Source organism: Argentina silus (genome assembly GCF_951799395.1).
Source record: "Argentina silus genome assembly, chromosome: 7".
Taxonomy (NCBI): Eukaryota; Metazoa; Chordata; class Actinopteri; order Argentiniformes; family Argentinidae; genus Argentina; species Argentina silus.
Window position 1 is genome coordinate 17,942,453 of NC_139661.1, and position 144,179 is coordinate 18,086,631.

Sequence of the window (144,179 nt, forward strand, 5' to 3'; positions counted from 1 at the left end):
GTTAATTAAACGCCAAAAACATAGTAGTCACGTTTGTTCCTAACTAGAAAATGTTTAATTTGTCACAAAATAAAACATATTTCAGTTGAATACAAGCAAGAGACTGCACCGTGATGGTCCCTCCAAATAGGCTTTGACCGCTGTCACAGCAACACTGTCCTCCTCTGTGCGTTTGTAAATGTAGGGTATGTGGCAAGACGCACATTTCCACAACCTACACTGTCTGCTTACCCATGCACGACTCGCCATCTACCGGACAACCTTGAAATAGTTTCATCCTCATATACTGTACATACGTAACACAAACAGAGTAATGTGCTAGACGGAGAGTCGGAGACTCACTATCATGAAAATATCATGTAAGTACAGTACCAGTCAGAAGTTTGGAAACACCTTGCCAAGAGTGTGCAAAGCTATCATCAAAGCAAAAGGTGGCTACTTTGAAGAATCTAAAATATAAAACATATTCTGTTTTGTTTAACACTGTTTTGTTTACCACATAATTCCATATGTGTTCCTTCATAGTTTTGATGTCATCAATATTAATCTACAATGTAGAAAATAATAAAAAATAAAGAAAAACCATTGAATGAGAAGGTGTGTCCATACCTTTGACTGGTATTGTACACTAAAGTATACATATGAAATGTGCAATGATATCAAAATGAAAGTAAACTATACTTTCTGAAAGTGTATTTATGTTTGTATTTAATATCGTAATCTTAGTGTGCTTTTGAGAAGTATGATTTAAAACACTTCAAAAGACAGGAAATTAAAGTATATATTTTAAAAGTATACAACAGTATACTTTGTAAAATCTGAAATGAAGTATATTCTTAGAAAGTGCACTACTAGTACACTTCTATTTGTACGTATACTACAATATAGCTTTTGTGTACTTAAGTGTACTTTCAAAAAGTATGCAAAATTACATGAAAATATAATTATACTGAAATACAATTTTAGTTAAATGGAGTTAAAGTATACTTTCTAAAAGTATATAAATGTACCCTTCAAAAGATATAAAATTCATGTGTACTTTCAGAAAGTATTATGCAATGTACTCTCCAGGGATGAAAATAAAGTGTACTTTTTTATAAGTATACTGAAATAAATGTTTTGTTAAAAAGAGTTAAAGTAATACTTGTAGTATACTTTTCAAGGGATAAAATAAAGTAAAACTACTTTTTAGAAGTATACTAAAATACAAATCAAATTATGTTGCAATTAAATATATTTCTTGTAAATATACTAAATTACAACTGTAAGTATATTGAGCTTATACATATGTATTTAAAGTATACTAAAATACAACTTAATAGCATATACAGTTGAGGTATACTTTTAAATATTATATTTACGCCAATGTATGGTCAATGCATTTTAAGCATACTTTGAATAAGTACAGAATATGAATACGTATGAATACAGTTGAAACATACTTTACATATTTTAATTATATTTTGGATACACCTGGAGGGACTGCAGCCCCCACTCTATGGAACACTTTCCCAAACAACATCAAAGAATCCAGCATGCTCTCCTCCTTGAAACGATCCCTCAAAACCCATCTTTTTTAACTTGCTTTTATTCTTTCACTATTTTTATTGTTGTTTACTGACTGTGCTTCTGTTTATTTTTTACTTATCTATTGTTGTTCTCTCCATGGAATGTAGTGTCTTTGAGCCCTGGGAAAAGCGCTATACAAAATAAATGCATAATATTAATAATAATAATATTAATAACAACAACAATAATAATAATAATAATAATAATAATAATAATAATAATAATAATTATTATTATTATTATTATTATTATCATTATTATTATCATTATTACTTAAGTATACTTTTTTTTTCGCTTGGGGAAGATTGCATTTTTTCCATAATTTGAACCGTTTGTAGTTGGAGACTACAAAGTGTTTGTACTCAAAGTCTGCTTTATCCTCCCTCAACAAGCCCCCTGATGGCCTTGGAGGAAACTACAGCTCTGCAATCTCTATGAATGAATAGATCAGATCTGTGTTCAAAATAGTATTTGAATTTGTTTCCTGGAGTGCCAGATGGGCAGGATTTTGCATTGGCTCCATTGTGTCAGGCAAACTCAACCAAGCACAGCAAACTATTTAGTTTGGAAAGGATGCTGTCATGTATACACTGACTGATACTGAATACCACTGTCTGGAACATGAACATGAACTTATTTTCATCAGCTATTGGTTATGCTGTTACCTGACATCTACAGACAGCTATGTGACTCACTCTTTCTTTCCTTTACTTGTCTTTGTCTATCTGCTTTAGTCTGCTACCCTCACCATCTGCTTCCCTGGCGTTTAGGATGTCCTTGAACAAGTTCACACTCTCCTCCAAACACAACAACACCATGGAATTTCAAGAATAAATCACAATATTTTATTTCCTTGGATCAAAGCATTTTGAAAACACAACAAACAAGACTCAGTAACAATAACATTGTTATGTACATGCAAGCCATTGGACAATGCCACTACTGTGATTCATAGATATCACATTGCTTTTGTTACATACTGTCGTACACTTTAGCGTTCGGCTACATGTCTACATACCTTCAACCATCCTGTCCTCAGCTACATGCTGCTGTGCAAATATTCCCCTGAATGTGAAGAAGATATTCATGTCCTGTTCTGAGAGTACCCACTGAGACAGATCAGGCTGCTGTGTCAGTTCAGAAAACAGCAAAGTGCTTCATAAGAAGGGTTCAACTACTCAATGTTTTGTCAATGCTCTGGGGAAAACTGCTTTCAACGTCATAGTTTCAAGGCTACTCAGCCACTAAGAACCTTCCCATGCCACTCAGAACATTGCATGCCAAATTCTCGTCACTAACTTACTTACTTCTTTTCCCATTGGCTTTGTTTACTTCTATTGATGCAGCTATTTCAAGGTTTTCATATTTCAGTCTGTTCAATTGTTTGCTTTGCTATTAGAGAGTGTTTACAGTATATAAATTGCAACATTGTTTATAATGTACTGTATGATGGTCAAGTCTCTATGGGCATTTTCACAGGGTATCACACACACACACACACACACACACACACACACACACACAGTCATACACACACACACACACACGCACGCACGCACGCATGCACGCACGCATGCACGTACACACACACACACACACACACACACACACACACACACACACACACACACACACACACACACACACACACACACACACACACACACTGTATTTACAACAATAATGATAAGAGCAATTACAGCAATTATTAATCTTGTTATGACAAACTGCCCACTATCATGTAATGAGGCAAATGCTAATCATAATACAACACTCAGTTTTAACCCTCAAACCAGCAACATATTTTGCATACGTTGTTTGCACTGAAAACGTTCTGAAAATACTGAAAACATTAAAAAAGCCACAATCTTTCAAAAAGCAATACTTTTTCTTTTCATAATCATTTAAAATAACAGAAAATGTTTTGTTTTGCAAAAAGCAAAAGGTTTTACAATGTACACACTTTAATAGTCTATAAGATAAAACCAATGGGAGTGAATGGGGTCCAAAATGGGGCCCAAGATTTCACATGCCCCAAATCTTTAAAATCACTTCCAACAATACTTTTATGACACAGGCAGTACCATGAAAGGTTGTACATGGTAACATGTAATGTTAATCAATACCTTTACTTTCACATACCATAGGCCGAGTTGGGCAAATTGTTGCCTGAACCCATAACATTTGTAATTTTCTGAATGCCAAATTAATACTTAACACCAAATAAAATGGTTTGGAATTGTTGGGGACATGCTTTTTGACAAAGTCTAGAAGATTTGAAAGTTTAGAATATATATATATATATATATATATATATATATATATATTTTTTTTTTTTTTTTTTTTTATTATTATTATTATTATTATTTATTTTTTTTACACCCTAAAAGTACCATCTGGGGTCTGGCCAGACAAGCACTCTCTCTCAGTCATCTGCCATTTTCAGCCACTTAACCAATACTGTCTTCCAAAACGACTGTTTCCCATCTTTCCTATTCTCTCAGCCTAAACACAGGAACCTTGAAACCCCACCTCTTTCCTTTCATTAAGAGTGATCAATGAAGCACTTTCATTGCTAAATTACATTAAGCTTTTGTCTTATATGTTTACATTATCACATAGGTGGTTATGATTTCGACTTGAACATTTACTGTATACTACTGTATTTCATACATCCATAAGCTTTTGCTCAGCAAAGTTCAGACCAGTTAGATGATGTAACCATTGTCTGTCTTCAACATGGCAACTCGGCCCCCTGGATGCTTGGTCTTCATGCTGCCAAAGTGTCTGCAACAAATTGAGGGCAGGAATTTTGTTACCATAGTATACAAATCCTCTGACATTAATTATCAATGAAATACAATCCAGCTGAATTGAATATGTATAAGGGTCAGTCCTTTTAATATGGCCTCCTACTGTACCACTATAGAGAGCTTGTTCAAGTGGAGTATGCCAACTGTACATACTTGACAGATGTGTGCATCATACTGTCATTCTAGACACCTAACCTCCCGCTTCCTACTGAACATACCTCCATGTGTTAGTCTCATGGCTGTATCGTTCTATTGTTTTCATATTGGTGTTTTCATCAGAGCCTCCCACAGCCAACAACGTCCCATGGAACACCATCAGAGACACCTTAGGATGGAGAGGACGGGAGTGACAGAGGACAGGAGTGAGCTACATGCTGCAGAGCTGATCTCACACCAACATGTGATCAAATATGAAAGGCAGGGAAGGCTGGTAGAGGAGAAATCAGAGGATGGGCTCATTGCAATACATGGAATGGAATGAGGAATGGTAACACGTGTCAAACATCAAGCCGGCCCTCTGATATCTATCTCCACCAGCCTCCACTGATGTATGGTATGCAGCAGCTTAGTGCTCCGATTTTACATTTACATTTACATTTATGGCATTATGATGCCTTTATCCAAAGCGACTTACAACAAATGATAGATACTCACGTTGTTCCTCTTACTCCTCATGCGTTTGACGGGGGTCCAGGTGAGAGCGTCTGGGTCAAACTTCTCCACAGCGCTTAGCTCCAGGAGGAGTTCGTCTCTGCCCCCGGCCACGTAGAGACGGCCCAGGTAGACGATGCAGCCGGCGTTCTCTCTGGGGGTCAGCATGGAGGGGCATGTCGACCAGGTGTCGTCCAGGAGGTTGTAACGCTCCACTGGGAAACACACACACACACACACACACACACACACACACACACACACACACACACACACACACACACACACACACACACACACACACACACACACACATTTGTGGGAAACACCGACATTCTCTATTCTGAATCAGGTACTGTAGAACACTGGAATTCTGGTTAACTTTGCTGAAATAGTTGTTAAATTCATATTGTTTTTTTTTCTGATTTACTGCAACCCATGCTGTTGTTTTATGTTGTTTTTCTTAAAACCATTAGTGTTTATCCATATCCTCTAAACTGAAAAGGTTATGGGAATTTTCCTGACTTTCTTTTCTCACAGACAGAAATAGTCACTGACAAGTGGCAACGTAACATGACCCTCCTTTTTCATTGGCAGACTCAGGGGGCCCAAATATGTATGTGTGTGTGTGTGTGTGTGTGTGTGTGTGTGTGTGTGTGTGTGTGTGTGTGCACGTGTTTGTGTGTTAGTTTGTGTCTGTGTGTGTGTGTGTGTGTGTGTATGTGTGTGTGTGTGTGTGTGTGTGTGTGTGTGTGTGTGTGTGTGTGTGTGTGTGCGTATGTGTGTGTTTGTGTGTGCGTCTGTGTGTACTTGCACTATATAAAAGGTCATGATGTGTTAATGCATGACTGAAACTCAAATTTTTTAAAGTGAATCTATAAATTCTTCCAGATTGCAGAAATTCAGACCCAAGTGCCTACAACCTTAACACAAAGCCTGTTTCAGAGAGGGCTCTAAAAGCATCAGGAATTCTGAGAGCACTGCAACCCAAATAGAGTGATACCACAGAGGCTGTCTTTACAGTACCATATGTAGTCCAGTTCACCTATCAACTCTCACCTGAGTTAAGGGGCGTGTCTCCATCATTCCCTCCAACCACGTACAGGTGACCGTCCATCACGGCAGCTGCTGCCCTGGTGCGTCGGGTCAGCATCGGAGTCTGTTTCTTCCACGTGTTCATCTTAGGATCATACCTAGATGGACACAAAAAACCCAGGATCATGTATTTGAAAGTACTACAGAGGTCAAAGCATGTTACTCTGCTTTCCCTGAACCAGTACAGCCTCTTTCTTTACATGGTGATATGGTATGGTACTGTATGGGCGTCATGTACCTCTCGACAGTGTTGGTGCAGGCCACGCCATCGTAGCCCCCGATGGCGTACAGGTAGCCCTCCATCTCCACAAGACACACGCCACTGCGAGGGCCGCTCAGGTGGGCCACGTCATTAGTCCAGCTGTCTGTGTCAGGGCAGTACCTACAGGTGGGCCAGGGGCAGAGAGAAAGAGAGAGAGAGAGAAAACGGGGGCAGTTGGAGAGGGACAGTAAGGAGAAAAACCAACTATCGAAGCATGGAGCATGTTATAGATGGATAACCACCAGAATGGTGTCATAATTATGGTAAACCCCTCAATAAGGAAATAAATCACATTAGTGAGTAAAGCAATTTGTTGGTGCTCAGGCTGTTATAAATTGCCTGGAAATACCACAGAGTTGCTTTTAAGTGCTCCCCCTTCCTGCCGAGCTTAAATATGAGGCACACTGTGAGCCATAATCAGAAGATGAGATCACTGTAAGCCGGGAGCCCAGCCACTCTCCTGTCATGCAGAGACAGAAACACTCAGACACACATGGGAGCACAGATGCCAGTCAGATAAGGAAAGGTTGAGGTCTGTGGGAACACTGCAAGCCCATGAGGGCAGCTGAACAGGTCATGAGGATAGCCTCTGGAGGTGAGAGTTGATGTGTTTTTAGGGCAGGAGCGCAGGGGGTAGTCTTCTCAAGTGGGGGTTGGGAGGTTGGAAGGTTAGGAGGCAGATGGGTAGCTATAATCAGCCAGCCCCAAGGGCTGAGAGAGGAGGTTTGAATCATTGAAGAGATATCTCATGGGTCTAAGAGTGGAGGGGGGTAGCTGCACATTTAGAAGGGAAGGCAGGGGAATACCTCCAGGCCATGCCGTGCTATTAGCGCCCCCATACCCCAGCAGAGGCCTCCCCAGAGAGAGCACTCAGCGCTGGGCCTCAGGTTGCTGATTAAGAGCCCGTCCCCACATCCTTCACAGATCCATCACCTCTGCCCCCACAGCACTGGGGGATTCCTCTCCCCCACCGGACCCCCAGCCATGTCTGCTTGTCAGTCCCCACAGTCCCTACTCTCACCACCATTGGCTGCCTCCCACATCATCTTCACACCCACAGCATGGGGCCACTCACACAGACAGCATGGAACTGAGATGTTTCATGCTAGAACTGTGATTTTAAGTAATGAAATAATGGTCCTCTATTATTATTATTATTATTATTAGCTGTTTGAATTGGTATCCTCACACGCTCACATGAGTATCAAATTAGCATTAAGCAGTTTGAATTGGATTTCTTATCAAGTCTGGGATGTCTGATGTTTGGTTTAAATTGTTAACAATTGTTATAATTCTACTGCGCAAGCAATATTGAGCAAAATCTAATTTGTTCAAATGACAGCTGAAAGGACTAATATCTATTAGCGTGAAATATCGTGCTTTTATGTCTTTGAGGACACGAAGGCCTTCTGTTAGGCCTTCTTAACTGTGTTCTTGTGCTTTGTAGCGTGTTCTTGTTTTGGTTTATTATGAAAGCACTCACTGTAGTACTTAGAGATTGTTTTTTAATGAAAAGCCCATCACAAATTCAATGTGTTATTATGTATATTATGTTGAACAAGAATAAATCCATTACAAAGATCTTCCATGCTGGTGGGAAAAAAAAACTAAACTGCTCATACGCCTCTATGTCTGTGTATTGATGACTGTTTCTGGTTGAAAAACAACAACTTTGTTTCTTATCTTCAAAATAGAACCAAAACAGAGCTTTGGGCAGCCATCTTGAAAGGCCCTTACCTCTCCACACTACTGTAGCAGGAGACGTTGTCATCACCGCCCACCGTGTAGATCTTCCCATTCAGGGTGCCCACAGCCACGTTACCACGTTGATTGATCATGGAGGCCATCATCCTCCACTCGTTGTACTGCGGGCAGAACTGTTCCACCGGACACGACGGGTCCTTCTGGCTCCAGCCTCCCACTGATGTTACAAGAGGATGGATACAGTGCCTTCGGAAAGTCGGATACAGTGCCACTTTTTCCACATTTTGTTGTGTTATAGACTCAATTTAAAATACCCCAGAATGACAAAGCATAAACAGGTTTTTTAAAATTATTAAAGATTATTAAATTTATTCAAATTGAAATACAGAAATACCTCATGTACATAAGTATTCAGACCCTTTGCTATGACACTCTTAAAATTAGCAAAAATGCAAAAATGGCATCAACAAATCACTTAATAAGTTGAATTGAATCCATCTTAATGCAAGGATAATAGTTAATGTAATTTTGGAATTAATATCTTTGTTTTTATAGGGTCTCTGATTTGCATAGTAATTAATTACACACTGTGTATGAATAATGTGTATAAATGTCCTGAATAACCAGCCCTGACAAGTCATAAAAAACACTCTGATTTTCCTCGAACTCCATTCTGACTTTCCTTCAATTTTAGTACTACTGTACATTTAATCCTCTCCTGAGTAATCACTCAACTCGCCCTATAAACCATTTTTATAATTCAAAGCACTCACTTGCCATAGTTTTGTTTCCTCAAGAGTACTGTAAACGTCTTCACATTTATTTTAGCCTGTCGTTCACACCCATAAGTGGCACTCCCTTATTGAGACAATGAATATGATCTCTCTCTCCCTCCAAAAATATCGGAGCGTTTAATGTCTGTGGTTAGGGAGAATTTATGGATGTGTCACCCTCTCTTTTCAGCCTGGATACTATACAAGTGATGCCAGCTGTCTGATGGTCGTGTGACGTCTGAGAGGTAGTGTCATTCCTGCATGTGAAGTGTTCCTACTGTACCCACCATGTATCATGTGTGAGATACATTTACTTAGTATGTAAGTATAGGCTAGTATAGGCTAGTATAGGCTAGTATAGGCTAGTATAGGCTAGGCTCTCACTTCAATCAATACAAACTGTATACAGTGGCAATTTGCTTACAATGCAATTAAAATGTACGTGATTCAATAATTCTTATATCAACATCAATATCAACCCTCACCGAAAGATAAGGAAAATAATGTGTGCCATTTTTCTTCGTCCTGTACGTTCTTACGACATGATTATGATGTGTTATTGTGTTGATATACAAATATAAACATGTGATGAATAGTCAATAAGATGTAATATGTTGCAGAGTAACTGATCTACAGTGTGGACATCATGTCACAGTATGTTGCAGGGTAGCTGACATGTGTACATCATGTCTAAAGTAATGGATGTTTCAGGGTAACAGATTTACAGCATCTAGATCATGCCACCAGTATGTTGCAGGGTAACCGACCTATGTACATCGTTCCGGTGAACTGGTCTTTAGGTGGGAGTTTGCTGTTCTGCCTGTGGAGGGCGGGGGGGCTGTGTTTGCCATGACGACCACAGGACCGTTGTGTCTTTTTCGACAGCATGACGCAGGTCTCTGGCTCCCCAAGGGCTTCCCTGAGATAAGGAAACATACAAACAACATAGACAATATCATTATATATCGGTATAATTATATGAGCACAATGACAGTGTGAATGCAAATGCAAAACCTGTGAGTGACAATACATGCAGTAATTCTTCTCCTTCAGTCATTGAAATAAGCCGTTGAACAGAATACCTACAATACCTCTGGTCTCAAAACAGTATCCGAAGACAGTATCTATGGCACACTATATTATAATCTTTACTGTCTCCCCAGTGAAAAGTCCTTTGACAACCACGAAAGCTTTCGCCACATGTTGCGTCTCTTCCTCTAATTTTGCTCATTACTGAGCTGCACTGATGCAGAAGACAATCTGACTACACAACATGAACATTGGAGAGGACGCACAGCAAGACATTCATTAAAACAAGCGATTCACACACAACAAACTCCAATCATTAATTACCCTTGTTCATTGTACACCCCCATGTCTCCCTAGCATTCAGGACAAGTCTTCAGTGAGACCTCTTCGATGTTGATCAGGGTATGTTTTGTCTTAACGCCCACGGGCAGTCAAGCACTCTCCTCTCCTGTCTTATCAGTTGAAGCTCACAGTACTCTCTACTGCCTGAGGTGTGTCTAGCTGACCAGTCCAGCCCAAGCCCAGTATAGAATGACACAATCTACTGGTCCCCAGAGCTGAGTACAGATAACCCCCCCAGAGACAGAGCCCCCCCCCCCCCCCCCCCCCCCCCCTCCGCCTTATCTACCAGACTGCCACACCAGAGACCAGCTGCACCATCCTCTGACTCACTGTTCCCAAAACCCTGAAACCTAAGACTCCTCATCATACTCCTGCTGAATTTAGGATGAATCAGACTCTAATTCCTTTAGAATTCATCCTTCATTAATTGTGTCTTTGTATGTGTGTGTGTGTGTGTGTGTGTGTGTGTGTGTGTGTGTGTGTGTGTGTGTGTGTGTGTGTGTGTGTCTCTCTGTGTGTGTGTGTGTGTGTGTGTGTGTGTGTGTGTGTGTGTGTGTGTGTATGTGTGTGTGTGTGTGTGTGTGTGTCTCTCTGTGTGTGTGTGTGTGTGTGTGTGTGTTCTCTAGCCTGCATGTGTACACGCAAGTCTGTGAAGAAAGACATATTGCCTGGCCACCAGCCATATTGGCTTCATCCGTGTGGTACTACTGTACAGTACATGGCAGTAGTAGCAGTAGTAGTAGTCACATTCATATTGTCACCAACCACCACAGCAGGCTGAGGGCTATGTTACAGAGTGACCTGACCCCATCAGCTCCTTCTCTAAACCACTCACTTTTCCCCACCATCCTCCCTTGCAGCTCACATGATCAGCTCTGACCACCATGTCTAAGTATGTCTCTACGCCTGCAGAAATACCTGAAATGTTTCCCCTGTCTCAGTGTACAATGTATTGGGCAAGGCGGCGGTAAAAACCTCACTTAAAATGATTTATGGACTATCCATAATGGACTGAAATTACCATGTGAAAATGTAATCATGTGAAAAAAGTAATACATAAAAGTACCTAGTAGATGAAATGTAAAAGGTGTGTGTGTGGGGGGGGGGCATACTTCTTAATATTGGGGGTACAATAGGAACTAACCTTCATAGCAACCAGACCATTTAATAGGAACGGCCAATACTGTACGAATTGTGCAACGTCAAGTGACTGACTTTTATAATACTACGCCTCAGACAGTTAAAACAGAACCAGGAACTCACCTTGTCTGGGAATGTCATGCAGATTTAAAAAACAGAACACAGTTATACGCACATGCTCAAGGCATCATGACTTACAGATTGCTTTGGGAGAGTTTTAACCTCTTGGCACATTTCTTAATAAAAAATTAAATGAACCCACACACTCACCAGGCAACAACAACTCCAGTAAATGGGCCAAGGAGGCCTGCAGATTTAATCCAACAAGAAGCCAAGTTCTAAAGTAGGGCGTGAAAGTAGTCCCTCTGTAATTCTCCAGGTGTAAGGAGTAGCAGTTTCCTCTCTGGCTGTATACACAGTACTGGACTGGATTAGATGTTCCACACTCAACTATCCTGCCCTGAAGACCAGGGAATCACCAATGAGCCCCAAATACTCGTCCAGGGGCTTTAATGTTGTCACTTATACGACCCCTGATGCTTGGCATCACTACTTTAATAGGCAGCTCTAGTTGTACACTCGTAAAGCGGGCAGCATTTTCAGGAGGGCAAAGGTTCGATGGACGTAAAGTAAATGCTGCCACATACATTTACATAAGTGGTTTCAGGAAGGAAAAATGCAGATGGTAACATACTTTCTACGGAGCTATTAAACTCTTATGGGGCCCAAAATGGACAGAACCCTCATATAGTGCCAGCTTTCCCCTCTCACCAGTGTTTTTATATGGAAATAAAACAAAAACAATCGAGATAAAATGAGAAAAGAATCTATATCTTTGAAATATCATCTGAAAATATGTATTTAATACGGTACTGGAACGGGAGAGCCTACTCCAGCCACGCGGGGGACTTGACTCTCGTCCATTACTCTATCATGACTCTACAGTGATTTAAACCCACACATTGTCCCCCCTGATTTATTACTTACAATAAATATGTCTTTGTTATTACATGAATGCTTCAGCAGGTTATTTCGGAGATCGACATCAACAAGTCAGGGGGTTGCACAAGGGCCAAGTCTGCTCGCACAGCGCTGGTGCAGGTGAGAGGAGACAAACATGGAGGACTTGGTAGGGAAGTAGAGGAGAAGAGCGACGGAGTCAAAGGCAGACATAGGAAGCATGAAGTTACAATCAATGTGGATGGTCAAAGAGAGCAACCACATACTAACCCTAACCCTAACCCTAACCCTAACCCTAACCCCTAACCCTAATCCTAACCCCTAACCCTATCCCTAACCCTAACCAAATACTAACCCTAACCCTAACCCAATCAATGTGGATGGTCAAAGAGAGCAACCAAATACGAAGGAGTTCCATCCTACAAACTCAATGAAACCAATGAAATGCAGAAACTACACCAATGCGGGAATGAGAGAGTACCGTCTTACCCAGACAAGATGCGCTGCTACAAACTATACTAGACTATATTTCATCCGAGGAAGCGATATTCTTGAAGCTTTATTCTTGCCACCTCACCAACTAGTCTGCAATTCTAATTATTAGAAGTAGCATGTAAGTGCATGACATCAGCAATTGCGTCAACACTGCTTTTCTTGTTTTAATACAAGCCTAAAATGCAATAACAAACCTTTCAATGTGCGCAGGGAGATCCTACTTAGTTTTAGGATGATTGAGAATATTTATGAATTTATATTTGATATTATGTGCTTATTTCTCTGCATCTACGCCTCTGCAACGCACTCACCGCCGAGGAAAATAGAGTCAGAGTATGAAACTATGCGGCTTCAAGCGAGCCTCGCTTCGCAGAAGTGCTGCTTATGCATGCTGTCTAGCATGTCTCATAGATCACTGTGAGTTGTTAAACTACTGATCATGGTACGGTGACGTTGCGGTGTGCTGTGATGGCGTTGGCCGTAAGACGGGCGGCAGATGGAACCATCAGAATGGTTGGCAGCCATGTTGTCCCTGGGGGAGCCATATAAGAGACGGGCCAGGTGGCAGACCCCCCTCCCCTCCCCACTCCCCCCCCCCCCACCCCCCTCTGGGTGTGTCATGTTAAGGATGTGGTGAAGTCACTGTTCAGATATGAGCTTGATGGATGATTATTGGATGAAACTGAATATCAGTCTTCTGTTCATGGCACAGAATCCAGGAGTTGATTTGGTCCATCTCTAAAAGTTGGCACACATACACAAATGTAGACCTCGCAATCAATCACAAGCCTGCAGATTTTGTAAAGGTGCAAACGTGACAAAATGTTCAGTTAATAATGTCATACCAAACAGGGAAAACCCTGCACAACGTCTCCACTTTTAGTCAACACAAATGATGTGTGATAATGTTCAGGTGTTCTATTGAGCTTGACTAGGGGGATGAAGACCTATCAGTCTGAATGTCTTCACATCAGATCACATCACATACTGTACAGTACATCAATGCATACCACATGTCAATGTGTTGTGGGGAAGGACCTATCCAGGCCAGCTGACTGTCTTAAGATCCCTTGGATGCAGCTCAGGATCCATCTCCACATACCAGGGGACAGCCAACCAGTGACACCCTAGCCCCCTGCAGCTGTGCTCAGCCCCTCACTGCCAATCATGTGCGTCACAACGCAAAGTGGCGAAAGGTCCCCTGCAAGCGATCTGCGCCCTTTAAGCAGCAGCCAGCCAAGACCATGGGAGGAGAGCAGATATTTTGGGTGTAGGGCTACATGTCTACATTATGGGTGTGAATGCGAGGTGAAGATTTCACGCTTGTGCTGCTAGGGTAATTGTATCAATCACTGGGAGCATGGGATACACACACAGTAAAATACACACAAAGTACAATGTACAATGCACACAATGTACAATACATACAGGACAGTATCAGAGGACAGTATTTCAGAGGCAGATCACAGTGATCAAACTCTCTAAACATATACAGTTTGCCATCTGTCTTTGGACAACAGAAAGAAGACCATCCAACATGCTTCATGACTGTAATCTACATTTGGTGTTCTTTGTGTGTTGTCTGACTTACAGTTAGGTTTGTTGACCTTCCCTGATATAAATCAGAGTGACTTATGAGTCATTCTAGAACGTTGTGAGGATTCTGATGAGTCAACTCGTGACAAGATCAGATTTGCTCATCCGTCTAGTCAACTAGGTGCTAATCTTGTTGCATGCCTAAGAAATTCATTAATCAAACTCAGTCATATAATCCTCTTCTTATTAACGATGTATTCACACTGCAAGTGCATATTTGAAGGACACAACCACTAATGGACATAGAATAATTACATTTAAAATCTATACAAATAAGCCAGACTTATTGTACTGTGCATCGATGACAGGGTCACTGCATACAGTAGAAATAGGACTGGATATCATTTCCTGGATAGAACTCGTAATGTGTTATGATGTAATAGGTTAACGTATAATATTTCAGCAACTCAAAATAAAAATACAGTAAATGTGGGCTGTGGGTCTTTGAGGTACAAATCACATCAACACTGCCGGGACATAAGAATAAAACCACTCCGCCTGGACAGCTGTGTGTATTACGTCTATTGTATATCCTGCACGGGAGTGGCATTAGAGGACACCCTGTGAGACATGGGTGATGGAGGTGAGACGGCCATTTCCCTGCCAGCACCCTGTCCGTTATGTATTTGTTGTAAGTCGCTTTGGGTAAAGGCATTAGCTAAATGCCATAAATATAAATGCAATGTAAATGTTTGACAGTCACGGATGAGAAATGCGCTGTGCTGTCAGTAATGTTGTGTCCAGGGAAACCTGACCTGCCAGCCTGTTGGAAGAGGATCCGACACATCATAAAACCCTGCACTGCTGCCCAGGTCACGTTGGGTGAGGGGTGGGGGGAGGCTGGGGGGAGGCTGGGGTACGGACCGCTCTGATCTTTAAATTCCCAGGACTGCATGGAGACAGGGGTTGCGTCCCAACAATCTAGGTGGTCCCCAATCATGTGTGCTTTCATATTAGTCCACATTGATCTGAAAGGACTGGATACTGTAGGTGAGAGGAACATTGCAGCAGTCGGTCCATAGCCTACGGTATACGGTTGTCTGCAATTCATTCAAGGACATTGGATACGCTAAATGACCAGACATCATCCTAGACTACTGGGACAAACCAGGTGTAACATCTCGCCCTGCTCCTTAGTTTATGTTTGTCTTTGTTTCATGTTATTCATTTATTGTTTCCTGTTTATTTTTGTGTTCCTCACCTTGTCTCTCGTTTCAGACACTTCCCCACCTGCCCTTGTGTGTTTCCAGCCTGTGTGATTGTCTACCCCGCCCTGATTGGCTTCACCTGCTCATCATCCTTCCCTGTGTATTTAGTCTGTGTGTTCCCCTGTCTCTGTGCCAGTTCATCTTTGTACCTTTGTGTCATCTATCCCAGCTATTTTCCTAGAGATTGGTTTTCTGACTTTGCCTTTTTGCCTACCCCTTATCGGATTATCTGCTTGCCTTTTTGAAGTGCCTACCTGTGTACCGAACCCTGTTTTGCCTACCCCCTTCCTGGATTATCTGCCTACCCATTAACTGCCTACCTGTGTACCGAACCCTGTTTTGCCTACCCCCTTCCTGGATTATTTGCCTACCCATTAACTGCCTACCTTTTGCAAGTAAACATTTTTTTAAAGTAAAGATTATTCTATTGGATTTAAGTTGTCTCTGAGTCGTGCATTTGAGTCCCCTGCCTAAGTACTACAGTCTTTACACCAGGCACTACTTTGACATGCGGAAGAGCTAGGGACTTGGGGGGGGGGGGGGGGGGGACTAAGCAGGAGGGGTGTGAAGAGAACGAGGAGAGGAGAGAGAGTGATAGGATGGGAGGAGGAGAGGCAACAATATCTGCGAGTCGTAAAGCCCAGGGAACATGCAGTACTATTACCACCTCCGTCTAGGGTCAAGGACAACTGATATCATCAGGGACAGCATCAACCTGACACAGTTATATAATGAGCCATAATAACACTCCAGGCTATATTTCACTACAGTATACTTCACACTGTCACATTCTTTAATATTCAAAATGTACATAGTGTAGTATTCGGCCTGGGGTTATAACTGTATGTATTCCCCATTGTGTTTATAGGATAGGATGAAAACAAACAAGGCATGTGCACAAACTAGAAACACACTCAACCAGAGGCAATGATGGTCATCAAGCCTTTGCATCTCAACACGCTGATTCATATCTCTGTGGAGATCCAGGAGGGTTCAGTATCCTGTATTCTACACACACACACACACACACACACACACACACACACACACACACACACACACACACACACACACACACACACACACACCAGGCACTGTATATCTGTATTCACAGCATGTCTTTCCTCTAAGCAACATGGGGGCTTAAATAAGAGACAAAACGTCTGTCAAAGGAACAAAGATGAAGCCATGCTGGGTGATGATGACACATCCCTGTCTGGTCTGAGGAGAGGAGATGTACAGCTGTCAGAGCACGCCCCCCATGCCACCTGTTAATACCTGAACATACGACAGCACACAGAACAAACAACAAAACCACGCTCATGTCAAGGGAAAAAAGCAAGTCAACTGTAATAGTGTTTTGCCTTCAACTATTGTTTTGCTGTAAGTCAGATGCCATAATCAGTCAGATAAATGAAACATTGTAATTTAAATCACATTTACTAATATACACTCACCGAACACTTTATTAGGAACACTATACTAATACTGGGTAGGGCCTCCCTTTGCTCTCAAAACAGCCTCCATTCTTCGTGACATTGATTCCACAAGGATGTTGGAAACATTCCTTTGAGATTCTGGTCCACGATGACATGATTGCATCACGCAATTCCTGCAGATTTTTCAGGTGCACTTTCAAGCTGTGAATCTCCCGTTCTACCACATCCTAAAGGTGTTCTATTGGATTCAGATCCGGTGACTGGGAAGGCCACTGAGGAACACTGAACTCATTGTCATGTTCATGAAACCAGTTTGACACGACTTTTGCTTTGTGACATGGTGCATTATCATGCTGGAAGTAGCCAATAGAAGACGGGTAAATTGTGGCCATGAAGGGATGCACATGGCCAGCAACAATACTCAAATAGGCTGTGGCATTCAAGCGATGATTGATTGGTATTAACAGGCCCAAAGTGTGCCAAGAAAACATTCCCCACACCATTACACCACCTCCACCATGACAAGGTGTACAGGTGTTCCTAATAAAGTGTTCAGTAAGTGTATGTTATTATTAGATTAGTCTAGTATTTTGTGAGTTCCTCTTTGTCATGAATGCATTCATCAGAAAGGTGTCGCTGTCTTAAGGTATTTGAACAGGGTGATGGTGCACTGTTACTACCTCAGGTATCTGGTGTCTTGGAAACTTAGGTCAAGTAGAACAGTAACATAATCACTTGTCCATGTCTACTTCCAGCTTGAGAATTCTGTCGCCACTCTGCACAAAGCAGTAGCAATCACACCTTGTGCGTGTTATTGGATATTGTCAAATAACAAATTGGTTCTACCGTATTACATGCAACTCCTTCCCTGTAGGCAAAGCACGGGTATGCACAACAAATTATGATTGATATTGTATTATGACTACAAGTTCTAGTTATTCAGCTCTTGTTAAAGTGAAATGTAATGTTTCAGTGAGGCGTGACGGGTAGATGTGGTACAAATTTAGATTTTCTCCCCCAGGTAAGCAAGGTGAGTGTGGGAGCTGCAGAAAAAAATCGACAATAAATATGAAGAAGCAAAGCTAAATTGTGCAGTGTTTGCTGCCACTCTCTCTATACAGGCCTGTTCTTTTCTGTATTGTTACAGTACCATGAGTACCTCTCCATACAGGGTCCAGGTGAGAGAGAGAGAGAGAGGGAGATAGAGAGAGAGAGAGAGAGAGAGAGAGAGAGAGAGAGAGATAGAGAGAGAGAGGGAGAGAGAGAGAGAGAGAGAGAGAGAGAGAGAGAGAGAGAGAGAGAGAGAGAGAGAGAGACAGAGACAGAGAGAGAGAGAGAGAGAGAGAAAGAGAGATAGAGAGACAGAGAGAGAGAGAGAGAGAGAGAGAGAGCTGGCTGGCCACCAGGTTGTCCTAGTCTCCAGTAGGGAGCAGCTCCGGCACCCCCACTGCTCTGGACAGATGGAACAAGCCTCTTGTGCCCCAGTGATGCCCCCTTATCTGCTCCACTCAGAGGGGTGGACTGAGGCTGCAGCAGCAGAGGACGTGCCTCTAATGAGAGAAAAGTGCAACTGTGCAAATACTAGTTTATTAGAGCATGTGAAACAGACGTCAAGTGAAACAGACGTCACGTTGTTGTAAACAGTAGCCCTGCAATTCGAGTTGCTTCCGACCGAGTCTCAAACTTGCGACCTCCGACTTGCCAACACACTTGACCGTCTCCTCAAACACCCGATGTTAACCAGCTACACTGCAATTTTACAGCGTGGGTGGCGGTATTTGAACTTGAGGAGTCAAACATCTCAACTCGGTTACACATGTATGATACTGCGTATGTGTGTGTGTGTGTGTGTGTGTGTGTGTGTGTGTGTGTGTGTGTGTGTGTGTGTGTGTGTGTGTGTGTTACCGTGCCTCTCCCTCCCTCTTTCTTTCTCTCACACACGCTCTCTCTGCTCTCCATCTCTCGGTTACACATGTATGATACTGTGTATGTGTGTGTGTGTGTGTGTGTATGTGTGTGTGTGTGTGTGTGTGTGTGTGTGTGTGTGTGTGTGTGTGTGTGTGTGTGTATGTGTGTGTGTGTGTGTGTGTGTGTGTGTGTGTGTGTGTGTGTGTGTGTATGTATGCATGTGTGTGTGTGTGTGTGTGTGTGTGTGTTACCTCACCTTTCCCTGCCTCTTTCTTTCTCTCACGCACGCTCTCTCTGCTCTCCATCTCTCATTGGTTAGTAAAGAGTTGTGAATCTGCTGTGTGTCCAGTATTTCTGGGCACTAGCCTGGGGTAAAGCACAGTAAAGCGTGGTGTGCAACACGGCAACAGTCCCGGCCGTTGCCTCAGCTCAGTTTAACTAAGTGTCAGGGAGAAGTGGATGGCCACAACAAGGGATGATGATTTAGTGCTCTTGACAGCGGAAACAGATGATGCGGCACAACAGAGGGAGATAATTAGCCACAGAAGAACAAAAGAGTACAGGGAGGGTCAGGGACACCAGCCAACCAAAATTGAGTTCCATAAAAAAAAGAAAAAACGACAGTTATACTGTAGATAGGGCGAGTTGGGCCTCTTGCTCCCTCTAGTGGCGCAATTCTGGCATGGTCACTGATTTAGCTTCTGTATTTGATGAAGTATGAATGTAATGTCTGTCTGTATCCCATCTGTTTGTTAAGGATTTGCCAAATGCTTTCCTGTCATATCATGATGAAAAATTACATACAGCAGCTATCTAAACCTCAGCAGTCAACATGCTACATTTATGGAACACAAATATTCAGCACAGTTGAGATTGATTGCATAGGACATTTATAAAATTTCACTAGCTGAATATCATAAATACATAAATGTGATGAATAGGTCCCTCTAAAAAGCAAAATGTACATAATGTATCATGAATCTGGAGAGCAGCAGCGTACAATGACTCCATAAACCGACACATTACCTCAGTAAGAATGGCAGAAAGCAAACACAGGCCTGCCAAGCACAATACACACAGCCCCCTGTCTGTTTATGGATGTAATGGATCCAGCAGGCAGACGGAACCCAGTCGCTCCAGAAGCACTTTGGAACGGCCACAGCATATAAGAAACAGTCTGGAGCCAATATGGACGCCAGCAGGAGAGGGCTGAATGGTGTGTACAGTAGCAGCCATTTACACAGCTCACCGCAGAGGGAGAGAAGAGAAGATCTCTATCGTGGTAATATCAAGGTTCATGTTGAATGCTGAAAGCATATAACCGCCAAGGCCATAGGGAGCTCTGAGAGATATGAATCAAGAGTAATGCATCATCCAGTGAGATGCTGCAAGAACTGTGTTGTTAAGGGATCTTCCTATTTTCAATGGTGCACACATAGCATATATACGGTACATATGACCTCAACTTGATCAAAACAGCACAAACTAGATTCTATCTTAAACAGCCTCTTTCTCCACCTACACACATTTATCAAGTAGACACTGAAATGTCACAAGCCGTGAAAGAGCCACTTCACCTTCTGTACGAAACACACCTCATGGGTCCTGTTAAACATCAGTGGCAACATGAAATGCTCAATAGCACGTAACACAATAATAGTTAAATCAATTTAACATTCGGCTGGTCGCATCACAATGACCGGTGCAACAAAACGGCACTTAAGACACAGTGAACGGAGCCAAGAAAGGACGGAACATGTGGTCTTTGGTGTTTAAAGATGCACGAGGGCCCGGTGTCAGGAGGCAGGGCCTGGCATCAAAGCTGTCAGCTGCTCAGGTGTCAGGAGGCAGGGCCTGGCATCAAAGCTGCCAGCTGCTCAGGTGTCAGGGGTGTGAGAAGGCAGCAGAGAACAGGAGATCAAAAGGTGGACGAGTATCGGATCACCTGGAGCTCCTTGCCTGGCCGGAGTGGAAACACTGTACAGTATACCTGTCTGAGCACGGCAACAGGTAAGACCTCTGTTGTTTCACTGTTTCATTCTGGTTTGATTATTTGATTGTTTATTGTACTAAATGGACACATATCTCATCATTGTTACTGAAGCCTAATAATACATATAAATAAAGTCATTATGAATCACTTGTAATTCGCTCTCGACGATGTGTCCTGAATGCTTCGACGAGTTTTCAAATCAATTTGGATCAGGACTGAACACATGCCAAAAGCATCCACAGTAGGCTACTGTATATTTAAGTAGATGCAGCAGAGGAAAATAGAGTAAATAATGACTACTAACAGTACAGTACATGTTGGTAGGACATAGCTGACTATGGAGTATTTATACTCAAACGAGTGAATAGTCAACAAACGACAATATCAGAGCACAATGGAGCCATGTTCTTATTAATCCCCTGTGGAAGCAGCCCTCTGTGCCTGTTACCTGAGGCTCGGGTGCTTTCATGCATAACTCCTGATCTCTGGCTACCGGCCTGCCTGCGTGCCTGCGTGCCTGCCTGCCTCTTGATCCAGTAGCACCATGTCTCCGTCTGGCAGAAGACATGGCCCTGGATCCAGCCCTGAGATTAGATTACTGTAGAAATATTTCTAATTAATCAAATTCACTAACCATGTCTGTAACAATGCAGACATATTAACACCGTCTGGAAAACTCCAAGTGAACGACATCTCCCAGTTCTAAAGAAGCGAATTGAGCAGCTTAAAAACTGACAGTTTTTAAATGCAAAAAGTAAATGTAAATGCAAGGGTCAATTTGGAAAAGATACTGTGAACATGATATTTCTGTGTCTGGCCATGAGAGGGTTTACAGCAGCAGATGACTGCGTGAACCAGAAGGGATGGAGTCGCATCAGAAAGATCCTACCAGGCGGATGAGAAGACACAGCAAGAGTCTCCTCCAGGATCTGTTCTATAAAGACACCCCAGTAAGTACACATCTCAAGATAAGTGTGCTTACCACCACTGGAGGGGTTGTTTGAGTTCTTCATCCAATTTTGAAAAGTACACATCTCAAGATAAGTGTGCTTACTACCACCGCAGGCGCTGTTTGAGTTCTTCATGCGATTTTGATGTGAACAGAAAATGTAGTCATTTGCCCCCAGTGTCTTCAATCACACGTTGATCGTATTGTCTTATCTTGATCATCTTATCTTGTTCTCTCTGTCGGTACAGTAAACACCTGACTGATGTGTTCCAACAGATCCCAGGGAGGGCTGATAAGACTGTCCACTCTATCGCCAGTATCATCACTGGGAAGAGTAAGCTGCTCCTGCTGGAGAGCCCTGACACTGTAGAAATCTACAAGGTACATCCTGATATCTGGCCTATCGTTCCCATAGTGATAGTCCTCCAAACAGTTTTCAGTAGTTTAATACAACATCCTGATTGCCCGAAGCGTTGTTGTCTTGCTATGCCATCTGACAGATCATATCAGGACAGCCTCTGTACTGTAGCTTGCAGCATGTTGACGCACACAAGTATTTTCGGATGCGGTATGAGGGGCTGTAGTTGACTAATTGAAATGTCAAGAATCATAAGATCATGAGGCTCGTGACTCACCAAAACATGTCAGAAAGCCACTAAACTTTACTTTACCCACTAATTACAGTCAATGTACATCTCTTGGTTGGTTTCTCTTTAATTCTAAATGAGCATTCAAAGCTTTCATAATGTTGTAACAACTAGCTTTCAAAATAACAACATTTGAAATTCTGACAGCTCAATAAACCAGTCATGCATCCAGGAGGAGGTGGTATCAGACATCTTTACCAGCCTGCCATCACAGCAAAGGCCTCAAGCCTGGGCTCGATCAGAGGGTCTCTCAGCCAGTCCTGTCCTTATCTGTACAACAAACGCAGAGGATCCTTCTCCTCTATAGGCTCACAGAGAACTGCAGAACACAACAACAAACAGGTGATAAGACTCATTATCACAAATGCACTTGGTTTAGAGAGAGAACTACACTTTTTAAATGAAATGTATGACTTTCCTACCACATGTCACCTTTGTCTGTTGTATCAGAGTAGCCTAAAAGCCTTGAGGGAGGTTAAGAGGTCCAACGTCACCGTGACGATGACCTACCTGGGGCAGGGTCACCCGGGGTCAGTGTTGGGGTCGTCAGAGGATGAGCTGAAGGTGCTCCAGCAGATCTGTGGAGGAGAGAATATCTGCGTCTTTAAGGGCCTTATACAACCAGGAGGTATAAAAACATGTCCAATGGCTACTGTATATCAAGGGTATTCTTTAATCAAGATTTGAGTCTCTCATATGTTCCGCATACCAAAGCCCTGGTTTCCATTGGGTCCTGTAGAGCAGTTCCAGTTTGTGTCCCTGAGACATCGGGGTTACCCCTTCAGCGCCACCCTGTATGTGAATGGCCTGATGGCAGCCAGAATCAGCTCCTGCTGTGAGTACCGCTACGCTCCGGGCTTCCAGCAGGGCAAAAAGAGCTGCTTCAGACTGATGTGGCTGGCTGGGGGGATGCCTTGCTATAGGTGAGCATCTACTATCTACAAGAGAGTATGAGTATGTATCAATCAATGCTGTCTACACCAAAACAGGATTATAACAATGGAGTGTGTTAAAAATACAAATGTTGAACTGAAAACAAAATGCATTTTCATATTGTATGACATTGAAGAATGGCTTCGCCATGTGCATAGTGGTGGACCTACAGCAGAAACAATACAGTATGAGTCATAATGAAAGTGCATTTTTTATCCCTTTCAGATGTACAAGTCTTCGAAACAAATACAGCTCCTGCCAGCAATTGAACAATGCCACAAAAGAGAACCTATGTCTCCCTCCAGACCAGAACCCTGGCAACGGTATAAAGCATGGAAATTATTGTCTCAATTCATCAACTTTCTCCAAGTCATTCATCAGCATATTTGTGGGAGAGGGTCCAGTTCCTTTGTTTAATATACTGCAGAATATAAGCCTGATTATTTATATATAAAAACAAAGCAAAGTGCACATAAAGTTTTCATTTTCAGAAGCCTCTGTTGTTATGACTGTTATTGCTGGTGACTTACGATGGGCCTGTGTGTGTGGCATGCAGCAGGCTCCATGGCGTCGTGTCCCTCGTCTCCTCTCTTCGTCCCGGCCAAACCAGACAGAGCTGTGAGAAGAACCAGGAAACACCAGAAGGAAGGGAGCAGCCGGTCCACAGACAGCGAGGACGCGGCCAACGTCGCTGTTAAAGGCAACGGGAAGCCTAAACGACGCAAAGGCCCGCCGTCCAATCAGAAAGAGGTTAGCAAGGGGTCGGAGGGGTTACAGACGTCAAGGGTGACAGGTGAGAGCGAGGATCAAGCCCTATCTGCCCAACAACACAAAACCCATAAGAAAAAGCCCAGCAGTGCCAAGACCGCACAGAAAGACCACCAGGAGTCTAATAACAGAGTCAAAGTCCCTGGTGAGTATTATTTTACTGCTTTTACCTTGTGCAGGGGTTCATTCTTCTTTTTTTGTGGAAGAAAAGAACGAATAGGCAGAAGAGCTCGACATCATTCTACTGTACCTCACTTTGAAGTGAAAATACAGAAGACCTCCAGTCAATCCTTATGATGTGGTATTTCCATTTGTGGAAGAAAAAAAACAAAACAGGAAAGAACAGTAGTGTTGCTTTTTAAAGATTCATTGCAGGATGAGGAAGCTCTGAGTAAGCAGAACGGGAAGAAAAAGAAGGATCTGGGATCAAATGGGAAAAGCAGAAATGGGGAAAGACTGAGGGACTTCTATGAAGAATGTGTGGAAATGAGCGCTGGGCTGGACCTGGGCCCAAACAAACAGAACTGGTTCAAGGCAAACAGTGAGTAAGAAACCGCGGTTCTGTAGGCCTGGGCTTGGAATCCCCCTAGAGTACCGTAACTGATTTACATAATACACATGTAATAGTGCCAAGTTTAGATGAAAATAAAGTGCTTTGTCGATCAGTTTCTTTCTAAATGAAGATTAAGGGCTTCAGAACGTATTAACATAGCTTACTGTAGATCTGTCTTTCACTGTTACTCAAGCAGTGGACATGGACATATGTGTTCCCTGTGTGTGTGTGTGTGTGTGTGTGTGTGTGTGTGTGTGTGTGTGTGTGTGTGTGTGTGTGTGTGTGTGTGTGTGTGTGTGTGTGCGTGTGTGTGTGAGCGTGCGTGCGTGTGTGTGTGTAGTTCTGGAGAGGCGGCGTCTCCAGAGGACGCTATCTTCGCGCCCTGATGCCTCAGACTCTGACTTGGAGCTCAGTGAGGAGAGTGACAGCGCCCCGCACCCTGACAGGCAGCCAGACGAGAAGGACAGAGCTACCCAGAACACGGGAAAATACGTCCGAGTGACAGAACAAGATCTACAGACGCAGGTAGGTGTTTAATAAAACAAGCTGCTATTACAGTAACTCTGTATCTGTGTCAGTTCCAGGTTAAGACACACACTTCCAGGTAATGAAACACAGTGAAATAAGTTCCCAAAATAACGAGTCTCCACAACAACAACGAGTTTGAGGACATACTGCACTGTACAAGGGCACACTGTGACAGTTGGGCAGACGGAGGGCTGGCACTCCCTTACCCAGGCTGATACAGGAGCATTCAGCGGTGTCATATGATCACCTGATATAGCCGGCTGAAACATTCCACACTGTCTAGCAAGGTGGCCTGCTGGACGTGGACTACAGCCAGACCGTAGTTTCTCCCCTGACCCTGTCTCACTCCATACCTCCAGTCCCAGTCCAAGTCCCTGTCCCAGGCAGACCTCACTCAGGCCAACACATTCCAGAGTTATCCTCACAGATAAACTCAAAATGCCTTGATGCTCCACTCAGATTAGTGTTCCAAAATGGGGTTGATATCGATCAAATCTGACTGGGATTTAGACAAAGCCTCCAGTCTAGATGCTGAAGAGACTCTGACGCACTCATATACAGTATGAAATATTTAGTCATAATCATGTTAAATGAAATTTCTTGATATGCATCCAAACTATCAATATTTAGCACAGTACAATTGATACATTTTCTAATCTTTTCTGATCTAAAATCTCATACTGTATGGAAAACAACAAACATCTCTGACAGATACAATTGCATAATATAACTATAATATATTGCAAATAACAATTGCGTAATACATATAAATAATACAGACTTGTATTGTTGTTGTTGTAGTTGGACGCCATGATGACAGTGCTGAACACATCTGATGAGGTGGAGCAGCTGGTCCTGAGGAACACGGGTCTGACCGACGACCTCCTGATGAGCCTGGCTGCGGCGCTGAAGAGCAGCGCCTCAGAGGTCACGCTCCTCAACCTCAACCTGAACTGCATTGGCCCTCACGGCGCCCAGATCCTCTCAAACCTTCTGAGGGCCAAACCACAGGTCAAAGGTCTCCTGTGAGTTACAGTTTGCAGTCTGTGTTCCTTTTAGTTACCGCTTAAACACTTGGATGAACAACCGTGAATCTCTTTCAAGAATGTCTGTTGTAGGCAATACAATAAATAATGCTGTTGACAATGCAATACAAGCCCAATGGCATTTGTCGGTCAGCCAAGGGGCTGTCGGACAAAAGTGAAGATGTTCGTCAGCAGGATTAATCGTTCATTATTCTCTCTGTAGCTTGTTTGGAAACCAGCTGGGTGACCATGGCGTTCTGACACTGCTGAGTGGCCTGGCTGACCTGCAAGATAAAACTGCCAAAGCCACATCATCTCTACCAAGGATAGCAGCAGACCCACCAGACCAGAACATTTTATCCCACCCAGCGGTGGCTCACCTCCCCACCACTAGGGGCACTCTCTACCACTTTGTGCTGCGGGAGTTGGACATAGGGGGGAATGGCCTGAGCAGTGATGGGCTACGTGTGTTAGCATCCTACATGAGGCACCACTCCCAGCTGCAGTACCTCGGGCTAGCCCAGACTAGCGGTGCTAGCCTGGAGGCATGGAGGGAGCTGTTTGACAGCCTGAGAGGGAACCTCACACTCACACACATCATCCTGGATGAGAGTAACCTGGGAGACAAGGGAATACGGCTTTTTGCTGAGACACTCAAGGTGAACCAGAGTCTGAGGCAGGTGGATCTGGACAGGAACAGCATCGGCGAGGCAGGAGGAAGTGACATCATAGAGGCGCTGCTCTGCAGGATGCAGTTTCCTCTAAAACACCTGAGTCTGGAGGGGAACAGTATCAGTGTGGGACTGATGAGTAGGATACAACAGGAAGTGAAATACAGCTGAAACTACAATTCTAAGACATGTTACAAAAACTTAAATCCATTTTGTGGCAGAGTACGTCTACTGTAGCACAAAAGAAGAGTAGAGAAAAGTGCCTTTAGGAAAGGTAGAAACATGCATCTGTTTGACTACTTCTAGCTCAGAATAACTGACTTCACTCAGAGCTGAATCATGTTACAGAAACTGTCACCTATTTTGGGGTACAGAACAAAACTAGAGCAGACAAAAGAGCCTTTAGGAAAGGAAGAAACATGAATCTGTATGGCTACTCCTAGCTCATAATAAACAACTTTACTCAAAGCTGAATCATCTCCTTGGGGTTTCCTTGTAAAGTGTGGGTCAGTGGAAGAAAACTATGGAAAACAAACATTGGAGGCGCTTCTCTTTGCCTGCAAACATGCACGTAGGTCTTTTCCTTCTGCTGGGTGGCATCTTTGTAGAACTCAAGGTCCTGACCAACAGCCCAGCAGGTAGGAGAGAGGCTTTTGATATAGGCTGTAACTGTGGTTTGGATGGGTTTTCAGAGAGAAGCCTATAAAGTAGGCCTTTCTTCCCTGTGGTGAGGCTGGGAGGTTTACCTTGTGTTATTTTCTCCACACCCTGACTTCAGCACATATTTGGCCCTCGTGACCGCACTCATCTCTCCTGGTTGACGTTTGTTATACTGTAGGGGTTTAGTAATCCCAGGAATATTTAGTTTGAGAAGTTTCCACTTCTTGGTAACCATGGTGATATAAACATTATTTAAGGGGCACTGACAAGCTATACCTGCTGTTAGAAACTCATGTAAAAGACCATAATTTATGGCTTAGATGTCATGGAAAATAATGTCTAATGTGGACCATGTATTTTACTGTTTATAACTAAACTACAGTATACTGTATACTGTATATATATATTTGATACAAAATACAACAAAGAAAATACTTATCACACTGTAACTCAACATGTTTTAAAGCAGAATTGCTGTATGTCTTACTGTAGTAACGTGTATGCTTCCAAGATGACAATGTTTGGTTTCATTGGGAAATGCAGTTGACGGAGAGGCACCAAGGGGGAGCAGACAAAGTGGCCATTCTTGAGAGAGAAATAAAAGGCCCGATAGAGGTGTATAAATGTTCTGTAACGCCGATCTTTGGACCCAAAATAAACTGCTGGCAAAGCACTTTTTCTTTCACGATGTTTTTATTTTATGTGGCTCAAGACTTGGAGCAAAACATCACTTATGGAATAGCATTCTCAGGAACAATTTAAGTAGAACAATTGGTCGAACATTTTAAAGTCCTCTATTTATCTGCTGTTTACTTACAATTTACACAGCAAAATGGTAATTACGTAATAATGACTAAATTACTACTTTTGAGGGACAAAATACAAAGAGACTTTATAGACTCATTGACATATACAGTACAGGTATGTGTTTAACTTCATTTAAGTCTAATTCAACATTAATTCAACAAACTGTCTTTGCTGCGCCTAATTCATTTATCAACGTACACTACCACTGTGTACAGTAAGTGTAGGAAAGTGTTTTTTTTACTTTACCCTCCATTTCAACACAATCTAATCCACATTACGTAGTGCATTTACATGGCTGTCAATGGATCATTGTCTTCAGTCTGAAAAACAAAGCTTTAAATCAAAAAAGGATTACTAACAACTAATCCAAGGCATGTCAAGTAGCCTAATTTTGATGTTCTCAGCCCTTCATGTAAGAAACAATACTTCCTTTCAGAATCAGAAGAAAACGAGCAGAGAAATGAGCGTAAAGAAACACATCAGAGTTTTGGCCCCGAATCTCATTGTTCTTTCGCCATGACTGACATTCTGAGAATAACTGTACCTATGATCAAAGCTTGTCACAGTGGTAATCACCCCCAGGGTCAGGGCTGCCAATAGTTCTTCTGCTGAAACCAATCCCCCCATATTTCCTCTGTAGTCCTGCGGCCTGGTGTCCTCTCTGTGGAGCCCTGATAAAGATCCTCCATGAGACGTCTCTGAGGATGACAGATTGATGAGACTGGTGCACCTGAAGATTATACTGCACAGCACATGATTTCAGCCACCAGGAGCTTGTTGTATTACAGTGGAGCTTACACCATAATTGTACTGTACAGTGTAATAATAGTTTTCATTATGTGTAGTTTCCTTCCCAAATTCTACATTTGTTCTCTTAATGTAGTTAATTTACGCTCTTTGTGCACGTCTGTGCACACCTGTTTGTAAATCCTCTTTACGATGTTTTGTCAGGATAGCTCTGATAGTGATGTTATTTCCATTCAGCTGTGCTCCTCAAGCCTTGTATCTGTCTGTTGAGACCAAAAGTACAGTACTAACTGTAAATCATCTTAGCATTTAATGAAATTCAACGTGAAGTTATTATACCTCAAAAAGCCTTAAAAACAACACATATAAATTTAATAGGTTTAAGGGAAAGTGGTTGTCTATTGTGACTGACTTGCTCAAACACATTTTTTCTTACAGTTAAAAAACGTGGCGAACAAGGAGCAGTACTGTAATCCACGGACATGATTTTCTCCAATGAAGGATAAGACTTCTCTGTTACTGCTGGACTCAGATCACTGACCCCATTGTCTTCCTGCTAATGTTATCTTAATCTGCCCTGAAACGAATACTGTAGTGTTACAAGGCTCTTTCAACTGCTCTGCCAGAGACTGGCCTGATAATAGAACCCTTAAAGGCATTTCCAAGGATGTTTGGGAAATCTAGTATTGCTCCTCAGTGCTTAGTACTGTATCTCAGGGGTATAGTGCTTAGATTGGGAGAACATACAGTATGACGTATCAGGCTCATTGTAATGCATGGAATGGAATAAGGAATGGTTTCAAACAGGCGTTTGATATCATTCCTCATTCCGTTCCATGCATTACAATGAGCCCGTTTTTCGATTTCTACCCCCACCAGCCTCCCCTGATGAGTACAGTATGAAGTACTGCATAAGTACAGCGTGAAGGACTGTTTTTCTAAACAACGTTTAAAAAAGTTTGAAAAAGTACACAAGCAAAGCATGGATTCCTATAAAAAGACATGGAAGGTAACTGTGAAAAGTGGAGACTTGACTGATTCAACGTCTCTCTATATAGTTTTAAGGGAAGGTTGAGTCTCTGACTCAATGTTTTGCTCCTGTTCTCAGACATACAGTATAAAGAGTGTCTGTATTTCGAGACACCGACATCTCTCACACCCAGGTCTCTCTTGTGTTCTCTGTGGATCCTCCTGTCTTCAACCCACACACTAAAACTTGACACAACTCTTTGGTCAATGTATGGATGTCTGGGCAGCAGGTGAGAGTTTCCACAATGATTTAAATACTACATAGGCAGACAGTATCGACCACAGACTTGTCGGCAAACTGAGATGGGCTGCAGGAAGATCAAATTATGATTCCATGGTCATGAATCTGCCCATACAGTAACCTCTTTCAGTGACCTGCCTGCACAAACTTTGATCACTGAATGCAACGTTATCAAACAGGAAAGATACACGTCCCAGTCTTGGGGACCTCTTTACATTTCACATTATTGTTTGCAATGGGTTGACAACTTCGGTTTATTCATGATTACAATTTATACACAATCTATAAACAAATAACTTACAGTGAATTAACTCATATAAACACTTTAAAAACACCAAATAATATTTAGACAGTCCAGGGGCCTGAGGGGCTCCATAGTAGGCCTTAGCAGATAGAAGAATTCATTCAGACACTTCACTGAGACAACCCAAGCATTCCCACCACCACTAAAATCAATCAGTCTGTGCCGTGGGATGGCCTGTGCCCAAAGTTGGGACAGTGTCTCCAAGAGTCTCAGTCTGGGAGATATCAGCGGGAGGGTTAGACGGGCCATGAGGGCTCTATGTGTGTGTGTGTGTGTGTGTGTGTGTGTGTGTGTGTGTGTGTGTACCTGCTCACTCACTCCCTGCATTTAAAGACCCAGTCTGTATGTTTGTGTTTACGGAAGCCTGGAGGCGGTGAACCTGTGGCGGAACAGCAGAGGCTCTGTTCAGTCCGTTTGGATTCGCTCTGTACCGGCTGTACATGTACAAGCTAATTTGTTTTTGTCTGGTCTGCACAAATGTTACTGGCATCGTCTGACCAATGGAGGTAGTTTGTTTTCAACTCCAAATATTTGTTTAACAAGTGGCATGAAGACCAGATGAGCCAGTGCAAGGCTTAGTGGTCAATCATGGAAGCTGGCTAAGTCTGCTGTTCAGTAGCTGTCAATATGGAAGATGCAGTGAATGTGGGAGAGTATTTTACATAGACATTGTAGACACTAATCATATGCTACTGTACAAAAAAGGACACATCAAGAAGAAGACAAGACTACTATCTTCATCATAGTCATAACAATCACTATGTCCACCATCCATCATCACCACCACCTCCACCATCATCACCACCACCATCACCATCATCATCACCACCATCATCACCACCGCCACATCCACCACCACAACCATCACCACCACCACCATCACCACCATCATCACCACCACCACCACCATCATCACCATCACCACCACCATCACCACCATCATCACCACCACCACCATCATCACCACCACCATCATAATCACCATCATTATCATCACAACAAGGATGATCCCTAGAGTCTGTGAGGGGTAATGGAGAGAGGGCAGCTGAAGCTGTCCCATGATTCATCCAGCATGGTAGAGGATGGGCCATGGACAGCCGTGGCTGACGATCAGATGAGAGCTGTATATCTGTGAGATGTAGCGCAACAGTCAGATTTCTACTCGGGCATCAGCAGTGGCGGCCTACCACAACCATGGCTCCCTCAGACGGATGGATGGGTGGGTGGAAGGGGGGGAGGGAGGGGTGGAAGAGTGATTTATAGAACCACGCCAGCTCTGTTAGAGGAAGAGTTGCCAGACTATGACGCATGTGGGCTACTGTAAAAGCAACACAAATAGCTGTAACACATGACAAATCACCCATTCTCTGCTTCATAGATATTTACATGTATGGGAGAGTTGTTTGAAATAACAAGAAGATTTAAGATTATAAGATTCTAAGGCCAGAAAAGGTCTCCTTTCTATTAAATATATAAGAGATAATATAGAGATAGTCTGTAGAGAATCTGTCAACGAAATTGGTTTCATTTACTGTAGTAGATCATTAGATGTAGTTCATCTAAAATGAAAGCATGTCTGAGACACAATAAGTCAGGGTTTACTGGAATTTGTGTGTCGCTTTGCCATTTTCTATTCAGTGCAGTCTCTTGGTAATCTGACTGGAAATTTCAGACTGGAGAAAGACTGCTCTATGAACAATGGCTCATGCTGATGTCTGACATTTGGCAAAAAGACCATGCTTTCAATATGGTTTATTCATCACTGTTGGATCCTCCTGAAATGTCACCAGAGCAATGCCTCTTTGACTTGGCAACAACATATTTCCTCTGTCATTCTGAAGCTTCATGGAAAAAATCAGTATCAAGCAGCAATCAAAGAAACTGCTACAAACCTTTAAAAATGCCAGGATTTACATAGAGCACCAATCTCTGAACATGTATTTGATGGTTATATTGGGATACTAGTTTATACTGGTTATATGTACGGTTATACTGGACACTTTCACATTATTTTTTTATCATAAAGATAGGGAACTGATGCACTGTAAGTGATTCCAGGGTTAAACAACTAAGAACCTCCACCTCATACACCACCTGCCACACATAAACACATGACTACTTTATCCACCTAATGAATAACAGACTTGTGCGTGATATGGCGAACCCTTCCTCTAAAATACTCTCTTAATTAACTACCCTGAGGGGGTTTAGTGCACTAATGGAGAAGAACACTCTGTTGAGTGCACTCAGCGCTCCCCTGGCTAGTCACATCCACCTCTCTTTCACCTGGAGATCAACACCATCTGTGTGCTCGGATGTGCTTCAGCCCGGCTAAAGACTGTTATACAGTAGGCTGGCCGTGAACCTGAAACACAGGTATTGAAAAGCAGCGCAGGTCAAACGACTCAAGTGTTACATCATCTTCTGTGTCCTCCTCTTAAAGAAGCCTGAGAGAAGTGTTTCACACACAACTCACATGGGGCCGCATATATTACAGCAACAACAACAACAACAACAAAATAAGGAGCAAACAAAGTCCCTCACATTAACAAAAACCTGAAATTCACCAGGAAAAAAAGACATGCTGCTGAAACAATTGAAGGAGCACAAGACAGTCAAAGCCATATCTACTGCTGTCAATCACAACACATTTCCTGGTATGTGGTCCCTCCCGGGAATGACGTCACAGAACCTCCCACTCCTCTAATGTGTTGGTCCACACACCACTCTTCCCTTCTCACACTCACAAGTAGGATCTATACAAATACCCCACAGCCTGTCTCCACACCTGAAATGCTTGGAACGCCACCCAAATGGCATTTTAATGACTCCTCTCTCGGGCCCAGCTGACGTCACACGCTATCCAATTAATCTTAATGTTTTTACTCAATTCAGCAAGAACTGAAACCAGATATTCAAAAAGCCGAGGCTGACTCATAGGTCTACTAATTTGAGTTTTTTTACCTCAAACATTCATCAAAACACAACGTTGGTACACATCAATATTTCAAATGCCAAGGTTTGTCACTCAGAATCAAGGGGAATCGTCAACCGCAAATGAATAGATATTTCCCCTCAATTTCCTGTTTGAATGTATGGAATGGATAAACAGAGCATCAGGGGATCTTATTGGATCCAGCTGTGTTCCGACAGACAGAGGTTTCAGCTGGGTCTAATTCCCTAAGACATGGGAGTAAAACAAAAGTCTCTGTGTTTATCATACAAGATTTTCCATCGGTACCATTAGAACAAGCCACGAAAGGCCCGCTGTATCTGATATAAGATGGCTGGGGCATTATTACTAGATGCAGAGATCGAGATAACCTTGTCCCCAGGCTCAAAAACCCTAATCTGAGCTGTCAGTTATTTTTCTTAGGGAATCACACGGTAATGATGCGTGGCTATGCAGCTATGTCATAAGATTACCTCCCATTTTACCTTTTGCTCTGAACAAGATTAAGATAGAGATAACAGGGAGATTCAATTGATAGAATCTGAGGCCTTCATAGTTTTTAGCGATATTTTTCCGTGAAATTATTGTTTTGGGCAATAGAAATCTAGAGATATACTAATCAATCACTTATATTGTATCAGCATATATGAAGCACATTTATCTCATGAATTCTATACCATTTTACTATGTGCATGTAATTCATATGGATGGGGTGGGCTATAGGGTTCCTGGCCACATTGACTCTGTCTGCAGGAAAATCCTTCAATTTCCTGCAGACACTGAACTTCTAATATCCATTGTAATATCAGGGTATAAAAACCAGCTGACGTCCATTATCCGCCACTAGTCTGGAATAAAAACCATCGCAGATTCTTCCACACCTGTCAATGGTTACAAAGGGGTTCTAAGATGGCAGTCACATGTGATGAGTGGAAGAAAATCAACCCATAAAACCCTAATATATAAACTGGCCTCTAGCTGGTCTTCTCTTCAAAATCTGGTTTCACATATTTGTTGGCGGCGCTAGCTAATCGTTCACTCGTTCCCCTATGCCTCATTCATGGTTTCCATGAAATACTGGCAGAAAATGAATAAAAAAAGAATGCAAGGTGTTCTCTGTGTGAGAGGTAGGTCATCTCTTTCTGAACTGTGGTGAAATAGTGAAACAGAAAAAGCCTGCAATTTCACTCTTATTTTGGTACACTAAAGTTACCAATCGCTGTCAAGTTGAAGGCACAGTGCTGAAACAATACCCTCAACACTCAAAACCGGACTGCCTCCTACGGTTCCAGAGACTAAAGGACATAGCCTCCCTTGTCTGCCATATAAGAGTGAAGTAACTGAATCTACCATCAGACATGTAAGCTCAGACAGGTACATGGGAAGTGCTCTTTCAAGGTGGCGTGCACCCTTCCTGGCCTTGCGAGGGGAGAACTGTGAGGGGCTCTGTGTGAGGCGCAGGGATCCAGTTGCACGGAGCTGAATCGGCGCTCTGTTGGGGCTCCGCTGGACACTGTCGCTGCGTGTTTGTTGAGGGCGGGTCAATGAGGACTTTCTTTGGCAGAGGAATTTCACAGCACACGACTGCACCAGCAGCAGCACCAGCAGCAGAGAAGAAGCTCACTACACTGGCTCAAAGGCAGGAGCGGATATATAGCTCTGTGGGTGAGGAGGGCAGGGGACAGCAACGGTCTGTCTGCCTAATAATAATGCCAGTAAATCGGGATACATACACAGGGTATTGTGCATGCAACAACCAGCCACAGTAGAGAAAAGACTGACAAATGACTTGCATCAGTCATTATTTAACAGCCCCGGTCAAAACAAATCACTTACTGTAACTGAGTTCCCTTTTATGTTTTCTCTGATACAGACCTACATTTCCTATTTCAAGTAGACCCTATGCTCTGAAACTTCCTGGAAGTAGCACATTGCCCCATACAAAACAAATGTGTTGTGTAAACAAACAACCAGCCTGCACCTGTCTTGAGTCTAGACTTCTATTTAGGGCCTGTAAATAATAGGACAGCTGTACTCATACCTAAAGAGGATTCTCTGGTGAGGTCAAGGTTGATGTGTATGACAAAGGCCCATCAGATGTTGGCATTACATCTCATGCCATGTCAGGTACAGTGCAGTCCATGTGTGGGCTCTAGGAAGGAAGACCAAGATGGAAAATGCAATCTGAGAAGATTATGCTTTTCAAGACACACCTTCAAATGAGACGTCTCTTCTTTCTTTACACCATTCATGTGTGTTTCATTTGTTTCCTTCAATGTCAGCTGAGGGCGACAGAGGGAGGTGTGTTTCCCCGTCTTCAGAGCCCTGAGAATTCCCCGACTCCACAATATCTTCTTGCATATTAGAGACGTCGGCGTACAAGTCGGTCGTCATCCATCCCACTGTGCTTGTATGAGTGTGGAGCATTGGACTTCTTCCTCAGATTGTGACAACCACCGGTTCTACGCGGAAACGTAACTCGCAGATGGAGCTCTGTATACCGAGGTTTCTATGCCATCCCCTCAAGACTACAATACGACACTGAGACAATAAGTCACTTTATATTGATCTGTTATTCTAGCCTACCGGACCTTTTTGATTCAACTGTCAAAGCTGTAAGAATAAGCTGGAATGGAAATAATTCGCGTATTTCTGCCACGTTTGGACTGTTGTAAAAACTCTCAAGAAAGAATGAAGTAACCGCTATGGAGCCGGACAATGCCCCGTACTCCAAACTCAAACCAGCTGGAGTCGGGGGGTGAGTACAAATTATCCAAACAAATAGCTCTTCAGACCTTCATAAGCTATCATATTGATCAATAACTCACTTGTCATTGCTCCCAGCAACATCTGGGCTCAACACTTTCATTGGACATTTTACATTTCATAAGGAATGTGTCTTGTACTTGACAACGTACACATTAATAGATACCAAGAGGGGTATGTGTCATGAATGAATGATTGATATTTTGCAATCATTGAACTTTTGGATTTCTTAACTATGGCATACAGCACTTCATCAGCTAACGTAACATCATTATTATCATCTGTGAATGTATATTAATTTGGATAGTTTCTCAGAGAAAACTTGCAGAGATTGTGAAGTCTGTAGCCTTGAATGTTCTCTGGATTTGAATAGAGCTGTTGGTACAGTATTTACTTATTAATAGCCAAATAGCAAGTTTTAGTTTTCACACATTATTGATTTCAAACTAGGGGCATTGTAATGCGTACGATAATTCTAATTCAAAACATTTGCTCAAAGGTTATGCCCTCCACATCTACTCTGTGTCATTGGACTTGAAGTTGTGCTCTGCAGCTTGTGTTGCAACTTGCAGTGATCCTGCCAATGCTGTGGGAGTGATTTGGATGGTGGAGAGGAGGAGGGAATCCTATCATCCCTCTCTTCCCCTTCCCCTCTTCAACCTCCTCACTCTGCTGGTTGGCTATTTTTCTGGATGGGAGGGGCGATACAATTCACAAAATGTTGCATCATATTACACTTAAACTACTTGGGGGTCACAAATAAACGCACCTCCAGACTCTCCCTTTTCTTTCTGCCCATGTAAATGTCTGTGTGTGAATGGGGCTGAAGGAAGCAGGAAGCTAAAGATGTAGTGACTCTATTGCAGCAGGAGTCTGTGTAAGCCTGCGGTTCACCAGTGGCTTTTGAATGTTTTTGGTTCTGTACTAGCTCTTAGCGTTTGGCATTAGTCTCTATAGGCCTGCAGGTCAACCGAAACTACACTACTACACTTTTTTAATGTAATAAGAAACCACTAAAAAGTAAATGCTTTTCACAGATGATGATGATGATGATGGATATTGCTTTTTATTGCTTTGCCACTGTTTGCATAACCACATAACCGCTACATTTCTCCACATTGCTGTTTAAAACAACTTTACAGGCATAACCTGCACTTTTACACTTTATGGTGTTGATGTAATGTTCACAGTTAACCTGACTTGACACATGCACCAACAAGTTCTCTAACAAGTTGAGCCTCACCCTGTGGCCAGCGGCCACATCAACTTCCCCTATCATCAGTTTGAAGTAGTCATGGTACAAATGCATATGATAACATCAACCCTGTTTGGTCACTGTCTGACCTGGAAGTGGTTAGTGCATTTGTTCATGTCTGACCTGGAAGTGGTTAGTGCATTTGTTCAGAGTCCAGATGTTCGCCTCCCCATATTTTTGTACAGTAAATTTAGTTTTCTCTACTCCATTGATTTTTGAAAAAAGAGCCTTTGGTGAAGGTAACGTGAGCCTTTGGAGAGCCTTCCTCAGAGCAGGCTGCAGTCACCTAGCCTCCCGAGGGGCAGATTATCCGGCCTAGTGATAAGAAAGTGCTCTGTGACTGGAAACAGCTGTGGGGGCTTTGGGTGAAAGCAGTGCTGCTGCTGATGCTGCCACTGCGCTGCCATTGGTTATCTTTGATATCTGACCACTCAGGAAGGCTGAGACATAAGTACAGGATGTATCGTATAGTAAAGGAGGTGGAGTTGGATTATACTTTTGGCAGACAATCAATCAAGAGTGTGTCGACTGTTACTGAATGCTATTTCTAGCCATCCAGATGTTATAGTTAACATAGTATTGATCCCATAGATTGATAGACGTTTGTGCAGTAGGGATATGACAGAGATATGCCCTAGTTCTCCCTGTCAATTGTAGAATTGTTATTTAGACTTTTTGACTGTGAAATATGATATCAACAAATACATGGGTAGGCCTATGTTTTACAGCTGTGATCCACGGGAGTCAGTATATACAAGTAGACCCTATAGGCTATGTGTGACCATGTTTCTCTCTTTCCCACAGGAGAGCTCTAATTCTCTGGACTATACTCTGTTTTACCTGTTACCTGGGACTTGCACAAGCACGTGCTGAAGGTGAGGTTCAATTATTTTGTATCTGGCTGTGATAAACACTATACGCCTACTCAATACTACAGTCACTGTACATAGACAGAGATGCACATGACAACACTAAGAGTCGGGTCCTAAAAACGGCTGGGATGAACAGAGAGAGAGAGAGAGAGAGAGACACACACACACACACACACACACACACACACACACACACACACACACACACACACACACACACACACACACACACACACACACACACACACACTGTAGGCCTTTATCCCCTTCTGATCTGGCAGTGGGAGTCATGTACTGTACTGTAGATTCAACTGGGATTAACTGGAATCTTCAAACATCCTTCAGGTTTTTGGACACAAACAATACATCCCCTGGCTCAGATGCAATGGCTGCATCTACTGAAGAAGGTTTATAAAACATTAATTTGTCAGCTAGTTTTACCAGATGTGGCAACAAATATGAGTACTCTCTAGTATTTAATGTAAATCAACCTAGCTGTCAAACTACTTGGTTTGCAGAAACATAAAGTAGTTATTATGTATTTACTAGTACAGTACTCACTAGGTAAAAAGCACTAGGTAAATAGCAGACAATAGAAAATAAAGCGTTCCATGATTTACTGGACAACCATGACCTTTTACAATATTCACACAATCTAGCTCATGTTTCCTAATTAAAACCATGTCCATTTGCAGCTATGGTGTCATGGGAGATGCAGCTGATGAAGGAGGGTTTTGTTCTTATCTTAAGTTAGATTTATGCTCCCCCCCCCCCCCCCCCCCCACACACACACACACACACACACACACACCCACCCACCATGACTTATGACCCAACTTGTCACTGAGAATCATGGCTGCAGAGTGTCCATGCTCCTCTATCTTCTTGTTGCACTATAATTCAACTTTCTCCCTGTTTGGTTTACTGTTGCTCACATTTGTTTTGCATTAGCGGAGGGGAGCCACACTTGGACATTTGAGCCTTGTACCGCAGGCAGCTATGTGGGTCACAGAGAGAGGATTAACTGTTTCAGACACCTCGCCTCAACTTGGTGCTGGTGCCTGGAGCTGCTGGGAAGATTTTAGTTGTTTAAACACCTTGTTCAACCCCTGTGTGCCTCACACCACATGAAAATACCTGTGAGCCGGACGAACAACCCCTTTTGTTTCAGCTACGTTTCTCCATGTTTGGCATTACCGATGGCTTGAATCAGCAAGATCACCTGGTTGAAGCCTAGCGACTGCACGATAGTGGGAAGGTTTCCAGTCTGACCCAAGTTAGGTGTAACAATGTTGTAACAAGTGCTGAAAGTTTTGCTAACTCAACTCTGATTTCTATGATATTGTCCCCATCATTTAGTCTCCTATAAGTAAAGCTGGTGTAGGAGAATGTCTTTCTCACCAGTGCGGTGGATCATATATTTTTATGTGGGCATATCGTCACATTTCTAGTGACATCTTCGAAGCCAAAAAAAACTTTGATACACATGCGGTAGGTTAAACACTGAACACAAATCACTGTAAGTAGGCAGTGACCTTCATATCCTTCCCATGAGATAGCAATTAAAACCTGGACAACGCCACGAAAAGGTTCCACAACACATCTTCATAAACTTGGCCCTCTGTCTTAGTCATCATTGTTGCACACTCAGCAGATCAGTCATTTTCAGACAAAGACGAAGAGAACTTTCAGTCTGCGCTCTAGATATCCTCAAGATTACCAGATCCTCTCCAGGGACCCATTGAGCTTCTGTTTTCAAGAGGTTTTTCTAACTAAGACTGACATAACTGTTACATAATCTGTGGCAATCGGTGAAGCTGGACGTTGATGCAGAGCGCCAGTGGAAACCTTTGGCTATCTTCTTACATTGCTTTTGCCACAGGATTTTCATTCAGCCTCACATTTTACTTTGGACTCAAAACATACAGTATGGCTCGGGCTACATCATTTTCTTTTTTATTTATTCGGTTAAAATGAAGAAATCTAATCAGTTAATTAGATTTTCCTCAGTGTTTTTAACTTAATGACATCTCTCATATGCAGCCTAGTGCTAGGTAAAAGGCAAAAGGGCAAAGGTCATTTGCTATGTGGCCCCTGCTCTTTGCTTGCCATTGGCCTTGCATGGAGAGAATTAGTTCATTTTCCCAACAGCAGGGATAAAGGTGTCAGTTAAAGGGCAGGTGCAAAGGTCAAGGCTGACATTTTCATTACCATGTAAATGTTCCTTAATATTACTATAAAGAGCTCAATACTGAAACCATATTAGAAACAGAAGTTCAATACTTATGATACTGCAAACATCTGTTGTGAGTAAGGGGTTTGATACATTAATCATGCTAATTGATATACATTAATACTCTCTATTAATTTTGGCTGTTGATAGTGACATTGCACACATTTTCTTTTAGCCACCAGTATGAGTGTGGTGTCAATTCCTCCAACCGATTCTAATGAAACTCAGAAAATGAATGCATCATTTGCATTGAATCTTTGATGTTAAATGCTTCATTGCTTCATCCTCTGTTGTTGTCGAAGCATATTATGACTGATGGAAAATATTGACAATGTTTGATGAAGAATGTCACCACTGAATTAAACAAGAGCATTATGTAAATTCATTCACTCAGAAGACGCTCTGTCCCCATAAAGTCATGGAAATATGGCTCTGCGCCTGGGACATAACCTCCTACAGTACGTAGAACAAGATATCCACTGTCAAGTCCACATCATAATAACCAAAATTCATAAAAACCATAATAAAAAAATGAAGAAAAGAAAACATGTCACTTTGATGTCACACCTGTAGAAGTTCTAATATCTAATCTGTAAGCTTTATTTCGTTGACTTCCAATTTTGTCTGTATCTCTTATGAAATATGACACACCTATGGGATATACAGTATACTGTGGCCACTGTCTGACTGATTTTGTTCTTCTGATTCCTTGTAGATGTGGACGTGCTTCAGCAGCTGGGGCTCACTGGGAGGAGGACTGGGGTCCCCCCGTATTCAGGGACCCGCTCCGTCCCCCAGGGGGTCATCTCCTTCAAGTCCGGGGTCATCCTCACCCAGCGGGCACGGGTCCAGGCACCCCTGGCCTCTGTCCTACCAACCCCCACCTATAGCACCACCAACCTCTCCCTGATCCTCAGCCTCTGCTCCCATCGCGTCAACAGCGCCTTCCTCTTCACCATCCTCTCCAAGAGGAGGAAACTGCAGCTAGGGGTGCAGTTCATCCCGGGAAAGATCCTGGTCTACGTGGGGCAGAGGAACTCTGTCAGTTTCGACTATGATGTTCACGACGGCCAGTGGCACAACCTGGCGCTGGACATACGAGGCCAGAGGGTCTCTTTATATACTTCCTGTGGGAAGACAATTGTACATGCAGATATGCATTTTAAAAAAGAGGAGGCTCTGGATCCTGAGGGCTCTTTCCTCTTGGGCAAGATGAACCAGAACTCAGTGCAGTTTGAAGGCGCCATTTGTCAGTTCGACATCTACCCCTCTGCTAAGGCAGCTCATCACTATTGTAAGTACATTAAGAAACAGTGCAGGGAGGCTGAGACCTACCGGCCCAATCTCCCACGCCTTCTACCTCTTCTCCCCTTGGACCCAAACCTTACTGTCACCCTTAAAACCCCTCTGTTGTCGACAGAGATATCCAAAAAGGCCAATAGCCCCAGCCTGGCCTTGACCAGGACTAAGCATGTCGTCCCGACTGACCGTCCGTCAGGGCTCCACCTCTTCTCTGCGCGTGAGAGCTTGATAACACCCAAGCCTGGTACCATGTCTCTGCCTCTGCCTGCGACTTTGGCTCCGATAACAGCCCGCCCAGGGTTAGAGCGCCCCCTCATGGTCAATACTCGAACTGTTACAGTACCCCTCAGGACCAGTGGAACGCAAACATCCCCGAGGCTGACATCGAGCGGCAGTGCTGAAAGGAGCTCTGCGGAACTAGGTGCCCAACCCCAGGAGCCCCGAGGAGACAGCTTGTCTGCACCCATTTCCACCATGCCACCAAAGAAGAAGCCAGATTTCCAAACCACGGCCGGATCCAAACAGGGGTCTTCTTCAAACACATCCACCCTCGCTAGGAAGCAGCTGACCACACTGGCTGCAAAGAAACCTGAGCCAAAAGTGACCAGAGTGCAGGATGTCAAACCCACCTCTCTAACCCCAGTCACTCCAGCTGCAACAGATGGCTTCCAAACGTGGGACTTGGAACCGACCCAGTGTTCACTGCTGGCTGGACCTGGACCACCTGGACTAAAGGGAGAACCAGGACCGGCGGTGAGAGCATGTTCTTAAAATAAGTAAATGTAGAGGTGTGTGTGTGTGTGTGTGTGTGTGTGTGTGTGTGTGTGTGTGTGTGTGTGTGCGTGTGTGTGCGCAGGTGTAGGGAGGGACACCTAACAGGTCCTACATGTGGCAGACTGATGTATTACACACATAATAGGCATATTTCACAATTCACACTGTGCGCTGTGAGCTGTATCCTCCTCTTAATCTCTCCTCTGCCCATGGTGTTAAACAAGCAGGGGAGGCTGATGCTCTGGGGATGTGGTGGGAGGCCGGAGGGTGGACGGCGGAGGGGAGAGGTACATTCTCCTACAAGGTCCTGACATGAAGCCGCTCTATTAGTTACAGACACGAAGTGTCCTCCTGAGCCCTGACTGTGTGGTCTTTTAAGGTGGGGGAGGCAGCATTTATCTTTGCAGGCATTTATCGGAAATTTAGGGGCGTAGGAATGTGACTGTTTCTCGGTGTACTCTTCATTTGGTGTATCTCTTCAGTTTTGCTTCATCGCGTTTCAGCTGTTTTATCTCGTGTGACAGGTTTGGCCGTCCCTTCAGAGCGTTGCTTGCTAATGTGAGATTTCCCTTTTAGCGGGATGGGGAGAAATAGTCGGCCTCACAGAAGGCCTCAGCCAGCGCCTTATGTGTCTGAGCTGAGGGACTGACGCAGAGGCGATAGATTCCTCTGAGAGAGTGTGTGACTGCAGGAAGAATGGAGACCTTTAAAGCAGGGTCAAAGGTCTGAGCGGATAAAGCACCTTGAAACATTTAACTATTTAAGTACCAGAGGCTGAAATAGGGGCCAATGAAAATAGTGTTTTGTTGTTTCATAATATAGTGATAGGATTTGTATTTTATTATTTATTTTGTTTAAAACTTTCATGGACTGTGTTGGTAGAAGTGAAGGTGTCTCATCCAGTGAGCTATGGGAAGGTGAACATGTGGATTTCAGCGAGCAAAATCCCCTGGAAAAAAAGCCTCAGCTTCACATTGTGTTGAGAAATGACCTGTTTATGAATCGTAGAAATGTTTGAACAGCTTTCAAAACTATAACATGCTTGAATGTTCAGCCCATAACAGGCCATTAATAGCTCATAGCGTGGAGGTAATTTCTTATTCAAACGGAATGTTATGGTGCCCAGATGGCAAGTTTAAGGCTTTGCTTGTTTTTAAAGATCCTGTGAAATGTGAGTTATTAGACTTCTCTGACTCTTGGCCCTGGCAATGTTCTCCATACTATGCCATACAACTCTTATAGCCTACCTACCTACCACAGGAGGCTGGTGGAGGTAGAAATCGGAGGAGAGGCTCATTTTAATGAGAATTAGGAATAGTATCAAACACTTGTTTCAAGATTCAAAATAGTCCTCAATTTTCTCACAATGTCTATGTTGCCGAGGTAGGGGTTATGAAGAGAAATGTATAGCATAGTATTAATGGCATACTACTAATTCAACGTCTGTTATTTACTCAGAAGTGAGATTGATAGATAGATTATTTTTTTCGTATTCATTGTGTTGATCCATTGAATACAGTTGTACATGGACAATGTGGCTGCATTGTGGCTTTAATATCCACTTTGTATCTAAGACATTTGCTCGCTATGCAGTGCTGTGAATGTGTGAATGGTTACCCACATTTTCCATTGTTAAAAGAGCCCCACAGAGCCCCTCTGGATTGGGTCATACTTGACCGAACAGAGCAGCTTCAGCCACAGTAGGCTTATGACTTGTGCGTGCATGGCGAGGGAATAGCCACTGCGTCATGACCACCTCAACCTGCTATAACCGTGTTTATTGTAGAGCTACAGCTGATGCAAAGCTGAATCTCCCCTCATGTGAGGTCAAGGTTGACGGCTTCAGGATGTGGTGTGTGGATGTCTGTCCTGGCACTGTAGCTTGGAAGAGGGCGTTACGTAACAGCAGACATGGAGAGGCTTTCTAACAATTGATCATGTCAGGACACACACCACATCCTGAGAATGCTTCTCATGTCTGCTGTTACGTAACACTTTCATCATTGCCAGCTCGAATTTTCACATTCAGATGGAAAAATTCCACAACTACGAGTTGTCACTGTTGCAGTCAGTTGGATTGGACAAATGATTTAGTCAAAGGAGTGCAATTTAAACTTTGAATTGACTTGCATTTAGAATTTGACTTTTTATTGTATTTATCTCGACATTAGGGGGTCTTAATTACTAAGTTATTGATTTTAGGTTCGGGATTATTAAGCAGTTTGTTACAAAACTGTGTTGTTAAAATTGCTGTACAAATGCAATTTGACTGATTGATTGATTGATTGGTTGATTGATTGACTGTGCTGCAGTTTGTCTGAAGGAATCTTACTGTTACTACCCTGCTGCCCTATAGCATCACTACAGTGCGTTACCAGTGAGAGTTTTGATTGATCTTTTGTACTGCAGTACGTCAAGCGTAAATACATGTTACCAACATCCTCATGCTCAAGCTGTTTCGGCTTTTCCCTTTCCTCTTCCTCCACGCTTTACGAGCCAGGGGGAAATGAGAACCCAACTTAACATTTCAACTTTCAGAGCGACTGCCTGAGTTACTGAGGCTGACCCCTCATTAGATTTGACCGTTTATAGCTCTGCTAATCCATGTGTGTAATTGGTTTAAATCTAGCTGATGCCCATAATTAACATGAGTGGCTAGTTGGAAGCAACGCAGGCCTCCCTGCCAGTACAATGAGTCAGACCTCCGTTGGTTTGAGAGGGAGTGTGCATTGCTGGCGTAATAGCACACTCTGTCACACTCGACAACTCAAGAGACCCTAACAATGGAGTGTACTTGAACACTTCCAACTTTCAAGTGCTAAGATGTCCTGAATGCATCAAATGCTGTCCTGAGTAGCAGAAAGCACCTTTCTTTCAATATTTACATACTTAAATACTTTCCGTCTTTTGGTCCAGTCAACCGAAGCATTGATTGTAGATGTACAGTAACCATGGGGATTGTTACATTTGCCCCTCCATCATGTTACTCCTTTAACTCTTTCAGCCGTTGTCATCCACCATTTTCCCCACATCACTGCATCACTGCACCGTGTTAGAGCTCATACTCACTCCTCACCATCTATGTTTCCCTTTTAGGGACTTCAAGGACCTCCTGGGAAGACAGGACAGCCAGGGAAGAGGGGCCCACGGGTGAGTCTCCTTGTTGGGTTCCTCTCGGCGCAGTCCAACCCGACAAGCTCCATAACCACCTCTCTCTCTCTCTCTCTCTCTCTCTCTCTTTCTCTCTCTCTCTCTCTCTCTCTCTCTTTCTCCTTCTCTCTCTCTCTCTCTCTCTCTCTCTCTCTCTCTCTCTCTCCAGCATCATCGCTGTCCTTTACACTAAGCTCTATGGAGCCTGGCAAAACATTACGATAATTCTATTAGCTGAGGTTTGATACAGTGGGGCTTTTTGAGCACTCAATAACATATCTGGATTATGGAGCATTATTCAACCAGAGCTTAGTTTATTTTGGCGCCGATCAAGCTGTGTTTGTCTGCTGCCAAGGTCTGCTTCGAAAGCTGGAGAGAAAACAACCATAAGACTATGATACTCAGCGGGGCCTAAATAAAATCAGCCCAACACATAAGGCCTTTGTTTTGTATAGTACTGTATGACCATATACAGTATAAGCAAGCAAATATAGTTTGAGAGAGTGAGTATGTTATGTCAAATTAAGAAACAAGTCTCTGGATTAGAAGAAAATTGTATTCTGTGGGGTATTTATTCATACAGTGCTACAGTATAAATTACATTTGCCAAGAGCTCCCCTTGGAGCTCTACTGATTCAGTGAATGAGATTGTGACCTAATAATAGCACAGATAAGGAGTTAGTAAAAGCTCATGTTATGGCAGTATTTCTGATTATAACTGTATTTCTTTCTTCGACCTCTGTTATGGCCATGACTTTGACTGTATAGCTTTTGGCCATTGTACAAAACCGCTCTCATGTAACCCTTTAAATGGCATGTTAAAATGGGTTGTTGGAGTGAGTTAATTCAGTCAGTATTACTCTTTGATTAGTGGTAAGCTGGACTAAATCAACCCCAGCTGAGCTCGAAGGACCACAGGATATCAGGACTGTTGATTAGATTAGAGCATGATCAGATAGCATGACTTTCCCACCATGATAACAATTTTTGGGATTTAATAAACAGAGAGAGAGAGAGATAGAGAGGGAGAGAGAGAGAGAGAGAGAGAGAGAGAGAGAGAGAGAGACAACACAACACACACACACACACACACACACACACACACACACACACACACACACACACACACACAGGGATGAGACATAGACAAACACAGTCAGCCTGCACGCTAGCCTTTCCAGAGATCCCATACACCGTTCTCTAGGTTGTGTGTGTGAGCAGAGCTACCTGCCCTGTGGTTGGGCCTCCGAGGGGTGGGCTGTGGGAACCCAATCTCTTTAACTGAAGAAAGGGGTCTTTGTACCCGTCTTATTAAAGGCATTTAAGACCTTGCCTGGAGCTCACAGTCTCCCCACAGCACACTACCCCCATAGAGTTCATTCATGATCAAGCGCTTGAGACTGTACCGCAGTTCACTCCAATCCAGTACGGAGTCCTTTGGCTGTGTTGTATCCCTGATCATTTCTTGACCATGTGAACTGGCCAGGAATAACTCCAGGCCCCTACTTTTTACTAGTCAGGTGAAATGGTCGGGAAAAACTCAATGCTGTGTTCTACTATATGAGCACAAATGAATGCTTACGTTGCAGTTGCTGTCAGCTGTTTTTTATGCTGCTCTCAAGAACCTCTGAAAATGGTATTGACCGGTGACCCTGACTTAATGAACTTCTGAGGATGACTCACGCAAGAAGTGAAACCTAACCTTCAGGATCCCTTGACCTCCCCTCACTGTTCACCTCTCACCTCACACCAAGATGTCAGGTGTAATCTAGCAACCGTTGCCAAGGCACACAGGAAGAGAGTGCACCTGAATCGTCTGGACGACTACCTGTCCTCTTTCATCCTCACAGCTCAGCATCTCCTGTGAGGACCCGGACGTGGCCCGCTCTGTTTGGACGTGCGCTCGCTCGCTAACCCTAGCTCTTCCTGACAGAGAGGTGTCATGTCTGCCTCAGAACAGACAGACAGTCTCACTGCTACCACCTCCGGCACGTGAGAGCTTCAGCGTTCCTCCGGCCCCGGCGGTCGGCCCTGCGGTGGCACACACAGCCACAACCAGGGGAACGGGGATATCACACAGCCTTAAAGGGAAAGGCCCGGGTCTGGATCAAAGGGAGCTCTGTGTGGAGGACGTTGACCCTTAGCGTAGCAGGCTCAGTGTGAAAGTGGTGTACGGTCGCGAGCTGAAGCAGCCCTTGTGTGGAGTGGTGGCATTAGCATAATTGCTAGCTGGAATTGTGTCTTGAAAACAACTGTATGTGAATGAACCTGACTCTAGTTAAGGGTTGTACCAGCATTGACGAGGAAATTATATGGTACTTTGGACCAAGTCATTACTGAGGTTTCCCCAAGGAGGGCTGGAATGGTTCTGACGTGATGCTGATGCAGATCATATTGTAGTAGTGTACAGTAGATCACTGGAGCGTAGCTTAGTGCTGTATTGGCTACGGTGTGCGTGGTTTACTTTAAAAAAATGTTTAGGGTTGTTTACACACAGTCTTGAATACACCAGATGTTTTTGAGAAGTGGTTTAGAAAAGCATACACATGTGATTAATGTGTGCATCATGCTTCTGGCAGAAATGCCATAAAGCATTGCCACAACTGAATTGAAAAGCCTTTTCCTCGCTTACCGATATTTCGATATATATAAGGATTACGCTCTCCCCTTTTAAAGTGCTCACATTGTGATCAAGCTCATTTGATAGAGTTCAGAAGCATGTTGGAGTATCAGTCATCTGGCTCAAGGTTTAATGTCTTTCTCTCTGGCCTGTGTGGCCCCAGAGCGTGTTAGAATGTCTGTTCTGGATTAATGGCCTGTAAAGACAGTAGCACTCCACGTGTCACCCCTGTAAAAGTCATTGGCCCATATCGTAAACCTGGTCACAGCTCTCCCCCATGTGACACAGCTGCCCTTGATCCACAGGCAGGCCGGGCCACGATCAGGTGTGTGTGCGTGTGTGTGTGCGTGTGTGTGTGTGTGCGTGTGTGTGTGTGCACTAATGTTTGCGTGCATGAACTTGCATGCATGCGTGTCTGTGTATGTGTGTGTGTGCATGCATGTGTGTGAATGTGTACCAGCTCTTGCACCTCAAGGCAAAGTTGTTTTCCTGTTCCAACAACAGGAATATGCTGTGTGAGAACTCAGGAGAACTCAGGAGAACTCAGGAGAAATCAGGAGAGAGGAGGGGGCCACCAGCGTCTTGTCAGCCCACACACTAATTCCTGAAGGATAGGTTGAATAATCCCCCCCCCCCCCCACCCCCCCGGATCTCCCCAGGGGGGATATCCATCTCCCGTCTCATAATTTGCTCCATGTCACTTCCTTTATCGCACCTCACTAGAATATATAGAATATGTACTATGTCATCTGACATAGCAGCCTATCTGTCTTTCTCCACAGTTCTCCCACTCTTTCTGTCAGGAGAAAATTATTCCCATGTGTTTTAATATTCAGCTAATGCAAATGCAGTGGGATGCACAGAATGGGTGAAAAGTGGATAAGGAGTAAGTCTGTAGATGAGCTTCTGGTAAGTGTCTCCATATGTCCTGTCAGTGGGCTCTGACTGAGGAGGCCAGGCACACGCACATGCACACACAGTCACAGTCAGACTCACGTGCACACTCACGCGCACGCACACGCACACAAACACTCACACGCGCGCGCGCGCACACCACACACACACACAAACACTCACACGCGCGCGCACACCACACACACACACACACACACACACACACACACACACACACACACACACACACAGGCTGTGCTCTTTTCTGCTCTGGTCTGCTTTCCTCTACAACCTGATAATGGAGCACAGACACACATAGATAACAGAGACTAGAACAGGCAGGATTAGCAAACCGCAAACTTGCACTCCTTGGCCTCCCCTGTCTCCTCCTGACTCACTGATCCTCCTTGGCCTCCCCTGTCTCCTCCTCACTCACTGATCCTCCTTGGCCTCCCCTGTCTCCTCCTCACTCACTGATCCTCCTCGGCCTCCCCTGTCTCCTCCTCACTCAGTGATCCTCCTCGGCCTCCCCTGTCTCCTCTGGATCTCACCTTCTACTCAGGATCTGGAGGAGAGATCTCCCTTTCTCTCCAATGGAACACTTGGACTGAGAAGGGGCTTTCAAGAATGCTTTTAGCTCAGTTTCAGTTCATTTACAGGGACGTAAACACATTGAGCATTTAGACTGTCATTCTTGTCACCGTTTCTGCTTTTGATGAATGTTCCTCTACCTCCAGGCCGCAGGCTCATCTCTCTCCTAAGATATACAACATTGACTTTGATCAAGTTTTTGGCTTCTCAGAAGACAATGTCAGGAAACTAGGCAATTGCTTCAATTTTCCAAACCGTCTTATCCTCTCCTTATTGGATGGGGCTCACTTGGTTCGGTTGGGATTTATGTTCTGTGACCCCAAAGAGGAGTTATGCCTCCTGGTGAGTTTCTTGTGATAAATATATCTGTCTGGTGTGTTTATATTGGTCCCCCGCTAAAGCATTTGACCTGCCTTGACTTGATGGCTAGCACACATAGGCCTAGCAACAACAGTTTAAGGTCTGTATTTGTGGTACAATGATGAGAATATCGTGTGTGATGGGCGAACGGCCTTCACTTCGTGGGCCCCCTGGATGCTGGTGGGAAAGTGAAGGGATGAGGAAAATCACATCCATATGTCATAACTCAGACAGACAGGCAGATAGGCAGGCAGGCAGGCAGGCAGAATCCATATGGCCCACAGAAAGTCCTACCCAAACACACAAGAGCTGCAGGTCAGCCCTGACGTCAGGCAGACAGTGGAGGGGAGAGTGGAAACTGGGTGGGTACTAACACTATTCAGACACTGATAGATAGAGAAGTATGCACTACTATTAGACTCCTACACCCTCAACCACAAGGGTCACAACCTCTCATCTGACTCTGTGGCTCTGTGGGCTTACTGTGCCACAATTCATTAAACAGTTCATTGGGTTGAAGGGTATGAATCACTGTGCCCTGTCACTGTACAATATGTATGTCTGTAGGTTAAATAAAGGTTCAATTAAAAATGAATAAATATTTATAATATATATAAAATAATAATAATCTGTGCCAGGCAGGTGTCATGCTGAGATGAATGTGAGGTTAATGACCCATATCCCTCCCTTGTTTTTACTCAGTGGTTTGTCTTTAACTCTGTCTGTATGTCTCTGTATGTTTTATAGGGTCCTCCTGGTCCCCATGGAAACCCTGGTCGCCCTGGCCCTGCTGGACTCAAGGTTTGTGTGTCATGTACATATTCCGCTGGTATAGAAACAGGATCAATCACGATCAAGGGGACCAATACTGTATTTGATAGTGACGATAATGTGATGATGTGTGTGAAACGGCTACTCTGTTCAGAGTTCATGCAATGTGCTGTGTGTTAATGTGGACTTGGCCTTGAAATGAACCTTGCATGTACTGCATAGGCATGTACTGTACTGTATGGTTTCCCTTATGCATATTCATTACGCGTAGCCCTCATCCAGCAGGGACCAATCATAACACAACTGAAACATCAACAGACCAACGACTGCTGACTGTGCCATTTCTCAATTCACATGTGAGCAGTTTACCAGAACAGAATGGAAACTCTCTCATGCTGTGAGTCCATACCTAATAATCCATACCCCAAAAATGAATTGAATTTCAACATTTTCCACTCACTCATCCACTCCCTACAACAGTGAAACATAATTGACACCAGCCTTTGGCCCGAGACCATGATAACACCAGAGCCAACCATAACTCTTGATATCATTGAGTGAGTGGAGTTGGAGTCTGACCAAGAGTGGTCTAATTTGACCCATATACACACAAACCTCAAACTACATACTGCAGTGACAGTGCTTTAAAACAACTTGATTTAAACGCCACAATTAATATGTGGTCTTGTCCTACTGAAAACTGTAAGTGTGAATGATAAAGGGTGAGAGTGAATACACACAGGCGGTATGACATCTGACCACAATGCATTACTAGAAACTATACTAAGGTACTGTGTAGTGGACAAGTGAGTGTGAGTCCACTTGAAGAACGTTCAACAGCGTAAGTGGAAAGAGCAGATGTTTGTTTTTGTTTGTTGTAAACATTGAAACCCCTATTTATTAACGGGATTCAAGTGTGCGTAAACTTTAAAAGTTTCCACTCAAAAAAATGGGCAGATTGGACATTGAAATAGTACAACTTTCAGGAGTGTAGATCTTGGCATCAGTTCCAGTCCTGGCCCCATTGAGGAGCAGTTGGTCTAGAGGAAATTTAAAGAAAGACTGTTCGATGAAAACTTGTGGTTTACACGAAAATGTAGACTTAAATGGAGCGATACAGGTACTAATGGGAAAGCTCATGTTTCCACCATCAATAACATAGGAAAAATAACTGTATTTTTTAAGGGCATTTAAGTCTTTTCACAGTTTAGGTACCAACAGACGCATGACTGTTAACTACAGAAACTGCTGAAATAGGCATGTGCATTTAGAGGTGTGGGTGAAAATGGCTCCCTAGCCTCTTAGTCAAATGCGAAAGTGGGGAAGTCATTATTAAATGCATGAGTGCACACAAGTGTCCCTTGACATACATTTCGCTTCCAGCTTTTGCAGTATTGTTTGTGTTTCATCCAACTGCACAGACAGACATTCCTCTACCAATTGCAAATGATAATGCTTCCTAGAGACCACTACATTTTATCCTCTACAGTTATTCTGCATATTAATGTATAGTACTTTATCAAGATGAAGTACTTAAGTGCATGTTATTAATTAATGTTTAAGTTTCAGACTGATAAATGTTTTCAGATGCATGAATGGTGGTATGATTTGAGAAGGCCTGGCCTGTAACACAGGGACAGTCCGACTGCATCCCACTGCCTGAAAAGGGAGAAGAATGTGTCTGGTCACTCTTAATTGCTCTTCAGGGCCTTACTGTAAACTGAAATACTGGAGGGCATAAATGGACTGTGCTCTTGTGTAAATACTACTGCTATAAGTGTGTGTGTGTGTGTGTGTGTGTGTGTGTGTGTGTGTGTGTGTGTGAACCCGTTCACTCCTTCATCATACTGTACATGTAAACTTCTACAATCCTTGAGTCCTCTGTGTCTGAATGACGCGATAATACAGAGAATATGTAATTTCATCATTTCACATTACAAAATGACAAGTAGTGGAGAGGCACTATCATTGCCGAAGTATTGAAAACAGATCAACATCTGTTTACCATTTGGAACAACTGCCGTAACATATCAGGGGAATATCCCTAGAAAACAGCTTGTTGTCCCCCACGATGAAATCAAGGAGGGGACTGTGGATTGGTCTCCGTCCATTTGTATGTTTGTACGCAAGGTGTCTCAGACTCCACTTGGGACAGTTTTGACGAACCTTGGATGCGTCTTGCCACAGAGAGATCCGGCATTTACTAAAGTACACTGATCGGCCCAAGTGGGGGCACGCCGTAGTAAACAATCCAAATTCCAAAATTACACTGATTAGCCCGAGGGGATGCTACATCATTTTGTGAGGGACATGTTTACCATAGGCTTGTTTCTTTTGTGTCTGTTCCAGGGACGAAAGGGAGACCCCGGCCTTTCACCTGGCAGAGCACCAAATGGAGAGAAAGTAGGAGTTTGTCTTACTGTGCTGTATTCCAGTTTCAGGATCTAACAATGTCTCATTTGAAGGAGGGGGACAAACTGAGCTTATGTTGTGAAGAGTTGCTTGTCAAAGTGCATACCCACTGACCTACATTCTCCCATACACTATGTGGTACATACTGTCATGCTATACAGTGTCTGTGTTACTGTAGATAACAAGGAAAGTAATGAGATCTGATTCCATTTGCGCACATTACTGTTATTAACTAGTCTGCTAGTTTGATCTCTTATTCACTAGTTTGCTACAGTATATTAGCCTGTGGTTGATACCAAGTAGGCCTGCTTTATGTAACTAATTGTTGTCTTTCTAGGGAGACCTTGGCGTGATGGGACCCCCTGGATTGACTGGCCAGGTTGGCCGAAAGGTAATGAACCACTTTGGCTTGAATTCTTACTTAAGATTGACACATGTAGCTCTGACTTTTGCGTAACTAATTGCAGAGTCAGGATTCAGCCCTTCATTCTTTAACAAGGTAGCAAGACATACAACAGATTCTCTGAATGAGAGAGTCTTTGAAAGAGAGAGTGGACCACATTGAAGTTCACTAAATCAAAGACTATACCGTGGTCCTGCCCACTCCTAAATCCCTTTGAGGGAGTAATTCTTGAAAGAAGAGGGGGGGGGGGTCGGGCTCTGCCAAGGATTTCTCTCACAGGATGTTTCTGTTCTTGTTTGGAGAGAAGCCTAACATGATGCAGGCATCGTAATGCACCTGCATCCAGACTCCTCTGCAGCCTTATAGACTCAAGGGTGGAATAGTTGGGTCGTGACATCATCACAGGCGGCTTCCAAAACAAGAGAGGGATTGAAGAGAGTTCAAGCCTTCTGGGTGGAGATAAATGGCTCATATTTACAGTGGGAACCAGGCAAAATGCTCCAAATCCTCCTCTGTGTTCTCAGATAATGAGGAGGATTACCCCCCCCCCCCCCCCCCCCCCCCCCTTCTCCCCTGGCTTTACCCCACAGACACGCACTAGACACACACACGCACACACACACACACATATTCACAGTGAAGACTTTATTTCATGTTAGCCAAATATTTATTAAATAACGCATAACATACTGTAGTCTGGACTTCAGAATATGTAATACAAATCATCCTATCATTGCAAAACATCACATTCAAGTTACCTGACTGCCCTGCAGCAAACATGTGTTTTTTATCATGAAAACTAAAATATGAAAAGCTGGTGGAAAAATACTTAGAGACACTACCTCTTCTAAAGTACCACTGGCTGCGTATCATTGGGTTATTCTGCACATGGGCTGCGGCCAGAGGAGAAATCTGTGGATGCAAGAAGAAACAGTCCATACTGTAAGCATGACAGACCACAGGATAGCCAGCATAGGTTGTGGGTGTGGTAGCAACTGGTGCTAATTTGGAAATGGCTGTCATCCATATGCCATTCAGCTAACACTTCCAAAGCTAGTGCATACACACACACACACACACACACACACACACACACACACACACACACACACACACACACACACACACACACACACACACAATCCCCAGGACACATTTGTATAAGAGCACAGCAGCAATGACTGGCTGGCGCCAATGTTCCCTCTAATTTTTCATGTGTCTGGGCATACACACAAGCTCCCTGAGCACACTGAGGACCACTGTGAGCAACAATCAAAAATGCTGCGCTACGCAGCAACTGGCGGTAGATGCAATGCTGCGTAGCGCAGCATCCGGCACAAATGGGTTAACTCCGCCGCATTGTTGTTAGCTAGCTAACCTGCATGGTGCGTATGGGCAGGGCACATATGCAAGCACTATCAATGCTATGATTGGCTGCGTAGCGTAAGTAAACCGTATCGTATCATTGGCTGGACACCTGTCACTCACTGTGTTACATTGAAAAATGGTACAAAAAACACATTATTGGTCTAATTAATTAGATTAGATTAGGTCTAATATTAGATATTAATTAATACGTTTATGGTGAATTTTATTTTATGCGCTGCATAGAGTTTCTTGTGCGCTGAGAATGTGCGAGCAGTGCGCGATTGCGCAGGCGCGCAGCTTAGAGGGAACATTGGCTGGCGCTATACTGTCTTATGCAACAGGTCCATCTGACTGTGAGATACCATCTGGATTACTAAAGGTTATTTCATTCACTATATGGTGAGATGGGCTCATACCTGAATGATCTCTATGATGGAAGTCATGGAAAGTACTGGAGAGTCAAGGGAAAAACGTTTATTCTTCCATGAACTGTGAATGATGGTAATTGTGGATGAGCCCTGGGTGAGGACAAAGGTTAAGTGACTGTCACTCTTCCTATTCTCAAACGAGGGTCCAGGTGGGATTAGTTATTGACCATGGTCAGCATTTGAACGCTCAGGAACATGCTTGGGAGGCTGAGAGGTAAAGGAAGGCAAAAGTGCCTTGAGAAGACATTGATTCCCGGAGTAATCATCAGCTGCACTGATTAATCCCAGAAGACCCCTCAAATGTATGTAATTGTTCACACAATAAGGTCATTTTCTGTCAGGATTTAAAAGTCAAATTGCGTGTAATATATAAAGTACTCTTCACAAATGCATTTGTTACAAAGTGCTTCACAGCCACCCGGGCCTAAAGCTATGTGTACCCTATTTACCCTCACTTACCCTGTGACCTAGCTAGCAGATGGCCACCACTTGCTGACTTAGTCTCCCTGTATCCCTGGCCTGGGGTTGTCCTGCATGGGGCTGGCCTAGGGCTGGTCTGGGGTTGTCCTGCATGGGGCTGGCCTGGGGTTGGTCTGGGGTTGGTCTGGGACTTGTCTGGGGCTGGCCTGGGTTTGGCCTGCATGGGGCTGGCCTAGGGCTGGCCTGGGGTTGGTCTGGGACTTGCCTGGGTTTGGTCTGCATGGGGCTGGCCTAGGACTGGCCTGGGGTTGTCCTGCATGGGGCTGGCCTGGGGTTGGTCTGGGACTTGTCTGGGGCTGGCCTGGGTTTGGCCTGCATGGGGCTGGCCTAGGGCTGGCCTGGGGTTGGTCTGGGACTTGCCTGGGTTTGGTCTGCATGGGGCTGGCCTAGGACTGGCCTGGGGTTGTCCTGAATGGGGCTGGCCTAGGGCTGGCCTGGGGTTGGTCTGGGACTTGCCTAGAGCTGGCCTGGGTTTGGCCTGCAGGGGGCTGGCCTGGGGTTGGTCTGGGACTTGCCTGGGTTTGGTCTGCATGGGGCTGGCCTAGGACTGACCTGGGGTTGGTCTGGGACTTGCCTAGAGCTGGCCTGGGTTTGGCCTGCAGGGGGCTGGCCTGGGGTTGGTCTGGGACTTGCCTGGGTTTGGTCTGCATGGGGCTGGCCTAGGGCCGGCCTGGGGTTGATCTGGGACTTGCCTGGAGCTGGCCTGGTTTGGCCTGCAGGGGGCTGGCCTAGGGCTGGCCTGGAGTTGGTCTGGGACTTTCCTGGGGCTGGCCTGGGTTTGGCCTGCATGGGGCTGGCCTAGGGCTGGCCTGGGGTTGGTCTGGGACTTTCCTGGGGCTGGCCTGGGTTTGGCCTGCATGGGGCTGGCCTAGGGCTGGCCTGGGGTTGACCTGGGGCCAGAAACAGCTTCTCACACTGTGGGAAATGTGTAAAAGATGTTATGGGCCAAGCTTATCCTACAGTCAGCGTGCATGGATACCGTGGCTGAGGCTATAAAATAATGAGGCAGGCAGAGCAGAGCAGAGCAGAGCAGGCAGGCAGTTGTGTGGGGAAACTGTCACACTGTGCGGAGCATTACCAGCCCTGCTCTGGACATCTCGGCTCTCTCCACAGCCAATCGTGATGGCACGGCACGCTGGACTTACTCTGTCTTTACTGCATCTACATCATCACTGTCTTCCTGGACGTGTACTGTATATTCTGCATATTCATGACACCTTCCATTTCTGGGTCTATTTGTTCAAGAGAAAATTATGTTGATTCAAGCGTGTCATTTGTGCAAAGGACCTATTTTCTGCTAATCCCTCTCATAGTGGATATATTGAACAGGAGGAGGGTTGAAAGAGCTGAGGATGTGAAGCCAGCCTCTCATTTATGAAGAAATAATCCAATGGAAAGAACGTTGTACGTCTGCCAATGTTTTATTGCTTCATAAGAGAGGTTATACCGTGTCATTTGCACTTGGCCAAACAGCTGGCCAGGGTCAGGGGTTAAAACCCTGCCTCTCTCCTACATCATTACAGTAGGCTGAAGAGATAAATGCATGGGGCAGCAGGCACACACACACACACACACACACACACACACACACACACACACACACACACAGACGCACGCACGCACGCACGCACGCACGCACGCACGCACGCACGCACACACACACACACGCACACACACGCACACACACACTCCCAAAGGTTGATTATTTCCCCTTCATTTTAACTGTGCTTTACTGTGCTGTATGAAGCCGTTGGCGGCGTGGCCGAGACACATTCTTCCCTACTTCTCCACGGTCGTGCGTTGGCTTAGACACAGGCCTCATCTATTCTTTTAGCCCCCTCCTGGGAGCTGGGTAGTGGGGCATTTATGTAATATATTTCCAAGGCTGCTGAGGGACATTGTTCTTTGTCTTTAGGTACAGTACTGGATGATTGGTACCAGAAAATAAGTTGAGATGTGGGTCGCCTGTTTAAAATCACTGATTTATTAGCGCACGACTGAGGCTTTATAGAAGTACCTCATAATCCCCATATGTACACTGTGGGACCATGGCTTGAGGGCCTCTTGGCATAGGCACTGTGGTGGTAGCTAGCTGTGTGTTTACATTGAGGCTAATCTCTAGGGCTGTTGGCATGCCGTGGTTTACTTTGCACCGCCGCTGAAAGGCTGGCTCATCTGCAAGGGGCTTGGTGGCAGACATGTGGAGGAGCTCAAAGGATATGCTTCTGTGTTCCCTCACCAGGATGTCAGCCAGCAAGCTAGCTAAGTATTCTCAATATGGACCAGATATATGTACTACACTGTATATATGCCCTAGTTCTGAGAAAGTAGGTCCATTACTCATGTTAGCTTGTTGTTTTTTTCGAAGCTCGCAGCTCTTCCCTGATACACTGATTAACAATGATGTGAAGTTGACTTTGCCACCACAGTAGGTTATTTTGCATATAACAGCATTAATTATTCATAGAATACAATCTGTGCACAGCACAGTGTTATTCCAAAACGTGGTTGTTTGTTTCCAGGAAACGGCTGCATCTGAAAGGTACACAAAAGCATCGTATTGTGCTCATCCATTACACATAATATTGTGGTATGAAAGCAGTGTACTGTGCAGTATTTCATTAGCTTATACTGAGAAAATGTTAGAAAGTGGCTTGCTGTTTCATAACCTCTTAACTGTGTTTGTTGTTGTTGATTTTTGCAGCTTGTTAAACCAAATCATCCATAGCCTCTTAAATATAACGATTTAAGTATTTGCTTTTTTACAAGCTAATTAGGTAAGGCTAATTAGGTCTGTTGTTATTATTACATTAGTGACCATCTTGAACCTCAAAATTCAAAGAGCTCTCTGACATCACGTCAAGTGTGATCAGAAACGCCATATCCTCACTACCTTTGATTTTAATTGAGTACAAATGAGTCTTGGTGCAATGAAGTAACATAAATGATGCATACAGTATGCAGACTGTATGTACTGTAGTGGTTTGATCCAAATCATACCCATACAAAAGGGTCTAACTTTATTGTTCCTCTATTCACAGGGACATAAAGGCCATCCTGGTCCTCCGGGTCATCCAGGAGATCCTGTGAGTACTATACTATTACTCTACTCAGCTGTTACTCTGTTGTTACTCTACTGTTACTCTACTGTTACTGTTACTCTACTGTTACTCTACTGTTACTCTGCTGTTACTGTTACTCTGCTGTTACTCTGCTGTTACTCTACTGTTACTCTGCTGTTACTGTTACTCTGCTGTTACTGTTACTCTGCTGTTACTCTGCTGTTACTGTTACTCTACTGTTACTCTGCTGTTACTGTTACTCTACTGTTACTCTACTGTTACTGTTACTCTACTGTTACTCTAACTCTACTGTTACTCTACTGTTACTCTGTTGTTACTCTACTGTTACTGTTGCTCTACTGTTACTCTACTGTTACTCTGCTGTTACTCTGCTATTACTGTTACTGTTACTCTGCTGTTACTGTTACTCTACTGTTACTCTGCTGTTACTGTTACTCTACTGTTACTCTGCTGTTATTATTACTCTACTGTTACTCTACTTTTACTTCACTGTTACTCTACTCTATTGTTACTTTACTGTTACTCTACTGTTTGACAGGTCTGTATAATCAGTTTTTCTTATGTTATATGTCCTAGATGTTGTGTGATCATTTGTGATAAGTAATGTTATAATACATGAACAGATTCTAGTTTATTTGGGCAAGTCCTATCTTCACAAGGTCCTGCAGCTTCTAGATGACACTGTGAAACAGTTGGTTATTGATTGGGTGACGTGTTGTATTTGCCATGGTTATTGATTGGGTGACGTGTTGTATTTGCCATGGTTATTGTGGAACTCCCCTCTTTTTCGCCTTAATCAGATTCGCTGTGTCTAAACCATTGCAGCAGCTGTTTCAGAAGTGAATCAACCAACTCTCAATCTGCTTTACAGTGTGTTTACCCAACACAGCGAATGCTATAGCTCTGCTGTTAAAAAAAAGATAGCCCCCCTGGGGACTCAGGCATGAATTCCGCCTCATGCCTTTCACAAAGGGAGAAAACAGAGAGAAGAACAATAGAGTCAGAAGGAGACGTTGGACCTTGACAGAGGAGGGTGTCACACACATGAACACATTAGCATTTAAGGAATCTTGGCCAGAGAGGGGTTTTGGCAGGGCTGAAAGTGGGCCAAACAGTCTGGACACCCCAGGTCATTCCTTCCAGGATTCCTCACTAGTACAAATAGTGTGTAATGTGTATTGTGTAGTGTGTAGTGTGTAGTGTGGACTCCAGTGTCACTGCAAAGAATGTGTCGTATCACTTCTCTGTTGCCATCTACTGTGTTGTGTTCTCACATTCCTCAGAATTACAAATAGTGTTGAACTGTAAGTAGTATGCACTGTAAAAAGAGACTATGCCTGTGTTTCAAAATGCGTTCTTGCAATCTAGCGGGTACACCGTACTACATTATCACTGATACTACTCTTGTACTATCATGAGTAGTACAATCACACTACTATGTCCTATTGTAGGGATCTCACATTGAAGACATTTGTGTTTGGTTTTCCTTCGGAAATTGAAAATGCATAATGCATAAACATCATGATCTGCAACCTATAATTACTGCGGTTGGCAGTATTATAGATTAAATGTAGAGAGTGCCAACATCCATAATGGCTCTAAACTCTGACTAAACAAAAGGCCTTTATAAGAGTTTGGAGATTAACCCCTCTCTCCTCCTCCATTACCCTCTCCTCCTCCTCCTTCTTCCCATACTCACATCTCTCCATTCAAAGCCAGGGAGGCTGAGAATGACACCTCTATTGTGTCACGCCCCCCCCCCCCCCCGCCCCCCCCCCCCCCTCATTTAGCCTCACTCTTCTCTTTTTCTCCGCAGGGTGAACGAGGAGACGACGGAAGCCCAGGGGCCAAAGGTTATCCTGGCAGGCAGGTGCAGTAAATCTAGTGTTGCGGTGCTGGTTAAACAGGGCTACACACACACACACACACACACACACACACACACACAGACACACACACACACACACACACACACACACACACCAAACACACTCTGCCCAGAACACTGAGCGGAGACTAGAGGGCGAGAGAGACTGTGATGAGGAGAGGAAATATTTAGGAGCACGAAAGGATTCAGGAGGATTTAGGAGAATGAAAGAAGGTGTTTGAAAAAACGACACACAACTAAGGTTGTCAAAAACACCTGTGGTGCAGGGGAGGCTGGTGGAGGTAGAAATCAGAGGACGGGCTCATTGTAATGCATGGAATGGAATACGTGCTTGATACCATTCCTCATCCCTTTCCATGCATTACAATGAGCCCATCCTCCGATTTCTACCTCCACCAGCCTCCACAGCTGTGGTGAAATAAGCGTTTCATTTGTTTCCGATTTGATGCCCCTAATCTTGACAGGAAATCAAATGTCAAAATATATTTAACTTAGTAGGAAATCCTTCAAATAACAAAAATGCAATAAAAGTGTGACTAATGGGGTAGCTCCCACGATACCAATACATTTCCGCCTTCTTTCGCAAAGCTCACACTGTGAGTTTTATTCAGGAGCCCACTTCTGGGAATATGATTTGAAAAAGTCCCAGTGGCGTAGTAGTATTTAGTTTGCTCTGCATTGTAAAACATGCTTCCTCTCTCCAGGTTTTGCACATTTGATACACCACACACACACTCTCTCACACACACACTCTCTCACACACACACACACACACACACACACACACACACACACACTCACACACACAGATGGGAAATCTCTCACAGCTCGGCTTGTTAGAAAATGTTTACGACGGCTTAAAGTTCCGACACGCTTGGAGTTCTGTGTGTTTGCCTATGTGCTTTGGTGTCACTATTGTGAGACAGCAGACACATACAGTTCTCCAGCCTGATTAGGCTTTAGCAGCCCCCTACCATCTGCAGGCCATGAATTACTGGACCACTTGGCCTTCTCCACACAGTGTACTCTATTCGCTGATGTTAATTTATGAGCCTATATTCAATTAGGTCGCCTCATCTTGACTTGCATAGGGAGATTTTCAATGCTGTTTGACTCCCTAACAAGATTGTCGTTCCACTTATCTGTATCTCTTTCTCATGCAAATTCTACAATACCAACACAATACCCATCTGGTAGTTAATTGGAATCGTTGAAAAGATTTTGTCAACACACAGCCAACAGGGATATTCATCATACTGTAGAAGTGATGAGTGGTCTGATGATGAATAAGAACAATTTAGGTTCAAACTAAATACACTCCGCCTGTGTTTTTAACCAAATATTGAAGTATATGAAGAGTTAGATCACTAACTGATGTGTAACCATGTTCCTTGTTCCATAGGGTTTGCCTGGGCCTGTTGGGAATATGGGGCCTAAAGGCACCCTGGTAAGTCACCTAGAAGTTAAGGAACTACTCACTTTAGAAGAAATGACTTGAGAGTAATGTAAAAGATGCTCTGCTTGATCCTCTGAATGCTCTGAATATGCAATGTTTTACTTGTTTGATTTCTGTACTGTACTTTATGTACGCCAGTGGAGGCTGGTGGAGGTAAAAATCGGAGGACGGGCTCATTGCAACGCATGGAATGGAATAAGGAATGGTGTTTGATACTATTCCTAATTCCGTTCCATGCATTACAATGAGCCTGTTCTCCGATTTCGACCTCCACTGATGTAGGCCTACCACACATTCCAACTGTATCTAGCTGTGTCTATCATGCTCTCTGTACATACAACGAGCCAGAGTGCCTGCCCAGCACACGCCTGTAACATATATGTAAGAACGTGTAATACATACGTACCAGTATCTGTTGTAATGTAAACACATTAAGAGGAAGGCGGTTGGGTCAAAGCGTGTGTTTGTACACACTCTACCACACTGTAAAGCACCCCAGAGGTCTTGTTGTGTGAAGTGAAATATGCAATGCATGTGAAATGACTTATAACCAGACCACAGCGGGCACATAAGGAGACCCATGTTGTAAACACTGCCTGTCTGGCCCTGTTAACTCCCTGTGATGATGTTAATGACAGGTTTTTGCGGTGATGGCATGATTGTAATGACAGAAGTCTTTGTGGTGATGGCATGATTGTAATGACAGAGGTCTTTGTGGTGATGGTGTAGAAATGTGAAGTATTATACATGTTGCCTGCTGCTGCCATGCCGCCCTGCATCCCTCTGCTGGCCTGGCTTACATCTGAAGATAAGTATTTTGCAGTATAGCCTGGGCGATCCTTGGATTAGAGTCTTGGATTGCTCCTGGAGGAATTTGGGGATTTCTATTGTAGCATGGCTCCCATCCACTCTTGAGCTGTTTGTTTTTTTTGTGTTTTTTCATGTAACCCCCCTCGTCTTCATGTCCTGCTGTCCCTCTGTCCCTCTGTCTCTCCAATCCCCTCCCCTCCCCTCCCCTCCCCTCCTCTCCTCCCCCTCCTCCATGAGCAGCTTCCCCAGGACTCATCCGAGATCCCTGACGTGAGGGTATGTGCCCTTGGACTACATCGTGGAAGCCAGCACCATGCAGTCCATGGGCATATACACTTGCTTCAAGGCTTAGTTCTTCACGGAGGTCCCACCCCCGACGCCCAGCACACGTTGATCCAACGGAACAGATCAAAGCATCACTGCTGAGCTGATACCATCAAAACTTGTAGAAGAACTGATTTCTAATGTATCTTCTTCATCTCCTTCATTCCAATCCTTCCTCTTCCCCATCATTCTCCCCTCTCCTCCCCCTCTCTCCCCTCTCTTTCTCCCCCTTTCTCCCCCCTGCAGGGTTTCATAGGAATCCCGGGACTTTTTGGCCTTCCTGGAGCTGATGGAGAGAGGGTAAGTAGAGTATCCATATCTGAATATGAAACCATGTATATCAATATCAATATCAATGTCCTAGAATCAGAGGATTTCTATTCATTTGAACTACTCCTTTGGTGTAATACCAAGGCTCAAAAGCCTCAAAGCGTTTCCCTGTCCTATGGGTGGCACACTTTAAAAAATCAATGTCATTATTATCAGATCTCACTCTCTGTGAGTCTAAATGATTGTGAAATAGAGGAGCTTACACTGGATGAAATACTAGCAGTAGCTAGGCACGCTCCACCAAACAGCTCAGATAGGCCCAGAGTAGCAGTAGGCCCTTCTCATAATATTTGCCCAGGATCAAGAGCTGGTGGAATTCCAGCCACCCCCACTGCTTGGGATAATAGTCAGGAGCGACGGTAATATATCGGAGCTGAAGTAACAGGCTGCTTTGGATTAGCCAGACCAAGACTCATTTTCCCATCACTCGTTAAAGCATGGGATCAGTATGTTGTTTACAGTGTGTCTTTTAACACTTTTGCACTGGATATGCTAACATATTTTTTTGTCCAAATATATGGAATCACCATTCCCTCTCTTTTATGCCCCCCCCCCCTCCTCTTTTTCTTTCTCTCTTTTCTCTTTTCTATTCTTGTCTCCTCCTCTGTTTCCTGTCTTCAGGGAATTCCTGGAGTTCATGGGAAGAAGGGCAAGATGGGTAGGCCGGTAAAGTTTTCTCTCAACATACTTTTTAGACATCCTTTATTGTTATTAATGCAATACCATGAACCTGGAGGTCTTTAGTGAGGCCTCTTCATACAGCCTGTTAGTTGTTAGGCATGACAAAGAGGAACTGTATGACATGGTGTTATTCAGTGGAAGAGTCCAGCCTTTAAGGGGACTCTCTAGCTTTGTCTCAGCCATAAATCAGAGATTGATGTTGTTTTAGCCCTTCAGATAGCCACCCTGTGGTCTTTTTAAGTCAGTCTCCCCTCGACTATACAGTATACATCATCTGTGAATAGGAGGAGCCGACTATAACTCGGGCACCAGTGGGTACTCTTGCCAAATAACCCATGAATGCTACCTAATTAACTCCTAATTCCATTAAGTGATTTGATTGCAACAATTCTATTATCTAAATCTAAATGACATTCATTCTATGGGACATTCGCTGCCGAGCCCTGTTTTTGTATTGCGTACATCAAGGGACTGTCATTGTATTGGAGCAACGCTTAATGCGGTGAACCAGTTGAGGTTTTGGCACCCAGAGCAGCTGACCACAGACCAGGGAAGTCTCGAGTCGTTGGCGCCTGGATGTGGGTTTCAATTCTCCCACCAACAGACGAGTTGGGCTTACATGGAAAATACTGATGGCCATAACGACTTACGTAATAGAGACATTTTCCCAAGAACAGTTTTAAAGCTGGACCATTAAGTGATTGTCTCTGACTGCCAATGGTTAGTGAATGAAACAAGCACAGCATAGCAGAGAGAGCTGTTTCATTTGATGGCACAACATTATATGTTTGTTTATGATGCCATACAAGCCCTTCCCTTTGCGTCTCATTGTGTTATAGTCATTGGGTCCTGAAGTGTGTGCCTCTGAGCTTATGCTAAACCCCACTACTACTGGACAGTACTCACAATGGCTCTCACACATTACACAGTGAATTTAATGTGTCAGCAGATTACCCCAGACGCCTACACCTCCTAGTGCTACTACCAGTGAAATTTTATTCAGGTCAGATCGTTCCAGAGTTGAGGACCCATGTGTTTTTGTTCAAACCAATACAACCATTGTCGTTCTTGGAGAGAAGAGCAATTTTCCACATTCTCTATGGCGTCACATTGAGGCAATTACTCCTTTTTTACTTTTCCTAGATTTGCCTAATGCTAAACTCAACATTCTGCCACAAAACAGTCCATGTGAGTGATATCACATGACATAGAACTGCCTCAGATCTCCAAAGTTTCATCTGATACGCCACTTTCCATCTGACTCTGTGGGGAGAGACCTCTACTGTGAGTGTCATTCATCATACATTGTGTAACTGCAGTGCTTGTCTTCTGCGGCGGAGAGCTCTCTGAAGCCATGCGCGGGAGCACAGATCGGTGTTGACCTTGGCACAGGGACAAGCACACGTTGAGCGTGCGGCCTTGCCGAGCGCCAACACTCTTGTTCTCCTTCATAATGGACTAGTGAACGCAGGGCGGAGAAAAATGCACTGTCAGCAGATCTCCAGGCCAGGCAGGGAGGGAGCTAAGCAGACATGCAGGCAGACATGCAGGGAGGGAGGCTGGGAATGAGGCAGGCAGGTAGACAGGCAGGCAGGTACACAGGCAGGCAAGGAGGGAGCAAGGCAGGGAGGGAGGGAGGGAAGCAGGCAGACAGACAGACAGGCAGGCAGGCAGGCAGGCAGGCAGGCAGGCAGGAAGTCTGTCCCCAGGACTGGTTAGAGCTGCTGCCAGTGCAACGCGCTCCCAAACAGTCAACCATGGAATTTCCTGCCAGTCAGGAATGAAGACCGCGGACGTGTTTGCAGCATGCTTATGTATGCTATTCTGCAAACCTCTACATTGAGATGATCAAGGCTGTTTGCTGACGCTGCGTTTGCCATAGCCTACTTTCTTGTGTATACAGAAGTCCAGAGCAATACATACAATGAAAACGCAGTCTTTTGAACATGTGAACACAATATGTACAGAAACAACAAACGCATTGTAATGCATTAATTGTGCATGAAATGTGCGGTAAGAATAAAGTCAAGATTGACTGATTGTTTTTTGGAGGATGTTGTGGTTGGGTGTGTTTTTCTGCGCTACAGGATGCCGTGTGTTGTTCTAGTGTCTCTGCCCTTGTTACTACAGGATTATGTGACCTCTGCACAGAGAGATAACAGGGCTGTTCTCTGTTTGTGTCCCCAGGGGTTTCCAGGGGGCTTTGGGGAGCGGGGACCACCCGGGCCAGACGGGAACCCGGTAAGTCACTTAGTCACACCTGTATTTCCTCGTCCTCTTTCACTAGGCATCATACACATGGTAACATGTCCTCTTTCACTAGGCATCATACACATGGTAACATGTCCTCTTTCACTAGGCATCATACACATGGTAACATGTCCTCTTTCACTAGGCATCATACACATGGTAACATGTTCTCTTTCACTAGGCATCATACACATGGTAACATGTCCTCTTTCACTAGGCATCATACACATGGTAACATGTCCTCTTTCACTAGGCATCATACACATGGTAATATGTTCTCTTTCACTAGGCATCATACACATGGTAACATGTTCTCTTTCACTAGGCATCATACACATGGTAACATGTTCTCTTTCACTAGGCATCATACACATGGTAACATGTTCTCTTTCACTAGGCATCATACACATGGTAACATGTTCTCTTTCACTAGGCATCATACACATGGTAACATGTTCTCTTTCACTAGGCATCATACACATGGTAACATGTCCTCTTTCACTAGGCATCATACACATGGTAACATGTCCTCTTTCACTAGGCATCATACACATGGTAACATGTTCTCTTTCACTAGGCATCATACACATGGTAACATGTTCTCTTTCACTAGGCATCATACACATGGTAACATGTTCTCTTTCACTAGGCATCATACACATGGTAACATGTTCTCTTTCACTAGGCATCATACACATGGTAACATGTTCTCTGCAACCGGTAAATACTGTATGTGTGCAGTGTGACACGTCATAAGCTACAACATCAGCGCACACACACACACACACACACACACACACACACACACACACACACACACACACACACACACACACTGAACAGACACACACACACACACACACACACACACACACACACACACACACACACACACACACTGAACAGACACACACACACACACACACACACACACACACACACACTGAACAGACACACACACACAAGCACACTGAACAGACACACACACACTGAACAGACACACACACACACACACACACACTGAACAGACACACACACACACACGCACACACACTGAACAGACACACACACACACACACACACTGAACAGACACACACACACACACACACACACACACACACACACACACACACACACACACACACACACACACACATACACACACACACGCACACACAAACACACACTGAACAGATACAGAAGTCATGCTTGATGAATTGAAATGAGCTGGTAGCCTTGATTTTTCCACTGTCAGGAATTAGGGATCTCAAATGTTCCTGGAAGTCCTAACTCTGGAGGATATCCTCGTCCTGAGCCCTTAATGATTTCAGCCTGAGAGTTAGTTAGTGTGGACCACAGCACTGGCGTCTCATGTGTTGTGGTAATGCATGTGTGGCCTTACAGTACATGTCAGAGATATTGCACACAACAAAAATAGCATTCACACAGTGTTTTATGTATTTTTATATTGTATGTGGCAGTAAGTACTCTCTCCTTTAACAACTGGAAAATTGAGTCACAAGATGAATTGAATGTCCACTCTGGAAGTTGCTCTAATGTAGCGCTGCTCATTCAATTTGAGCAAAGAGACACCTACAGTGCAGTAGAATAACTTCCTTGAATGATTCAATCGACAGATCAATCGTCCTCCGATTTCTACCTCTAACAGTCTCTCCTGGTGTGAACCATTACCACAAACCACAGCAGTGCTGGATGGATATGCTGTTTGAGAGCCAGTAGGGGGCACTCTGTCCACTGGTCAAATGACTGATATCCCCCAGCCTCAAAGCAACAGAGGGGAACCTGCTCTTCAATGTATCAAGAGGAGAATTCTGTAAAATAAAGCAATTTTTAAGAACACTTCCCAAGCTGTCAGTCCAGTGTCCTATTTTTACATGAGAGCATCTGTGGTCCAATAGCTACCTCTGCTTTCTCAGGACAGGACTGATTGACCCTCCCAGCTGTTTGACTGACAGGTCTAGTGTGATATCATGATTTCCTGACCTCTGCAGACCTCTCCAACACCATTTCCTGTCATTCCAGCAGGGAGAAGGAAAGTTTTAGTTGGCTGAATCCTTCTCCTTCATTCATGCTGAAGCTGGGGAGGGGACAGGAAGGCCACACTGGGCTCTGTAACATCTATCTCCCCTTTTAGAAAAAAAAGTTCTCTCTCTCTTTTCATCGGGGCTGCTGCTTGGAGAGGATGTGGGCATGGTTCATAGCAGTGGGGTAGTTACCCCCGACAACAAGCCCCTCTCTGTGTGTCGCGCCAGGCCCTCTTTCATTAGGTTGGCCGGGGAGATGGGAGCTGCAGATTGTGCATCGGGGGATGACACAAACACACACACACACACACACACACACACACACACACACACACACAGGCACAGACACACATGCATGTATGTGCACACATGTACAAAAACATGCATGCACGCACGCACACACACACACACACACACACACACACACACATTAGGCTCTCTCTCTCCCACTTTTCCCTCCAGCCGTAGGAACACGAAGCCTCTCTTCTGCCTGTGTTTGTTTAGAATGGAGCCCTATAACCTTAGCAATCTGCTCCCTCTTTTAGGGCGAGCTGGGAGCCCCTGGTCCTAACGGAGTTCTTGGCCTCATTGTGAGTATTTAAAGCTATCTGGAGCTTCCTCTCTCTCTCTTCTAACCTTCGTAACTCTCTCTGGGTTAGGGTTAGGGTTGGGGTTGTTTTTGGGATGCCTGTTTGTGCTCTTCAGCCCTGTTAGTGATAAGCACAGCACAATATCGGTCCCAAACATTGCCATATATAGGCCCTATTTCAGCTACATTGATCTGTACTCTATTCTGGGAATGTGGATGGTGTTATTGTGGGAGAGCCACTGGTCGTATTGAGTTCTGTATTTCCCTCTACAGTGTGTGCGTGCGTGTGTGTGTGTGTGTGCGTGCGTGCGTGCGTGCGTGTTTGTGTGCCTAGTTTTGTGTATTCCCCCTTTACAGTTATGTGTGTGTGTGTGTGTGTGTGTGTGTGTGTGTGTGTTGTGTGTTTTGTTGGTGGCAGGGAGACATGGGCCCTGTTGGCATGATGGGTTTACCAGGACCATGCGGACTAAAGGTAATTAAACTAAGTGCAATTGATTTTGTTGTTGTTTTGTTTGTTTGTTTAGATTTGTTATAATTGATTTGGGTGTAATAGGATATGCGCCAGTGCATTGCATTACAAAGTGCGAAATCTGCTGTGTAAATAAAGTTTGATTTGTTTTGGTTTGCTCATCTGTGATTGGCTATTTTTCAGGGGGTAGCAGGAAACCCAGGAGAACCAGGACTGAAAGGTGATAAGGTGATCTGAATACTCCCTTATTAGCCTACTGTATGTATTATAAACATCTGATCTGATATTGAAAATGGTGCATGTCATATTATCCAGGAACCCCTTAAACACCACTCCATGCCCACCAGATGATGTCCTACACTCTACCAACTGTAGTTTATGGTCAATCACTGCATGTTTGAAGCTTGGACTTATGTATGCTATTTAGCTGCTGCTTTTATCCAAAGCAACTTACATTGCAGTGAGTGCATACATTTCAGTATATATGGACCCAGCGGGAATCAAACCCACAGCCTAAGCGTTGTTAGCGCCATGTTCTACCAACTGAGCCACGGAGGACCTTGTCTTGGCTTACATTTTGCTTGATGTATCACCCTTCTAAAATAAGTTTAGTGCAATACACACATACTGTACATGTACTGTAGCTGCGTACGGTATGCAGCTAACAACACAGCCAGATGAAAGTAAGTGACCTACAGATCAGACAGAGACGTGACGGGACCGAGCCGTGTTTCCTGTAAAGTCTACAGTACGGCTGGCCAGCTGAACCCTAGAGCTGGCATACAGTTATGCTGGCATAACATAACATAACTGTACTGTCTGATGATGCTCACACCTGGCTGCAATACTAGCTCGGAGTACAGACGGGCAGTGTCACATGCCCAGAGTCCAGGGTACAGACAGGGCCGTGATAGAAAACAGTAGTCTGAGCCTACCTGGTTCTGCCTTAGAAAACCCCTGTGTTGTTGCCATGTGAAACATCCAAAACACAGACTGGCATCATGACCATGACTACTACGGTTTTGACCTTAGGAAAGTTCTACCAACGTTTGTTTTAGCCAATTCCTTTGTTGTTGAGTATGTTTTATACTATATAAATGTATTGTCCTCAAGTAATTGTATTTTAACTATAACTTTAACCTCTCCTTGCTTGTCTCTGCTGTCAGGGTGAAATTGGTCTTCCGGGAGAGCCAGGAGAGAATGGTTTCCAAGGCGACACGGTATTTCACTTAACTACAACCTAACAAATGCGTAATAGATGTGTTCCAATATGTGTCGTGTGTGTGTTTGTTTGTCTATATTGAACTCTTGTGTGTCCTTATTTTGTCTGTGTTTACAGGGTATCCAGGGTTCACCTGGGTTGCCAGGGCTGCAAGGGAAACCTGGACCACAGGTGCGTTATGACCATCAGCCCTTAGAGATGAAATCCTGTGTCTGTGCACCTGTGACGATGGACAGAAATACTACATTTACTCTCTGTTCCGTCAGTGGGATGAACAGTTCCCAATAGGTTCCCTTTCCCGGTGAACTTCTGCCACACAGGACTTCTGAACTCACATGACAGACATCAGACCATCAGTGCCCATTTTCTCTCTTTCTCCTAGGGCAAGCCTGGTGACCAAGGTCCTGGTGGTTTCCCTGGCCCTCCCGGCCTAGAGGTAAGGATCTGTTCAGGGAAGAGATCACACCAATGTCATAACTCAGTTATATATTGGAGGTATTCTGAGGTATCTTAGTAATGACCATCTGTTCTCTGGTTGTTCTCAGGGTTTCCCTGGAGATATCGGTTCACCAGGTCACAATGGCCCAGAGGGGCCAAAGGTCAGTATACTGGAACTATTCTACTGTATACCTAGTGTCATCCTATACAGCAGGGGAGGCTGGTGAAGGTAGGAGTCGGAGGACGGGCTCATTGTAATGCATGAAATGGAAAAACATGTTTGATACCATTCCTCATTCCGTTCCATACACATGGTTTGATACCGTTTCTTATTCCATTCCATGCATTACAATGAGCCCGTCCTCCGATTTCTACCTCCACCAGCCACCCCTGCTATACAGTCTGTTTAGTATCAGAGTGTGACATACTATGTTATTATCCTCAGGGGAAGCCGGGGAACAGAGGTTTACCTGGCCCGAGAGGAACTGCTGGACTAGAGGTGAGAATGTCCTGAAATGTACATTAGAATGTTCCTGAGAAGGTCCTGAGATGTACATTACCAAATCCATCATGTGGAGACCTTGTTTATCTTTTCGTATACAAGTGATTGTACTTGACTTAACAAGGCCACGTAGGACAGGACAGTTTAACCCTTCGTCTCCTGACCCACTGTGACCCTCTTTGGTTCCAGGGCGACGGGGGACCACTTGGACTTCCCGGAGCCACAGGACCGGAGGTGAGTGCTGATTGGATAGCTCAAACTCAGGAGCACAACAACCAATAAAAAACACAGCAAATACAGGCAACACTGCTTTGGTCAGCACATGAAAACCCAACGTCCACCACACAGAAGGCTATTTCATACTGTTGACACACCAATGGGGGCAGTGTGCCTTTGACCACAGGAAGGTTTAGATTCAGCACAATCACTATGATCGGGTTAGAGATATACCGTAAGCACTTGGCAGGGCTGTCAGTCCATTGTTCAAAATGCTATTTTGATAGATGACTCCCATTGCTCCCATTGTGCTGGTGTGGCTCCGGTTTGGTCAGATAATTGATGGGCTCTGTCACATAGTGCTCATCTATTGAAAAACAACCGTGTCGGTTGAGATGGATGATAAAACGTTGCTTTATGGTTTTAAACCAACGAAAATACAGCCAGCCATTTCCTAGCATAGTCAGATATAGTCACTTTGATAGAATGGTTTCTTTGGATTAAGATACAGATCCAGATCTATGTTTTCTGCATTCCTTTTTAAGATGTTACTTCTGAGTATTGTAAAAAAAAAAAAATACAATAAATGTCACGCTTTTGTTTAAATAGTGGAGAATAAATCTATGAAAATGCATTATGGAATGCCATCTTTCTGGTCTTTCTTGACTAACATTTTGTGAGCTTGTTAAGCCAAACCCCTCCACCATAGTCAGATTCTGAGTAATCGTCAACATCTGGATGTGGGGACAGACTCCTCATCTCTCTTACTGTAAAGCAGCTCTGAAAGCCAGACCTATGATTGTGTCAGTACTAATCCAAGATTCCATTATACTGTATCCATCCACAGAGTCATCCCATTAGCTTCCATCACAGACTGGATAAAGCATAGCCACCCCAGATTAAACAATAGCAGCAAACTACTCCAACCACACAGACGGCTACCCCCCCCCCCCCCCCCCCCCCACTCACATTAGGAATGGTTGAGTCCAAACACAGAGACCACAACTGATTATTGAAAATGAACACATGATTCAGTGATGTTGTAACAATGCATCAACAAACAGTTGTTTGATTTGTAAATGATTTATGTTGCTTTGATGAAGAATAGTAAGTAACATTACTGTCCATCGCCAGGAAAAACATTTACTTTATGCAATAAGCCAACAAGTGAGACTGATTTTTGAGGCATGTCGGCTTTGACAACAGGATCAGACACTGCAGCTAATGAGTCTTTATGCTGTGACGAATACTTTTCCTGATAAGACTTTGGAATGTCATTGCATTTTTCAGTCATTGTTCCAGTCATAGAAATCCTTTCATATGTATTCAGAATGCTCCTAGCCCTTTCTGTGTTCTCCTTAAAGGTGCAATCTGCAGTGTTGTCCTGGCACAACATAACAGGGTCGTAACAAGGGCACGGCACTCTGATTGGCTAACATTGAACACATTCTGTTCTAGAAGAGGCAAAAGGGACACAAAGGACTGATAACTTACAGATTGCACCTTCAAGGAAGGTGGCGGTTATATGGTGTGTTTTGAGGCTTATATTGTAAGGCAGTGTCGGGGTCCAGTCCTATGGGTCATTTATGCTTTCTGTTCAGGGCAGACCTGGGAGGCAGGGATTCCCTGGGAAAACCGGTCCAGAAGGACTGAAGGTCAGATACACCTTGCATGCACCACCCGCCGAAGCCTTGCTCTCTTTCTCCACCACAATGTACTGAACTGTGTGTGTTTTAAATTAGAAGTTAATTGTCTCTTACCATGGTAGCTGGCCTCTAAGCACATTTTGACTGATCAGCACTGAAAAAAAGAAGTCTGCATATGTTTATGAAATGCTAATTGGGTCTTGTGCTGCAGGGCGAGACCGGAATAACTGGAGAGGTCGGAAAGCTTGGCGAGAGGGTAAAGGCTTTTCTCTCTCTCTGTTTGTATTTAATTGCGTGTGTGTGTGTGTGTGTGTGTGTGTGCGTGTGTGTGTGTGTGCGTGTGTGTGTGTGTGCGTGTGTGTGCATTTGTGTTAGTGTGCATTTGTGTTAGTGTGCATTTGTGTTTGTGTGCATTTGTGTGCGTGTGCATTTGTGTGTGTGTGTGTGTTTTTCTTTGGCCTGCCTGCTCCAAAGAGCACAGTGTAAGTAAGTTCAGGACTTTGACTGTGGGTTTTCCTGTGTTCTTCAGGGGCTTGTTGGCTTCATCGGGCCTGTTGGAGAGACTGGCCTCGCAGGAGAAAAGGTTAGACCCCCATCATATCAAACATTACCTTATTATTAATTAGTGGTGTTATTTCAAGAGGTCCTTGTTCAATACCTCTTCCCATTCAGTTGTCTCTGTTGATGTCCTGTGTGATATACAGTACAATAGGGTCCTCATAGTGGCGTTTGTTTTCACAGGGGGACCGGGGGGACATGGGCTCACCTGGACCGCCAGGGGAAAAGGGGGCGATGGTAAGGAGTAAGTCTGGACCCCGTCTCTCTTCCCAGGGGCATTCAACTTTAAATGGGTACAGTAGGGTGTGTGATGTGGGGCTTGGAGAGGATGAGATAGGTCTACAGTAGGATGGCTATTGACAGTCCTCAATTTACTCTCTATCTTTTTTCGATTATCAATTAGAGTTGTTGAAAAACTTGATTTTTTTTATCCATGATGAATGTCTTCATGAGTTATTGTTCTGTTTGTCAGGGTCACCCGGGAACACCTGGACTTTGCGGGCCCTCTGGACCTCCAGGGATCTCAGTAAGTACAGCATGTACTGCTAATACTTAATTCTGAGACTTGGTGGCATTTTGAAGTGCCAAACAATACCATGCCTGAGGCCTTGTAAGACCTTCAGTCAAAACATGTGTCCTCTTTGGCACGACAATTTAGCACTGGGTTTGTATGGCTGTTTGTTTAAGTGTCTCTCCTGGCCAGACAGTATTCTTACCCGGTCTGTCTGTCTGGCTTAGCTAAGTGTTTGTTGCCTTGTTTCAGTCCCACTAGAGAACATTGCCAAGAGAGATTTGCAAAAAGGCACACACAGCTACTTTCCAAACAGTTTACTGTTATGTCGGAGTCTGATTTAGTGAGACTGTGTGGTTCACCCAGGAGGAGGTGGCAGGAGACATGGCTCAGGGCACTAAGTTGTGTTGATGTTGATGCGTCATGACAGACTACTGTCCTCTCAGCTGTAAACTTCATCACCTCTGGCTAGTAGTATCCTGCACACTGGGTACTGGGTACTACACTGGGTACATCAGACAAGTTGTTTCAAGAAATGGTAGTCAGACTCAGGGCTAATTTAGCTATGAAGCTCTAGAAGAACTATCAAGCTCTGCAGGAAGATTAATACATGTTCTTTTGGGCAGGTCTCCCTTGAAAAACAGATTTATTTTAAATTTCATAAGATTAAATCAGATTAAATCAAGGTTCAAAGGGTGAGGTTAAGATAAAGAATGTTCTGGAATAGAATGAATGCACCACAGGCGTCTGAAGGGCTGGAGAGTTCTGGTCCTGGATCATGGAAGGATTGATATCCAGGGGAGGCTGGTGAAGGTAGAAATCAGAGGGTTAGACGACAGGCTCATTGTAATGCATGGAACGGAATGAGGAATGGTATCCATGGTAATATTCCACTGGTGATATCCTCTAACATCCTGGACGTCTACAGTAGCTCAGTAGTAGTGCAGTCGTAGTATAGTCGCAATGCAGTCGTCTGTCTAAGGGTGTGTTTTCTGCTCTTCCTCCTACAGGGCCCTCCTGGCTCGCGTGGACTCGGTGGCATCAGAGGACCCAAAGGGAGGAGGGTAAGGAACAGCGTGTTATCCACCATTTATCTTTTCATGCACTATGGGCCAAATCCTAATTTGAGCTAGGTGAAAGCCTGAGGTATGCGCCTGGAGTTAGGATTCGGCCTCGTAAGAATTATTATTCCTACATATCCAATTTGAATCCTTTCGCACAAGATGGATTTGCTGTTATTGTAGACGGAAGTCTGTGCAGACCAAAGACAATATATTTACGCTTGCATGAGGCAACCAACGAAAGAACAATAAAGTTAAATTCACAAAATAACCCTTGATTGCATAGTAAGACTCTCCAACTGCATGATTGATCTGTCTAATATATGTGGTGTAATTGAGGCAAATTATGGATTAATTTTGCATCAGACTTTCAATGGCTGTAAGCAATCATAGATTAAATATTTAATGACTTATAATAGCAGAAAATCGTATAGAGGCCTGTACAATTAAATCACACAGATCAAAGCAATTAAACCCCCCCCCCATATTAAGTTGTGGAAAATACTCATTCCTCAACTTCTTCTACTGGGAAGATGACCCAAAGCCCATCTCAAGCTTCTTTGTATTGCTAATGACTGTTAAATGATCACCAGCTGCTGCCGGGTCAGAGATCCCTCCAAACAGAAACAATGAAACAGTGATATCTCCCTAGATCAGTAAAGCACCACCAACAAAGATCTGCCCAGTTCAGCTGATACTGTAGCAATACACTAAAGACATTTATTGAAAACAGATTGGATCGTTTTACAAACCTCTTTTGTTGACTGTGCTTTCAGGCAAATTGTTAAAACTTGGACAAACTTGGACAGCCTTGGTGAGTGTGGTTTGAATGAGGTCTCAGGAACAGGGAGTGTATACAATTCTACCATTGATTCAAACCCTTCATGGCTCAAATTATCTTCATTTCGGTCCCAAAGTCTCTGAAATAATCAACTGATGTGTCTCTCTATGAGTGTGATTTCCAAGCCATAGCCACCTTGAGTCTTTGGCCTCTCAACCATGCATTCAGTTCCCCATATAAGACCAAGAGCCATCACATTTAGAGAGATTATAGGAATGCAAGGCTGAGACAGTCCAGGAGAAGCTCATGGTCTGGTTAAATGGATGCGATGCAGAACCGAACCTGGCTCCCCCTGCCAAAACAGAGAATGGAGTAGTGTGGTGAAGGAACGTAGGGGACGTCAGCGTCCCCGCCATATCTGTTCCAAAAGAAACATTGTCTGTTTCATTTCCCATGAACTCAGCAGAGAGAGGGTTGACGTCTGTCGTCACGATCTACCTCTTTCCAATCAGTTTCCAATCGGCGTGCGGTGGATCTTACTTCGACCATTGGAACTCCCTGATTTCAGGGTTCTAAGTGCTGCCATCACCTCACAAGCTTTGGAAACTATTCACTGTTATGGTTCCATAGGCCCGGCCTATTCCCCTGTTCTACAGATCCTTCAGTCTCACTCAATGGCATCTATATCCCATGTGGCCATGCATCGCCGTGGTTACCATTCATTTTTGATGATTGCAGTTTGTTTGAAATACATTCTGAGGGTCCTCACGGCCATCCTAGGAATTTCAGTCTGATTGGTTTGGCCATGTTGAAAGGGCATGGATGAGTCAGCAACAGGACCTTGATATTTCAAAGGTCATGGTTGTTCTGTGTGACACAGTCACAGTGTGTGTCTCCAATGTTGAGATGAACACATTGGTCCGATGTAATCATGTGAAGACGATCGGGACAGAGACTTCATTGTTCTTCAGTATTTACCGTACAATAGGCTTCAACACCTCTAGAGTTAGCCTCACTGTCCACACACAGTTACTTCCCCCATGGTTACTCTTGGGAAACATGGTACCCACCATGGCCATGGGAAATGGCTTAACAAATGTGATATGTTTTTGAGGAAATTCTCAAATGGTTATTTCATAAATATTTATGTTGTAGCTCATTGCCTTTCAAAGTCTCTCTTGCTGAAGGGCAAGATGCGAACACTTTATATTCATTGTACTCCCTCTCTCTCTCTCTCCCTCTCTCTCTCTCTCTCTCTCTCTCTCCTTCTCTCCCCTGTAGGGTCCGAGGGGTCCTGATGGTCCTGCTGGAGAGAAAGGATCAGTTGGAGTGAAGGTGAGGATGGGGAGAATGGAGTTCAAAGTTCAGAGGTCAAACTGGTAGTCGTAGCTCTGCTCTATTGCCCTACTTCAGTGTCGGAATGTTATGACTTCATCTCCCCCACTGAACACTGAAACATATCCAATGGAGAACACGAGTACTGCACAATGCGGCATTTGTTATGGCTAAAGTTTTGAGTGGGTACTTTCATGTGTTCATCAAAAAATACTATAAAAATTACTTTGTTTACAAGCCTTTAATTATTTCTCATTATTTTCAACATCTAAGGAATCGTATGGTGACAGTTTCTTCGCCAACTCTGGATCTTAAAAAACAACATTTAATTAAAGCGACTGGAAACTGTTGCTGGCATTCTTTCACAAGGGGAAATCTGAACGACTGGAGGTCTTTGGTTCTGTGTGGGGCTGTAATTGATACGTCCAAATGTGCTTTTTGCAGGGTCACGATGGTCCACCAGGAAAACTGGGCTTCCCTGGGGAGATGGTATGAGCTATATTAAGTTTGTCGAGCAATTTTAAGAATGTGTTTTGGTCGCCTTTTGGTTAATAACCTAGAGCCATAGTTGCCTCTAATGTATACAGTGTTCAACATGTACAACACGTCGTCATTAATGTGCTCATGTTCTCCGTCTCGTGTTAATTGGCTCCAGGGGAAGATTGGTGAACCAGGGGAAGCTGGGCCTAAAGGATTTCCAGTAAGTGATTGGGCTAACACAGTGCTCCTTAAGTTAGTCATGATTTTAGGTTGGACACGGGCTAGGGGCAGTGATTCATGATGGGATAAGAGGGGCTCCTAGGTACAGCTTAGGTTAGGACATTTTCGTTAGCAGTGGTATATATGAATTGAAAGTGGTCTTAATTCATTGGCTATTATTGTTATAGGGTCGACAAGGATCCTCAGGACCTCCAGGGGCTAAAGGAATAGAAGGAGAGCTGGTAAGATTTTTTTATGTCTAAATGTTTCATCTCCAAAATCCTTGGCGCCAGTGTCTCGGGGCTCGGGATCTGAGTGTTATTTCCTGTATTTAAATTCCTGTGAAGCCAAACACTTAATGAAACATCAGGTTTGTATGATAATTCACCTTCAAGGCAGGAGGATGTCTTTGATTTCATCTGGTTTCCCTTAACTGTTTTTTACCGAGGATCCTCCTCACACAAACACCCTTCCCCGACTTTCTCTGTCCGGTTAGTTCTGGGTACTCCACCTGCCTAGACTGGTTTTGTGGTATTTGAAACCGGCAGAATGTCCTGTCAAGGAATTGGATGGTGGCAATTTGCCTGCATATCTGTATAGGCATGTGCTGCAGAGCAGTGCCTAAGTCACTTGGATTGGTGGAATGATCCCAACATGTCCACACATTTCTTTTGAGACTTATGTGTGCACATTCCCTACTCTTCATCCTGGCACCTCATATGGTGCTGCCTGGAAACCCATCTGCGAGAGAGAGAGAGAGAGAGAGAGAGAGAGAGAGAGAGAGAGAGAGAGAGAGAGAGAGAGAGGGATGATTTACTCTAGCCTTTCTGCAGAGGCAGCTCTATTCCAGCCTGTCTCAGTGTGTCTCTCTTAAGCTGGGCTGTATCCACCACTTACAGAAGCCTTGGCTCTCTGTTCTAAAGTCTCCAGCAGAGGGATCCAATCTCAGACCTTTCACTTCTTCCCCTGTCTTTGTCAAATGCATGTTTCTTTGGTTTTTGGTCCATTCTTTGAAGATAAGATAGAAATGAAATCATTGCTACCATACAGTGTGCTATCTGTATGATTCCGCAACATAATTACATAACCATAGACCATTCCATTCCATAGCATATACCTTACATCATAGTAACATTAATGTATACACATTGTACTTGAACTGTATTATTACATGGTTATTACCAGTGTTATTACTATCATATAAGATATAACTTAACGTGTATTCATTCTCTGCCTTCTCATCACAGGGACCGTCAGGGACATCAGGAACACTGGGTCGTTTGGGAGAGATGGGACTGAAGGTGAGTTCCACCCCACATCTTGAACACGGTGACTGGTTTTGTGTCTCATTGTAATAGCTACATTCCCTGTGGTGCTGGTTCCATTGGTACAGTCTTCCACTGGTACAGTCTACAAGCCAGATCCAGACACAAACCCTTCTGTGTAACTCTGGTGTGAATGAGAAGATAAACAGCCTCAGTTGTTTTCAGTATTGTTGTTAATGGTTACTGTTCTCTGACAGGGCCCACCTGGAAAAGTTGGGGAATTGGGATCGCCGGGTGAAAAAGGAGAGAATGTAAGATATGACATCAATATCGTATTTTTATCTCACTCAATGAGAACTGATATCACATATATGCTCACTGGACACTTTATTAGGAACACCTGTACACCTTGTCATGGTAGAGGTGGTGTAATGATGTGGGGAATGTTTTTAATTAGACGATGGGTAAATTTTGGCCATGAAGGGATGCACATGGTGAGCAACAATACTCAAATAGGCTGTGGCATTCAAGCAATGATTGATTAGTATTAACAGGCCCAAAGTGTGCCAAGAGGTGTACATGTGTTCCAAATAAAGTGCTCGGTGAGTGTTTACCATGTGTAGACCAGTATCCCTTGGCCTACACATGATATATGTGAGTCTGTCATTAAAAGTGATATGTTGAGAGATCCTTGATTCAATTGAGACCCTTGATTACATTGTACATAAACACACCTGTTTGTTACCATTCCTCATTCCATTCCATGCATTACAATGAGCCTGTGCTCCGATTTCTACCTCCACCAGCCTCCCCTGGTGTAGGCCTATATGTACAGCTATAGGCTGCAGAATGTGTTGAAATGGTAAGCATCCTTGTTTCTGGTCTGCTACTGTCCTGTGTGACAGGGCGCCCTCGGACTCTCTGGAAACATCGGGGAGCAGGGCTTAATTGGCCAGAGGGTAGGTATCCCAGAGTTCACTTCTACACCTGTTGGTGATAATTGATTGGCGATTGTTTTGGTGACTTTACTGTATAACTTTCACTAAAACCTTCTTCTCTTCAGGGTGAGCTTGGGATCGATGGTGAGGCGGGACAAAGTGGACCTGATGGCGCCAAGGTGAGAGAGAAACATTCCAGCAATATTCACTATGCATGTGATTTCAGACATACTGTATGAACTATACTCAAATGTGTGTTAAAATCTGTTACTGATATGAACGCCATGATTTGGGCACAAAACTCGAGCACAGACTACTTGTCGATAACTTTGACCATTTCAAACAGCTATTCACAATAGATTGCAGAGAGCAATTGTCACCATCGTAAGCTCTGTTTTAACGCTCCCTATGGATCCATACAGTACGGATGAATAAGACACAGATGTATTGTTTTGCTGGAGTTTGGAGAGAAGTATGGCATTGTTGATTCTGGCCGTGGTACAGTTGGACCTGCATTTTGTTGACGCTGAGTGAAAATAGACAGCTGGGCTATTCTGAGCTCTCCGATCTGGCAGACGTAGAGACAGAAGTACAGTTCTAAATACAGAGAAGCACAAGGAGGAGTCTTCCTGGTCCATTGAGCCAGCTACGCTGTCAGACGGATGGGTTGCAGATCTGCAAACAGCTTTGGCACAGGGAGACATGTTGTACAAGAACAAACTAGAACACAGTTTTAGGATTCTAACTGTACTGTAGCAGGAGTAAACCGGTGTATTCAGGTCTACATTCTGTTCAATGCAGGGGAGGCTGGTGGAGGTAGAAATCGGAGGACGTGGAATAGAATGAGGAATGGTATCAAACTTGTTTAATACCATTCCTCATTTAATTCCAAGCATTACAATGAGCCCGTCCTCCGATATTTGCCTCCACCAGCCTCCCCTGGTTCAGTACATATTCTGTTTGTCAGAATAATAGATTTGCTTTGGGTATTTATGCTTTGTATCTATATGCCTTATTTTATTGAGTTTATTTCATTTGACAAGCTGGGTCTGGGTACATCTATCCTGTGGTTGTCTCTTCAGGGTGAGAAGGGGGACATGGGGCTGGAGGGGGGAAAAGGAGAGAGGGGGGAGATGGGACTGAAAGGAAAGGACGGTACCCCTGGACCTCCTGGCCTACTAGGCGTGAGGGTGAGTGTCCACATCCAACCTGTAACTACCTGGCATTCATGTAAGGGTTAGGGTTAGTGTGCTAAAATGAAAATAATCAACGCGGCTGAGTGACGTTCACCTCCCCGAAGGCTGGACATCACTGTGGCTGTTTTACACCTCCACAGCGTTGATTATTTTCCTATAACCACACACCTCATCATTGATTATCCCTTACATGATATAGAAGGCTGTTGCCCTCACATTGGTTGATGATCTGATCTTCCTGATAGTGGAGGTTATGCTAATCTTTTCTTTACAAAAAAGCTTATTTGTTTGTTGACATGCTGCCAATATTTTCCTCCAGGGTCAAGAGGGTAAATCTGGCAAATTTGGCGAAAGAGGAAAGCCAGGAGAGAAGGTGTGTATCTGTCAGACATGTTCATTGGTTGTTGTTTCACCCTAACTGTCTCCACAGGTGAATAAGGTTAAATGGCCGCCTGTGATTGTTAACAAACATCTCCCCAGTCACTACACTGGAAGTGCTTAGCAAATGGACTTTCCTACAGTATATGAGTTTACACAGTGAAACTGTCCACACAACTGCTCAGTGACTCAAAGGCGACCTCTCTCACTTGTTGCATGCCTGCCACATGATGACACCTCTCCAGGGCAGCAAGGGTCATATGGGTCACCTGGGAGAGACTGGGCCAATCGGTGAGCAGGGAGAGGCGGGCTTCGTTGGGCCGAAGGGAGCAAGAGGAACCATTGGACCAGTGGTAAGGCTCTATTGAATAATGTAGAAGGTTTGACTGTGATGTGTAGGTTGCCTTGTGTTGTGGGTCATAGGCTTATCATAGGCCGATTGGTACAATAAATAGGCTGATCATGTGATGTGTTCCCAGGGCGCCCCAGGAAAGATGGGCCAGCAAGGAGACCCAGGAATAACAGGATATGATGTAAGAGCTACACCTACAGTAGAGAATACGCTGTACACTACTTGACTCATCACTGCTGTGTTTGGTTTCATTCAAGAGAGTTACAAGACATTATTATCACTGAGTACACTGGCACAAGTCAGACGTAGAATGCTGCCTTATTAATGAGTCATCTGAATATATACAACATTGATTGGCTATGAAAGGTATTGTCCTCCTTGTGCTACTGTGTGATGAAGGGTCCTCCTCTGTTGTACTGTAGGGTCATCAAGGACCTCAGGGCCCACTGGGACCTCCTGGACCAAAAGGTGAAAAGGTACCACTTCCCACAATCCTCCTGTGCCTAATAGCTTGGTTTGTCAGGGCTAGCGGTCCGTTGAGGTTTTGTGTCTGTGATTCTGTCTATCTGTCTGTATGTATGTCTGTTTGTCTGTCTGTCTGTCTGTCTGTATGTATGTATGTCTGTCTGTCTGTCTGTCTATATGTATGTCTGTCTATCTGTCTGTCTGTTTGTTTGTCTGACTGTACTACAGTTTCAGTTTCAAGTTCATTTGTTACGTCTCATATACGAGTGCAGGGAGTAAAATTCTTGGGCTCGGTTCCTTGACAATGCAGCATACAAATACAAATAATACAAATACGCAGGAGTGCAATGAGGTAGGACAAGACAATAAGTGACGTAGTGCAAGATAAGTGAGACGGTTGGACAGTGACGATTGTTGGGGACACAAGACAGTAGACATGACACAATTGCAGTATAAATAGTAGAGTAAAAAAGTAAAGTGGTTCAGTGGAATGTCATTATTATTGCACTGTGCCGTTGGTGTAAGAGGTGTTGTTAAAGGAACCGACATTATTTACCATCTTTCCTGTGAAGACAAATAGTCAAACTGCCTGTGTTGATGCTCTATTATAATTATTCTACGAAATAATCCAATATATTTGATAACTGGCATGCACCAGAGTACATCTCAGCGAATGTTTGTTTCTAATGTTCTATGATTGAAAACATTTCCTGTTTCATTCTGTTTAATTTTGGAAAGGATGTCGAGCATCGATAATTTGCCACAGACTTGACAGCTTTGACATTCTTGCTGTCATTATTTGATCAACTGTTCCATTGGTAAACAGGACGGACAGGCAATAGTTCCTGTTTACTGATAAACTTCATGACAACTTTGCTGACTCTATAACGAGATCAATATCCTATCCACTACTCCACACCACTATTACTATAAATCTGTTGGTATTTCATGCCAGCTCCGCTGTTTCCTCCTCAGCCTCTCTCAGCACATGTGCCACACATGCCGAATGAAACACAAGAATCCCACATCATCATTATTGGCTCCTGTGAAGTCACTAAAACATTTAATACAACTTTGGTCGTCTTTATTGAGATGGATTGCCATCCACAAAACCCACAACTGATTTGTATTATTCCATTGTTTTGGAAAGGCCAAAACCATTCATTTCAATTCACACAAACTGTGTCTCCTGTCTTATCTATCTCCTGCAGGGTGAACAAGGGGAAGACAGCAAGGTTGAAGGCCCTGCTGGTCCTCAAGGTGACAGAGTGAGTTCCTCACATGTGCTCTCCCATCTCATCCTGCGCTGTGTGGTGTTGGTGTGGTATTGGTATGATTCGGTGTGATCTGCTTCATTGTGTTGTGTGATTGTCATGTGACACCAGGGTCCTGCTGGAGACAGGGGAGACAGAGGAGAACCAGGTGACCCAGGCTACATTGTGAGTGGAACGTTGTTTGTCATAATTGAGATATTTGTCATATCCCATGATCTTTTATCAAGGGCAGGAACTACAGTATGCTTAGCAGTGACAATAATCAATATGGTAGTCAAGTTAGGGATACAAACAGCAATGCAGACTACAATACTGTTTTGTGAATACGGAATGATGTCATGCACGGAATGATGTCATGCACGGAATGATGTCATGCATGTTAACAAAGGGATTGTTTATCAGGGCCAGCCAGGTGTAGACGGAGCGAGAGGCAAAGCCGGGGCCACTGGACTTCCTGTAAGTAAACAGCTGTGTTTAGGAGTTGACTCTTGTTGACATACAAGAAAAAATGTTTTACCAACATGTCCACCCGTTTTTAAAATACAAGGATTATCATCTGTTCATATTTTAGGGACATCCTGGACCAAGGGGACAACAAGGACCAAAAGGATCCAAAGGTGATCAAGTAAGGACAAATGATCACGACAATAGTGTCCTGTGTCATTTCTTCATTACACTTCTCTGAACCAATATGATATACATATACAGCACCAATATGGCTTTGATACCACTGTGATCCATATGAAGGTATGATGATGATGATGATGATGATAACCCGGTGTTCTGTTACGATGACATCATGTGTGAACTCTGGGCTGTTGACTCTCTAAACCAGGGTCAGAAAGGAAAACGAGGGCTATGCGGAGAAGCTGGGACCAAAGGACCACCGGTGAGTAGAACGCCTTGTCTTTGTCATTAAACTCTTGATCTGTCATCAACTGCTAGCTTCAACAGCACTTCAAGCAACATGTACTTGCATTGTATAAGATGCAGGCAATGATACATCAATTCATGTATCTCTTTCACAGGGTCCAGAGGGTCCTCTTGGACCGAGGGGAGTGGTGGGCAAAGAGGGTCACGAAGGTGCCTCTGGAATGGACGGACATCCTGGGAAAGACGGGGACAAAGGAGTTAAGGTGAGGACTGACATGATCAGTGTGTGACTGAAATGAACTATGGCTGTGGTTGTTCCTGCTTAGGAACACCTCAGTCATCTCCATCTTGTTGTGTCCACTCATCAGGGGGAGCAAGGAGAGGACGGAGAGATTGGTGTCTTTGGCAAAGCCGGTCTGGGTGGTAAAACAGGGTTTCCAGGGCTTCCAGGGGCTCAGGGCTACTTTGGACCCAAGGTGAGAGAACCGACTGCCATACAGAATATACTGCTGTTAGCCCCCACCATGTTTCATGTTATCTACGGTACTTGTCTCAGAAATGTTGTTGAAGTGTATTTATTGTAGGAAACCCAACATCCCATAGTATTAGTATAGTTTAGACAAGTGAATTGACTCACCACTTACATACAATGATAACATACCATTCTAAATCTACCTTCTCTTCACTGTGCTGGTCCTGAACTAGTGTTGGCCAATGTGTGTTTCTGACAGGGCGAGAGGGGTCTCCCAGGCCAGACTGGACCATCGGGGAAGAGAGGCTTCTTTGGTGGGATGGGGTTGCCAGGGAAACAGGGTGACCATGGTGCCAAAGGACAACCTGTGAGTACCATCATCATACTATACATAATACCATCATCTTCTCTCATGATTATGATGGAGTTCATGGAGACAGTATAAGTATACTGCTATACACTCTTAGCAAAAAAGACTTCTTTATTTGTCCCTGTACAGGACCCCTTTGAGGAGCCTGTTTGGGTTCCATGTAGAACCATTTTGTGCTTCATATGGAACCCTCTTTGGTACTAACTAGGACCTTTTTTGCTAAGCTACTCTGTCTCAAAGGCTGTCACTGTGCCATTGTTTGTAAAGTGTAACTATAACTCAATGGCTATCCGGTGGCCCTTTAAAGTGAATAAGATAGCAGAGCGGTGATGTTTTAAATTGTTCTGCCCTCCTCAGGGTGACACAGGCGAACCAGGGTTCCCCGGGATTCTTGGGATGTTTGGACCACAGGTACGCTTCCTTCCATCCCTTTTCATCCAATAACAATGTCATGTGATCTAAAAGCGTTAAAGTGAACCATCTATAAAGTTTCCCGGCAAGAATTAAGTTCTAAGCCCCAAGCCCTTGCCAAAAATATGGTTCTGATCAAACAACGCCAAAAGGCATTACCCATTTCAGTGGTAAATCAGGGATTGGCGAAAGATGAATACAACGCTTGAAAGGAATTTATTGCATTCAATAGTTTGTTAGCGTTTATTGTCTTTGCCCTGAAGGGGATAAATCTGTAAAAGACTTCCAAATTGACGACGGTACATGGCAACTCTTGCGCCTCAATTGCGCCGCAATGTCACTTAACACACACATCTTTGGAGATGTGCCTCTACAGGTGATAGCCAGCTGTGTAAATAAAGACCATACAGGCTTTACTGAACCTTGAGGCTGTGATTTAGAGCCCTGTGACTGCCAGTGCTCCACTTGGATATTTTCCTACAGCGTCTCAATTTGATATACACTCACTCGAGACTTTATTAGGAACACCTGTACACCTTCTCATGGTGGAGGTGGTGTAATGGTTTTCTTGGCACACTTTGGGCCTGTTAATAACAATCAATTATCGCTTGAATGCCACAGCCTATTTGAGTATTGTTGCTGACCATGTGCATATTATTATTATTATATTATATTATATTACCATGTGCATCCCTTCATTGGCACAATTTACCCATCTTCGAATGGCTACTTCCAGCATGATAATGCACCATGTCACAAAGCAAAAGTCGTGTCAAACTGGTTTCATGAACATGACAATGAGTTCAGTGTTTTTCAGTGGCCTCCCCAGTCACCGGATCTGAATTCAATAGAACACCTTTGGGATGTGGTAGAACGGGAGATTCACAGCTTGAAAGTGCACCTGAAAAATCTGCAGGAATTGTGTGATCATGTCATCATGGACCAGAATCTTAAAGAAATGTTTCCAACATCTTGTGGAATCAATGCCACAAAGAATTGAGGCTGTTTTGAGAGCAAAGGAAGGCCCTACCCAGTATTAGTATAGTACTATAGTACTATATAGTACTAGTACCCAGTATTAGTATAGTGTTCCTAATAAAGTGCCCAGTGATTGTACAGTACAGTCTCGCCTCAGAGGACTGCGGGGCAGATGAACATTCATTGGCCGCCTGTTAAAGTGAAGATTGTCCAACTCAGGAAATGCACAAGATCACAAGAGCACTTCAGATGTCATTGATTCCTCGTCAGAACAAATGAATCATGTCCAATTCTATGAATAAAACATAATTCTTTCAGTCACTTCCACAAACCTGACTCATGTGATGCCACCTTGCACTCATTCTGTCCCAAACCTCTGCTGTAGATGAAGCAGTGCTTCACATAGTGGATTGTGTGCATTAGTCTGTGCATTATCAATACATTCATGTATCTTTCTAGGGACCTCGAGGAGATCTGGGTCCAGCTGGGATACAAGGACCAAAAGGACCACATGGCTTGATGGTAAGGGGACCGTGGAATGATTACACGAGGATGTACATGATATACTGTAATCTCGACCCTATGAAACAGCCTCATCTTATTTGCCTATCACTAATACTGTGTGTGTGTGTGTGTGTGTGTGTGTGTGTGTCTGTGTGTGTCTGTGTGTCTGTGTGTGTGCATGCCTCCCTCTCTCCAGGGGAAAGAGGGTGCCATTGGCCCTGTCGGTATCATCGGCCCCAGTGGTAATCCAGTATGTACATCATATCTCATGTCCCCCACATCTGCCAAAGAACATGTTATCCCTCTATCTTCTTGGCAGTGATGAAGTGATTCCACTTCTCTTTTCTCTCTTTCTCTCCATCAGGGACCCCAAGGTGACAAGGGGAGTCGAGGGGAGACGGTGCGTGTCCTTATTTTAATGAGTCCGTTCTCTTTCAGTGGGCAAAATATGGTGCCACTGCCTAGTATGGAGTACACACTTCCTAGTATGGAGTACACACTACTAAGAATAGATGCAGCTCCGTCGTCTAAAGACCTTTTCATGTTCCTCTTATGCTCTATATTAGTAATTCTCCTCACAGTGACACACCAGGACACTAGAAACCATCTGAGACCGATTTGAATTGTTATTGTTTGCATGAGGAGTTCAGATGAAGAGAACCAGACTGCACTGTTCTGTGTAACAGTTGCATTTTTACTGTCAAGTGTATTGAATGGCTTGGGCTGTATTGTTCCATTCATTAACATATTCCCATATTTGTTCCTTTCCACTAACAGGGGGTGCAAGGACCAAGAGTATGTACATATTTTCTGTGTCCTAGAACAGTGACTTAATATGTATTTCCAAATAGAATTGATTAGATGAAATATTCAGTAGCTGAAATCATTTGCCAGTAAATTAATAACTTGTTTTCACTGTTTTTCCTCTGTATTATTGCAGGGTCCTCCTGGTCCTCGTGGACCACCTGGACCCCCAGTAAGTCCTTTCTGTTATTTCTATCAAAGTATTCTCTCACTCCTTTTTCTGCGTTTGCTCTCTTGAGTGCTATTACTGTACACACAAACCATGTAATTAATCCATTGTCTTCCCTTGTCTTGGTTGCTAGGGCCTTCCTGGTTCCCCTCTGTCATTTGTAAGTTACCCTTTAACCTTACTCATCATTTAAAAGCCCCAGAAGGGAGAGGAAATTAGAGAGTGAGGTTCAGGGTGGTCATGCTGTCCCTTTGCATCTTCTCTTGTAGAAAAAGGAGGCTCTTGGTGCTGCTTTTCAACTCATTATAGATTCCCATGCTGCACTGAGGTCAGAGGTGAGTTCTCTGTCGGTAATGAATTCCAGTGTTTCCTGGCTGAACTGATAAAGCCTGCAAAGAGATCAATGATCATTGTGTGTGTGATTCATAGAAAGAGTAAGGGTTTTAAATGTGTATTTACGTGTCACTGCTCAATATAACAAATTAAACATAAGAAACAGTCATAAACAATCAAATAACAATATCAGCCACAAATCAGCTTGTTATCATTATACTATTCAGCATATCATGTCGTATCTGTGTAACTCATCAGAGCCTTTAGCATATTATTTAAAATCCCTGTCATTCTTATATACAGTAGTGGCAGTTTGTTTCCTGTCATTACAAACAGGGAGTAGAGTGTGACCATTGTCTCTTTCCATCCAATCCAGAGTTACCAGGATATGGAGCTCCCCATGCTGGACCAGGGCACAGAGATCTTTAAGACCCTCCACTACCTCAGCTCTCTGATCCGGAGCCTGAAGAACCCTTTAGGAACCCACGACAACCCCGCCCGCATCTGCCGAGACTTCCAGGACTGTGAACAGAGGATGAACGATGGTGAGGAACCACAGTGGCCTGAGACACAGAAAACACTTGTTCCACAGGGAAACATTTATTAAGATTCAGTTGTTTGGTTAGGCTGCATATGGTTAATAAACCAATCAATCAATCAATCAATCAATCAATCAATCACATTTTGATAAACAACACAGGTGAAGAAGAGATATCCCCTACAGGTGCCCTCAGCACTCAACTGTCAATTTGTGTATCTCATGATAGAACTGTATCCACTTAGTGTCCACTGTATCCTAACTCCTATTTCACTCAGTCTGATTTGCTTGTACACAGGCACTTATTGGATTGACCCAAACCTAGGCTGCTCTGCTGACACCATTGAGGTGACGTGCAACTTCACCAGCGGAGGCCAGACCTGCCTGAAACCTGTCACAGTCTCCAAGGTCATCATCACCTTCTCTTCATATCTTTATTTGAGTGATTTTCAAGAAAAATGTTTTTTTGTTTTTTTTATCAACGGTATCAACAGCATTAGCATTTTATCATCACTGTCTAATTCAAATGCAGTCAATGGCAATCGAAATAAAAATCAAGTCTAAAAACTTGCTAGTCAGGTCCAGACTGAGACATGATCATCAAGTATTGGAATTGGTCAATTATTCATTGCACGCCAGATTAAATAAGCATCCACAGGGGCACTTGGTGGTGTAGCACACTAATGCGCATACCAAATAATCGCAAGGTTCCTGGTTCGATTCCGACCCTCTGCACGTTTTGCATGTCATCCCTCCTCTCTCTCTCCCATCCTTCCTGTCAATCTCTACTGTCTCTATCCCAATAAAGCAAGAAATGCCCTAAAAACATATTTAAAAACTGCATGAAATATGAAATGTGTGACAGTTGTTCCTGATTCCTGCTGCAGCTTGAGTTGGGGGTGGGCCGTATCCAGATGAACTTCCTCCACCTCTTGAGCTCTGAAGCGGTCCAACACATCACCATCCACTGCCTCAACGCCCCAGTGTGGGCTGCAGGCCCCTCCCTGAAACCGACTGCCAAGGCTGTGCGCTTCAAGGCCTGGAGTGGAGACATGATCCAGGCAGGAGGACTCCTAGAGCCCCACATACTGAGGGATGACTGCTGGGTACGTGGTCACTTGTTGAGCTGGTTGAAATGTTGTGATATGTTGTGAGATGTATCTGGGTTCTAACTCTATTCCTCAAGTATCACACCGACGTTGACCGATAAAACAAGAAAATGATCGTTTTCATCAAACTGGTGTGTTGCTAATATGTTAGCTGGCATTCTTCTGAACTCAATAAACTCAGTGTTGATTGTTCAACAATATTTAAAACCTGTGTGGCATGAATCCTAAAATGCATATCTGCGCTTGATAATAGGGGGTACTACACTAAATTACATACAGTGAGTATAAGCATAGACTACACTAACTACTCTCATATCATAACATTATGTCACCATTCATTTCAGATCAAAGATGGCCGCTGGCATCAGACCCATTTCGTCTTCCAGACCCAGGACCCCAACTTACTCCCCATCGTGGATGTGTACAGCTTGCCTGCTACAGAGCCTGGCTCACACCACCACCTGGAGGTCGGACCTGTGTGCTTCTTGTAGAGGCCTGTTGAGCCCTGAATACGCCTCCTCATAGGAGTGACTAACAGGGGGGATGGGGACGGTCAGGTAGGGGGGCATCCCCTGTCCCCACATACTGGGGCTCATCAGGAGACACAGGCCCTGTACTCCTCCAGCATATGCTCGGACTGCAGAAACAGGAAGGGGGCGCCAGAGAGGGACGGACCAGGAGAACTGCAGAGATACTGGAACGTCTTGCACTATGGTTCTGCCTGAGGAGCAGAGGATAAGCTTGGGCTGTTGTCAGGAACTGTTATGCTGTCGCCCAAGCCCTGGATGCCTGCATGAGAGGAGACATGACAGTCTTTGACTGATCACTCATGGGAGTTTTAACTTATTCCTTTCAAGATTTGATTTACACCAAATTTCACAAACTATCAACATGTGGAACATGTGTAAAGTAATGGGGGATTTGCATTTGCCTATGCAGTACTTCTTATCATTGTAAACTCATACATACATACATACATGTATTATTTGTACATGTACAGTATATGTACTGTATATTGTAAAATATAAAGTGCAATAGACATATCTGGGTATGCAGTCTTTCCAAGCAATTCAGGTTTACATTGAGATCTCAAAATTTGATATAGGCTATCATAACATTCAGGTGTAGTGAGCTCAGCATCTGCACACAGATGTGCTGTCTTCGATTTCTCCTGACTAGTCTGTCGATGAAGTCTGGATCTGCTTCGGTGCTGAAAAAGCCTGTCTGTGTAAGAAGAACTGTCATGCTCACACACACATGTTGTACGTATGGCTCCCCCAGTAAAGTGAGGCAAATGGTACTAGAGAGAGGATCCAGAAGAGTGTGTCAATCAGACAATCTGTCTACCTCTCCCATCCCTCACATAGCTACATGGTGCTTGGGTTGGTCAACTAGAAAGAACCAGAGGTGGTAATACTTGGTGCTACAATGATTGACAGACTCCTGTGGTAGGTTGTGATGTTGTCTTACTCCATATCCAGACAAAGTATATCTATGGGCCTTTTCTACATTAAAGGGAATGTCTTATACAGTATGAATGGAAACAAGGAACTATCAGAGAATACACCTTTCAAGCTAGCAAAACCGCTATTTCACTGCATCGTTATTGTACTACCCCTTTGTATGAGTCGGAAGCTATTATTGAAAATGTAGGTATTATTTTTTCATTTGTTGAAAATGTAAATGTGTATAATTATGCGAGCTTTGTTGTATACAATGGATCCCATTATGCTAATTTATGTTATTTAAATGTCCTTGGATTTTTGCAACTACACACATTTCTGTAACTTTTTAAACCAAACATCCACTTCACATCCGTGAATCCGCAGAGCATTTTTTTTGTTTCGTGTAAATTTGGGGCTCCAAAGATTTTGTTTTATATTTGTTTTTATAATCAGAACTGTACTGTATATGGACCATTTTCAATGCTCTTACACTTAACTCGTGAATGTTGACAATGTTTGTGAATGCTCTGTTCTGGTGGTCATCGGCCTCACCAACCTATAAGCTCAGAATACTGTACCTCTTACGCTCCACAGCCCAAAGTGCCTTCCGTTACTCCATACAAAAATTCTACACATAAAGCATCCCATGAGTCAGCTTACAATTATTGACATTATTGTACAGGGAAAGGAGTAGAATTCCATCGTCATGTTAATTCGTCTCAGATCTTTTGTCAGCTCAGTATTACATGTTACAGCTTCTCGTTTTCAATACTTTTCCAAGACTCATTTTCTTGCATCAACGTTCAGGTGTTCAATAAATATTTGAAACCCATGTCGATCTGCGTATTTCAGTTGCTTCTCTCTCACACATACAACGTACTCATTAAACCAGTTATAAACCTTACAGTATAGCCAGCAGCAATGACACCTTGAGATGAAGGTCAGTCTTCTGTAAAACCTCTCTCATGAATTATTCAGTTACATCGCTGCACACCCAGAGGTTTTTATTAAAGTAATTATAGTTAAGTAAAATAGCACATGCATTACTGAATATGAAAAGTCTTTCCTTTTGAAAAATGTGTGTGTAATCAGTAATTGAGCTCTTTCTGACACTTCACATCCTCACCACATGAGGCCACTCTTCCCACACTCAAAGCTCAACCTCCTCTCCAAGCCTCCAGTCATGTACTACTGTATACCATAGAACTAATGTTGTCATGAATAATCTCCAGTTTTAGCTGAACCCAGGACCAGAGCATACTCTCAACTTGATCATACTCTGGCTGCCTGTTTTATCAGATACACAAATGACGCAAATAAAGACGTTTCAGGTGATGAATTGTATTACAGCCACACAGACACATCATCTTGGACACATGGCGTGGCGACCGCCATCCACGGGCAGGTTGACCCCCGTGATGAAGGTGGAAGCATCCGACGCCAGGAAGGCAATGGCATGGGCTACCTCTTCCACCTCCCCTGGTCTGCCCAGGGCATGAGTCTGCTTACACTTCTCCAGGAACTGGTGGAGGGAGGGGCGGGGGTGGAGGTAGAGAGGTAGAGGGGTAGAGAGAGAGAGAGAGAGAGAGAGAGAGAGAGAGAGAGAGAGAGAGAGAGAGAGAGAGATTAACCTCATTCCCAGGCTATTGCACACAGCGCATATAAGCCTGGAATAACAACAACTCAAACCTGGCCTTAGTGGGAGTGAATTTACTGAGTAAAGTATTTATTATTATTTTCATCTAATCACAAGGCTGCGAGGTGTAGCTCCGGGGTTAGGAGCTAGGGGTTGTTTCTGGACAAAGGACTGAAAAGTGTAATAACTGCAGAATTGAAGTCTTAAGGTCGGGTACAGTCGGTATTGTGAACAACCATTCAATCATGGTCCTCTGTGGCTCAGTTGGTAGAGCATGGTGTTAACAACGCTTAGGTTGTGGGTTTGATTCCCGCTGGGACCATATATACTGAATGTATGCACTCACTGCAATGTAAGTCGCTTTGGATAAAAGCGTCAGCTAAATGGCATTTATGTATGTATGTATTACATGGTCTTGAATGATGTGTGCTGTACCTGAGCATACTGTTCGTCATTCAGCCCTGCTCTCTTGTGGACATCTGTTATGATCACGCCAGGACTGAAGAGGAAAGACAGCAAAGACAGTCATACACAGAAAAACACTATTTTTCACACACGACTTTGTGATGACAGTGGATGGATTAACTGTTATACAGATATGATGTGTCCCAAAATGTGCAAATGAAGTTTTTATGTAAGTTCAGGCAGGACACTAAGTCGAAGGGCGTATGCGAAACATCATCACATGATCAGGGACAAGATTTAAAAGAGTTGAGTTATGCAACACTCCACCGTGGTTAATCAGTGTAACGCCACTGGCTATGAGATTATCACATGTTGGTCGTCGTGAAATTGTATTTTATGTTGCTAAACTTCAGATGGGGTGCTATACACTACGGAGCCATCCAATTACGCCAAACTTAATATATTACCATTTTTCATTATACAATGTTAAACCGACGTAAGTGTCCTGACTGAGCTACAGGAAAACATAGACCAGACATACCAAACTGAGTTCACTCGCACTTTCTTTGATGCCAGCTCTGGAAGACAGGATGCAGTCATATGAAATAAAGGAAACAGTCATTTGAAAGAGAGAAAACCATGATATAAATGCATACAGTATGAGTATACGAAATCTATGAGAGAAAAAAAATCTCACTTACCGAGTGCTGTGCATCGTGTGAATTGGTCAATGGCAGATTTGGACATGCAATAGGCGAGGACCCCTGGGAACTACAACAAAGAAGAATTGCTTGTATCAGGAACCACAATAGACCATGTTTAAGATACTCACACGTATACAGAATGAACGGTTTATACACACAGATCGTTGGCCGTTGACACTGGATACGTTAATGATGGAACCCTTGGTCTTGATAAGGTGAGGTACACAGAGTTGTGTTAGATGGTAAACTGATCTGGAAGACATTAAAAAATAAAGTCTAAGTTGATATTTATCTAGTTAGCAGATAGCCCATGAAGTATATTCACCCACTGATATAAAGTAATACATGTTGACTTGAAAAGGATAACATTAAGTTGAGGCACCATTCAAGGAAATGAAGTTGAATCATTGGTCTTCTTTGAATTGTAATTCTAGATGTCATTCAAAAAATGAAACATACATGCATCCTTCAGTCCATGTCATATTTGGCAACTGATCCTACCTGACGTTGACGTTCATGACTTTGTCATATTGCGCTAGGTCACCTGTCTCGATGCTGCCCATTGCTAGGATACCAGCACTGTTGACCAGGACATCCAGCCTGCCGAAGTGAGCGATGGTTTTCTCTACCGTCGTCTTCACTGTGTCCTCATCTGTCAGGTCCCCTGTAACGAGCAACGGCTGGACAGCAAAGGGCATGTGTCATTCAGCTTGTTATACGTTACAAAGGTTCTCAGTTTGACAAGGCTAGTTTGTAATGAGACCAAGTTAAATTGAAATAAAATGTTACATAGTATATTTAACATGACAATAACGCATTCTCTAAGCTACCTCAGCCGCTCCAGATTCTACACACTGTTTGGCTATGTTGGTAAGGTGCTCCACGTCACGCCCGTTCAGAGCCAGCAGAGCTCCCAGTTTAGCGAACATGATGCTTGTCCCAGCCCCGATTCCCGAGCTGGCACCGGTGATAAGAGCCACTTTGCCCTTCAAAGAGGAAACCTTAAAAGAGAAATAACACAGATGAAGTTATGGCCCAGCAGCAACCCTGTTACACAATCAATATCAGTTGATGCTTCAAGACATTACGGTGTGAGGTTGGGACCCTCCACCAATGTGGCATTTTCAGGGCTTCTTCAAATAATTAATGAATTAATCATGACGAGTAATGATGAGTGAGAAAGTTACAGAGGTTAGATCAAAAGATGCTAATTATCATCCCCTAACTGTGGTGCTGATGATGTGGTGCTGTAATATGCTCACTCCTTTCTCATGATGCATTCATGATTTAGATATATTCATGTCAGTACCAACATGAATTTGAATGAACTGAGGTGTAAATATACACTGTCTCTGCTCACGTACAAAACAACGTCTCCTAGAGTCCAGACAACGTTTACCACATAGGGAAAGACATGACCCATTCTGACATTTTCACGTGGGGGGATTACAAAGCGCTTTTTTGCTCACGTAAGGAACACCATAGAAGTTTGGCGGGGACCTATATGTTTATGGTAGGTGCAATGGAGGATGATAGCCCTCTTTTATTTGCTTGCTACCCCAACTGTCTCCCAATTGCAGGCTACTGTAACTAGCAAACGTTACAACAGGTGTGGATGTTGTTCATAAACTTCATCTTGAATTAGTGCATAATACCCCAATGTCTCGGTCAGCTGTTCGCTACATTTTGGCTAGCTAATCGCGCATGTGCAGCATTTTTAAACCAATCATCGTTCAGGAATAGTGGGATGTTCACGGTCATTGTCACCCACGCCACAGGTAAATTATCGGCGTGAATCCACACATATGTAAGTTTTTTATGGCAGCCCTGGCCAACGCATTTATCTAATAAGCAGTATAAAGTAATTCTCACCTTAAAAGCGTCGTCCGTCGCCATAATGTCTATTAAAGCCCCCCAGAAATACTAAACTGTGAGATCTGATCTATCCAACCGGTCTCGTGGCTGTGCTCTGTCCGTCGACGTGTTTACGCTCCTATGAACGTCATCGAAAAGAGACCGAAATGTAGTTTCCTTGAACAAAGATCGTCGGTCCTGCCGACACACTGGACGAAACATTTATTTTTGAACAAATATCAAAGAAAAAACCATTCGTTTAATGTCTCTCAAAAACCCTTACTCAAGTTAGTTTCAATAATGGGCAACACACAGTTACTTACAAAACATTTATTTGTACAAATATAAAATACAAAATCATACATACAACCAATGTATACTCGTGGGAAATAATCCAGAAAGAGAGAGCATTGAGCACATTTCCTTAATTGAGGAAATACATTTCCAATATGTACAGCAAAACAAGACCTGTTAAACTTATTCAGCTGATTAAATGAAATAAAAGCCATTCTGTGTGTGGATTTACAAAACATTTGAATGTGGTGGGGTAATTTAGGATCAGTTTAACCTAAATTGAGACAGAATTACTTATCAAAAAAACTGATTGTGTGTGTGACTGTGTACAAGTGGATGTGCATGAGTGTTTAGTCCAGCCTAGCCGGCAAATGGGTTGGCATGGAGTGTCACATCCTTTATACGGGTGTCAGTCAGGGGCCGGAACGTCTTCTCATTGACAGGGAGTTTCTCCAGTTCATCCAGTGTTTCCAATCCATCTATTATCCTAAATGTCAACAGAGCATTAGGTTAGTTCACAGCAATAAACCAGTGTTTTCATGTGTGCATTTAGAGATTTAAAGCAAGTAACAGATTGAAGACATTGGTCCAACATCAATCACGTTGACCACAATTAGGTGGTAGAAATATACATACTTTCCAAATACTGTGTACTTCATGTCCAGATGGGGCTGTTTGGCATAGGTGAAAAAAAACTGTGAGGCGTTGGTGTTGGGGCCATTGTTCGCCATAGAAACCACACCTCGAACATTATGCTGCAGAAAAGAGATGAGACCACAGAAAACAAACAGGTGATGAAACAAACATTACAACTGCTTATATAATTAAAGAAAACAGAAATTATTTGCTCACTGTCCCATTGAAGTACTCACTTTTAGGTGCTCACTGAATTCATCTTCAAATTTCCGCCCCCAAATACTTGTTCCTCCTTTTCCAGTGCCTGAATGTAAGTAGAGAAATAAACTAAATCATCTGTTTTCCAAATAAAGAGGCGGTCTTTGGGTTGTGATACTGGCAATTCATCAGACACGTTACCTATATGACATGTACTCGATGTTAACACACACAGTTTCAATATTGACATTGTGGAAGCTACCTGTAGGGTCTCCAGTCTGAACCATGAACCCTTTGATGTTCCTGTGGAAGATGCTGCCATTGTAAAAGCCGCTGGCACACAGGGCAAGGAAGTTCTGCCAATATACAAGAAGTGTTAGTGCAAGGTATTAACTAAAGTAAATCCATATACATGTATGAGTTGTTCTTCGATAAAGGTCGTTGAGATCAGTAGGTTGGGGATGGCTTCTTTCCTGCCAGCCCACTACCACACCTGATCAAACTACTCTAATGCTTTATGATTATTGATCTGTTGAATCAAGTAGGATAGTGCTTGGAAAGACCAACAGCCGGCTCAACTCTGTGGGTCTCAGATGAACAATGGTAAGACTGATTCGTACATACATCCTGATTGAGTTATGAGACGCTTTGTTGTCTTGATGTTACTCACCTCACATGATCTTGGGGAACGTTCACAGAAGAGCTCGATCTTTAAATCCCCAAGGTCTGTGTGCAGAGTCACTGCCTACACAAATATGAAGTATTAGGTCTGATAATCACAAAAACAAAAGCCACGTACTCTTTACAATAACAGTACATTACCACCTACCTAGCAACGTTAGCAGCCGAACTATATCAATGGCTCAACATCAACCAATTATGACGATATGCGTCATCTCCATTACCATGTATATATTCAAGAATGTATATTTTAGTCTAATAACAATGAAACGCTCAATAACTTTAGAAAACAGGGTTTACCATGATGCTGAGTCCAATACGCGCTTGATGATCAGATGGTGTGTCATGGAAATAAATCCGACTAGAAAAATATACTAGAGTAATATGTTCCGGACCAACTTATCTGACCTACTATACTAAAGTCTACCATATCACACTGTAGGACACTGATATAGACTCATATTAAACTGTCCACTGTGAAATATTCTCTACTATATTTTTTTTGGTCAGCTGAAATCAAAAGGAAAAAAAATAAAATCAGAAAGCAAAACATCAAATGAGACAAGTATTTGTGCATAATCAAGTTTATTATTATATTATTTCATGAAATGCATGGTAGGTAATGGAAGAGGGGACTGCTGACCCCTCGGGGAAGTTAGATCACATAGGCAGTTCACATTATTCATGCCATACAAACAAAAAAGCAAAGTTAATTTCCTCATTTTTTTTATTGAAATGTTGAAATACTTTTGGCAACAAAGTAAAGACTTGTACTACACAGGCTACCATACAGTCAGTGTATCTGAATGCAAAAGGAAATAAGTGTTGCGTTTCTTAAATAAAGCAATTCTGTGGAAAAAACATGGCTCCATATTAATACTTGGGGAGGGTAATCATTAAGATTGAAATAACAAAGAATCAGAGGGAATGACGTGTGTGTGTGTGTGTGTGTGTGTGTGTGTGTGTGTGCGTGTGTGTGTGTGCGTGTGTGTCCCTAACCCACATAATCTATATGAGCCACAATGGGAAACATATAAACACTGGTGGAACAATAACAATACATCATAATACACAAAAGACAAACAAAATGTCTGTGAGTGTTGTATGACAGCTGAAAGTCAAAAGTAGTTTTCTTCAAATAAGTCTGTCATTTAATTTCGAACCAGCAATTAATATTGAATACACTAATATGAACTATAAAATATTTCAAAATATAGAAATATAAAAATGTGTTGTATTCCAACTATTTAAATAACGTTTTTAAAAAAATTAGTGTTATAAAAAAAATAGGCAATTAAAGCAACAAAAAAAGAAAAGAAATAGAAAATAAAAGGATAAAACTGAATGTCAATTTCCTGAGAAAGTTTTAGTGAACTATAATGATAGCTGTCAATACTGAGGAAAATAAAGTATATTCTTTTTTTCCAAAATGAATATAACACTTAAGTATTGCCCATTTACCACTCAATGATACCATACATTTTCAAAACATAAAAGCCTAGACATCATCAGAATTATTTTCAAAGAATTCTTAATATCTATTATTATAAAAAAAATAGCAATAAGAGTGGCTTTAGGATGATTCAGTGAGTTACAGTAGATTGGGGATTCTAAAAATAAAAGAGGATTTGTGTGACGACACAACTCACCAACACTCTGCACACTGACTGCATAGTTTCCATGGTGACAACTGACTTGCAGTACTGTTCTACAGGGCATAGGGACCAGACCAGGGGAGGCCAGTGGAGGTAGAAATCGGAGGAAGGGCACATTGTAATGCATGGAAGGGAATCAGCACCGTTCCATGCATGAGGTCATCCTCTGATTTCTACCTCCACTGGAACAGACACACTTTTATCAAGACACTTCACACTCGCAGTATTGAAGCATTATCTAATGTTAATTGTCTCACTATGTTGCATACATACTTACATCATTGAATTAAGACATGTACATCTCCCAACACCATGAAATCATAGTATTTGATTGTCTACATTAGTGCATTGCTGTATAAATGTGCATCTTATAATAACCTCTAAAGAACATCAATTGCACAATGTGTACTTGTGTATCTGCCAGACTGTGATGCACGGTTATCCTCTTAGATGATTTCATCTAGTGCAAAATAAAACAAAAAAATAAAACATTTTTATAGATAAACATCCCTTAATCTACTTGACTTCTCGTTGTCATATCGCCTATCTTGAACTGAATGTGAAAGTTCCCATGCCATTTAAAAAAAAACAAAAAAAACAAATCTATTTTGAGGAATAGTATCAACCTTTGGCTGAAAAGAACAAAGGTAGTATTGCACTCAGTATAAGCGACATACAGTGCTTTAAAATAGCTTTACAGATACATGGCTTTATTGTAGCCATCATTCCTATGATGTAGTTGTTTGCCCTTTAGTTATATGGCTACTGTCCAGATTGTGTTCATTTCTATATCCACAGTTGAGTCCACTGAAGCACTAACCACTGTGGTATATTTCCGGTCTCAGGACAAGCAAAGGATCCTTTTTTTGCGTGTTTTCTGCTGTGTCAGAGGCATGCACTGACCTTGCATACAGCAAGTCCTCATTCAACAAGCCTCATTCAAATTTTCAGACAAAGAATTGAATTTTACTCCATACAAATAAAACAGAATTTGACAATCAAGAAATGAAATGACACAGCCGAAATGAATGATCTTAACTGAAACAGTCAGTAAAAGCTGGTTTATCTGCAGCACAAAAAACTTTACAGTACTGCATCAACACTAATGAACAGTAGTAGCAACTTAGCTTATGGCACCAAGACACAAAGGACCAATTCATAACTCAATTTAGGATTCATTCCTTAGTTCTGGAAATGAAAGTAATGTCAGAGTTCTGAGATTCCTGCTCATTGTGATGGCTTTGATGGCTCTCAATAAGAAATGAATAAGAATGTTTATGCACCACCCTGCAGGTGGTGCAGGTTCTAATGACTTGAGCTAAAGGCCTAAGAAAAGGCCAAGAACGACCATCCGATTTAATTCCTGGCATTTGTCTATACAGCTCAGGTGCTGACCACTGTAGGGTGGTGTATGAGGTGGATATACTGGGTGCATTGTAATTAATTGATCCCTGACAACATAAATAGATTGACAATTTAAGGCAAATCTACTCAACACCAATAAAACTGTTTAAAATAAAATTAAAGGCTTACCCAACCTTACTGGCATAGATCATTCTTTTTATAATTTATACTGTATGTACAGTAATAATCTTAATGTTATTTACTCTTAGTAAAATTCATATAATTGAGCTTTAGCTGCAAATTTCAGTGCATATGCTGAGGAGTGTTGGAAACGGACAATTTTAAGCCTTAGTAGTTTGATAACAACACTGATAAAGTCAAAACCTCTTGTGCATCGTTCACTGGATAGAAAGGGTACACGTGTGCTGAACATATACTAGGTGAATATAACAGCCAGCAGCTATGTTGGCGTATTGTGTTTCTCTGTAAACCATGTCAACTAAAATGTCAGTGAACAGGCAATTAACATACTGTACAATGCAACACTTCAACATTATAATTAAACTGGGCCCAATTAAGACTTGAACATTCTCTATTGAATATCAGCCTAATTTTCTCCTTTAAATTTATGTGTAGGTGATCGTACTGTAATGAGCACAAGAACAGAGCCACGGGATATCCTTCCTGTTCTTGCTGGTAGCAGCTCCCATCTCCCATGGCACAAATTGAGAGTGGATAACTTGTAAGACCTACTGTACTGTATTGTATAATATATGAGGGTGTTAGGACTAAACAGGATAATATACCCTATCTGTCACCTGTATCACTACTAATACACTGTCCACCTGCTGAAGCATTTCAGGGCTGATAACTCAATCCTCCAGTCCATTCTCCTGCATTAATATTGCATTTGCAAACCTCACATGAAACACCTCTCATCATCTCATTCGAAACTCACACATTTTGTAAAACAAACACTTTTTTTCTTTCTCAATGTCTCTCTCTCTTTCTCTCTGTGTGTTCAAAATTGTCTGCTGAAGTAGACTTACATTTTTTTTTTTTTAATAATAATAGCATGGCGGTGGGACAATAGCTTACATTTCCTTAAAGACCAGCCCTGAATTACAGTGAGAGCAGGGCCTGCTTCGTTAGCGAGCTGTCTGAAGTCTGTGCATTGCAGTCCTCGAGGTGCCAGGCCAGGGGCATGACTGTGTTAAGACTCCAGTCTGTTCAGGCCTGCTCCTTGTCAACTTTCCACAGTTGCTCCTTGACCTCTGTGGGGAGGGTGTTGAAGAGGTCCTCCTCGACAACAAGCCCGGTCCTCTTCAGCTGCTTGCACTCCCCCAGCTCCACTGGCAGGCACTCGAGCCTGTTTCCTCTCAGCTCCAGCTGGGTCAGCCCAGTCAGCTCCCCGAAGCGTGAGGGCAGAGACTGCAGGCAGTTATTCCCCAAGTTCAGAGTGCGGAGCTTTTTACACTGGAACAACTCATTGGGCAGGGTCTCGATCTAGGCAAGGCAAGGCAAGGCAAGTTTATTTATATGACATATTTCATACACGGAGGCAATTCAAAGTGCTTTACATAAAATAGATAAAAAGGAAAGATAAAAATAAAAAAAGCATAAAAAGCATAAAAGACATTAAAAAAAATAAATAATAAAAGTCACAGTGCATTTTAGGGTCAGGTCACAATTATTAGCAGCAATTTAGTTTAAAGAGCATAATAAAAAAATAATAAAAAAGCATAAAAGACATAGTGCTTCCTCTAGGAGAGGAACTGGAAGGAGAGACGGAAGAGAAAAAGCAAACGCTCAGCTGTCAAGACTCATAATCAAGGACAATTAAACACACACAAATATTGTCACAATCAGGAAATATGCTAATTATAGTTTATCACAACTTTTTCACTCAAAACAGGCTAAAAACGAAATAACTCACTCTGTTGGCTGTCACTGCCAAGTACTGAAGATTCTGGAGGAACCCGATATCTGCTGGGATGTAGGTAAGATTGTTGTGACTCAGGTCAAGAAAGCGTAGCTTGCGACAATAGAACAGCTGGCTTGGTATCTTCTCAATCTTGTTCCTGTTCAGGTAGAGCCTCTCCATGTTAGTCAAGGTGCCAATCTGGATGGGAATATAGGCAATCTGGTTATACCAGAGTTTAAGGCAGACCAGCCTGTGCAGGTGCTGGAAGCTGATGATCTCCTCGATAGTCTTCAGGTTGTTGTCCTTCAGGTCGATCTCCTGCAGGTTGTGCAGGCTGAAGATGGAGTGTGGGATGCGTTCGAGGTCGCAGCGGATCAGCTCCAGCTCTGTGAGGTTCATCATCTTCTTCAGGCTGTTGAGCACCATCAGTTTGGTGCCCTCGTTGTTGACGGACAGCTTCTGGAGGTGGACGCCCACATCGGTCACCACCTGAGGTAACTTGGTCAGGTTGCTCTTCAGCCGGAGGACCTTGAGCCTCTTGAGTTCCCGTAGCCCGTCGATGACAATGTAGCGGTTGTTCTCCGCACTGAGGTTCCCCGTCAGGTGGAGCTCGCTCAGGTTCTTCAGGCTGTAGATCCACAGAGGGATCTCCTTGATGTCCGTGAACTTGATGTGCAGGGATTTCAAGTTCTCCCGCAGGAAAGCCAGAGCCGGGGCTTCGATTTTGGCCGGCGTGTGGTAGAGCCACATCTCTTTGAGGTTGACCAGCTGGGCAATGATTGGGGGGATGGTGATGTCGGGGATGAGCTCCAACTTGAGAACCTCCAGCTCTATCAGGTCGAACACCGTGTCCGGAATCCCACTCAGCATAAAGAGATGCAGCTCCAGCTTCTCTTGGGAGTTCTTGGTGATCCTCTGCCTCAGTTTGTCCAGAGTCCACTCATTATTGAGGTTGAGCTGCCGGAGCTTGTTTTCACTCACCTCCGAGAGGAAGACCGCGAAGCGTTTAGAGTAGAGAGGGTCATACTGGTCTATCATGTGCAACATGAAAGCAAAGTCGTTCTTCACATCGGGTATGTCGCTATAACTGCTCTCTTCTCGTATAGACTCGAAGGAGTATTTCTTTAGCGAGCGACGTAGCATCCAGCACAGGGTGTACATGCAGATAACGCCATAAACTACCACTAGGCTGATGTAAAAACAGGCTAGGATTTTAAAAAGTGTGGCCAGAGGATGGGCACAACGGTACATCCTATAACCTGTAAGGCTCTCTATATCCACACTACAGTCTACGCTGAACTGAATATTTTGCACATAATACCCTGTATAGCAGATTATCAAAATGAACTTGATGACTTTGATTATGGTCTGTCTGATGTACAGTCGGTAGACAATGTCTCCCTCTTCCACATGAATGCGGAACTTCTTCACCTTTTCAAACAGGGCTTTTGCCTGTTCGCCCTCTTTCTTGTCTAACACGCCTGTCTCTGTACGGTCCACAATGCCCTGCTCAAAGCGTGACTTTGTCCTCTGGAGCATGGGGACGCTGGCCTCTACGTCCTCACTGACACATGAGGCTTTCTTGTCCATGGAGCCGTTCATCTTCTGTGGTTTTGGATCGCTCTCCTCCACCACTGTCTCAGACAGTGCCCTGGTGGTCCAGGGGGAGTCGAAGCACTTCAGCAGGATGGACACAAAGTGCTCCAGTTTGGAGCTAGTCCGGGGAAATTTAAACCAAAAGTTGCTGCAAGCTAAAAAGATGAGCGTATGCAATAGCACCAGATAGGGGAAGTACTTGGCGAACCAGTGCAGCCTGTTCTCGTAACACACGGCATCCACGTAGTTGTACTGGTGTCTGTCCAGGTCGTACTGAATCCCGGTGGGCTCCAGGACCAGCGGGGGGACGAGGCTCGTGTTGAAGTACTTCTTGCAGGTCTTGTTGACCACCCACTTGCAGGGCAAGCAGATCATCTTGTCCTGGGTGACCTGCAGCGTTCCCCCGAACACTGCGATCATGAGCATGACAATGGAGATGTAGTCTGTGAACACATCCCACCATGGCTTCAGGATGCGGTACGCAGGCTGGCAGTCTACAAAGTAACGAAGCTCAGTGATGGGGATCATGGTTTACCTGTGAAGAGAGGCGAGAATAATGGTTAGCCTACTTAGTTGATTACAAAACATATTGACCTAGGCTACTGCCATCACTAATAACTTGGTCTTAATTTAAAGCACTGAAAGTAGTATTGTTGTGAAATCATTCCTTCTACTATATTCTAAGGAAGGAAGCGTATGTACCACATTGCCTATTCACACAGTTGGCAATCGATAGCAGCATCATGCATAAAAGGTCATGCATCAGAACATTCCAAATTGTTTATTTGACAGATGTTGCAGTTAGTGAATTAGACTCTTGCATGTTCGAACACCTGAATCTCCCATGGAGTGCACTGGGTTTGCTACAACGCTATTGATTTTACCACTGTTAAAACGGTCCAATTAATCTAGCTTCAAACGGGTAGGTATTGGACAGAATTGTATTACCCTGGGAAACAAACCATGTTTTTGAAGATCAAAAGCAGTTTACCGGTAATCTAATTTATCAGGGGTGAGATTAATAAGTAAGTGTGTGGTCCATCTTGTAAATAATTTAAAATATAAAGACACAGTGTGAAAAAGCTGGCCCTGCTCCTAGTTGGCAAGTCATATTTTTTTTCAAGTTTATAGGCAGCACAAGACAGTAGATGTGTTTGCATAACAAAGCTCTGAGGTAGATTGCATAACAAAGTGAATATGAATGTAAAACACCCCTGCATAGATTGAGACAAAGCTGACAGAAAATCGAAAAAGGAAAAAAAAGTAACAAAAGCACACATTGAGTCAGTAGTTCACTGACCTTTATAAAAAATACTTACAAAACCTGGAGAAAGGTATAACAAGTCTCCATTAGCATACATGCTCTATTACACAGATAGACAAAGGCAGATAGGCAGATGGACAGACAGACAACCCTCCAACATGGCATCATGCAACCTCTCACTTCTGTACATAGTCTTTACTACCGTCACACTCCTACAGAAGATCTTCCGTTTTGGCTTGTTTGGTCCAAACAAAACCCACCGCCGGGGACAGCCACCTTGCTTGCTTTCTTGTTCTCTATTCTTAGCCATTTCCGATAATAATACCCAGGGTATTGTCTCCCGCGGCCTTGAGGAGCGACTCCCTGACCTTCAGGAGGAGATCCTGTTTACCTTAGAGGAGGCACTGTCTCCAGCCCCTGTCTCCCTGGAACGCTGCTTTACCCTCACCTAGTGGCCTTCCTCTCACTCACTCACTCAAAACCAGGAGTTGGCACTCATCGCGGCCTCTGCTCAGTAAGGAAGATAAGGCGACAGATTTCCTGTGGAGACTCCTCGTCTGCAGCTTCATCAAAGGAGTTGTTACACTTTCTACGAATCCCACTAGTCACCATTTTCAGAGAAACACACATAAATAAAAAAATAAAAAAACTAGCAGTTGGCAGTGGATGAATCTTTGAATAATGACATTTCATTAAATGAATACATTTATCTGCGGCACTCTTACCACCGTGTTATCTGTACTCCAGTGCCTGGTGATGTAGTTGGTGGATGTCCCACTGTGTGTGAACCCATCTATCTTCATGAGCCCAAGTCTCTCTCATCGCCATGGGGATGGGAAGAGGATCTAAAAAAGAAAAGAAAAAAAAGGAAAGGAAATGAAAGGGGAGTTTAATATGAGCAACTCTTTTGGTGTCTACACTTGTGGCACTCAGAGTAAATCACTTGGCAAGATGATTGGAATTGTACACTTATGATGGGCGCAAGTGATGCCCCAATCTAATGTTGAAATTACATGATCGGCATGATGTTCTGTAGGTAGCTAGTTATGACATACATTTTACCACTTCACTTAACACATTAGGATAATAATACATGGGGGGTGGGGGGGGGGGGCATAGCTGGCTTACTGGCACAGTGTCAGGCTGATGATGAGTATTGAGCAAGAGAAGTAGATTGATTCATACTACAGCTGGATGGCTGCTAATTACTTTTGTGAGTTGTAATCAAATTCAAGCGGCACCCAATCTCTGAGGTGGGGTTTACCAGAGATGTGCGCTAGAACACACCTAGCTGGCTAACGTTAGCCTGCTGTCAATGGGGCTCCAGCAACATGACATGATAAGTGCTGTACAAAGCTAACATCTCACTGCCAATAAATTAACAAAACATCTCTGTCAAATAACAACCAACCATATCAGACTACTTACAATTGCTTGCTATATGACCAACATACACGACTGTCAACTAGCTAACTTGACTGTAGTTCGCTAGCTAGGTCTGCTAGCTAACTGCCTGGCTAAGCTGACCGGCTAGATCTAGTTAGGGTTAGCTGACATTTTTAGCTTGTTATCCTAGCTTCAGTCCCCCAACCAAATAAATCTGCCACACTGTTTGATGACAAACTAGCTAGAAAAGCTAACGTTGCGGTTCAGTTTCTTAGAGATTTAAATAACACACTCACTTAGTCTGCAGGGTCCACTGCCAGGCCGACGAGCTAACACCACCAGCTAACACAAAAAATATATGTTGGTGCGCCGCTGCTGCTAACTGCTGTTGTCTCCAGTCCATCTGTCATTGCAGACAACAATATCCTACACGCCGGTCCGATAGGTGGTGCTAATGCACTTATATCACTATTATGAAACCTAGGAAGTACCCCTTGTCATTACAACAACACTGGGAACCCATGCCTGCGACTGTTAACTGTCAAGAATGCTGTCACTGAACAATCTACGGATTATTTGGACATCTCATGCTCTCCAGCATTCAAATAAATTACTGGCAAATAGACAATGCTTGTCAAAGTTTTCCTACGCAACGCTATGCAACTCCAGCATCACCTTCAACTGTAAGGGCACGAGTCAGAGCAAAACAGGTTTCAGACTATTCAACGAAAGTATAGTGAAACACACAGCTAATGTCAATTCGTCAAGGACTTTCAGCACAGCCTATGTGAAGCTAAACTGTTGGAACTGCAAACAGCCTGTTGAAGAAAGTCCTGCGTTCTTCTGTTTGTCTTGCAAAGTCATCCAGCCTCCTAATGAAGGGGACTCTTTTTTCCAGATCATGGGCTGGTGAGTCATGTGACATATGTAACATTTCAGATGCGTGATATCGCATAATATTGTGCAGTAGCTTCATTCACACCATGTCCATGCGTTGTTTCAGTCATTTGAAAACCACAGGCATAGACACAGACAGTGCTCTGTACCTTACTGTACCAAGGCACAATGCACTGGTTACTTAACCTGTCCTTATATATTTTCAGTGACCAGGCCTTTACACTGGATACCCAGAAGCTGCAGAAAAGATATTTGCTGCTTCAACGGTCTCTACACCCTGACAACTTCAGCCAGAAAACTGTGGTACAGAAAGAGCTTGTCATTTGATAATAGTGCAATAGGGCTGGGACTAGGGTGGGGTCTCTGGTATTAAGGCCGGGATTATGGTTTTATAAATAGTTTTCAGAAAGGTCAGTGAGTTAGAGCTTGAGCTAGGCTAAGAGCTGGAACTACAGTAGGCCTAAGTCTGGAGCTAGGCCTAGGTCTGGAGCTAGGCTTAGGTCTGGAGCTAGGGTTAGGGCTGGAGCTAGGGTTAGGGCTGGAGGTAGGGTTGGGGCTAAAGCTAGGGTTGGAGTTAGGGTTACAGTTGGAGCTGGGGTTTGAAGTAGGGTTAGGGCTGAAGCTAGGGTTAGGGCTAGAGGTAGGGTTGGGGCTAAAGCTAGGGTTGGAGTTAGGGTTACAGTTGGAGCTGGGGTTTGAAGTAGGGTTAGGGCTGAAGCTAGGGTTAGGGCTGGAGGTAGGGTTGGGGCTAAAGCTGGGGTTGGAACTACAGTAGAGCTGGAGTTAGCATTAGGGATGAAGCTATGGTTGTAGGGCTGAGCTGGGGTTAGGGTCAGGTTAGCGGATTTAACATCTGAACCTACCAGCCTGACCGCTTGTGCAAGGGTAGGAGGGTCAGGTTAGCGGATTTAACATCTGAACCTACCAGCCTGACCGCTTGGGCAAGGGTAGGAGGGTCAGGTTAGCGGATTTAACATCTGAACCTACCAGCCTGGCCGCTTGGCTGAGGGTAAGTGTTTGGCTAGGCTTAGGAGTTTGAAGGGGGAGGTGAAGACTAGGCTCAGGCTCCTGTGTATATGATGTTGGATAATAATGTAAAGGTGTGGCAGTCATCTGTAGATTAATCCAATTTAATTTAAGTAATCTTTATACTCAGATTACATATAGTGCAGTTATCATTAGATCAGTTGACCTTCATTGTTACTCAGTGGGAGTAAAAGAAAAACAAGCTTTCATCATTTCCTCCACCACAACCAAACCAAACCAGTTCAGCACTCACTTCAGATTATATTATTAATCAGCACCTCTGGCTATGCCTATAATTGGACTCGTTCTAACCCTTTGGGGGTAATCAACCGGACGGGTCATTAGTAATACAAGGTTATACAAGATGCTGCATTGGCTCAGATGTAGGTAAAAAGACAGTGCTACGTACTTAGCAGCCCCACTGGCCACCACCAGAGGCTATTGAGTCTCCCTGGAGTTGACAGGCCTGACAGCTGCAAATGTTCTCAGCCTGCGAGAGCCTTCTCTAAGCTCTCTCTCCCCTCCCTTGTCCCATATGTCACATCTCACTCACACATTGATGTGTCCCAAACCACTCCACTATAAAGGAGGGGCAAGATCTGCCGAGAAATCCAATTATCGACATCACCCTGAATTTGGCTTTTGCAAAATGAGTGCCTTGAAGGCATATTCAAAGACAAAAGGCCATTGTGTGAAATAACTCACTGGGAAATATTTCCCAAGCCTTTCCCACATTGTGACAGTTAGATTGGTAAGCCTAGATGTGTTGAAGGTGTTTATTTATGTCCGATGACGTCCCATTGCCGTCTGTTTATCCATGAATTCATGAAGGCCAATGCATGTCATTTTTTATAACTGTTTTTAACGTGGCATACAGGCATACCTACTAAAAATCTTTCTTTTTTAAACTTTTAAAATGATATATTTTCTTTTGACAGAAAGAACAGGAGTATTCAGAGTACCAGTCAGCTCTAGTGAACAAAGCCTACACTACTCTGCTCAAGCCTTTGAGTCGTGGCCTTTACATGGTGAGTTTTAGATGTTTCCAGAATGTGCTTTCTTGTTGTTAAGGTTGTGGTTCGTCTTAAATTGAGGGATTAAATTAAGAGACTCTGAATTTGTGTTAGCATCTGTATTTCTTAGTTTGTTGTTTCTAATTACTTCCCAGTGGGTGCCAGTGGACGTGTAGGCCACATGACCCCGTTAGCTCCCTCAGTGTCTGAAATGAAAAGTTTGAATTTGTCTTATTTGACACTTGCTGTTCCGTTTCAGCTAGAGCTGAAGGGCATACATCTGGGTGAGGGGACTGACACTGTCGATCCCTTGTTCCTACTTGAGTTGATGGAGATCAACGAGGCCCTGGATGAGGCACAGAGCCGGGAGGAAGCCAACCATATCGGCCTCTCCATGAAAGGTTTGGGTTAAAAAAGTGCTTTTATTGATGTTTTACCTGCAGAAGTAAGTTCAACAAAATGGGTCAGTGCAAATGATGATGTTGGTATGCTCAATCTCATCGATATGATTTTAATAAATAACAAGGAAAGCAAGCAGTACAGTATTTAGAACATTGTAGCCCACCTATAATAGGATGTTCAATGTAAACAGGATGTGATATGTGTTTAAACCTAACTGTATCTCTCTTACTCTCAGAGAAATTGAAAGACTTGACTGTACAGATAGATGCATCGCTGTGCAAAGGTACCGCCCTCAGATTATGTTTCTCTCCCGCCCACTCACTTTGTGTTCACTGTGATGCTTTCACGTTGTTGACTCATATGGCTGAACTTTCTTTGTCACATCTTGTCTTTGTTTAAACAGGAGAGCTTCAAGCTGCCAAAGCACTTCTTGCCAAAATGAAATACTTTGCAAACATTGAAGAAAAGGTGAAGGCAAAACTTTCAGAGTTCATGTAATGTAAACTGCTGGCTCCTTTTGACATTTCCTGGATAATTTTACAGTTGTTTAGACTGTTTACGATACCACATTTATATTGCACATTTTAGATATGTATTTACATTCAAGTTTCAGGTATAACAATAAATATCAAGCATTTTGTGCTGACACATTGCTATATTCTCTTTTGTATGTTGCTCAATTGAAACATGAAATACAATAGGACAACATTGGATAATAGTATAATAATATAATATAATAATAATAATAATATAATGTATTATCCTCTGTACTCTGTGCTTTTTATCTGTACAACTTTAAACCACAAAATAAATACATCTAATGTTAAGCTTTTCATTGGATAATGACCTCTAGAGACGTCTGTAGCCACACATTAACATCGGACGTTTAATCAAATTAAGTTAAACCAAAAACATAATTTGATATGACAGAACGGTAATTACTATTGCACAGGAGGTTTATATGATTATCCTGCTTATCAGTTCAGCGTTTATCCTGTCTAGGTGTCTCATAGCAACTTGAGTGAGAATATACCTCAAATAACCTGTAGAGGGAGACATACCACTTTGAAAATACAATATGAAGAAAGGCAAGAACAATCCTCTGTCTGAATCAAAAATATGCCCTTCACAGAATTAGAAAGTGATTTTGAATTATGTATATATGCAACATATATATGTAACCCTCACCTCCCTCTAACTGCAGCAGTTTGAAATCCAGCCACCATTTATTCATGCTTTAATGGACCTCAAGATAATGCTGTGATTTTATGTCATTTGTACGATCTATTAGGAAAATGACTCCTAAATCAAGACACAGGCATACAAGGTCACATGAGAAACTATCGGACACAAGCACCATGACATTGGAGACCGATTAATTAGGGAATGAAAGGATCACACATCTGAAACTGTGACATTAGAGAGCACAGACTCCTTTACCCAGATGTATTCGGCTTCAAACAGAAAGCCGTGTAACGCCACAGGAATATTTTTAGAGCCGCTGGGAGCATCGTTCTGTAACAGGTCTTGACTGGTTGTTTATTAAGTCTGGAACAACAATGTCATGTGTTGGAGTTTTCCACAGAGGAGATGCAGTTTTCCTAATACGTGTGGATAGACAGTGAATTAAACAGGGCCCACCCACCGCAGGGAGACTTGCAGGCCTATTTATTATTCATGGCGTAATCGGAAGGCATCTACGGCGCCTCTAAATTAATGAGAAATTGTGATCGACCAACTCTGAGGCCACTGCTGTCTCCCAGGACTCTTTGAAATTGAGTTTGAAAGAGAAGGGGTGTGCGTGTGTGTGTGTGTGTGTTCGGGGTGGGGGGGGGGGGTGTGGGGGGCAAGACTAACTGCAGCTGCGAAATTGACTTGGATGGGAATGCATGGCCAAATGAACTAGGTACATGTGTGGTTATAGATTAAGCCCAGGTGCACAGGCTTAGCTAGCAGCAGAGCAAAAAGGATTGGAGCGAAATATCCATATATTTATTTCTGCAGCTTTTGGCACTTGGGCTTAGCATGAGTAGGAAAACATTTGGGCACTGCTTGCGTGTCTGCCTAATCCATGCGTCTGATCCTTGGTGTTGCTGTTGGTACACGGAGGGTTACCTGTAGTTGTTTATGTGTTTATGTATGTGGTTCTTAAGTCTCTTAACAGTACTGCTCCTCAGTGCTGTCTCTCCTTATAAAGGAGGTGTCCCAACAAATCATGTGATGAAACATACGAACAAATTCAAACACATTGTTCTCCTCTTGGCGATCAGTAACTGTTGCTTGCCCAGGAACAGTAGCCTAGGGTCCATCTCTCCATGGCTTGCTGTGAGAAAACAGAACAGGGACTCCTGGCATATACTGAGCCTCTAGGGCAAGGACAAGAAATACTCTGACAATTGGAGGAAGATGAATCTGGTCCTCTGGCTCATGAGTGTGAATTGTGTTTCTTCGCAGCCCACCAGTCCTTCGCTGTTCACCTTATCATGTGATCATCTCTCTGTCAGTGTCCTACTTGACTGCTGCGATGATTTCTGATACCTTGATACAGAGACTTCCGTGGCTTGAATATGGCACAATTTATTCGCCCTTCTTTGTCTCTAGACTACTGTGTCATTCTGCTCACTCCTGCCCTGGCCATGAGGCCCCACGGTATTGGGCTATCAGAGGAGAACTCCTGCCAGTACTGGACCAGGCTTGCCATGCTTCTGTTTTGTAGAGGCCCTGCCCGCATTGTGCTCTGCAATTATTTTGAACATGTTTTGATCTCTATTTGAACTGGATGCGTGCCTGTTCTCCTAATGTGGAACATGGAACAGAGCTAGGCAGAAGAGCAGATGCTTTGTGACATGTAATGTCGGGGATGTAGTTTGTTCCTTAGGGAGACGAGTAAGGGTTTGAATCTGTTATTTTTACCACCTGTGCTGAAATGGTACCCTTCAGGTTTGTAAAGTTTGTAAACATTGCCATGCAGTGATATTATAAGCTTTCTAAATGTGAAGTTTTCACCTGTGACTGAGGTTGTGTTCCTCCCTTTTTTTTTTTTTTTTTCCTTTTTTACATGACCACAGGCATTCATAGTGCAGGCAGTTGTTTTTCGACAAGAGTTTGTTTTCAACTTGAAGGGGACCTGGCTCATTAAAACCAAAGATCTGAGCATCTCAAGGCCTTGGGAGGATTGTTTTTTTCCCCTTTAAAACTGATTTATAATGTCAAATCCAAACACAGCACAATGAAGCCCCTTTCTACTTGGCTGTGTCTTTGTGCTGCAGAATTCCCATAGGTATGAGACTCACTGCGGCAGCTCCTCTAAGCTTTTGATATGGGCCCTGCTGAGAGATTTCTGGGAAAATCTCTCCTCTCCTCAGCAATATCAGGCAGAACGTGGTGCAGTTAGACACAGCATGTGTCTGTGTGTGCTCTGTGACTCAGGACCCTAGTCATTTTATTAAATCCCTCTGCCTTCCCAGAACGTGTAATCCCCCTCCAAAAAACAGTTGTTAAGCAATCCCCTTATCAATTACCCTCCACAAAATCGCTTGCATGTACACGCTCAAATTATACTGGATTACATCATGTACAGAACACAGCACCAATCAAATGCTGTTGCTGCTGTGCTGTGAGAGTGGTGGGTGGTGTAGATAACACCATAGGTTTTGGCATACTGTATATCCTTGTATATCATAACGCCAAATATCCTCCCTGGATTTCTCTCCTTGAAAATGACCTCAAAGTAACCTCTGTGCTGACTCTTGGAGACATTGCTGAGATTGCTTTCCGATCAATAGAGACTGCCAATGCAATAATACGGCAAATTAATAGGTGGCCTGATATCGAACCGATCCCCCCAAAAAATATGGCCACCAATCCAATAATAACAAGTATCAAATAGCTGGAATTGTGACAACATCTCTTGCTCTGAAGAGACTGCGTTTCCTGTGGGAGAGCCGATTCAGATTTTAATTAAAGATTGGCCGAACAGCAGGCTCCTGGTGCATCTGGAACTTCAGAGACATCCCCAGCACTTGCCCATTCCATTGAAACCTCAGGAGATGCCGTTTGAAAGGGCCTTTGTGGACTTTGGTTGGTTTTTTGGGCGACTGATTTAAATGATTTGTGTGTATACTGTAGATGGAGATATATCTCCATCTATACTTTGACTCCTCTGTTGTACAGTTGGCTAGATAACCCCTATTATCCCACGCGATGTAAACAGGTGCTGGCCTTGTCCTTTAGATGTATTTTAGGTGTGCCGGGGGCCTCAGGCCACCTGCTTTATGCTGATTCTCTCCTACTGTTTAATGTATCAGTGTTGTGTTGTACTTGTTGTACTTATCTGTCCGAGCGGTTCTGAGCCCCTCAAAACTAGACTCCAGTTCTTGAATTCGTCCAGGCTGAGTCTACTCCTCCCTATATCCTGGTCCAGGCTGAGTCTACTCCTCCCTCTACCCTGGTCCAGGCTGAGTCTACTCCACCCTCTACCCTGGTCCAGGCTGAGTCTACTCCTCCCTATATCCTGGTCCTTGCCGCCACACCCAGGGCCCATCAGAAAGCTGCCCTTCACTATTGAACCCTGAACTCTTGCACCACACCACATTCCACATTAGTTTACTCTTCAGCACCTGATCAGCCAGAGGAGGATGGGTCTCCCTGGAGTCTGGTTCCTTGCAAGGTTTCTTTCTCTGAGGAAGTTTTTCCTTGCCACTGTGCCCTATATTTTTTTCCTTGGCTTACTCCTGGCGGTCTATGATTTGGTGTTAGGTCATATTGGTTTTATTGTATTTATTGTTTATATTGTTTATTATTATTTTGTTGTGAAGCACTTTGTGACATTTGTCTATGTAAAAAGCGCTATACAAATAAACTTGGTTGATTGAATGACTATGTATCTTACAGCAATCACATCGTCACTGGTTTAGATGTAGCTTTTTGTCTGTCTCCTCTCCCACTGGAGATTCTTTAGTTTTGTGACATTACAATGATGTTTCTCAAATGTCCAAAAGTGCAGGACAAAGGGGAACTGATTGTGGCCTTGTGGTCCAATACTAACACAGATGATTTAGTAAGTGAATTAAATGTCTGGCTGCACACTCCTCGCCTTACCTCAGCACCTATCTATCAGAGCAGCCAGGAGGAGCATACCCCCCTGGTACCGTAGATTGAGGTTTAGGATCATGGATTCCACCAAATCCCCACACTTACTCATCCTAAAGGGATGGAGACTTCTCATCTGCTTCTCATAGTATAAATGGGTTCCTGGCTGACTTGTCATCTTATCATTTCGGAGCTGAGCCAGGTGGTTTCTCTTGGGATGAATTTGAGTGCAAGTGCTTTTTACACTGACACATGTCTACCAGATGATTATCAGCAGGGGGTGCTAGCAGGAGCTTAGGAAACGCACCAGTGGATGTGAATTCTGATGGGGAGCTCTCCAACTAGAACATGAACAGGTTTGGGTAAAGGGGTAGCAACGGCAAGAAACAAACTACTTGTTTTGGTGGTTTTCTAATAATTATTCAAACTACTTTTGTACAATAAAAAGTTCAGTGATATTGAAGTTTATTACTATGCAGGAACATAGACCACAGCTGCGGCAATGTGTTGCTTTATTTGAATAGTGTCTGAGAGTCTATTTCAATACAGCAATGTGATTTTCAGTCAGCACCAGGCATTCATTTGGAAACTTAGATTTTCAGATAAGCAACAACAAATCTGCCCCCTGCATTCTTTGTGCTGTTGATCGCCAGATAATGATTCTCCTGTTTTTGAGTATGTCCTAGCAGGTTCAACAGCGATGTAACCTTTTCCACAGCCGCAGTTTCCATGCCAACGCCAGCCACTGCTGCAACTTTACAGCACGATAAACACAAAAGGCTGGTAATGGATTTCATTGGTCTTCTGTCTTACTGATGTTGGCGGGATGAGGATGCAGAACAAACAGAAATGGGAAGAAAGGGTGGAACCATTTCACACCTGGATTTCGCTATTATCAAACGTTACCGCCTTTTCTGAATGCCGTGTTTGATTTTGGGTTCTTGTGTTTGACTTGTGCAGCCTGTCATGTGATCATTGCCATAGTACATACAGCTTTGAATGTGAACAGATTGTGACCATGTTCCAATACCCACACTAGAACACAAAGAAGCAGCCGTGCATTCTAAGTGATGAGCTAGTGTGGACACCGGAACAGAGCCATGACATGTTTAAAAAGTCTATACATAATTTTAGTCGGTGTGGGTTCCTTTGCAATATAGCACAAATATAGAGTTTTGAGGAAGGATAGAGAGATGTCTATATAGTGCAATATAGAGTTAGGATATAAACATGTTTATAGTGCAAATATAAAGTTAGGATAGACATGTCTATATAGTGCAAATATAGAGTTTTAAGGAGGGATAGAGACATGTCTGAACAGTGATGTCAGGGCCTGCAACAGGTATTAAGCTGATGTATTATAAAGAAACGGGAAGAAATAAAACCTTGGGCTTTTCCTCTGCCTGGATGCTGTTATTGCATTTGACAGTGACCACATAACTCAATCCTGTCACCACTCAAATTGAGGCCCGTGAGAAAGTGATATGCCATTGACCTGCGGATCCTCAGCCTCACCGGCTGAAGCCTCCAAGCATGTGCTGCCCACTTCACAGCGGTGGAGGTTGTGGTTGTGGTGGTGGTGGTGGTGTGCAGTGATGTAGAATGATGCGAGATCTATATGCCGAAAATAGGTGTATGATGAAGCACGCCCTGATGATGATTCGTGGATCTTTAGTTTCAGTTTCTTGCCAATCATCGGAGCAGAGCAGAATAAATCACTCTCTGAGCTGTCAGTTCACGTCAGCCAGAAGTCATCCATCTTTGAACCCGCATCTGTAATTTGGCAATAACTGTTCTTTTGATTAATTCGCTGCCTGAAACGCTTCCAGGAGTGCGAGAGATCAAAGACAATGACAGATTGATGATGCTCGTATCCTTTAATTCAATGCCGCCAAACTTTGCAATAATTGCGCTATATAAAATAGATATTACATACAAATATATATATATATATATACAGTACCAGTCAAAAGTTTGGACACACCTTCTCATTCAGTGGTTTTTCTTTATTTTTTATTATTTTCTACATTGTAGATTAATATTGAAGACATCAAAACTATGAAGGAACACATATGGAATTATGTAGTAAACAAAAAAGTGTTAAACAAACCAGAATATGGTTTATATTTTAGATTCTTCAAAGTAGCCACCTTTTGCTTTGATGACAGCTTTGCACACTCTTGGCAAGGTGTGTCCAAACTTTTGACTGGTACTGTGTGTGTGTGTGTGTGTATATATATATATATATATATATATATATATATATATATATATATATATATATATATATATATATATATATATATATATATATATATATATATATATATACTGACAAAGTGCATTTGATGGTATATACACACAGTACCAGTCAAAAGTTTGGACATATATATAGAATGCTTTGAGCGTGGGCCCAACATCAAATGCACTTTGTCAGTGAAAGGCTTTAAGCTTGTTGCGTTCATCGTTCATAGCCCCACTTTATCCTCAGCCTGTAGCTCAGGCTGAGTGGTTACTGGTGAGTTTGCAGCTTCTGCCTTCAGATCTGCTACCGTCATGCTGCTGGAGAAGCACTTTTGGTGACATTCCTCAAACTAAACATGTCACACATGGTTCCCACCTGCTGATCCAAAAGTAAAAGGGGATTTTGGGGGATTTCTAAAGTTTGAACAAGTCCACAATATATATCAAAGAAAAAGTTCATTCAGCAGGTGGACAGCAGTAGCTCAGCATATTTTCTACTCAGCTTCATTTTTGGATAAACCTGAAAAAATCACTTCAAGCTATATCTGGAGAATGCCTGCAGGAATGGAAAACATTGCTGCTGTTGAAATACGGTATTTCATTATATTTTATTTGACAGCTGTAATACCACAGACATTCCACCTTGGATGTTCATTTTGATTAAACAAACCCTACTGATTTCTATAATAAATTGTTATTAATGTATGTTGTTTTCCACAAAAATCTAATAAGCAGAAATAGGAATCTTAATTGGTACCATGCTGTTCATTTAGTTAACTACACAGCATGTCAAGATGAAGAATGGGTAGAATTTTTTATACATTTTATAATACGGTCCTGTAAATTTCCCCTTCATTATTGTGTGAGAGTGCACAATGTAGGCTACTTCCACAATGTAGGCTACTTCCACAATGTGGACTACTTCCCTTCGATGTGTGAACGTTTTTACTTCAACTAGTTCAATGTGTGCAAGGTTGTCCACTGCAATTGGTCTCAGTATCTCTGCTAAACTGGGATCACTACATTTCAGTCATGTTCAATACATTGGGGAGATGGATGGGTAAGTGTGATATTACAGAGTACGTGTTTATGTCTGAATTGCCTTGTGTATTGTATCTGTGGAATAATCCTCCTACGTGAGATCTTACCAGCATCTTGAAAGTGAGGGGCCTGGGAAATGTAATTTCTCTCACCAGATGTCTCATCTGGCTTATCAAGGCCTCTACCTTGGCAAGAAGTTGGGGGGTTTTTTGGGTCTTTTTTATGGGCTCCTGTGAGAGCCAGCAACATCTCAGTCGTGTCTGTTTATTTACTTGCTTATTCCTTCCGTGCCTTTTATGTCAGGTCTTGCTTACCGGTATATGACAGAATGGAAATCTTCACATGGTGTTCATTATCAAACTAAGTTTTATAACCGATAGACCATAGTTTTATTTTCTACCATTTTCTCTCATTGATAACTTGATACAATCTTGATGGGACAGTGAGTGTATTCGGTGTCTCATGGTCAAGGGTGAAACATTTCCATCAGTAGTGCTCCCGTCTAGCTGTAGCTATGGCAACCCACCTGGACTTTGACCCGTGCAGTTATTCTTCATTAAAGTCTTAATAGAATTGTGAAAAGTGATGTAATAGAACGGCTTTAATTGGTTTACTATACTATTACACCCATTACCCTTATCGTCATAGCTTTCTACAAAATCTATATCGAAATATTCTGCTCACCGCACTGTTCCGTGTCACAGAAGACTGCTGTTTCCCTCAATATAACCAGACATTCAAGACAGACATATCCCTTCTCATACATGTATTGCCAAGAGGTACATTTTCAAACATTTAGAGAAATGTCAACATAGTTTAACGTTATCAGTCGATGCATTTCCCCCCCCATTAATATCTGCCAATCATCTACAGAATGTAGCATCAGCCACTTGCAGCAGCTGCCTGCTCCTCTCCTCCAACTCCAGCATGTTCCCTTCCCTAGGATCCAGCTGCCTGTCTGAGGAATTAGGGGCGGATTTGGAGGGCATAGGCAGATGTAACAGCTGAGTTGACACTGGCTGCTTGGGCAACATGCTGCTCAGATAGAGGGGAAATGCTCTGCACTGGTAACTTGAGGCTTAAGGATATTGCGGGCTTCATTAAGTCCCAGACAAGCTTCTTGACTTGGTAGCCAAAGTGTATTTTCTGCTCAGTGCCTGTGTGTATTGGGGATGGAGATACAAGGTTAGGCCTAGGTTGTAGGATGGGAGAAACTACAAATTCTGGGGCCGCTTAGTGGCATAGCACACTAATGCACATACCATGTAATCACAAGGTTCCTGGATCGATTCCAGCTCTCGACATAACTTGCATGTCATCCCTCCTCTCTCTCACCGATCCTTCCTGTCAGTCTCTACTATCTGTATCCCAACAATGAAGAAATGCCCTAAAAACATACATAAAAAAGATTGTGTTGTTCTCAGTGTGAGTAATGCAAGTTGTGCTGTACAGATGTGTTATCAATTAACTGTATGGTAGGCTTCTTTGGTGTCCCAATCCTCATAGGATTGGATAATATACACTTTGTATTGATGATGGTTTGTTGGGTTTTTATGAAAGCTGAAGATCACATGTGTCAGACATGTCAGCACCTTGAGAGAGGGATGATATTTTGTATGATGAAATTCCATCAAATATCGTGGACATGACATGATCCCTTTCACCTGCACTGTAATATTAGAAGGCTCTCATGTAATACCGTGGAACTTACACACATCCTGTATTTCAGTCCGTGTGTGTACATGTTTCTACTACCAGAAACTGTTTATTCAGCTAGATAAAACATAATCTTAGGGTACTAAGACTCTACAGTTGAATATATTGTCCAGTTTACCTACATATCTATCTGGTAGAAATTACATTTGACTTATTGGAAATGTCTACTTACTGTGGACAACATGTCTGTATCTCACTCAAGGATAAACTTGAACACACAATACTGGAACATCCGGAAGTACTTCTGAATTGATAAAAAATTATAAAGGTTGAGTGTGTCTCAATGCAGGCAGACTGTAGCTAGATATTTTAATTTGCTCAAGTCCATGGACTGAACATGTTGGATTCCTTCAGGCCTCTTTCAGCTCTTTTGAGAACGATACCTGAAAAGAATTATATGGACAAGGTCAATCTCATTTATATTAGGATTATCAATGGTATCTTTATTTCCGTACAATGTGTCAGCCAAGGTGTAGAAACATTGAATGAAAAGGGCATGTTTAACCAAGTAAGTATACTGTAAGTATCCTTCCACTTACATGGCTCTTTTAATATGCAAGGGGTTGTCATTTGAGCTTTCAGGATCATGTTTTTCCTGTTTTATATAAATTGCCATTACTCCATCATAAGTTAGTCTAATGGAGGTGGTTTGCACAATAGCATAACACCTATAGTGTGGCGCTGTCACCTGCCCTGAGACAACTAAGACTTGATGTCCACTGTTTCCTCTGGTGTAACAGAGGTGGCTGGCTTTTGATGGCTGGCCTTGACGTTAAGGGGGGACTGAACATAGAGTCACAGAGGGGTCGGTGGGACATGCTAGAATGGCAACAAGATATTTCCATGTTTGAGAGCACAGCACACGAGCACAGGTCTTGTATGTTTATCAGAAACTAGCACTGCAAACAGATTCACGTCATCACGGCTATTTTTACATGCAGGCCATGTTCTTCACCCAACACTGCTCATGTACACGGAACTCAATGTAGCCTACATTATCAATACACATCTAATATGAATTTATCCCATCAACGATTGCGTGCTGTGGTTGTGAGTCACCCATTAGGGAGAGAAAAACACAGAGCTTTGCCAGTCATTCTTAATCAGCCTTCAATCAGAACCAAGGATTATGGGAGGGAGGTGTTCATCTGATTATGGTAAACCCCACCCACACATACCCACAGAGACAAATCAAAACATTAACCACAACTCCTTGACAGGGGCCTTCGAAAGACTGACAGAAAGACAGAATCAGAGATTTCTGTTGTCAAACGAGCTTGCGCAAGTGATCCCCACAGCCTCGCAGCTTAATCGCTGCAAATATAGAATGAAAACACTGGTGGCGTGTACTTTCTTCTCGCGCTCTGACTACATAGTTAATATATTCATAACACATGAATCATTCACCCCCGCCCCCCCCCCCCCCAACAAAACCTCCTGTAATATTAATTTTTCCTGCCTGTCAGCGTTGGCATATGATTACAGTTCCCTGACCTTCTGCGTTGTTGGAGGGATTAATCCGGTGGCAGGTCCTGTCTCTGCCTTCTCCTCTGCTCAGGCGACATGGTGTTAACAATGCGTCAGCCTGGCAAGTGCTGTCACCATTTCTTAAGGCTGTTGTAATGATTCACATGAGCGAATGAGCTGTTAGAGCTGAGGCCTGAGGACCCTGGGAGAGAACTGGTTGACAGTGGAGTTCCAGAGAAGTGCCCTCATGGCTTGTAGTATGTGTGTGCGTGTGCGTGTGCGTGTGTGTGGGGGGGGGGGTGCGTGTGCGTGCGTGCGTACATGTGTGTGTATGTATATGTGTGTGTGTGTGTGTGTGTGTGTATGTGTGTGCGTGTGCAGGGCGTTGTGTATAGACATGCGTGGTGTGTTTGCAGATATAACTCTATATGTTGACATCCTGAGTCTTTTACACACACACACACACACACACACACACACACACACACACACACACACACACACACACACACACACACACACACACACACACATATTCACTCAAGTGCATTTCAACAACTTAATCATAAGCATCTCATGGGTGTCTTAATGTTTCTTAATGTTACTTATATGGAATAATCCATATGAAAGGGTTTGGGAAGTACAGTAAATATCCAATTGGCATTAATATTCCACACTTTGTTGAGAGAATGCTTTTAACATTGATTCATTTCTACAGTACATCTCCCTCAGAGTGTTTAGAGCTCCACAACAACATGGGAAACACTCAGCAAGGTCTGTGTTTATACCTACCTTTATGGCTGCTATGGACAGTCTGTGTTTATACCTACCTTTATGGCTGTTATGGACAGTGTGTGTTTTTGCTCAAAAAGGGAAAAAAAAATATCCAAGGAGCCAAGAGCCTCTGCTCTCTGATCTTCCTTACTTAAACATTTAAAAGGATTATTGTGTTTAATTTATAACAGCCTGCCTTTGTGGATACTTTCCCGCATTGTCCTCCTCTCTTTTCCTCTTCTCTGAGCAGCAGTTATAGGCAGCCACAACATCAGAAATACATTTAAAACCAGGTCCACACCTCAGTGGAGAAGGTCTCACTGAGAGCCAGCTAAGGTCTTCGATGAGTCCGACCCACTGTACACTCAGGGGGCATCGGAAGGGTCAAAGTGTTTATAAAAGTCCACATTGCTGTCTGCAGGGAATGAGGCCCCCCCACCCCTGTTAATGGTGCCACCCTCCCTCGCCTCCCACCGCCTACACTGGAAAGGTGTGCCCATGCCCTGTGAGGGTCCATATCCATTTTCTAAACCCAATTGCTAAGGAAATGGTTTGTATCTTCTGGGTCATTACGACGGAAGTGCGGGTATGCATACAGTATCATAACATTCAGGTTGCCTGGACCTGGAGTGGAATCTCATAAATATGACCCCCCTTCAACTGCTGGCCCCACAGCATGATATGATCACCTGGTGTTGACTGAATACTGAATGGAGGGACCAGAGAGCGGGGAGATGGAGATAGAGAGAGAGAGAGAGAGAGAGAGAGAGATAGAGAGATAGAGAGAGAGAGAGAGAAAGAGAGAGAGAGAGAGAGAGAGAGAGAGAGAGAGAGAGAGAAAATAGATGTATAGAGAAAATAGAAAACGATAGAGAGAAAGAAAGACTGGGATATAGAGAGAAATGGGAGTGAGAGAGGCGGGGGGGTGAAACAGAAGAGAGAAAATAGACAGGGAGAGAGGGATAGAGATAAGGACAGGGAGAGAGGGAAGGGAGAGAGAGAGAGACCCCATGAGTCAATATGTATACTATAAGGGAAGACTGTCCCAAAGCCCTCCTGAAGCCGTAATTAAATTGCAGTGTCATATTTCATTTCATTACCGCGCCGCGCTCGCATGCAAATGATCCAAAAGGCCCCTTTTCAAGTGGATTTCATTTCCTTTATGACAGTGAATTTCCAGAGAGCTTGAGAAAGGGAAAATAGAATACTACCTCTGTATTCATGAGCCTATTGTGAAGGACTTGGGGCTCGTGCCACTGCAGCCCAGGGGGGCTCGAATACAGAAAGGCTCACAGGCCCCTGTAAAGTGTTTATACAGTAAGACTAAGCTCCAGGGAGGGAAGCCAAATCAATCCCTTCTGAATAATGATTAGTCAAATCTGGCAACACGGTGACTGATTGGAGTGCGACTCAGCCTGTTCAGCATTCCACCCTCCTAGAACTGGAGTCACACTGAATGAATAACCATATTGATAAACTACATCTCACAGCTTGAGCTAATGCTGATACTTTTTAGGGAAGCGGATCTCACTCAAACTGTCCCCAAGTCTGCAGATGAATAGTCCCTATAGTGCACAGAGAGAGAATCTGATTGATTGCTCCGGTATGAATGCAAGTCGATAAATCCTGCCCTCTGTTTACGGTTCATGTTAGTTTCAGGTGCCGCCACGGTATCACTGCAGTCTGCATTTCTGACAAATGGAATTTGGGGGAAACAACAAAACACACTGCTCTATATGTAGCCAATTAAAAGTTTCCCTTCCCTCTCCTCTCAGTGCTCTCAAAACCCCATGTGCAGAAGAGGTGAGGATCAAAGCATGGAGGAGAGTGTCCAATGCACAGCGTCAGATCAGTGACTTTTTAACAAACCGCAATACCTTTTCTCTCAACTCTGAACAGCATGTCTGTCTGTCACCGGTGGTAAAAAAAAACAAAACTAAAAACAGACTCAAGCACAAAATACAAGAGAGGAAAAAAAGGATGAAGGGAAAACGAAGCAAAAATGGCTGCTTGTTTCTGGAGTTGTGCCGATTTGATGGCAACGCTCTGTCAGTGACATCTCAAGCGTTGCCAACGGTAAACACCAACAACCGTCATGGCGTCTGAGAAAACAACAACTGGCTTCATGTGTGTTCTTGTGCCAACGCCTGAGGGAGAAGGATATGGAGGTGTGTGTGTGTGTGTGTGTGTATGTGTGTGTGTGTGTGTGTGTCTGTCTGTCTGTCTGCGTATGTGTGTGTGTGTGTGTGTGTGTGTGTTTGCATGCATGTACGCATGTTAATATGTGTTTGTATGTGCTTGTGTGGATGCATGTGTCCGTGTCCTGTGTATGTGCATGTCCTTGTGTGGGAAGGAGACCAGGATAGAGGTGACTGATAACACAAAACTCCTTGTGCGTTGACAAACACTGTCAGGAGAAAGAGAGCCTTAATGCGACATGGACCATGGGCAGGAGAGCGTATGCATCAGGGGAGGCCTGAAACAGACTGTGAGCTGTTACCAGATATAAAAAGGGGGCAGAAAAATCAATCTGCAGAGCCTCTCCAATACGCCGAGGGATAATCACTCTGCTGGTGTCGACAAGCTGATAAAACTTCATGCATGGCTTCTCGCCTTGTCAGGGGCGGCGAGCCGAAAGGCTGATGTGTCTGTCTACTCATTATTCCGGGGACCATCTGGAGGCCCGCACAGCTGCCAGACGCAGGGGCCCGTGGCAGCCCACCACGACCCACTCTCCACTGGGGCACCGCTGGGGCAGGCGCACAGCCCTGACCCGCTGTGGCATTGGGCAAACTAGACATCTACATTCCCCAGAAACACAGTCCAATCAGCTCCAGCCAACAACCTCGGGATCTGTATCCCCCCCACCGACTGTTACTCTCACTGCCACTGAGTTCCGGACATTTCTCCTCGCCACCTCTAGATGGCACTAGAGACCCAGAGGAAAAGCCAAGTCTTCTGTGCGTGCGTGTGTGTGTACATCCACCACATTCAATTATTTATCGCTTCCAGTACAAATATAGTTTTGTTTTTTTAGTTTATTATTTATATTCCGCGGCACACGTTGTTTGGGTATAATTGAAAGCCGGGTAGCTATAATGTCACTGCGTGGGTGTCATAATTATGTTTTGATACAGACAGACTCAAAAGGTATCGGCTGGGCCTCGGAATAGTGAGTTTCGGTAGACACATTTATTTGCAGTGTGTCTCCTCACTGCTGCAGATAGTGAGCGTCTGCAGACTGCATTATTTTACCATTACTCTACAGACAGGATTCTCACATCTCTCATTGGCCGCGGATAGATTTAGCTTGTCAGTAATTCGCCGTAAATGTGTTGCTCATTCTATCATGGTGGTGGTGATGATAGGGTTTCATTTGAACTAGGCTTTTTCCTTTCATTTTCCAGTAATGGAGATATTATATGGTAAGCATTATTCATATATTGATTGCATAGAAGCTATCTCTGAAATGTAATATTCATAAGTAATTCGAGGTTCATGGTAAATGTATGCATTGATCATGAAGGCATTCTATTGACCATAAAGCCAGACATACCTAGTGATGATAATACTGTGCAGCACATCAATGGCATGTGTCAACCTTTGAATATTGTATCTAACAGTGAATGTTTGACCTACCGTACAGAAAACACATACAGTACATCCTCACAATGGCATTCAACAACATTCTTCACCTCAACTGACAATATTCTTTGGTTTTGTTTTTCGATATATATCCAGCCAAAACCCTGACTGCTGGAACAGGTACTGTGGGGAGAGAGGAGGGGAGGGGGGGCGATGACACACACCAATCATCCGATTCAAGGAGAAGTTAAGAGTTAAGAGGGCATTTTCCTTTCTTTTTAAAACTGCCTGCCAGCCAAATACATGACCCAAACGGAGCCGTGTGGGGGAGCAGGCTGCAGCCAGCCAAGGAAATGTAAGTCTCTCTGTTTGGTCATGGTTGGCGTCACTACATGGAGGGTAGAGATAAGAAGGAGCCAGGACACTTCTTAAGAGAGAGAGGGGAAAGAGAGAGAGGGAGGGAGGGAGGGAGGGAGGGAGGGAGCAGGAGGGAGCAGAAGAGAGAGCCAGAGACAGAAGAGAGAACAAGACAGAGCCAGAGACAGACATAGAGAAAAGGCTTGGTAAAGCAGCTGGCTAGGCTTAGACATTTTTGGGTATGGTGAGGGAGTTTACACACAGACTCTGAACAGACTGCTGAGTTGCCTGGATCTGCACTTTCTCAATTTCTCCTTCCCTCCATTGAGGACAGTCGTCAACTCATGTTGACTAAGTACTGTGGTTTTATCTCAATTCAATTCCTTTATGAATCTGGATACTGCAGAAGGCCTTTTCAGCTCAGTTTGTTATGTGGCATTATGAAAGACAAAGAGATAAGCAGTGCCATAAGCTCTCCCTCTGCTTTTAGGTCTGGCTCTATCATAAACTCGTGATGCATGAAATGGCAGTTGGCACCTGATTGTTGTACTTCCACATGGAAAGTTAGGTAACATATTTCAGTGTTAGATCTGCCAACGGGCCCACGAGTGGAGAGAAAAAAGGCTGCCCATCGCAGCAAGGCCTCATGGGAAAGCTGGGGTATAATACAGCTCAGACTGGAGACCTCACTGAGACAGCCCGAGATGAGACCACTGACAAAGAATGGCAGATCCTTTCCTCTCCTCTACGGGGGTCCATGCATCGCCGCCATGCCTGTACAAGCCATGGAGCTGTATTCCGTGAAACCTCAAAGGGGCTGCAGTGGGAGTACCTGTGTGTAGTGGTGTACTGTTTGTCTATGTTGGCACGTGTGTCTGAACGTGGGAGTATATCTCAAAGCCTGTGTGTGTGTGTGTGTGTGTGTGTGTGTGGGGGTGGGGGGGTCGGGGTGTTGGCACGTGAGTCTGAGCGTGAGAATATGTGTGCGTGCGTGTGTGTGTGTGGGTGGGGTGGGGGGGTCGGGGTGTTGGCACGTGAGTCTGAGCGTGAGAGTCTGAGCGTGAGAGTGTGTGTGCGTGCGTGCGTGCGTGCGTATGTGCTCTGTCTGTGTCAGTGTGCTCTGTATGCTTTGATTGTGTGTTTGTCTGTCTGGACATTTCTATCCCTTTTCATGATGCACCAAATAAAGATAGTAATCCCATATTATTGTGTGTAAAGATAAACAATATATCTATAAACATAGACCTTTCCCTTTCTGGCGACATATCTATAGACTGAAATGTCTAAATAAAAAACAAATATTTTGTGCACATTATCTTACAACACCTGCTCCAACATTGTAGTTAATTGTTGCTATCAAGTGTTATGTGTGTGAGAGCTCCTCTATGTGATTAGACAGGAAGAGCCTGAGGCAGGACAGAGCCTTCTCAGCCATCTGGGATCAGCTGCTAGTCAGTTACACCTGCCTAACTGTGCCTCCCTACCTGTAGAACCATCCTCCCAGTGGTGCATCTCTGGCTTCCCCAAACCCCCTGCATACAGAGTCTGGCCCTGCACCAGGAACACATGGCTAGGACATGGGACATAGGACCATCCGAGAAACCGGGAGCCATCACTCTGGCCACTTGTCACAGAGCGAAAGGGCCAGACACACGCAGCCAGCTGCCTGACTGCTGTCCTCGACTGCACATGCTGGCGTGGAAGTGCGTAGGATCTCCCCTGTGTCTACTCCTCTCCTCTCTCCTCTCTCCTCTAAACTGCGTAATGAGTGTCTTTGGCTCTGAGCTCGCTGCAGAGCGGCACGGAGAGAGAGGGGAACACACACTAATTGACAGGCCAGAGAGGCGAGCCCAGATCTTATGCTGCAATTTACATTTTGTGTGTGAGCGTGCATGTGAGTGAGAGAGCGTGCTATGGCTGGTGCCTGCCTGGATTTGAACAGCAAGTGCTCATTTGTTGCTCTTTGAAACGAGGAAGCATTTGAAGGTGATGCAAGAGTTGGAGCCATGGTTAAATGAGACCCATCACTCATAAGGAAATATAGTCTTGTACCCAACCTCACAACCTCCCACAATAAAACTCTTATTCAAAGTGTAAGAACTCACGCTTGTTGACACTATAAGGACATACAGTAAAGTATTAGCAAAATATAAAGGTAAAAATGTTTTAGCTGTTTTAGGGGATTTCTGCTTTATTGGGATAGAGACAGTAGAGATTGACAGGAAGGATGGGTGAGAGAGAGAGGAGGAATGACATGCAGGATATGTCGATGGTCTGAGTATTGTTACAGCTCTCAATTGCATTGTGTTCATTGTGTGTATGACCCAAAAGATTACAAACTGAATACTTTAAACCAACATGAACTAAGTCACTTATATATGGGCATAACAAAAGAGAGATTTTGAAGTCAAGTAACATGGTACTTTTTTCCCCAAGTTATCACTGTCAGAATGGGGAACGGAGGAAAGGAGAATTATAGATCACAGGTGTCTGTCTTATTGCTTTATCCTTGCTTTTTGCTGACATATTGTCTGCATATGCAACTGAATACCATTCAGAATTATTAACTTTAGTCTTATCTCAGTGATAATCGTCTACCATCGATCATGTTCCAGACATCCACTCAATACTAAGCACAGTGTCCTTTTCTACTTTTGCCATTGAAATGTCTCAGTTGCACTTGAGCAGAGAAAAGGGTAGATATTATTATAGTTCACTGACTGAACATGTTATGAAGCAGAAAAGTGGGACAACATCTTGAAATGACACCTCAACACATGAAACCAATTCGTCACCACAACCCAGCACTATGAGACAGTGACTGCTAGACAGTAGGCTGCCGTCATTCTCTGTTGTATGACTTCCTTCTCTCCAGGCGCCCATCTACAGTAAGACAGAGTGTGTCTATCCAGGGGATGGAGACACAGTACATTGCTGGAACACCCATCACTACCAAGATGGTAAAGATAAACCAGGAAGGTAGACTTCTGCATGAGCTTCTTTACTCTAGATGGCTCAAGATCATATTTGAGACTGAAACCGTGGGAATGTAGCCTGACCAATAATACACATTTCAGATTAAACATTGAGCTCTTTCCCATCCACATTGCAGGCTGTCCTAACATTTCCAAAAGGACAGGCGTGGGGAGTGAGCGGTGACCTATCCTGTGTGTCGTCTCTGGTAAATAGACACTGTGGCGATGTCCTTCAGAGGAGAGTTTCTCACCTGTGTAATTCATCGGCCCGCTCAGTGATTTACCGAGCGGCACAGCAGACAGGAGGCTTTATCTTTACCTTGTCTGGTAAATGAATTCCAAATGGCACGCTGCCCAGTTATTTGTCAGTGCATTTGTTATCACTGACAACCACAACCCCCTTTATATAAATATAAATCCCTGAAAACAATCGCTGAGCAAGATGCAGTCTAAACTTTTGAAATATCATGCTGGCCATCAGTTTCCTGAGCAGATCATTCTCCGAAACATGAAAGTAATGGCTGCATATGTTGCATGCAAAAGTATTTTTCTTGAACTTTCTTTTATATTGCCATTGATAACTTACAACAACACAAAAGTAGTATGTCAATGCTACAATAAGAAATAAAGCTACAACTAGACTTATATACTACTTAAATACATTAGTTACATAGTCATTATATGGTAATAATGATTGCATAGCTCACATTGCTTTTGCTACTAAAGTATACAGTACAGTGTATGCTTTTGGTAACTATACATTCCACATCTCTGTGTTAACTTAGCCCGCAGCGAAACAAACAAACATCTAATCATGGACTAATGTATTCGCCCCACGTTGTTGGGATGGCATTTGTCGTGACGCATGTTGGAACACCACAGCTTTAGCCACAGGCCGGAAATCCATACGCTTTCCCCCCAGTTGCATCATATGGATTCCTAGTGACGACACCTTGTGATCAAACAGAGCCCCATCAGTGGTGGACTAACCCTGCACTGGGCTGCGTCTCCCTTGATCATGTATATTCAACACTACACCATGCTATATAAGGGTTGATTGCGTTCTTTTTCTACCCGTTCTGCCGTTTTCATCAAAGACACAGTTTACAGTGCCCTGCGTAAGTAATGGTACACTGAAGCATTTGTTCTTCTTTTGGTTCTATACTCCTTGGCTCTAAGGTTTGGGTATGAAATCCAAAAATTACTGTGAGGTTAATGTATAGATTGTCAGCTTTTATTTGATGGTATTTGTGTACATATTGGTTTAACCCATTAGAAATGACAAGACCTTTTATTCATAGTCCCCTATTTCAGGGCACCAAAAGTAATGGCACAGATTCATATAATGTCCAAATTAAACACTCATGTTTAGTATTTGGTCAACAATCATTTGCATGCAATAACTGCCTGAAGTCTGTGAGCCATTGACCCCATTAGACGCTGGGTGTCTTCTCTGGTGATGCTCTGCCAGGCCTGTATTGCAGCCATCTTCATTTGTTGTTTGTTTAGAGGTATTTTTTCCTTCCTGTTCAATTGGATTTAAATCAGAAGATTGACAGTCAAAAACCTTCCGCCGTGGAAAAACTCCCTAGTTGCTATGGCAGTATGTTTTGGGTCATTGACTTACTGTATTATGAAACGTTTATGAATTTGGAGGCATTTGCTTGTATTTGAGCAGACAAGATGTTTTTTGTACATTTCAGAATACATTCTGCTGCAGCAGTCAGCAGTTACATCATCAACTAAGAAACGTTATCCAGTTCTAGTCGTGCATGCCCAAACCATAACACCATGTTTCATAGATGAGGTGGAATACTATACATCTTTTTTTCAACTTACAATCACTCTGTCCACAAGACCTTTTCCCAGACCTTTGCAGGCTTTTAGATACTTTTAAGCTAAACGTAACCTGACCATCCTTTTTGAGGATAACTAGTGGTTTGCACCTCGCAGTGAATCCTCTGTAGTTTGGCTGCTGGCGTATTCTATGGATGGTAGTCTCTGACACATTCATGCCTACCTCCTGGGGAGATCTGTGAGAAACCAATATGCTTCACTGTCCCATTACTTCACCGGACACTGTCTGAGAATCTTATTCAAGATGCAGAGTGACTGAGCCCACTCATTTGAAAGATTGATGGGACCACATTTGAAGCGGTTAAGAGACAGAGATGAATGAGGCATAATTCAGTTCCACAAGCCCTTAAATTGAAGCTGATTTTATTTGACGTGGGACTTTAGTTCTTGTTGTGAAAAAATCCCAACCAGACAAAGAAACTGTAATCCACCGTGTTTAGTTTGGGCTGCAAGTTTGAATATCATCTTGAAATCTGATTTCATGTACTGTAAAGCAAAACAAAATGCCAGGAACAAATCGACTGCAAAGTGATAAATAATTCATTGGAGCAGTCGCTGTCTTCTTGATAGGCGTTTATCAATTGGCTCAGATGCTCTCCTCTCCCACGGCAAGGGGGGCCGTGTTAGAGTTATGGCTCCAACATTTTCATTCATTCCCCATGAGCATACAGCATCCAGAAAGGTCTTGCCTCGTCTTTGACCTTGTCTAAAGTGTGAAAACAGTACGGACACCCGGTGTTTTTGGAAGAGGATGTTTGGGCATTCATGAATTTAACTCTGGAGGAGTTTGGTGCTGATGTGTGTTGGATAAAGGACTGCTTCCCGGGAGAGACAGGAGCGACCAGGACTAATCCAAACAGACTAAAAAGGGTAAACAAACTGACAGAAAGAACACAAAGAGTACTAACGCCAAAACCACAAGGCCGACAGCCTGGCCAACAAAACGGTCGAATAGGGGTTTAAGCTCTTAGAGCAACTCTTGAATCAATTGAATCTCTCTGCTTGTATCTGAGGCCTCTGCCTTTGCATATAAAAGCTTCACAGAACAACTCACAATGCTATAGGCAGCACACAGGGTTATTGAATAAGCTCCATGTACACTGATAGTGTTTAAGAGTGGTCAGGTTTGCCCTACATGCTATTACCTACTACCATGATGTCAGGTCCATGTCGTATACTGTACATACATCATACATCCTTGTACCGAAAGAGTTTTTTCAGCTCTTTTCTTTTTTTGTCAGGGAAAATCACACTCACTCCAACATTATCCATGCCTATCTAAATGGGTATTTAACCTCTAGACCTGGCGAGGTGCTTTTATTACAAACAAGCCCTCTACGGTGACTTCCCTGGCACTCGCAGTAACTGCCACCATTAATCACGGGACAACTGCTGTGGATGGGCACACTTCCTGCTGCGCCTGTCAATGAGGAGTGTTTGTGGGTGTGTGTGTGTGTGTTGTGTGTGTGTGTGTGTGTGTGTGTGTGTGTGTGTGTGTGTGTGTGTGTGTGTGTGAGGAAACAAGGCAAGGGACCTCATCCATCTATTTAGCTGCACACAGTTACAATGCAGATACCTTCTGCACTTGGGGACAAATTCAATCAAACCTCGTTACTAGGTTTATAACAAGAGTCAAACTCATCTTCCCTCTTGGGCTGCAAGAATGCAAGGTTAACTCGCACATGGACAGAAGCATACAGACATACTGATATGATTCTTTCAGTGTGAATAAAGTTGTCACTTGTGCTTACTTTGTTGGTTTGTGCATTCTACTATTGTTGCAGACAATTATGTTGGTGACAATTTAACCACAGCCCAAAGACAGTTAAAATGACAGCCTGGTCCAGAAAATATTCATCATTCACAAGATGCTATTGTGTGAATTGCTGTTTCATCGGTTTGTTTTCTACAGAATAGACATTAAAGAGAACTATGCACCGTATTTAGCACAGATTTGTCTGGAATGATTCGTCTGGATGAGACTTTTAGAATTCTCTCTGGTCCTCAACACATAGATCATCACAATGCATGATAATTGCAAGACATTGATTGCTGCTATAATGACTGCTGTAATGACATGCTCAATCTATCGACGTGTGAGGGTGGGGGGGGGGGGGTTTCACGGAACAAAGATGGGATTCTGACAAGTTCTCCAGAAAGTCTCGGTGTCATTCTTACCCCATTATCAGCTAGGATGCTTTTCATTCCCCATCTCTGTGTCGTATGAGTCACCACACGGAGAAGAAAGAGAAAGTGAGAGAGAGGAGGCGGGGGGGTGGGGGGTGTAGAGAGAGGGGGGGGGGGGGTGTAGAGAGAGAGAGAGAGAAAAAGATAGAGAGGGAGAGAGAGAGTCAAAGAGAGAGAGAGATGAAGACTCAGTGGCAACGTGCCATATCTGATCCCACACTCTAAGGAACCACCGATTATCAAAAGCAAGGCATTCTGGGTAGGGCGGTCTGATCGGGGGGAAATAAAGCATCAAAGACTAGTGAAGATGGTTGTGTGTCACGTGGTACACCTGGCAACCTGAACCTTTCAGGTAAGTCGACACTCTAATGAGTAAACATAGCAGTGGGCGGTAATGACGCCCCATTCACAGTCAGTGGAACAACGGTGAACAGCGACAGAGGGACTCCAACAGCGTTGATGTACTGTAGACTCAAATTAATAAACCTACATTTTAGCATTGTTAGAATTTCCAAAATTGCAAATAGACCACCAACGTACCGCCAAGTTACTATCACGTTGATTTCTTCCAAGCGCAAATATGTCTCTCCCCACTGATGATAATGCCATTGAAACTCACCGGAACTGCGGGAAAAAAAAACCCGGCGGCAAACAAGGCAGAATAGCAAGGTGTTTGTTTGTTTTATGCAGTCCCAGCCTGGAAGTGTCTCACTAAAAGCCTACTATTTAGGAGGACAGAGGAAGACAACGGAACGGATACCCATCTCCCAACTTAGGCCAGGCCCCACACCAAAACGTTACAGTGGCCCACTGTAAACCTAAAGCTGACCTGGCCCGTATTGATTCTGAGAAATTCAAGCTGACCCAAACATATTTTGCTGTTCAAGTATTGGAGCAGAAGGACAAGAGTGGATGAACAAAGACCTTTGTCCAATATTCACCAAACAACTTGTATCTGGTAGGTATTTACGTGTCTATTCCTTGTAAACAACCAGATCAACACATCCCTTTGGCTATACTGTATGCAGCATGTAGAGAGCTGCACGTATTTTCCTCTTTCCCATGTTCTGCGTGGAGAGAGAGTGGCAGACATGGGACAGATTTGTTTCATCATTGCTAAAATGTATTGTCTCTACCATGAGGCTGTAGCAATTTTCGCTTGGTCAAAGAATAATAGGGCAATGTTATATCGCTGTTTCCTAATCAATAGATTTCTTGTTATTGAAAACATTTTTTGAGAACGTGCTGTAAATGTATAGCTCCTTTGATCAATCCCTTTCACAAAATCATTCGGTTGTCTTCTTAGGAATTTACTGTGCTGTAGCAAAATCACCTTAGCTGATTGTTAAAATATGGAACAAATGAAGCAGGCTATAATATAACAAGGCCTTGTGGACACAGCAGTGGTTCTGCTCTTACTTCGCAGGTTAGCAACACTCTACAAACTTGTATTTGAGGGGGTTGTTACCTGTTTCCAAAAAAGGTTGGACAGGGTGGGCAGAGACCTCACCTTGATGACATCAGGAAGTAAAGCGCGTCATCCGCAGGATATACATTTTGACTGGTTCCCTTTAATCGCACAAGACTTTTACTTTTTATAAGGCTTTCAACCAGATAATGATATACATTAAGAATGGAACAATGAGTGCTGTTTCTTTTGTCACAGGAGTAGCACAGTGGAAAGTAAATGTTACAAATGTAACCCAGGTTCTCTGAAGGAGACAAGGGAGAGCCCTCACTATGGGACACCTATTCTTGTGTATCTTTCACCGAAGACTCCTATTCAATAATGTCTGATACAGGCCAGTGAAAAAACCTTCTCAAAAAAGGATGGGGCTATCTCTTGCAAGCATCACCTGCCTTTAGCGAAAGGTACACAAGATTTCACTTCATTGAAAATGTTAAAAATAGTATCATGAAAGGCACACAATAGTGTGTGTCCCATAGTGAGGGGTTAAAACAAGTCGACTGAAAGAGAACCCTGTGTTTCTCATTGTCCCCATTACCCTCTAAAAAGTGATAGGAGATATTTATCCACACAGCAGAGAGCAGAAGGCAGTACTAACAGCGCTGGAGGAAGACTCTGTTCCCCGGCACACTCAGGTACAATAGACCTGATAGGGGAGAAATGAATCGGCAGGATCAGCCTCAATTTAAGGGAATTATCCGCCATCACTGGGTGTTAGCTGGGAGCGTTGCGTGCCGCTTGGCGGCGTTGGCTTATTCAAATAAATGTCTGACTAAGTTGAACACTACTGTGGGGAGGCAGGAATTAATACCCCGCTGTTGTACGTGGTTCAACCTAATCAGAGCAGCTAGAGCAGTGCATCATTTCACCTCTGCTTCAGGGGTCGTTTAAAAACCACAGGCCATCTTTTTTTCAGGACGCCTGGACATGATGAAGAATGGGATTGTTCCGGATGAGATTTTTTGGGCCTTCAACTTGATATCCGATTGGTCTTCAATGTCTTAAATGTGATCCTTATGTATCCTTTATTTAAACAGGGAGATCTTACTGAGGCCTGAGTATCTTTTACAGAAGAGCTGTGTACATCTCACAGTCAACAGAAATCTAATCTGCCAAGTCTGAGTTGATAGCGATTGTGCCGACATTCCCTTCAAGCAATATAGTGTTTACTGCTACATTTTCACTCAATTGAACCCAATATCTATCTATCCATCCATCCATCCATCCATCCATCCATCCATCCATGCCATGACAAACCAATATAGTAAGATAAGATTACAATATGACATTATCTCATTGTTTTCTACCTCAAGCAAAGTTGACTGTGATGTACTCTTATCTGGATTGACTGGCTACGTCTTCAGTGAACAGAGGTTAGAATCACAGACAGCATACTCCAAACATACTAACACTGAAGACATTCTGCCTTATACACTGAATCGTTTATGCTTTACAACTCTAGAACAGTATCCCAATTTAGACACAGTACATTGCTTGAGGCTCGCTGAAATTGTAATGTGCCGGGACCTTACAGGATTCTTCTCAGCTCCTCCGTCTCAGGGGAGCATTGCAGTCCTATGAGCCTGATGTATCCTTTTATAATGCAAGCATTTTTCCAAAGCTGGATGAGTCAGTGGAATTAAATAAAACCAACCTCTGCAACACTTGTACCTCATCTATCTGGGTCATGCTGATAAGCTCAATCTGCTGTTAATACATCTCAGGAAAGAACCAGAAATTTAGACTATTTAAACTGCTGGTCCAACAAAAAAAAGATAACCATTTATCTGTTTAATTTTCAAAATAATATATAAAGTTTTGTAGTTCCCATTTGAAATCCATCATACGGGTGTCAAAGCTGGTGTAGCATTGCTAAATGTGTGTAGGCCCTTCAGGGAAAAGCACTAATGATTCATATTGATGAACATTTGGTTCCAAATTAAACAACCAACATATTTTTGAATGTAGTGATTGAAAATGTAATCAAAAGTATTACATTTGTACTAAATAACAGAGAGAGAGAGAGACAGAGAGAAAGAGAGAGAGAGAAAGAGAGAGAGAGAGAGAGAGAAAGAGAGAGAGATCTATCTGTAATAGCAGTCTCCTGGGCCATTCAAGGAGAGGGGAACAGAGAGAGAGAGAGAGAGAGAGAGAGAAAACACAGAAGTACTGCAGCAGCAGCAGCAGCAGCAGCAGCTTTTCCTAAGGGAACCACAGGGAGAGGGAAGACAAATCAGGGCCACAGAGGTGATTCTGCAGCTGCAGTTCTCCTTCCTCTCCTCTCCTCTCCTCTCCCTCCTCTCCTCTCCTCTCCTCTCCTCTCCTCTCCTCTCCTCGCTATTTAATGTGTGTGCTTTGTCGTGAGCAGGGCCTAGGAATGAACAGACGCTACACTGGCTGGGCTGCGTTGCAGATTTCTTATTCATGAACTAAAGTAGAAAACCCTTGTGTGCTGCATTGTGTGTTGCATCCCTATGAAGATGGAAATCAGACAGGCTTGACTTGTTTCCCATGAAGCAGATCGAACAATGACATCACGCTGTGTTGAGCAAATTGGTTCGAGTCATACTGAGTTCAAGACAGAGACCAGGGGAGGTAGAAATTTCTACCTCCACCAGCCTCCCCTGCCTGAGACCTGCCTGTTTATTGTATGTTGGGGAGGTGGGAGCGACAGGGGGGAGGGAGGGGGTCAGGGGATCCTCCCTCTAGCTCCTCCCATTCCCTGTGGCACAGCCAGTGGGATTAGATGCCTCACTACAGCAGCTACAGTGACCCTCTCCACGGACAGCAGCTCTAGATGGGCTGCAGTTGTTACCCATCAAAACAACAGCCACACCATAACCATGGTGACGAAGGAAGGACCCAGAGCAGTGATACCAGGGATGCAATACTTAGTTAGTCAAGGGTTAGTGACCCAAGGCAAAATCATAATCTCACGGTTGGGTTTGAAATGCAAAGTTGTAGAGACAATAACATTTTCACCATTCCTACAGTAGCAACGCCACGTTTTTGCTTACTAGAACACCCATAGGGATAGCATAAGCTGTCTGCTTAATTATTACACGCTGGATGATAAATCATACTAGTGTGTGGGATTCTTGCCATCTTTGTAATGTTGTCTCAAATATATTGCGGCAAACAATGTTAACTATATCCAGCGCAAATGTAGCCATTCCCAAACACATTTCCCCTGTTTCCTGAGTGCATCATTATAGAATGTACACATGCTGTACTGTGGGTGAACAAGACTACAAAATCTGTGTACTGCAAAGAGCTGTGTTACCTCATTTTGCAAGCCTTTGTAAAAAAAAAAAAAAAATGGTCTGGTCATGTTCACAATGCTTTGCCCATAAAAACCAAACTGTTAGCAGGCCCCAGCTCCCAGCTACCAGCTCCCATCTCCCAGAGTTGAAAATGTGGGGAAGGTGAGAGAAAATGGAGAAGACACACACTACTGCAGCAGGGGAAGGAGAGCGGCCCTGAGGGAGATACTGTGCAGGGATGACATTTTTGGGGCAGCTGCAGGAGTTATAGAGGAGCATCAGATGTTATCCATTACTCTCTGGGACAATTGATGAAAAAAACAAAAACAAAAGTACACTGTAAGAAAAAAAGAAGAAAAAAAGAACATAGGTTTAATTCAAAACCACAAAAACACGCCAGAGGCGAAACAACCCGTTCTTTACAGTTGGGTGGAGTAGATACCAGGGGATGCTGGTGGATCTCGTAGTTCATTGTAATGCATGGAATGGAATGAGGAATGGTATCAGGTATTTTATACCATTATATTTGGTATTTCATGCATTACAATGAGCCCGTCCTCCGATTTCTGCCTCCACCAGCCTCCACTGGTACATACAGCACTGGGGGAGGACAGCTAGCAGCACTGTAATAGACTGAGCTTGTTTCTTTCATCATTTGAATGGGAGAGGCTCATTTTAGATTCGTATAAATAGAACGATAAAGTTGTCCAAACTGATAAAGTATGCTGTGTCGCTAAAGTATTTATCAATGGTTGCTAAGATAAGCCATTGTTTTGCCTGGCTTTGTTTTGTTGTTTTGCCTCCTTCCACATAATTTCGAGGGCACTCTTCCTTACAAGATAAACAATGGAGTTGAATGAGTAAAGATTTCTTGGCACCCTGCTGTTGAGAGCTGAACACAATCTCAGAATCAGCCAGGCTTTTCTATTTATGTAACGACTGCACTTTTGCCCCCACCAATGTTTTTATATTACACAACGATAGTGCCTATATTTCCTTTCTCTAAAACAATTTAAAATGTGTACGAGCATGTGTATGCTATCATCTTGAGGGCCTGGCTTATGAGGCCAATGTTTCGATTCTTGTTTAGCAGCTTGGTGTGCACTGTTTGAAAAACCAATGCATTAAAAGCATTTTCCATTCTTATAATAAGAATACGTGGTTTTCATCCAACACAAATCCAAGACAATCGTCCTGGGGGGTGTGACTCACACACATCAAAATGTGTTGTGTTTCAGATCCACAGCCGTGGGTATCGTCTACTATTTTTTATGTACCAAACAGGCTGTCAACAAAAGAGGCAAAGTATTTTGTATTTTGTGTGATATTCATATGAGAAAAGGTCTTGAATAAAAGTCCAGGACGAGTTGGAAGTTCACAAGTTTGTATCAGTACTCCTCAAAAGCTTCAGACCAGCTAATGCTAAGTTATGTTGACATGTTGGAACTGTGTTCTCTAGAACCTGGATTAAACTGTTCCTGAAACTGTTCCAGAGGCTGCTGCTGACACCTGTGTCAGGGGTCCACTGTTGCCGTGCCAACAGTGTTCCAACATGGCAGGCCATAACAGTCAGGGCTCTGTTGTATGAACCCATAGCTCCCTTGGCTCCCTACTGCTCTTCCAGCACTGGGTGGGTGGTGGGGGGGGGGGGGGGACGTGACCGAGGAGAGGATGGACAGTTTTAATACTGCACACATACCCTCTGGGGACCTGGGTGGTTACCCCTGCAGATATTACAGCCTCTAAAATGAAGCACATCCATTTCCTCCAGCCTGGAGGATGACATGTCTGAGGGTCTGCTGGGGGTTGGTTGGTTGGTTGGTGTGTCTCCCTGTCATACAACACAGGGAGCCCTGATTAGAGAAAGTGATTAACACTTGAGGTTAATTCTCATAGCAGGGTTGATTCAACTGATTGAAGAGTATTGATTGCTGGCTTCAAGTCATCACATGCTGTAAGTCACTTGTCTTGCTTTGCTTTGATTCTTGCTTCAATTTACAGCAAAAAAAAGCAATTTATTTCCGATCAACCGAAACTACTTTCACTGTTATCTACAGTAGCTAGAAAACTATCATGGGTTTCTTTGTTGTCAGAGGAAATGACAATAGCATGTGAAGAATAGACATCTGAAAATCAGATGTTAGAGTTAAGATCCTACCACAGGAATCATTATAGAAATTATGTGACAGTCAACATGATGTGTCAATACCTCAGTGATACATACAAGAGATCCGTTTGAACACACACACACGCACGTACGCACGCACACATGCACACCGTACCCAGGCTGTGGCTGGCTCCTCAGAGGACAGACAGCATTTAGAAACACACACACCCACACACCCACACACACACACACACACACACACACACACACACACACACCGTACCCAGTCTGTGTCTGGGGCTCCTTAGAGGACAGACTGCATTTAGAGCAGTTCTTTAAACACCAGCCTCTTCCTGCTGCACCAGGTCTCCCTGGATTAAACAAAGCAGAATCAATTCCTGCTGCGGTCCAGAGCTATCACTGCTCCTGCAGCAACAGCAGCAGCCCCTCGCTGGCTGGCTCTGCAGAGCAGCTCGCCTGGCGGGGATGAATCTGACACAGATGTAGCCAATTAACACCTGCCGACGCTGCCGAGTCCTCATCTCACTGATGATTTCATCCCAGTTTCACATATCCCATCTGTGTGCCACTCATACTCCCTCCAGTTTACTGTCCCCTTACTGTGGCTGGTGGCTCTTTTAGTTACTGCTAAACATGGGAGAAAATGCCGGTGTCTTATGTAGTTTGTCACAATGGAAAAGGACAGACAGGACAGGAGTAGGAAACGATAATGCTGTGTGGCCTATGCAGTCTGGGAGCCCCTGACTGTCTCTTCTATTGAGACTATTACTTCTATGAATTCTCAAAGTCTAGCCACTCAAAAGAGACATTATCCATGCCCCCAAAATAACGTGGCGATTTTGCTTCAAAGTAATGACAAAAGTTACAGTTAAACCTTATAGGATGTTTAGATGCTGTTTGTTTTTGTTTAGAATGAGCCCTGGTCCCTGAACAGATGTTTCGAGAGGCTGTTCCAACAGCAGGCAATGTTTGCATCATACTGGAGTTCAGATACTGAACTGTGATGAAATGTCACATTTTGTTTTCACTCTGAGCAAATTCTTACAGTATAGTTAAGACGAAGCAACCATACACACTTGTTGTTTTTTCTCTGCTAATGTGGAATACTGTTCACTATAGAGTCACATCCAAGCTGTTTCTTTCTCTCTCTCACTCTCTCTCTCTCGACCCCCCCCACCCCACCCCTCCCTTCTCTCTCTCTCTCGACCCCCCCCACCCCACCCCTCCCTTCTCTCTCTCTCTCTATCATATTTTGCTGTGGGTCCCTCCCTCCCTGTGCGGCTATAACATCTTTAAACTTTTATAAGGGATCGTATTGTAAGTATAAGATTGCATGACGTTGCGTGACATTCTTCTGCAGATGGTGATCCGTGACAGTATTTCAGTACATGGGGAGCAGAGAGGCAGTGCTCTCTTCCCAGACTCTTTGACTTATACTGTACACGGCACTGTGTCGTGCAAACGTGAATGTTTCATGGTTTGAATATTTCAGCATTTGCCATGCTGAATTGTACGCGAGGAATTCACAGAATGATAAAGAATATGGCATGTTGATATACAGTTCCAAATAGCCTCAAGCATCTGCGCTCATGCTGATGTAGGTGCTGGCAGTCAAGTCACATCCATCCAACCTTATTAAACGGAATGTCTCCCACCCATATTCAGTCATTCTTGCCTTGTGCGTCAATCCGTTATTTGAAACTCAAGCCTGCTGTGTTTACTTCACAACATGGCACTTCACATGATCGCACGTTCCCTGGGTTATCCCTTGTGATCCTCCTGGGACTGACGCAGAGTGGAAGAGGAAGAGTCTTTTGGGATGAGATGCCTGCCTGCGTACCTGTGTGTGTACCTGGCTACCTGCCTGCCTG

The 144,179-nt window shown here is 43.5% G+C and overlaps 5 protein-coding genes across 5 annotated transcripts; 2 read left to right on the forward strand and 3 right to left on the reverse strand.

Annotated features, from left to right (window-relative positions):
* The first annotated feature begins 36,477 nt into the window (after positions 1 to 36,477).
* Positions 36,478 to 92,748, forward strand: LOC310806516 (collagen alpha-1(XXVII) chain B-like). Its single transcript, XM_083672643.1, has 61 exons — positions 36,478 to 36,550; positions 38,618 to 38,688; positions 41,634 to 42,973; positions 46,091 to 46,144; positions 51,357 to 51,410; positions 53,730 to 53,783; positions 54,130 to 54,183; positions 59,513 to 59,557; positions 61,371 to 61,424; positions 62,845 to 62,889; positions 64,279 to 64,332; positions 64,984 to 65,028; positions 67,231 to 67,284; positions 69,885 to 69,929; positions 70,347 to 70,400; positions 70,581 to 70,625; positions 71,564 to 71,617; positions 71,737 to 71,790; positions 72,002 to 72,055; positions 72,165 to 72,218; positions 72,503 to 72,556; positions 72,749 to 72,793; positions 74,377 to 74,430; positions 74,633 to 74,677; positions 74,951 to 75,004; positions 75,163 to 75,216; positions 75,452 to 75,505; positions 76,501 to 76,554; positions 78,614 to 78,667; positions 79,112 to 79,156; positions 79,323 to 79,367; positions 79,555 to 79,608; positions 80,614 to 80,667; positions 80,889 to 80,942; positions 81,537 to 81,590; positions 81,695 to 81,748; positions 82,652 to 82,759; positions 83,085 to 83,138; positions 83,389 to 83,496; positions 83,623 to 83,676; positions 83,918 to 83,971; positions 85,172 to 85,228; positions 85,346 to 85,399; positions 85,637 to 85,690; positions 85,806 to 85,859; positions 86,070 to 86,123; positions 86,263 to 86,370; positions 86,476 to 86,583; positions 86,839 to 86,946; positions 87,307 to 87,360; positions 88,798 to 88,860; positions 89,039 to 89,092; positions 89,207 to 89,242; positions 89,620 to 89,637; positions 89,783 to 89,818; positions 89,949 to 89,975; positions 90,085 to 90,150; positions 90,525 to 90,693; positions 90,985 to 91,094; positions 91,574 to 91,792; positions 92,140 to 92,748. Exons 1-61 carry the CDS (start codon positions 36,498 to 36,500, stop codon positions 92,284 to 92,286), a joined length of 5,139 nt encoding a protein of 1,712 aa, XP_083528769.1. The 5' UTR covers positions 36,478 to 36,497; the 3' UTR covers positions 92,287 to 92,748.
* Positions 92,749 to 94,234: 1,486 nt separating this feature from the next.
* On the reverse strand, positions 94,235 to 97,981 carry LOC310807194 (3-oxoacyl-[acyl-carrier-protein] reductase FabG). Its single transcript, XM_083673545.1, has 8 exons — positions 97,858 to 97,981; positions 96,816 to 96,986; positions 96,487 to 96,665; positions 96,144 to 96,237; positions 95,983 to 96,052; positions 95,823 to 95,859; positions 95,312 to 95,375; positions 94,235 to 94,762 (listed from the first exon to the last, which is right to left on the reverse strand). The coding sequence occupies exons 1-8, from the start codon at positions 97,879 to 97,881 to the stop codon at positions 94,604 to 94,606; spliced, it is 798 nt and encodes a 265-aa protein (XP_083529671.1). The 5' UTR covers positions 97,882 to 97,981; the 3' UTR covers positions 94,235 to 94,603.
* Positions 97,982 to 98,154: 173 nt separating this feature from the next.
* Positions 98,155 to 99,983, reverse strand: ppil3 (peptidylprolyl isomerase (cyclophilin)-like 3). The gene is made up of 6 exons (XM_083672710.1): positions 99,949 to 99,983; positions 99,638 to 99,712; positions 99,230 to 99,323; positions 99,006 to 99,073; positions 98,770 to 98,888; positions 98,155 to 98,620 (listed from the first exon to the last, which is right to left on the reverse strand). The coding sequence occupies exons 1-6, from the start codon at positions 99,949 to 99,951 to the stop codon at positions 98,494 to 98,496; spliced, it is 486 nt and encodes a 161-aa protein (XP_083528836.1). The 5' UTR covers positions 99,952 to 99,983; the 3' UTR covers positions 98,155 to 98,493.
* Positions 99,984 to 101,880: 1,897 nt separating this feature from the next.
* Positions 101,881 to 109,216, reverse strand: lrrc8ab (leucine rich repeat containing 8 VRAC subunit Ab). The gene is made up of 4 exons (XM_083673910.1): positions 109,114 to 109,216; positions 108,157 to 108,276; positions 104,584 to 106,702; positions 101,881 to 104,153 (listed from the first exon to the last, which is right to left on the reverse strand). The coding sequence occupies exons 3-4, from the start codon at positions 106,693 to 106,695 to the stop codon at positions 103,878 to 103,880; spliced, it is 2,388 nt and encodes a 795-aa protein (XP_083530036.1). The 5' UTR covers positions 106,696 to 106,702; positions 108,157 to 108,276; positions 109,114 to 109,216; the 3' UTR covers positions 101,881 to 103,877.
* A 114-nt stretch (positions 109,217 to 109,330) lies between these two features.
* On the forward strand, positions 109,331 to 112,953 carry hscb (HscB mitochondrial iron-sulfur cluster cochaperone). Its single transcript, XM_083672954.1, has 6 exons — positions 109,331 to 109,726; positions 109,921 to 110,017; positions 111,679 to 111,768; positions 112,013 to 112,154; positions 112,391 to 112,438; positions 112,559 to 112,953. Exons 1-6 carry the CDS (start codon positions 109,365 to 109,367, stop codon positions 112,651 to 112,653), a joined length of 834 nt encoding a protein of 277 aa, XP_083529080.1. The 5' UTR covers positions 109,331 to 109,364; the 3' UTR covers positions 112,654 to 112,953.
* The last annotated feature ends 31,226 nt before the right edge of the window (positions 112,954 to 144,179 follow it).

What these genes read in the sequence shown, in the direction of transcription:
- LOC310806516 (XM_083672643.1), top strand. Translation starts at nt 36,498, where the DNA reads ATGGAGCCGGACAATGCCCCGTACTCCAAACTCAAACCAGCTGGAGTC. An exon ending in CTGGCCTCGCAGGAGAAAAG is followed by an intron (nt 75,005 to 75,162) that starts GTTAGACCCCCA and finishes TTGTTTTCACAG; the next exon opens with GGGGACCGGGGGGACATGGG. An exon ending in CAGGAATAACAGGATATGAT is followed by an intron (nt 83,677 to 83,917) that starts GTAAGAGCTACA and finishes GTTGTACTGTAG; the next exon opens with GGTCATCAAGGACCTCAGGG.
- LOC310807194 (XM_083673545.1), bottom strand. Translation starts at nt 97,881, where the DNA reads ATGGCGACGGACGACGCTTTTAAG. An exon ending in CGACGGACGACGCTTTTAAG is followed by an intron (nt 96,987 to 97,857) that starts GTGAGAATTACT and finishes TTCTCTTTTAAG; the next exon opens with GTTTCCTCTTTGAAGGGCAA. An exon ending in GTGTCAACGGCCAACGATCT is followed by an intron (nt 96,053 to 96,143) that starts GTGTGTATAAAC and finishes TCTTTGTTGTAG; the next exon opens with TTCCCAGGGGTCCTCGCCTA.
- ppil3 (XM_083672710.1), bottom strand. An exon ending in AATTCAGTGAGCACCTAAAA is followed by an intron (nt 98,889 to 99,005) that starts GTGAGTACTTCA and finishes TCTTTTCTGCAG; the next exon opens with CATAATGTTCGAGGTGTGGT. An exon ending in AAGTACACAGTATTTGGAAA is followed by an intron (nt 98,621 to 98,769) that starts GTATGTATATTT and finishes GTTGACATTTAG; the next exon opens with GATAATAGATGGATTGGAAA.
- lrrc8ab (XM_083673910.1), bottom strand. Translation starts at nt 106,695, where the DNA reads ATGATCCCCATCACTGAGCTTCGTTACTTTGTAGACTGCCAGCCTGCG. An exon ending in TGGCAGTGACAGCCAACAGA is followed by an intron (nt 104,154 to 104,583) that starts GTGAGTTATTTC and finishes TGCCTTGCCTAG; the next exon opens with ATCGAGACCCTGCCCAATGA.
- hscb (XM_083672954.1), top strand. Translation starts at nt 109,365, where the DNA reads ATGCTGTCACTGAACAATCTACGGATTATTTGGACATCTCATGCTCTC. An exon ending in TGAGTCGTGGCCTTTACATG is followed by an intron (nt 111,769 to 112,012) that starts GTGAGTTTTAGA and finishes GTTCCGTTTCAG; the next exon opens with CTAGAGCTGAAGGGCATACA. An exon ending in AGATGCATCGCTGTGCAAAG is followed by an intron (nt 112,439 to 112,558) that starts GTACCGCCCTCA and finishes TTGTTTAAACAG; the next exon opens with GAGAGCTTCAAGCTGCCAAA.